Genomic DNA, 132,410 nt, shown 5'->3' on the forward strand with positions numbered 1-132,410 from the left:
CATTATAAGCTAAATATATGATTTTCAGTCTTAAAGTTCCCTTACTATGCCTTTTCGACTATTACCTTTCATGCATTATGCCATGGCAATTGGCGTTTGGTTTCCGACGTGCACTGTATGTTGGTAGACCAATCACAAAAGACTGGGCCATCTGACCAATCACAGCAGTGAGGGCTCACGGAAAGGAGGGGTTTAGAAAGACTGATTCTGTGAACTGCTTCGCATGAGTCGTTTATGAATAAATTAGATATGAGTTAAAATTAAATCTATTTTCTGATGAAACTAACATGTTTTTTGACCGTGCATGCATGTAAACCTGTTTTAGGAGACTCATAAAACAATATTAGCAACCTTAAAAATGGCATAATAGAGGCACTTTAACAAAATCTCAAATGCATACAGTATACTTTCATGTAACATGTATATATAAAAATATCCATGCATCAAATAATTGAAAAATGCAATAAATATAAAAAGAGTAAATACATTTAAAAATAATAAACAAATGTTTATGCAAGAAGTAAATGCTTCTACACAAACTTGATTTCATGCATTGCATCAATTCACATTGCATAATCAGTTTTTCATTCCAAAATGTATCAATTTGTAACAAATGAGCCCAAACAAGATAGAAACTTGTATTACAAACTAAATATGCAATTTTCAATGTTAAGTTTCAAATGCATACATATGCAAATTAATGTGACATTTACTCCTTACACATATTTCCATGCATTAAAAATATATACAACCAAATAAATAAACTGGAAATAAAAAAAATTCATAAATCTTATCAAACTAATATTTAATTCTTAATATTTAACTCCAGTTGACTTAGATTTAGATTTAGGTTTTGCTTCATCGTCACTGCCATTGAGATGAGCGAATACTAACGGCCAGCTCTCTTTCACCTTCATACAGTAGAGAGTTTAAGGCCTAAAGCATCAAACTCATGTTTGTACAGGTTCAGTGTGTGTGAAATCATAATATGGGTTTAATTAGCTGCTGAATCTCACACACAAACACACAAAGCTGGTTTAATCAAACATATAAACAAACACTCCTCACCTCACACACCTGACACCTGAGCTCACAGCCAAATTAACACACACACACACACACACACACACACACAGAGCACATATCAAATCTTGATGTGTGTGTTCAGTACAGGAGCCAGCAAAGACTATGTACTACTGTATATACTTATAAAAGAGAAAGTTGCCTTTTAATCTATATACTGAACATTAAGTTAAGTTACATGACAATTAGAAATGTTCTACCTGAAATAAGTTTTCATATTTTATCTCCATTAATTGTTATTTTGCATCATTTTAGTCCCCCCGCCACAGACAGCAGCATATATCAGTTTATCTGAACGTATGAAAACACTTGTGTTGTATTAGTGAATCAGTATTTTCTGTCCTAAAGTCACAGTAAAGTAAATGTGTAATTCAGCTGACCAAGCAATGGAGCAATACTTGCATTTGCTTTGGCTTCATATTTAGGATTTTAGTCCCAAAACAACAAAACTAAAACCAAAAGTTTAATTATTCATTTGGACCCATATAAACTGGTCAGGCTTTGCGACTTATATCAATGCCATTATTTAGTTAAGTATAACAATTACTAATGCTGTTGCTGTTTTAGTGCATGTAGAGATCGATGGACCTTCAGTATCTTGAGTCCTCAGTGTTTCTTGTGTATTTTAGCACTGGATAAAGACTGAATAACTCAACGGTTCCAGGTTCAGATCCTAGAGCAGTTATTAAAGTGCTTTACTTTAGTGAGTTTTTGAGTGGTTAGTTAGTTAGTTGGTGTCTGGCGCCCTCTTGAGGACACAGAGGATTTGCTAGTTTCTCGTTAGTGCATTAAATGCATTTATTGAGAATATATTAACCCATATTACACAGAGGTTTGTACATCATTGTGCAGATTTACATTTTACATTTCATGCTGTAAAGCTAAACCGGAAAACAAAATCATCTTTGAAGCAGGTTACAATAAGGTAAATGATCTTGGTGTGTATCACATGTGCACATTTAATAGATCTCTATAAAGTTCCACTCTCTTGTGTCAAATCCATCTTCATCTTCTGCTTCTCCATCACCGTCTCCAGCTCTGTGGCTCTGTGAGCGTCCTGAGAGACAGAGAGACAGACGGTTAGATGCATGTGTGGGAAATACATGATCGCTGGCTGTCAGGATGAAATTGCTTGATAAGTTGGTTATTGCACATTAAGTCAGGATATTAATCTGGGTGTCCATGCATGTTGAACGGAAACGACCACAACACTAACACATCTTACACTGTGATGTTAAAGCATTCTAAAGCAGGTTGTTATTGCATTGCTTTGCAGAGAGATCCAGTGTTTCAGAATATGTATAGTGGCAGCTATTTTCAAATAATAAAGTAAGAAACCTTCTTATAATTTGTCAGTGTTTTAAAATATGAAACATGATAGCTTAGACCCTCACACAATGGTTTCGGTATTTTACAGAACTGTTTTAAATCTCAATTGCAATATATAGAAAATAGTGGCACCGAATGAAATTGCAAAGATTATTACTGCGTCAGGGCTATTGTGAAAAAAAAAACAATTTAAAATTTAAAATGAATATCAACTGAAATAAAATACAATATTAAATGACAAAATTATTTCATTTTGGCTAGCTCTCAGCTGTTTTTTATTTATTTAATATAAATAATTTTTATTTTTATTTTAGTTGAAGTTGAACTAATAAAATAATAAAACAAATTAGGAAAACTAATAATTTAAAATTAATATTATATGGATAAATAAATAATAAACTAATAAAACGAATATAAATTACAAAACATAAAATTACTAATTAATTATTTTATATTATACACACACACTGCATGTACTATAATAATATATCAGTTGCAGTAAAATAACACTGAACTGCATGGATTTTATAGTGGCAATGTTTTAATTTTTAATTTTGAAAGGTTTCTAGCTACTAATCCAGCATAAAACATATTTTTATTTTAATAAACCGAGATAATGCTGCACACCAGGGGATGTATGTTTACATTTAGTGTTGTGACCTCTGTGACCTTTCAGAATGTTGAGAGCAATTTGTAAACATGATTCGTATATGCACATTTTTTTTTACATTTTAAAAAAAAGTTTTCTTTTAGAGGTAGAGTTAGAATGAAGCATTCATCAATCATTAAATGCAGCTTCAAGTAAAACAGCACAGAAGTGTATGATATGTTTGGACTGATGCACCTCTATCTGCGCTCTCTGCACGGTCAGCTGACTGTAGACTCGAGCGCCCTCTTCAGGAATAACAGCGCGTAGCTCTTCTTTATTCAGAGAGAACAGCTGAGCTCCGTTCAGAACCCGCAGACACTGGACAGTCCTGCACACACATCAACGACAGCCATTCACTGACCACAGCTAGATAAGATCATCAGATAAATCTGGACTGAAACGAGGATATATTGTACTAAGAGAAAAAACGCATCATGTTAATCATTCTATAGCTAGCTCATAGAAATGGTGATGTGAGGTGTTACAGGTGGAGTATTATTACTAATAGCTGACCGACTGCTGTTGTAAAGTGTGATCTGTGTGAGACTCACGGTTCACTGAAGCCTTTCTTGCGCAGCCAGTTTTCCACCTCAGCGGGCGGCGAGCTGTAGTCCAGCGGGATGGACGTCTCTGCCGAGCGAGGGATGACCAGGCGAGGAGACAGATTCTTCCCACTGGTCAAACGGTGAAGCAGCTCATCATTCACCTGCATCACTGACACACAACCAGCCAATCAACACGAGCACAAGACAGAGACACCTGCCCGTGAGCAGCAGATCAGATTACAGCGTTTATTCATATTTAAAATGATCATTTTTACATTTTCAGCAGGGTAAAAATACCTAAGATAAAAAAAACATTAACTGAAAAAAAATAATAATAATAATAATTAAAAAAAATATTTATATATATATATATATATATATATATATATATATATATATATATATATATATATATATATATATATATATATATATATATATATATATATATATATATATATATATATATAACAACAACATAAAATAAATGAAGTAAAAATTAAATAGACATATAAAAAAACTAATGTCTAAATGACAAAAAAATAACGTTAAGTTAAAATTAAGTTAATTCATAACATTAACAAAATATCAATGATAATATAATAACATCTATAGGAAGTATTAAGTTTGGGAAAATTGTTCAGCGACTTTTACATTCAAGGAGTTTTACATTTATATATATTTTAGTTTACATTATTATTATTATTATTATTATTATTATTCAAAAGTTTTATTTTAGAGGTAGTTTGAATAATTACATAAGCATTATTTTAATATTTTACAATGGATAATTATTGTTAAATAAAACTAAAACCAAAACAATACAAATTATAAATTATAAAAAAAATAAAATATTAACTGAAATAAACAAAAATAAACTTTTATTTCAGGTAGCTGCCAAAGCAACATTTCTTATTTTAAGTTGAAGTACTAAAATAACTAAGCAAACTAAAACGGAAAGCTTTATAGACATGCTTAAAACATAAAAATGACAAAAACGTGCTAATTAAATATTTAGATTGTAATTTTAGTTTAAGTTTCAGTAATTTTGTTATGTTTTTTATTTTTATCTTTGTAAATTTTATTTATTTATTTATCTTTAATTTATTTGTAATTTCAGTTGGAGCAATTTTTGTATTTCTGCTAATTCAGTTAGTCACCAAAGCAATATTTCTAATTTTCATTTAGGTTTGTACCTTTCTCCGTGTCATCAGACATGGATCCGAGGATCATGCTGCGTGGCCGTGTGCTCCTGGGGTCAGAGGTCGCGGTGGACATGCTGGGCAGGGTGTTGAACATCGGTGGAGCAGCGGGAGGCTGAAACAGAGAGAAGAAGAAGTGTCAGAAGAAGGAGGAGGAGATGAGGGGTGTTCTGGTGGGGGGTTGTACCTTTGGGGTTTTGTGAAGCACAGGGTTGTCGATGTGTGTCACCGGCTCCAGGATGTTAAACGGCACGAATCCCACTTCATTAAACTTATTACGACACTTCCACCAGCGGTTAGAGGACTCCACCACCTGGAGCATGGACAAACAACAGGAAAACGATGCTTATTTGTATTATTGATGCATCTGTTCATTATTTTAGAATATCAGAAAAATATATATTGTACATTTATTTACTTTTTGAGGTTATATATATTTAATCAAATTTGATTCAGAAATTTAACATTTTGGTCTAATTAATGAATAACATTATTGTTATCATTATTATATTTTATTAAAATAACAATTATGTATCTCCAAAAATAAAGTGTGTGTGTGTGTGAGAGTGAGTTAGCATGAGTGTGTGTGTGTGTGTGTGTGTTTAAGTGTGAGATTGTGTGTGAGTGTGTGTGTTTGTGTGTGTGAGCGTGAGTGTGTGTGTGTCTGCGTGTGTGTGTGTGTGAGTGAGTGAGTTAGCGTGAGTGTGTGTGTGTGTGTAAGTGTGAGGTTGAGTGTGTGTGTGAGTGTGAGGTTGAGTGTGTGTGTGTAAGTGTGAGGTTGTGTGTGTGTGTGTGTGTGTGTGTGAGTGTGAGGTTGAGTGTGTGTGTGTGTTTGAGTGTGAGTGTGAGGTTGTGTGTGTGTGTGTGTGTGTAAGTGTGAGGTTGAGTGTGTGTGTGTGTGTGTGAGTGTGAGGTTGTGTGTGTGTGTGTGTGCGTGTGTGTGTGTAAATGTGAGGTTGAGTGTGTTTGTGTGTGTGTGTGAGTGTGAGGTTGTGTGTGTAAGTGTGAGGTTGTGTGTGTGTGTGTGTGTGCGTGTGTGTGTAAATGTGAGGTTGTGTGTGTGTGTGTGTGTGTGTGTGTGTGTAAGTGTGAGGTTGTGTGTGTGTGTGTGTGTGTGTGCAAGTGTGAGGTTGAGTGTGAGTGTGTGTGTGTGTGGGAGTGTGTGTTTATGTGTGTCAGTCTGTGTGTGTGAGTGTGTGTGTGTGTGTGTGTGTGTAAGTGTGAGGTTGAGTGTGAGTTTGTGTGTTTGTGTGTGTGAGCGAGCGTGATTGTGTGTGTGTCTGCGTGTGTGTGTGTGTGTGTGAGTGAGTGAGTTAGGTTGAGTGTGTGTGTGTGTGAGGTTGAGTGTGAGTGTGTGAGCGAGAGAGCGTGAGTGTGTGTGTGTGTGTGTGTGTACGTGTAAGTGTGAGGTTGAGTGTGTGTGTGTGTGTGTGAGTGTGTGTCACCTCTAGTGTCTCTCCGTGAAGTACAGACAGCTCACTGTTGTTCCTTGCAACAAAGTCATAACTGCAGCGATACAAGCGCTCTTTATTTCCGCCATCACTGAGAAGAGACAGAGACGTTTTCTCAGATCATGCATCAAAAAACATTACGAATACTATTTTTAAATGCAGTTATGCAATAACCACCTTTATTGAGTCATTAATGAAAAGAGTCACTGAACAAGCCTTTAACAGCATCATCATGACAGCATTCACACAAGAGAGAGAAGTGAGAGAAGTCAAACTGCTGCTGGTGGTTAATGAGAGCCACACCATGAATGATCACGTTATTCTTTTGAACAAACCCTGGTCATTCATACTGAACACCGTGACTGACACGGACACATCCCAAACGGTTCGACTGATTCTTCAGATGAGAATCAAACTTACGGTTGGTCTGTAGTCTGAACGGGAGCAGTGTGACGGTCAGACGGAGTCAGCTGAGTGACACACACACGATTCATCACGTTAGCAATAACATCACAAACACTCAACACAATCATAATCAAATTACATTTAAATCTGTTTTTACTATATGTTTTACATCTGACTGTTTGTTCAGCATAGCGGCTAAGAAAATGTGATTATATTTTAATTTAAAAAGGCTAACCAGTATGTGCACTGTTAATACTTTTATTCAGCAAGGATGCATTAAATTGATCAAAAGTGACAGTCAAGACATTTATAATGTTATAAAAGATTCAAATATTCAAATAAATGCTGATCTTTTGAACTGTCTGTTCATCAAAGAATCATAAAAAACTAAAATGTATCACAGTTTTAACAAAACATGAAGCAGTACAACTGTATGCAACATTGCTAATAATCAGAAATGTTTCTTGAGCAGCTTATTATTCTGATTTCTGAAGATCATGTGACACTGGAGACTGGAGGAATGATGCTGAAAATACAGCTGTGCATCACAGAAATAAATTATGTTTTACAATAGATTACGATACAAAATGGTTAGTTTAAACTGTAAAAATATTAATGTTTTTTAATGTATTTTTAACCAAATAAATGCTGCCTTGATGAGTGTAAAAACAATACCAAAGCAAACTTTCGAATGCTACATTATTAGATCATTTTACCTCTACTTTTGAGATCTCTGCGTCCTGTCTGTGTTCCAGCTCCACAGGATCGACCCATCCAGCAGCGTGTGACCCCGGCGGTTTCCATCCGTCCTGAAACACGAGTGTGTACGGCGCCACGGGGCTCCGCAGAGCAGATCTACATGAAGGTAGCCAGCCATTAGCATGTGCACATCAGAGGAACACATCTCCAAAAATGACAGTTCTGCACCGTGTACCTGTGTTGTGTCCAGTTGGGACCTAAAGACACCCATAATGCATTTTCCTGTGCTGTCAGGTTGTTCTGTAGCAGAGTCACGGCTCCTTGTGTCATAGCCGGGCTGGAGACGGATGCTGCGAAACCAGGACCTCCTGTAGCCTTCACGATCTACAAACACACACAAATACAGCTCAATGATTTAAGTGCACTTAACAGCGAACAAGACCTTTCTCCATACAATAGTGTGCAAACATTTGATGAAACACAATGTAGCACAAAACAAAGGCCTGTAAAGCTCTGCACAGGAGAAATATGAGCAAGCATATCAATGCAAACACATTTACCATTTCGAGTGGTTTAAAGATGTAATGCACCAGCTCCTCTGAGGTCGGATTGGAGATGGCAAATTTTAACCGTGCCTGTAAAACAAACAATGCACTTATGAATACCTGAGAGAAGATATATGACACCGCACTGCTTAATAGTTCAGTGTTATAATATTATTAATAGCAATAATGATTATTAACAATATTAATAACAATAAATAATTATACAATATAATATTCGTTATTATTACATTAACTTATTAGACAATAACAATTAATATAGTAATTATTATAAATTAATACAATTAATATTTATGTTTTATTGCACTATAGCTTCTCAAGTCATTTATTTCACATGAGTTATAATAAGAAATTATATATATATATATTTGTATTAATTATTATTAATAATTTTTTTTTAAATACTGTATAAAGTTTTTAATAGTGATAGTGTTCTAGTGTTTATGATTTATATATATATTTTATAATAAATAATACATTTAACAAGTTAATGGATAAACTACATTTTCTGACTTACATTTTCTGGCAAATAATTAAATACTAAATATAAATCTTCTAAAAAATAATTAAACAATAAATAATTGTATTGTTGTTATTATTAAATAATTACATTTCAAATTAAGAAATTATTAATTAATAGTAGTAATGTTAGTAATGCTTTGATAAAACGGCTAATTAATTAACATTAATTAATGCATTAACTCCTATTAACTATCAATGAGGAATACATTTATTAAAGTATTTATAAATCTATGTGAACATTGTGAAGTTTGTTGTTAGTTCATGTTAGGTCCATTATGCATATGAACAAATATAACTTTGGATTTTAATAATGTATTAAAATATGTTGCAATTATTCCGATCTGAGATTAATAAATGCTTTTCAAATATTTTTTATTTATTAGTTTGTTTAACAAATGGAACGTTATTGTAATGGGTTACCCATCATTTAATATTTTTTATGTATTTATTATTTAATACTGACGTGAAGATTGATGACTCACCAACAGACTGAAGCTGTATTTGAACTTCTGAAAAGTGTCGAGAAACTCTTTCTCAGAAGGCGGTTTGGCTTTAGCTGTGAGCAGATCCTCTGTAAAACACAAACACACAACAAACTCTAAAACACTGATCACGTGTGCTGTTAACAAGATGCAATGAAACCTGTAACTAAAGATTTCCAGGTGCATTATGGTCTTGGAACAAACACAGGCTTGTTTTAGCTTAAGATGATGCAGGTGTGATATTATTAACACTTTCCCATCAGCTGATGTCCTGAACACACTAGGAACTTTTTATTAAGCGCTCAGGTTTGATTTTTTCCCATAGGTAGACTCATACCATCTGCACTTTTCTTCTGGCTTTTCTTCTTCTTTTTGCTCCTTTGCTCGAGGATAATCTGAGCCTCCGCTGACTGCTGCAGCTTTCCGATGAACGCTTCGATATCATCAAAACAGTGATTAAGCAACTCCTAGAAATAGAGAGAAACGAGGCGGTTAGTAATAAAAATACACGCAGATATCCTTGGTTTGGTGGTTAATGTAAACAGGGATATCAGTGTGACGTCGTCGGTCATGTTAATGGTCAAACTGAGTCTCATAAAGCTCCACTGACTGAACTAAACACGCTGATCCAGCTAGACTTTGAGGAGAGAACGGCTGAAAAATGTCCCCAGATGTTTTGCATGTATATATATGAGTCCATAAACCATAATAACACTTCCTCCAGGGAAAATATGCTTTTGAAAGCCTCCTATGCTCTATATTTTACCTATATTGTAATATGTTATTTATTCCTGCATCAAAGCTGTATTTTCAGCATCATTCCTCCAGTCTTCAATGTCACATGATCTTCAGAAATCATTGTAATATGCTGATTTGCTGCTCAAGAAACATTTATTGTCATCAGTGTAGTAATAGTTTTTTTTTTGTGGAAAATGTGATAAACGAACATTCAAAAGTTCCAGTTATATAAATATTTATTTAACAAAATAATTGATAATAGAAAGAACCATTATTAATAATTTGTCATAAATAATAACTGAGCACAAATCAAGCATAATATATTTAATTTATATGAATTGCCTTTATATTTTACACTGTATATATGAGTGCGTGTGTGTGTGTGTGTGTGTGTGTGTGTGTGTGTGTGTGTGTGTGTATATATATATAATATTTTTGAAAGAAGTTTCTTCTGCTCATCAAGCCTGCATTTATTTGATCAAAAATACAGAATTTTTTTTTAATATTGTGATATATTATTACAAATTAAAATAATTGTTTTTAAATGTATTATACTCTAAATTATCATTTATTTCTGTGATGCAAAGCTGAATTTTTAGGATCATTATCACATGATCCTTTAGAAATCATGATTATTTTTTCAGAACATATGATACTTTTTAGGATACTTTGATGAATAAAAAAAAGTAAAAAAAGGAAGCTATGTTTTTAAAATATAAATATTTAGTAATAACAATATACACTACTGGTCAGTAATTTTTTTTCTGTCTTTTTTTTAATTAATTTACTTTTATTCAGCAAGGATGTGTTAAATTGATAAAAAGTGATAGTAAAGAAAATATATTATTAGAATATATATTATAAGATTTTTTTTTTTATATATATATATAAATGCAGTTCTTTTCAACCTTTTATTGATCAAATATATCAGACAGCAGAACTGTTTCCAACACTCATAATAAATCAGAATATTAGAATGATTTCTAAATGATCATGTGATCGACTGATGTTACATGTGACACTGAAGGCTGGAGGAATGATGCTGAAAATTCAGCTTTGCATCACAGGAATAAATAATTTTTTTAGGTATATTCAAATAGAAAACTATTATTTTCAAGTTGTAATAATATTTCACAATATTACAGTTTTTCTGTAATTTTGATCAAATAAATGCAGGCTTGATGAGCAGAAGAAACTTCTTTCAAAAACATTAAAAATAGTAATGTGTATATAGCATTTGTTTAGATGTACTCACCACTTCCATCTCAGCCCTAAGGAATGATTTATCAGGTTGACCGTTCACCAATCCGTTAGCTAGAATTGAGGAAGAGCGTGTTAACCTGCACTGTAAAACATTCTGGAATTAAATAACAGTAATTTACTGGCAGCATGGTTGCTAGTAAGGTACTGTTAGTTTACAGCTCTCAATCGTTAACTCTTAACTTTTTACAGTGTTTTACCGTAATTATAACATGGAAATGAACTCTGCTCCCATTGGTTCAAACAGTTCAAGTTTTAAAACAAGCATTCATACGATTTTATTATGGTGAAAATATTTTATTCGAGACCACTTTTACTCAAATCACTGCAGTTCATTGTCAGCTAGCACACACATGCATGTGCTGAAATACTCAACACAGACATACACACTATATCAGCAACTCCACATTCAACATCTTTAAATAAAGCAGTAGACATCAGTGTTTTTGGCTCATCATTGACTAAAGCACGGACTCTACTCTCCTGCACAATGGTGACCCAAAACCTACATTAAACTAAAAGATCTCTCTTGTGTAAAAACACATTAATACAGTTGAGTTCAATATTTACTCTCCTTATCAGTGTGTGACTTTGCGTAACTCTTTTTCTATGGATGTTCACAAATATTTCAGTCACATTAACTTTTTTCATTTGGTAAATCTGACTTTTATGTTTTACAGTATATTACAGTTTTTTTTTCCTCGACTTAACGGCAGCAAACTGTAAAAAAACAGTTATTTACTGGCAACCGTTTTTTCTACCGATTGTTGCCTTAAATTAATTACAGTTTATTACTGTTAAATTACGGTTCATGCTGTTTTTTCTTCATATTACATCTTTAATTAAACCCCACAACAAATCCTAAGTTTTTAATGTGTGCACACTACATAGTGTTAGAGTAAAACTGAATCAATGAAATTAATGAGATAATTCTGTGATGAATTCATGATTGAGCATTAGTAATGAACACCTGCTATTAACAAACAGAATCACTGAAGAAAAAAGAAGAAAAACAAAGTGTACGTGTGATTTGAAACACAGCCTCTGAATGTCGACTTTGAACACTGTCAATTAAACGATAAATAGCATCAGCTACTTTCTCGAAAATGAGGAACATTACCCAGCATGCACTGTTTGAATGAAAAACAGCATGTTACTGTCAAAAGTTTACAGTGGTTTTTAACAGTGTGTGTCTGTTTATAATCAGTATTGATTAATATTGGGTCACACACACCTCTGGTGCCGGGGTAGGGTGGAGGAGGGTTAGGTGAGGGTGGATTTGGGGCTTGGGTGTATGGTGGACTCGGGATTCCCGAAATATTCATACTGGACTCTGAGAGCCTGAAACACACACATTGACATAACAACAACACTCTCTTTACTCAGAATGAAAGTGTGTGCTAGTCCCGCACAATGAGCAGATTTGCAGCATTTCAGTGGGTTTTGATGTACGTCACAGTGTCTTAAAATGTGATTTAATTGCCGGCATACAATGAGTCACTAACAATCACATCAAACATCCAAAAACGCCCATATGTGCACACACATTGGAAAAAATCAAGACATTATCTTCCAAATAAAGACTTGGACAGAAATGAAACACCCTTTTTGAATCAAGTTCGTTTACTTAGCTATGAAAATGAGTCAAGGTTAAATTTATTTAAAAACTACAAAGTCGAGGAAAGAGCTGTGCATTAAATGACATACCTTTTTTTTTTTTTAAATACACGTTAAGACAAACCCTGAAAGAAAACTGCATTTTTAGAATGAAAAAAACATTATTGAATTTAATATTTTTATCTGTAAAGTGAACTTTAGTCAGATTTTGCTCACTTTCAACATTAATTCTGTCTGTAAGGTCTTAGTTAACCTACATATACTCATTGATAAAAAAAAATCTCGCAAATCCCAGAAAACACGTTTGGCATTCAGTTTGACATTGAGATGCCTCGAGTTTAGTTTGGCATGTTTCCTGCTCTAAACAGACACACACACACACACAGTTTCAGTCATTTGTAGCTGATAAGCACATATACAGATAAAGATAACACACTGTACCTTACTTGAGTCCTGCTTGTCTTGTAAGTGTTTAGTCCTTAACAACAGTCAAGGTCGAATGAATCTTTTCCCTTTGCAAATCTGTCTCTCTGTCACCCTATACTCTCAGTCACGCCTTCGTGAGGTATGTAGAAACCGGTTAAACCAGTTTATCTTCTTGCTAACAGGTTCTGTTTCTCTAGGTTGTGCACACACTGTGGAACATCACCCGAGTGTTAAGATCCGTACCTGTTTGCTCTTATTGTGTAATGCGCCACGACTCGCTTGATGTCATCTCTGATGTTCTCTGACTGAAACATGCAAACAGGTAGAGAGTGATGTCATCAAAGAGGCGGAGTTTCTGCTTGGACAGTCACTACAGTATCACCTGAATCTGAATCAGTCAAACTCGCCTCACTTTGACAGATGCAGAGCTGAAGAAATACACGCTTGGCCTCTTCTGGGTGCAGCTCTGACTAACCAGCAGGAGAAGGGATGGATCACTGACAGATGGGGAATTAATGCAATCGCAGCGGAGAAGAGACGACACGGCAAACTCCTCCAATTCCTCATTAATGGTCAATCATGGAACATTTAATAAGCATTCATAAAATTAATATTCTGTAGAGCATGCAATGTTTCACAAACATACAGTTGTCCAAAATGTATTTGAGTGACATCTAAAACTTGTGAACTTTTGTTGCATTAGATTAAGTGTTAAATGCTGCAGGATATTTTCTCCTCACAAGCATCATTATTGAAGTCTCAAAGTCCTTTACTCCAGTATGCATTGAACATAACATTTTACATTTATGCACTTTAGCAGATGCTTTTATCCAAAGAGGCTCATATTGCATTGCATTGCATTCAAGTCAAAGGGACGGTTCACCCAAAAAGTACAACTTGCTGAAGATTTACAATATTGCTTACCAATGGATGCCCTGCAGTGAATGGGTGCCGTCAGAATGAGAGTCCAAACAACTGATACAAAACATCACAATAATCCACATGTAATCCATTCCACACCACTCCAGCCCATCATTTACCATCTTGTGAAGTCAAAAGCTGCATGTTTGTAAGAAAAAAAATACATTAAGATGTTTTTGAACTTTAAAATGTTGCTTCTGGCCAAAATATCCTAGTCTATATGTCAAAAATAATGTTTCGTCCAGTGAAAAAAAAAAAAATCCACAGACATATGTGTTTAGCTCTGTTGTGGACTGCTTTCACTTGTAAACAGTGCTTGATTTGTGCAGATTTCTCTCCTGATTCAGAGAAGATGGCTTTTTCACTGGAGGAAGCATTATTATGGTTCGTGGACTTTATTTTGTACAAACTCGCAACTTTTGACTTCTCAAGACATTAACTGATGGACTGGAGGGATGTGGATTACTTGTGGATTATTGTGATGTTTTTATCAGCTACTTGGACTCTTGTTCTGACGGCACCCATTCACTGTGAATGCATTGCTGAGCAAGTAATGTAATGCTGCATTTCTTCAAATCTGATGAAGAAACAAACTCTAAATCTACATTTTGAAAGGCATGATGGTGAGTCCATTTTCAGCATATTTAATTTTTAGGTGAACTATATTCCTTTACTATATATTATCTGTTGCATTTGACAAATGCATGCATACTTAAACTGTAAAGGCTTTTGAACCGTGCTAGTTTCTGTATTTGCTTTCTTTCTCATTCTCCCAACTGTTTTAATGGCAGTGCATGAAGTTGCTCTGTTCTGTGTTGTATTCTTACCTGGCTGTTTCTGTCTTTCAGGCTGACTTTGTTGGTCCGGACCTCTAGAATAACTTCTGCCCTGGAGAGCCGATAAGCATGAACGAGAAGCGGAATCTGTGAAAGAGCCTCTTCAACAGTATCCACTCCCTCATCTCCCAAAGAAAAACTCACCAGCCGCTGGTTTCAAAAAAAAAAAAAAGAAAGAAAAAAATAACATCAGAGATATCAGGCTGTAAAAAAAAGATAAACATAAAACATGGCAACGCACACACAGTTATCAGAATCATGCATGAATTACCTCCTCAGCTCCCTTTTCTGCATTTATCCTAGTTATCTGATATCAATAATTAACTGTAAATGACCTTTCCAGAATCCCCAAATTTGGTTATTTACTGTACATTAAAATGAGCAAAACCCCCAATGCTCTAAATTTAGAATGAAACAGCACTTGTTTTACTAATGGAATGTATTACATTTCTGAACGAAACTGGATAATTGATGAGGAAGAGTTGTGTGCTTAACATGAACTCTGATATCAAGTTGACTCATGTTGGCATACCAACTACACATACCTCATCACACCCTGTTTCTCCTACAGAAATATTAGGTACTTAATGTCCTTCCACCCATATAATAGGATCAACTAGCCATTCATGTACTATAAAGAAATAAGTCTTGTCCTCGCTTGTTTATTCCTATTAGGTAGCACACATTTGTATTTGTTTATTTATTGCATTTCATTCAGCATAACAACTCACTTAAGTGCCTGTATTTTCAACCTCAGCCTAGTAGTAGTTAAACGGCGTGTTTAAGTTGTCTTTCCGAAGTTACTATTACTGTTGCTATTACTTTAAATTAGTGATTTGAACAAACCCTTAAAGGAATAGTTCACCCAAAAAATAAAAAATAAACATTTGCTGAAAACTTAGTCGTCCTCAGGCCATCCAAGATGTAGATGAGTTTGTAACTACATTCTGACAGATTTGAAGAAATGTAGCATTCCATCACTTAGCACTCAGCAATGGATGCTCTGCAGTGAATGGGTGCCGTCAGAATCAGAGTCCAAACAGCTGGTAAAAACATCACAATAATCCACAGCACTCCAGTTAACATCTTGTGAAGAGAAAAGCTGTGTGTTTGTAAGAAACAAATCCATTATTAAAATTTTTTTAATTGTTTAACATATTTGTTTAGAACCATTTCGGACAGTTGGATCTTAATCTGTGCAGATTTCTCTCCTGGTTCAGACCTCTGGAGAAAGCAGTATTATGGATAGAGGATTTAATTTTAACCAGAAGCAACCATTTGAAATTAAAAGCGCCTTAATAATGGATTTGCTTCTTTGCTTTCTTTTCAAACACAATCTTGGATGACCTGAGTGCGAGTAAATGTTCAGAAGAATATATTTAATTTTGGGAGAACTGTTCCTTTCATTGAAGCTATATCTAGAAAACAAATGATCTCTGACTTGAGGGGAGACTCTCTCTATCTCTCTCTTTTTTAAAAATCCCAGAGGAAACCATGCACGCTACCCACTCACGCATGCACGCCAAACACTTGATGATACTCACAGTGAGCAGGTATTGAGATATGACCCCCATCAACACAATCGACTGTCACACACCTGTGGATCACAACAGATCACAGATCAAACATGTGCATATGTGACGTGAGCCTTCAAATATGACTGACATTTCGACTCATAAATAGCTTCAGAACGTGTCATTTTTACACCTTCCCTGTCTCTCTCCTCCCGTTCGACCTGTCTGACTGCCAGTTATGCGAGCTCAAATTTACAGACACTTTAAGTACCTACCTTCTCTTTTACACTGATGCACAGAGAGCTTATGCTTTATTATGAGGAATTAATTAAATAAAATCAACTATCTGAGCTTAGAGACAGTTTACAAATTAACAGACAGAAACTCTGACTCATTTAAGGAATAGTTCAGCCCAAAATGAACACTATGTCATCATTTACTCACCCTCATGTTACAAAGGAACACAAAGGGAAATAGAAGATTAGGATAAAGAGTTCGAGCTGCTCTTTTACAGCAGCCAGGGCCTGTCAAACTCCATAAAAGACAAAACACAACATAAAAAGACCATAAAAGTCAATGTGTTATATTCCAGTGAGCCATGTTTATGATCTTGTTAGCTGAAAATGTTGTCTTCCACCAAAGCTCACCAATCTCAGCTGCAAATATATATATCTCCTTTTATGTTCCTAAGAAGAAAGTCAGTCATACAGGTTTGGAAAGGCATGCATGTGAGTAAATGATGACAGGAGATTCATTTAGAAATGAACAGTTCCTTTAAGAAATTGCCGTGAATACAATAGACAATAGGCAGAAGAGAGTCCTCAATGAGACACACATAAATAATATGTCAAGCAGAACATCTCTATTCAATGGACAATTCATCTGTAAAAGCCATCAGACAAATGAAGTAGGACAATATTTCAAATTGCATGAGTCTCTAATACTCACCTCAGCATTACACTGCTGAAGACGTTTGTCTTCTGAATAGTTTTCTCAAAACTAGATGTATTTTGATAGTGTTTTTACCGCCCAGACATTCCTCTCACAGATAGCAGGAGAAATCTCAGATGCAAAAATGTCTAAGTGATCTGTCTGGCCTATCTCTATTTCTAAACTTATTTTCACCATTATTGGCTCATTTAGTCTGATACTGTGTATCCCGATTACTAAAACAGTTGAAATAGTCAATGCAATCAAAAATAGTTTTGTGGCTTTTAGTCTGTAAATAAGCTTTGAGGTCATACATGTAAAATTCTAACTTGATCTTTTAGCAGATATGACCCCAAATTCGGATTATTATTATTAATTCAATTTTACACATACTCTTTATCCAGCACATGATATGGCGACAAAACCGTTTTACTAATGATATATATATATATGTAGTTTTTATCTCTGTTCAGTCCCACGTGGGCGGGGCATGGCTGGTGTGTTTTTGTCTGATTGGGCGGGTCTTACTAGTGATTGACAGCTGGAATTTAACGCAACGTGGCAAAATAAACACCATAGAAATGAACTTTCTTTTCGATGTTGAAACACATATATTTAAAAATGCAGATGAGCGTTAAGTCCCGACGCATTTTATTTTTTTATTAGTCTTTGGGGTCTCGGCATTTCATGAATTAGAAGTGTTTAAAACTGAAAATGTATTTGATTTGTGTCTGATCTTCAGAGGACTTCATAGAGGAGTCTACTACCTTATCAATCCTCAGAGGTAGGTTATAATAGAGGTTGTTTATTATTCATATTATTTACTTATTAGTAAGTCAGATGACATTCCATAGTTTTAGTTAAAAACTAAAATGTAGAGCCTATGCAGTTTTTTTGTTGCTTGTATTAAATTAAACTCTTATTAGCCCTGGCAGGGCTTGTTTACAATACCATCAAGAGTACATTTTGTGTCCTGGTCAGTTGGGTCACTTTTTGACAGTGAAATAAGATGCAAAGTACCAGCACGTGCTGGAGTGACTTTTACAATCTCAGTATAATTCTGTTCTGGAATTGCATTCATCAACTTTCTTAAGAGCCGTATGTCGGCTGTACAGCACATGGAGAAACATGATAAAAAATATAAATCCAGCAAATGGTTACTGTAAACTGATTCGAATGCGTTGCAAAGAAAAACAAAAGGAATCTTTGTTGTGTGTATTAGCTACAGAAAAAAAAAATAAAGCATCAATAACTTTGAGCGTTTCTATAATCCACATTAACGTGATTTATTATTATTTAGCCACTTAAATGTGGACTTTTCCAAGGGAACCCCGTCCAAAAAAAAAAGAAAAAAAAAAAAAGGTTGCCAGGCTTTCACCAGAAAACCCGCCCAATCGCGTTTCGAGGGGGTCCCCAGTTAAAATCAACAGTGTTAAAGCGAGGACTTGAGGACTTGTTCACAGTTCCCCGGAACGTGACCGTTACTTGTGGATTATTGTGATGTTTTGTATCAGTTGTTTGGACTCTCATTCTGACGGATTTTGTTGTGAAAGCCTGGCAACCCTGGTGGGCGGGGCTTAAAAATGGCGGTAATACACGTCAATAAACATTAGAAGACGAAGGGAAAGATGTTTCCAAACTCGCGAAGTTTAATGTCTTCATCTATCGCGGTATATTTTAAATCCATGTTTCTCCTGTTTGTATTTGGATGGTTAGACTGGGGAACTCTAGAAGTGGTGTTTTTAAGAGGATTTGAGCCGCACTTGTGAACCCGTGCGCTGACCTTTGAGATTCAAAGACTAAAGCTGCAGCGGTGAGAATGTATTTATTATTATATATTAATATAATTTACTATGTATGAATAGATATTAATAGTAAGCTTTACATGCTAATTTGGACGCATATTTCATTTTAGTTTCATATGTGAGATGCACTAGGCGGTCTCTTTGAATGCTTAGATCTCACTAAACAGCTTTTGGTTTGGATTCATCTTGCACTGAAGAAACTTATTTATGCATTTATTTAACTGAATAATCAGTTATAGAGCAAACAAAGTGGCAGTTGGGCGATATTTCCTGCTTGTCAGCGTGAGAAAAATGACGTACTCTACGAAAACATGTGACGTCACGTTTTAGTTTTTTTGCCTTAAAGAGACAGTTCACTTGATTTATTTTTGCATTTGACGTTACCCTGTCTGTGACCTTGAAAGTAGTCTCTACTTTTAATAGTCTATAACTTTTTTTTTTTTTTTGGTTTAAGTCAATTTAAGTGAATTTTCAATCCTTAATCACTTGAATATTGCCATAATTATTAGAATAATTAGTTTTTTGATGATTATGATGATGATAATGCATAAACGGTATGGCTAAAAATATTCATAATTGTGCAGATGTTAGAAATAAAAATCATAGCATGCATTATAAGCAAACAACAGCGAGATGCAGTTGAGTTCGCTTTAAAGTTTGTTTAGTGGTTTCACATTTAAAAACACATTGTTTAAAACACATAGTCTGATTGATTCATTAGTAAATCCGTTTTTAAAATCCATATCCAGTGTTCAAAGACGGCTAGAAGATCGATTTTAATGTCTTCTGATAATAATAAACCCACTCTGGCTTTGTGTTATTTGTTTGAATAGGCAAACAACATCTATTTCTCTCTCAGATGACGTCAGAGAAGCCGGCATTGCCTGTGGACGGCCAGCGGGACGAGTCTGAAGCAGGTTTAGGAGTCGAGCAGGAAGTCACGCAGGAAGTCACGCAGGAAGTGGCCCGGGACGGCTGGGACAGCAAGGTGGAATACTTCCTCGCTCAGCTGGGATTCAGTGTGGGATTGGGAAACGTTTGGAGGTTCCCGTACCTCTGCCACCAGAACGGAGGAGGTGAGTGAGGACGAGATCGTTTCGATTGGATGCATTGATTGTTTTTGTTTTATGTTTGTCATGTTACTGTCTTTCAGGAGCGTTCATCTTGCTGTATGTGCTGTTGATGGGGCTGGTCGGCGTGCCGTTGTTTTTTCTGGAGCTGGCGGCGGGTCAGAGCATCAGACAGGGCAGCATCGGCGTCTGGAGGCACATTTCTCCTAAATTTGTTGGCATTGGCTACTCCAGCTGTGTGGTGAGCAATATTATGTTTTATTGCTCAGTTGCACTTGTGCATAATACAAAAAAATTATAATACTGGTGGTCTTTAGTTTCATATATATATATATATATAGTACCTTTAAAAAAAAAATCACATTTAATAGTTGCATATAGAACCTCACAACGTTATTTATGCAATTGTAAATGCATTCATAAACAAAGTATTGTCTAATTATTGTTATCAACAAAATACCAGAAAATGTAGATTTTTTTTTTTTTTTTTTCAGTAGTGCACACCCCTACCATACAACATTAATGTTTTATTTTTGTAAAGGTCTTAAAAAAACCTTACATTTTACTTAAAGAATGTGCAGGTATCTTGTTATAAAGCGTTTTATGTATCACTCTCTGCATTGTCAGACACTTAATGTATAGTAGGAAGCTGGAGAAAATCTAATTTTTGATACTGATGCACTGCATTTTTACAGTGAAAATGCTCAGCAATAGTGCATTTGCTCATGATTTGTGTATTAAAAACAACAGATAGACATTTGACAATGGTAATGTATTCTTTAATGCATTGTTTTTCTTTCTCTCTTTTAATTTCCCAGGTGTGTTTCTTTGTAGCTCTGTATTATAACGTCATCATTGGTTGGAGTATTTTTTACTTGGGAAGTTCCTTCCAGTATCCTCTACCTTGGGAAAACTGTCCAACAGAAGGGAATGGCACCGGTAAGCATTAGGAGTTTGTGATGCAATATAAAATGAGTAATTTTCATTTGTGAGATTAGATGTGGAGAACTGATGCCAGAAATGTGACTTATGTTTATATGGAGATGGATTTCTTGTTTTTGCTCATAGTGAAGGAATGTGCCGCCAGCTCTCCCACGGTGTATTTCTGGTACCGTAAAGCTCTGGATATCACAGATTCCATTGATGAAACAGGAGAGTTTAACCCTATCATCACTGGATGTCTGCTGGCTGCTTGGGTCATCGTTTGTCTGGCCATGTACAAGGGCATCAAATCGACCGGCAAGGTCGGAGTTTTTGTCCGTGTGTATGTATGTGTTTATATATAATGTGTTATTGATGGTATTTATCAGTATGGCTTGTGTGTAGGTGATGTATTTCTCCTCCGTGTTTCCATACGTTGTGCTGCTGTGTTTCCTGATCAGAGGCGTGACGCTGGACGGGGCGTCCGAGGGCATTAAATTCATGTTTTACCCCAGGGTATGTAGATAATTGCATGACTTTTTAAGTTGCGTGATGGGTTGAGGTTCAGATTGTGGGAAAATGTATTAATTAGACAACATAGTCCATAAATAAAATCACCAAAATGGTGTAATGGTGTCATTGTCATGTTATATACACTGAAAAAAAAAACTGGTGTAGAAATTGTTTTCACAAATTGCTAGTAAATTTCACAAACATTTACAAATAAATGGCCAGTAACATGTTAAATTTAAGGTGAAACTTAGAAAAAGTAGAAAAACCGGAAGCCTTTTTTTTTTTTTTTGGTTTAATTTTAGTAATTTGCCTTCAGAGCACATTTTTTAAATGCATTTAGCTTTATTTTTGTTTCACTTTTAGTTGTAGTAATTTCAGGACTTATTTTAGTTGCCAACACCCCCCCCCCCCCATCTAATATTTATAATTTATTTCAGCTTTATTTCAATTACTTAATGTTTAAACACTTTCAGTTTTTAGTTAACAATAATAACACCACTCAAAATGAATCTCTTCTTCTTATCTAGTCGTGTTATATGTGTAGTGTAACTCTGAAGCTGTTCACAATCAGATTCCCAAAGTGAGTTTGTAGTAAGGGTCTGTTGTGGTGGATTTCTCTCAGCTGGAGATCTGGGCTGATGTTCAAGTGTGGCGTCAGGCGGCGACTCAGGTCTTCTTCGCTCTGGGTTTGGGGTTCGGTTCTGTGATCGCGTACTCCTCCTACAACCCGAGAAACAATAACTGCCATCGAGATGCGTTCACCGTGTCTGGAGTCAACTTCATGACGTCTCTTCTGGCCACGCTGGTGGTGTTTGCAGTGCTAGGCTTCAGAGCCAAAACCATTGCCACAGAGTGTGTTAAACGGTCAGTAGAAATGATTTGTGAATGTATCTTAAAACATGTTATAATGCCTGAAGTACCTTTATGTATATTTTCCAGAGGCGATATGATGTTTAGCTGTGTGTTTGTGTTTGTTGCAGTAACATGAAGGCCGTGTTTGAAGCGATGTCCAGCACTCATCTCCCTGACCTCCTCATCAATGCATCAGATGTGGAGAGCGTCTCATTGAACGAGTATGAGCACTGGTACAGGACTCAGGGCCAGCAGCTGAGTGTCCCCGGGTACAACATCACCGCCTGCAGCCTGGAGGACGAGCTGAAACAGGTGCAGAACAGAACCACATCTTTTATATTTCCTGAAGAAAATGAGTGATGCAAAACTTTCTTTGCTATTGCATTGCTTGATGTTTTGGGTGGTTGCTACGGTATTATTGGAATATTTTGGGTGGTTGCTAGGGTATTATTGGAATATTTTGGGTGGTTGCTAGGGTATTGCTTTGTTTTTGAGTGTTTGCTAGGCTATTGGAATGTTTTGGGTGGTTGCTAGGGTATTGCTTTGTTTTTGAGTGTTTGCTAGGCTATTGGAATGTTTTGGTGGTTGCTAGGGTATTGCTTTGTTTTTGAGTGGTTGCTAGGCTATTGGAATGTTTTGGTGGTTGCCTGGGTAGTCTTGCTTAGTTTTTGGGTGGTTGCTAGGGTATTGCTTTGTTTTTGAGTGTTTGCTAGGCTATTGGAATGTTTTGGTTGGTTGCTAGGGTATTGCTTTGTTTTTGAGTGTTTGCTAGGCTATTGGAATGATTTGGTGGTTGCTAGGGTATTGCTTTGTTTTTGAGTGGTTGCTAAGCTATTGGAATGTTTTGGGTGGTTGCTATGGTATTATTGGAGTTTTTGGCGTGGTTGCTAGGTCTAAAACATGAGTATGTCTGTAGTTATGCTCGGTTCATTAGTATCTCTTTGGTTAAGAATGACTCTGTTAAAGTTTGATCTTCTCTCTCTCTCTCAGGGTGTGGAGGGAACTGGTTTAGCGTTCATAGCGTTCACTGAAGCCATGACGCTGTTTCCTGGGAGTCCGTTCTGGTCGGCGCTGTTCTTCCTCATGCTGCTCAATCTGGGTTTGTCCACCATGTTCGGCACCATGGCAGGAATCCTGACTCCACTGACGGACACGTTTAATACCCTCCGTAACCACAAACTCCTCTTTACAGGTAACACTCCCACCATTTCTGTTGCTCTGTTAATGTATATTTGGGTTTATCTTTGAAATGTCCGTTTCTTGGTTTTAATCTGTTGTTTTGCATGTACGCATCACCCCTGTGATTGGTCCGTCTGATCATTATTTTTCCCCATCTCTCCCAGCATGCAGCTGTGCGGTGGGCTTTCTGCTCGGTCTCACATTCACTCAGCGCTGTGGAAACTACTTTGTGACGATGTTTGATGACTATTCTGCCACACTTCCCCTCATCATCGTCGTCATCTTTCAGACCTGGAGCGTGGCCTGGGTTTATGGAGCAGACAGGTATCACAGACTCTCTGAGAGCGAGCAGAAGTGTTTTTTTTTTGTGGTTTACTGTGCATAAACCCAATTTATTTGAATGCAGGTTTTTGGAGGACGTGAGGCAGATGTTGGATCGTCCGGTTCCTGTGGTGTACAAGTACTTGTGGAAATACGTGTGTCCGATTGCTATGCTGGGGCTCTTGGGTGCCAGTCTGCTAAAAATGATCTTAGAGCGTCCCACATACACCGCCTGGAACAGAGAAAAGGTAAAATCACATGTGTGTCTGTTTTAATAGTTTCGATTTTTGTTTTTTTGGGCTGTGTTTTTTATTTTGCTGTGAAAATCTTATGGTTTTTTATAACGTAAACATAAGAGTAACTTTGATTTTGTTAATAATATTTCAAGACTGAAGAAACTTCCCTTTTTTTTTTTTTTTGTAAATTGTTCAAATACAAGTTTCAAATATGATAATCATCTATTAAGGAATGTTTATTCATCATCTCTCGGTCATCTTTGTATTGCATTATATGTTTTGAAACCACAGAGCTTTGTAAAGCTTTTGTAAAGCATTAAAATATCTTGCGAATACATTATTGCAAAATATAGAAGTATTTATATGCATTTTCTACAACTAATATTTGTCTGCAATATTTTTGTGCTTCTGAATAAATTTGAGCTGTTTGTTTGTTTTCTCAATTTTCATCATACTATATTAACCATGAAAGATTGTCAAATATGATACTCAAATTTCTAAAAGTTTTATTATTACTGTTATTATATTTTTTTCTGACTGCTATTTCATATGTCAAGTTTTACAGAGTTAATTTAACTTAGCAAAATGTTCTCCCAGGCGTCTAAAGAAAATCTGCCTTATCCTGACTGGGCTCTTGCTGTCCTGAGCACGCTCATCATTGTCGCCTTTCTTCCTGTTCCTATCGGATTCATGCATTCCCTTCTCCTGGAGCGGCTCGGCCAGTCTCCGGCAGACGCTGAGGTGGGATACATGCCGTGTGCCACCACAGACATAGACCTGACCCCTCTCAGCACCTTACCTCCTTCAGGAGATGACCCCAATCCATTTCCCCCTTTGCTTCATGATAACCATGACTCTCGATTGCCGCACGGCCCCATTGAACACTTCGAATCTGATTTATGAGAAGAAACTATGTTAGACTTTACAAACCTCTAAGGAAGGATCTATTTAAATCAGGAGTTATTTAGCCATTTGTAAAGGCTCCTTTTAACGGTAGTTGACATCTGCTGAACTCCGAAATTAATTTTGCATTATATTCCACGCCTTTTGTGAAAGTCTTTGCTACTCGAATCTCAGTTTAAACCCGTTACATGTGAAAACTCTTTATATGCAGCTGATGACATTTCGTTTTTCCAGTAAACACTAAAGCCTTTTTCCAAATTAACACTATAGTTACACATTAAAATGATCAAATATCTTGGTAACTGATGGTTCTGCTGCTTTAGTTATCTGATCAGGTTATTTAATCACATTTTTGTGTGTGAACCCAGCCGTATTTGAATGATTAAGTTCATTAGTAATGGTTTTTCTGACCACTAGAGCATCAAAAGGTTAATGTTGGTCCATTCTGATGTGTTCTGAGTTTTGTGTCATTATTTAAGTGAGTGTAAAGTGGTACATCGTGTGTTCAGAACACCATTTGAATCATTAAATGATCGCTCATTACTGAGACCTGGAACAAACCAGAGTCTACAACATGAACAACTCTATCCATCAAAATATGAGGGAAATTTATTTGGGAGGAAAAACATTCCATTGGATTTTTTTCAAACATTTTTGTAAAAAAATAAAAAATAAATTAAGCATCAACTACAGCCATCATTAAAAAAAATATATATTTTTTTATTTTCTTCTAGTCATAGTTTGTATGTGACGCATGATTTCTTATGAAGTGTTTTAAAACAGCATTTTTCAGAACAATTTCATATATTTTTCTATTAATTAATTTTATATTGTACAGAAATATTTGTTGCTGGATTTTATTTCTCTCAGGGGTTTGAACTCTGTAAGTGGCTTGTTCTGGTCTGTAATGTGTGTGTGTGTGTGTGTGTATATATGATGAAAGGGTGTAATTTAACTGTGTTCCTAATTTAATATACTTGAGAAATCTCAGATCATGACGGGTAATTTTATTGTCTTCGTTGTGAATGTCCCACGCTACAGTGTGTTTTCAGTATTTGCTCTCTTGCTTTGTCAAAGTCAGAAACTTGATTCTGAAGTCTTGGGTTTGTGTGAATGCTGTGTACAGTTTGCATTATGATGATGATCTTGTTTCTGTATAAATTGATATTTGACTCTTATGGATTTTGGTTTCTTTTTCTGTATAAAGGTCAATCTTTTATATGGGTCTTAAACATCTGGATTATTTTACTTTTTTACTTTATTGACATGAAGGGAAAAAATACATTATATACTTATATATATATATATATATAAAACAATAGCACTTTATAACTCATGGTGTATATATTTTAGTGTTTTAATATTTTAATGTTACATTTTCACTTAAATGAATCACTGAAAATTATTTGCATAAAATTAAGTAACTTTAGGAAAACATCTTTGTGTAATGATACAATTTATTACAATTATTTTTTATATCTAAAAATTTAAGTGTGTGTGTGTGTCTGTGTGTCTATAATTATATAAAGAGCTTTACATTTTTTGTGTATATATATTTTTTTAAGGTTTAATAACCTGACTCCAGTCCTCTCTAGCTGTTTTCGTGCTGTGTGTGTGTGTGTATGTGTGTGTGAGAGCGCTAATGGTCCTGGGACTTTGGTTGTTATGGTGTGAAGCTCCACCCTGGAACGAGACGATCCACAAACAAAGTGATGCTCAGCGCAGCTGAAAGACACGAATCACCAGACGAGAAAACTTCCTAGAAACGGAGATCAGGTAAGTGGAAAAAGGTTTAAATCCGAAAGATCTGAAGAATCTTTAGTGTGATTGTCACCTGCTGTTCTTTGAGTGTTTTGAGCGCTGAAGTGGGATGTATTTGTTGTTGAATTGTTCAGAAAGTAAATATGCGAAATGCTTTCAAGCACATGACCTCTGACTCACATCAGATCAACAGCTGAAAGAATCATGCACCAGTTTATTTCTAATACAAAGAACACACTTCATGTCAAGAGATAATATAACTTTTTTTTTTAAGTGCAAAAATAAATAAACATTCCCAGCAGTTTTCTTGTCTAATTTTATTGATATTTAAGTTTTACTAGTTGGTTTTAGTTTAACCAGTGGTAGTAAATACTGGTGTATTTGTCGTGTCATTATGTGAGCTACTAAAGGAAAGGAAGCGTGAGAACGTGATGAACAGAGGAGTGCTGTTCTGCACTAGGACACTAGGAGTCTGCTGGATCATATAATTTTCTGTCTGTGTTTGCAGAATGCTGAAGTGGACTCTGGTGGTGGTGTGTGTCAGTGTGTGTTTGGGTCAGAATCCGATCAACACCGACCCAGACGAAGAAACCGAACTGACCTCTGATCAGCACGACCGCATCATTCTCAAACAAACCTGTGAGACACACACACACACACACGTTTGTTTTTGTGTAAAGTGGGTTCATCCCATAGGCGTAATGGTTTTTATTCTGTACAAATTGTATATTCTATCACCCTTCACCAAACCTACACCTAACCCTAACCCTCACAGGAAACTTTGTGCATTTTTACTTTCTCAAAAAAACTCATTCTGTATGATTTATAAGTGTTTTGAAAAATGGTGAGATGGGTTATGTCCTCATAAGTCACCCTCTCCTTGTAATACCTGTGTCATACCCATGTCATTACACAAACACACACACACACACACACACTCTCACTCACTATCATCTGGTGTGTGTTTGTCCTGCAAGCTAGTTGCTATTTTACTTACTCTTTTTCTCTTCTCTGGTGTTTTCTGTTGTGTTCATTTCTGTTTAGCTGTGTCCCTTTATTTCATTTCAGATTTTAATTTATAATATCTTTTTATTAGTAATATTTATTAGTAGTTTATTTCAATATTTTATTTATTTATTTTGGTTAAGATTTCCTACCAGAATGTAGGTGTTGTTCCTATGATATATTCATTTTAAGATTTGTTGGGATTTATTTATTTCTTTTACTTTATTAGTAACATTTATTAGTAGATATAAATAAATTTTTACATTTAATAAAAAAAATTAATTCAATTACATTTTTACATTTTTATTTTAAGATATATATTATTATTATTATTATTATTTTTTTTATCAGTAGTTTTTTTTTCTACCAGGACATGACCAAATAAAGATGCTGTTCCTGTGCTGTTCATTTTAAGCCTGACTGACCTGTGACCTCTGACCTGTGTGTTTTACACTGGCAGATGTTCATATGATGAAGAACAATAATAAGCTGGGTGTGTTCATCGCTGCCGCTATAGGAACTCTGACGCTGATGGCGGTGATCTACTGCATCTACAACCAGTTTTACAGCCAAAACATTTACTCACACACTCAGCTGCAAGAATCAGGTGCTCACAAATTAAACAACAGCACAATCCCACAATGCATCGCAATACATGCTTAAAAAAAGCTAAGAATTTAAGAGATTATACATGGTAATAAATGTTATTTTTAATGCATTCTGCATTGCATAGATTAAAAAAAAGTTTAATTTGAAAAAAAAGTTCTGTGCTGCTTTGTGTATCAAGATAGACTCATGAAACATCTCCACTTCTGTCTGTCAGATATCGCTCTGGATCTGAGCAGCTCGTCCTCGTCTGTGTTTTCTGGGTATGTGATGGAGGGATGGATGCAGCAGAGGATGGAGAAAGGAGGAGGGAGCTACGGCTCTCTCTCTGACACTCCTTCAATAATCACGCTCCCTCCTCCTCTTTCACCTCCTCAGCGTGCGTCTCCCTTTCACTCGCTCTCTCGATCCAGACCACCACCTCTGAGGACTATTTCAGCCCAGGATCTGGAGAAGAGCTTCATCTGAGACTGTGTGGGTGTGTGTGTGTGTGTGTGTGTGTGTGTGTGTGTGTGTGTGGGTTTAGTTTACAGCTGTATGCTGAAGTGATGTGGCTCCTGACTTATATGGCTTTCTAACCTCTGCTATAAACACTCAAACCTGACCTTTAACCTTTCCAGATTTGAATGCTGGTCTGCAGTTAATGTGCTTGATGTAACCATCTTTAAATATTTAATCATTAGAATGTTCTATTCTCTCTAGTGTGTTCTATTAAGCATGCTGTTGGTTTCTGTTAGTAATTTTCTATTCTATTATTACGCAAAATGTAACATTGCTTACATATTTTGCTATTATATTCTATTATACTCTGTTTTATTATTTTGTTTACGTCTATTTACTCCATTCTGGTTTTTTTTAATCTCCCTTGTTTTATTCCGTTCTGTTTTCCTCTTTTCTATAAGTATACAGAATGTAACATTCCTTAAATAATAGATTTTGATTTGAAATGTTATATTATATTCTTTAAATATTTAAATATTAGAATTATTTGAATTAGAATGGAATGGATTTAAAAATTCAAAATGAAAAAAAAAATAGTTAATGCATTTGGTGTCATTTACAGTAAATAATTATTTTATAGTACTCAATAAAGGTTAATGTTAATTTCTACTTACATTTCGAGATGTATAATTTAAAGTTAGTTAAATGTATTATGAACAAACATGAATTATCAATATATATATTTTTTTCAAAATAATCTCTTCTGCTCAACAAAGGCTGCATTCATTTAATCAAATGTACAGTAATATTGTGAAATATTATTTAAAATAGCTGTTTTCCGTTTGAATAGTTTTACAAATGTAATTTATTCCTACATTTTCAGCATCATTACTCCATTCTTTAGTGTCAGTTTATTATAAATTTACAATAACCTTGACCGATTAATGCTAAATTATAATAACTTAGTTAATTGCTAAATTATAATACCTAAAGCATTTAATAATGTAAAACTTAAAAGCTTTGCGCATTAATAAATAGTTTATTGCATTGTCATCTATGAATACTCAAGTGCTGTTCAGGCTCAGCAGGTCAGTTCTGGAGCTTTGTTAACCATTTCTTTAATTGCAATTGCTCAGTAAAGTGTGTCCAGGGAAAATGTGTATATATACAGACATTCATAGAACATTCTTTGCTGTTTATAATAATGTTCTCAAAATGTTAGCAATGTTGTCATTTGTTACTACTTGTTTCAGAATAACGTTCAAAAGTAACATTTTCATAATGTTTGCAAGATGATACAATGGAATGTTCCCCTAATATTCACACAAGAAAAAAAAGTATTTACTTTTTTTGGAAAAACTGTTTTGTGGTCCGTCTACTGATTAACATATTTGCATTAATGCATGATGACATAAATTAGTAAAAAAACAAAACAAAACAAAAAAAAAAAAACATTCAGAAATGTTTTTTACATCTCAATTGGAACGTTAGCAAAACGTTCTTAGAATATATTCTTGTTAGCTGGTCAAACGATTGTTTGGAGTGGCATATTGTGTCCACTAAGTGTCTCACATTTGCCCTGTGGATTAACAGTAGTGTGTGTGTGTGTGTGTGTGTGTGTGTGTGTGTGTGTGTGTGTGTGTGTGTGTGTGTGTGTGTGTGTGTGTGTGTGTGTGTGTGTGTGTGTGTGAGAGAGAGAGAGAGAGAGCACGCGGCTCTTCACTCCTGCAGATTTACTCTAATCTCATTTCAGCACCTCGGACAGTGACTTGTTCATCAAACCACAGCGGTTCTGAACTACTTCAGCTGTTTCTCTCACTCTGTAAAGCGTTTGCTTGATGCAATTCACTAAATAAAGTTGTTTAGACTCACTAATGCCGATTTCATTGTCTCTATTGCATATTTTCTATAAATCGATCGACTGGTAATCCTTGGGGAATGCTATTCCTGGAGTAGCGTTTGTTAAACAGTTGACGTTTGTGTGTGTGTGTGTGTGTGTGTGTCTGTGAGAGTATTAGTGTGTGTGTGGGTGGAACGGGGAGGCTGAGTGCGAGTGTGTGCGCGTGCAGGAGAGCGGGATCGCGCAGAGATGGAGGTCCGACCCGAGCGCTTTAAAGCAGCAGCGGCGAAAACACTTGGCAGGATAAACCGGTAAGAGCCAAAACTTAATTCAACTTATAAACCAGCCTTGGGATTTATTTTATGTTAATATTATCAATGCAACGTCTAAATAATGCATATTTAAAGCATTAAGATTGCTTAGTTCTGACAAAGACCGTTCAGTTGCTGTTTATTAGAGCGTTTAATGTAAAAAATTAAGTGAAGTAAATGGAAGCTGGTGCACTACATGACACATCACAGGATGATTTATCAGTCTTTCAGCGCTGGGGATTGTTTCTGTCATCATAAGTTGAGATCTTTATGCGTGTAGTTGTGTGTGTGTGTGTGTTCGTGACGACCAGATTAACCCGACTGGACTCTATTAATAGCGACTCTTGTCCGGTTTGTGACGTCACATTTCACCTGTCAGAGGACCACTTCCGTTTTGCATCTTGGCTGTCTGTGCTGACGTTGAAACTCACGCTTGATAGGTTGTTTATTTAAGAAGAATAATGTAAAACTTTCCTGGCAAAATTATGATGCATTTTTGTTTAGTAGTCTAACTACTACGCAACATATAATACCTTAATATATGACGACTTCAATGCACATTTAAATCAGTTTATGTATACTTCGAATATATATTTACATTATGCATAATATATTTAAGCATATTTTAAATCACAGTATTTGACGTTATTATATTTCTATATAACGTAATGCCTCCCTCGCAATTTAATTATAATTTAATAATAATGTAGTGCAAAAGAACCATATCTTATCTGTAAATCATGCATTTGTAATATATGTTAGATATATTTAGATTAAGAATAAAATGTTGTGCACACACACACACACACACAAACAGGCTATATATTAAAGTGAACTGACACGGAGATAAAATAAAACAAAAAAGTCAAATAAATGACTGAGAAATTACTTAAACACTTTCTGTAAAATCAAAGGCCAACAGAAAATGTGGACTTTTTTAAATAATAAATACTAGTTAAGTATTAATGATATTCAAATTATGATATGGGAAAATTACAGGAATGCTGAAGGTGATTGATACGTCTGCATTATAACTTCCTGCAAGATGTTAAAGTACAGTAAAAAATATTTTAAAATTAATTTATGATCAAAGATTGAAGTAGGCTACGCTGCTTTTTTCCACCCCCAAGGATAAAAATCCTTATTATTTAAATTGATATCAAGAGATGAATATGTTAGTCCTTTAAAACAGTGTTCACACTTGTAAGGATGGAAGCAGCTTTTCATTAACATTCGGAGAAAAACACAATCTCACAATCTCTCTCTCGGTCTGTTTCTCTGGATTTTGTGCAGTCTTTAAAACGTAAATCCAGTCCTGAAATAGATCTCCAACTAACATGCTACTAGTCAAATCCTCTCTGTCTCTCTTTCTCTCTCTCTCTTGTGTTACGTATAAACGGCCATTTAAAAGCTAATTTCTCTCACTTAAGCATCGATTCCTCTGTAATCAGATGCAATCAGATCAACAGGTTATTATAGTAGTCAAAACACTCTCTTTCAGCGATGATAGAAACTTATAACTGCCTGCCTTCGAGTTGATGCCATGTTTATCTGGCTTTAATGCTTGTTCTTTCCATTGTGGTTTAAACTGTTGATTATTGTGGTGTGGTGTACGGTTAAAGCTCAGGTTTTTTTCTGCCATATGAGCCTTAAACAAGGCACTTAACCCCACGTTACTCCAGCAGTCAGTGTCTTAAAAGATAAGAGATAAAAAGCCCACTTTACAGCTCATTTTGGACAGGAACCACAGGTTTAGATGGGAAGTGATGGTAAACTAACTTCTGAGAACATGAAATTAAACTACAGTAATTATTAATTAATAATATATGAAATGACATTAGGTGACCAGCATCTGAAAATCAGCAGAAATGTGTGAAAATTCAGACAAAAAAAAAAAAAAATTGTTGTGTATGATTTACTTTTAAACCATTTTTCTCAGAAACGGCTAGTAAATTTCACAATTAATTGCAAGGAAACCACAAGTATTTTTTTAAGTAGAAAGACTGAAATGGTATTCCCAGTAAAATGTTCTGCAAATAAATTGGTTTGATTTACCACACAATTTGTTTTCTTACAGTGTGTAATAAAAAATAGAATAAACCAGAAATCATTGCATAGTACAGTGTAATATGATATTTTAATTGTATACTTTAAATTTTTTAAATCTTTTTTATATTTAATATATTTTATTTTTATTTTGATATACAATGAAAAGTACAATGAAAGAAGAATTTTATGTATAAACAATTTTACAGAAAGTAACATTGTATTCAGCATGAAATTGTGAATTAGAAAGATTGAAATAATATTTTTTTTTAGTTTCATTTAAATCTAAAAAAAAAAACTATTTTATTAACAGTGTACTATAATATTTTTATGGTATACTTTTTTATGTTTTGAATTAGTTTTGAATTTTCAGTTTGTGTTTGAATTTATTTTCAATTTATTTAAAAAAAATATTACTGTTAAGTGTTTACGTTTATTTTATATTTTTTAAGTAAGTAATTTAAGTTTACTTCAGCTCTAACTTAGAATTGATATTTCAGCTCAGTTAGTTGACATTAATATATATATATATTTTTTCAGATTTACATTTTTTCATCTAATAATTATAATTGATTTTACTTCGTCTTTTTGAAAGGACCAAAAACAGTTTTTAATCATTTCAGATTAAGTTAACAATAATAACCCTGTCATTGCACAGCTACACATCATGACTAATCTTAAACAGTATTGTCATATTTATAATCTCAGTCAAATCCATCAGGATTTCTCCATAAAAGCCTTTCTTTCACAGCGAGTGAAGTTTCCTCAAATATAAAAGAGACTGTCAGAAACTCAAGCACCGGAGAATAAAGAAAAGATTCAGGAGAACAGAAGGGAAGAATGGATGGATGAAGGGGGAGGAGAAGAGAGGCAGAAAAAGACTAAAATAGAAAGTTTGATCAATATTTCAGGCTCTTAGGAGAACATCATTATTAATGTATACTTAAGTAAAGCTGCAGTAGAGCTGTAACATGTCTGTACAGTCATCAGAGATTCATATCTAACACATCTGATACAAAAAAGTTCCAATATAGTTAGTTTTGTGGTCTTTAAGTCATAGTTTTACTCATATTTAGGGTTAGTGATGCACTCAAACCTCAAAAACCTAATGTGCCACGTTGTTCATTATGAATGTGGACTGGGAAAGGTTTAGCTTTCAGCTCATATTTTGTTTTATTAACACTTGTGAACATCCAAAAGCAAAAACAGTTTGCCATTAAACTGTCTTGAAATGCTAAAATTGTCTAATTTTACACTGTTAGACTTTTCTGTAATTTCTACAGTTATTTACCATTTATCAACCAGTATAATACTGTAAATTCTCTTTACAGTTCATAACTGTAATTCCCTTTGCATCATGGGAATTTTCTGTGACATTGAACACCAAATACAGTGATTTGCTGTATTTTTAAAAAATAAAGTATAATACTGTATTTACCCCAACTGACTATTTGGCGCTATTTGGATCGTCAGGATTTGCTTTACGATTTAGATTAGGAACCATCAAGTGCAGGGTTGAAGTTTTGCCCGAGGAGAGTGATCAGCTGACGATGCCGGAGAACATAATAAGAGCTGCGTCCAAAGACAGACACCTTGCGAAGATTTTTTCATCCCCGTGAGTAAGGAAGAGGAAGAACAGCAAACAAGCAAGGTAAATATGTGTGTGACTGCGTGTGCCCGCGGTTGTCCGCACCCCAATTTTAAAGGTTAACATTTGTCAGCATTGGCACTAAAATGAGGTAAACCTAACGTTTTATATATATATATACTATATATATATAAAAAAAAACGTTGTGAGTTGAATTTATTGAATTAACCCCGCTAACAACACGGAACAGTTACGTCGTGTTTTAGCAGGGAAGTTGATTAAAATCATGATTTTTTTAATCGAGAATAGCAGCTTATTAAAACGGAGTTAGTAAATTGACTTGGCCTAACACAATTGCAAAATAGCATAGTTTTTTTATATATATTTTATTTTATTTAAACTGTCGTTTTTTGTCATTTTTGACATCTGGGTCGACTGGGTGCTTTACGAATTAGATTAGGAACTAGCAGTGGGTGCAGTCGCAAGTTTTGCTCGAGGCCAGAGCTCACGGTTCTGGAGACTTTAACGGTTTCTTGTCAGCATTGGGGCTAAAAACTGAGGTAAACCAAACGTTTTATTAAAAAAAAAGACTTTGTGGGTTTATTGAATTACCGAGCACAGTTAAGCTTAACGTTACATTAAGACGAAGTTAGTTAGTAAATAACGTTGGCCTCTAACTTAGTTGAGTAATAGCATCGTGTTTTTTTCCATTTAAACTGTATTTTTATATTTTTCCTCATTTTTGACATTTGGGTCGACAGTGTGCTTTAAGAATTTGATTAGGAACTAGCAGCGCAGTGCAGAGGCCAGAGCTCACGGTTCTGGATTCCGTTAACGGTTTCTTTTCAGCATTGGGGCTAAAAACTGAGGTAAAGTTAACGTAAAAAAAAAAGAAAAAGAAAAGACGAGTGTATTGAATTAGGATTAAAAACCAGATTTTTTTTTTCGAGCAAAGTTAATCTTTCATTTAAGACGAATTAAGCTTATCTATGAAATGTTATTTTTAAGCTGCATTTTAAACATGTAGTAATAATAGGTCTTTTTGTGTTTTAAAAACAGCTACAACAAAGGCATCCATCGAGAAAGACATGAGCCTTCCAGCCACACCAAGACTCATAATGCTTGGTAAGAGAAGGTTTTGAGCAATGTTAGTGTACTTCAATGAGTGTTTGCCTTTTAAACATTTGTAATTTTTTTTTTTATATTTTTTAGGGAACAATTTCTCTCTTCCACAAAGTGGATGGTAAGCATTGAGGGAAAGGTGGCCTATGTTTTGGATGAGCACCTGGGATGAGCAGATGCCTTTCTGTATTCTTCATCTTCTGCGTATTCAACATTGAATACAAGGGGAGACTGCCTGTGCAACACTGGAACTCATAAAACAGTAAGTACATCTTCATTTCTCCACACTTTGTTTTGTTCTGTTAATTCAAAGTTTAACATGTTTAGTTGTCTGTTTAACTAAATCACAAAATTATATAGTTTTTTACTTTCTTGTAGCTGTAACTAGCCAGGTACCATTATATTTCATCTGCCAAAATAAACTACAAAATAAAAAATTCCAGAAGATAAAATTATTTTTCGATTGTTTTGGCAGATAAATATAATTTATGAAAACACTTTAATTATGAAATAACTTTTTACTAAGTTAATTACTAATCACAACCTTACTGTGTCTTAGATGTTATCACTTTTCTTTTTTTTTTACATTGAATATGGACCAGTGGTTTTGTCTCAGACAAAGGTTAATGTTGTGATTAGTAATTAACTTAGTAGAAAGGTATTTCATAATTATTAGTATTTCATGAGGCCAATCTCATTCAGTAATTATTGATTACCTAATAAAAATATCCCAGTCCTACATTTAAAATTATGTACTGATTAGTTATTCTTTTTTCCATGTAAGTTATTGGTAGTAGCTGTAGTGATACTGTAGAACTACTCATTTGTCCTGCTTTACTTCCTGCATTTACCTAGAAAAGGCAGTTCACTCAATAAAAATGAAAATTCAGTCATCATTTAGTAGCCCTCAAGTTGTTCTAAACCTGTATAAATGTATTTGTTCCGCTGAACGCAAAATATTATATTTTGAATAATGTTTTTAACCAAACAGTTTTGAGGCACAATTCACTTCCATAGTAGGGAAAAAACGATGGAAGTAAATGGTGCCCCAAAATGAAATAAATGATGACAGTGTTTATTTTTTGGGTGAACTATCTGTTTAATGAAGAACCATTATTCTAAAGTGTTACCAAAAATATTTAAAGCAAAGGCACTGAGGGATAAGAAATCTAAAATGCCTTTTTTTGCTCATGGCTAAAGAAATACAGCACACAGACTCAAAAAATATTTAAGCCTGTTTTTAAGATTCTTTTGTACTTCAATTGTATATTAAAATTAATTTTCCTTTAAATTTTATTTATATTAAGAATTTGATGTTTTTTTTTTCTCTTACATTCATTGTTTCTTACTTAAAGGTTGAGGATAGACAGAGAAGGGAACAAAATGCACCGCCAAAACCGGAGTGAGTCGGAAGACAGGGGAAGTTGTGAAGAGAAAGACAACAGTAATAAACAACAGTGTCATCCTTTCTTCGCCACCTAATGGAGTTTGAGTGGAGAAACTCGGACTAGGTGAGATACTTCTTAACAGGACATCTACTGTATACAGACACTTTTCAATTTGAGGATACTAATGCAGTTTACTTTTAATTAATCCTGCAATAATGGTTACAATGCTGTTTTTGATTAAATTGAATTGATGTTATTCAGTATTATGATGATTTTGGAGGATGTAGTTTGTGCTGCTTCTATTATGTACTGACAGTTTTCTATTTAATTATCTATTCTGTTAAGCTAAATAACCGAAACACCTCTCTGCAATATGGAATCAGGTTCAGCATCACTACAAAGAACATTCTTCAAAAATTCATAGCATTGAATCACCACCTCCCTAAAATAGTTGCAAAAATCTTCATGATGGCATTGCAGGACTGGATTAAACAGCATTTGTATTGTTAGTTTACCTCAAAGTGTTAACCAAGTGTATAAAATACTGTTTAACCATATGATGAAATGTAATAGGATTCATTTTTAGGATTTTTAAAATTTACATTCTATCTGTGTAAATGTGCACATTTTATGACTAACTTTGTCATTCTTACCTAGAGGGACTTCTGACAGATTCCTGCCATAATGAAGAATATTCCTGGTTGTTTCAAGTCATCAAATGTGCCAGGTTTATTGACTTCCAAAGAAGATGAAAAACTTGAGTACTTATCTACTTTCACAATTTATTGGCTTTGGACATTTAGGTTTTAGTCATGTATATGAGTATTTTACACCAAATTTACAGTTTTACATTTTTAAGTGACGTATTTCTCATGTATTTTCCTATGAATTTAATACTTTAATGCACATTCAATAATATGTTATTTTGTCAATTCTTTAATTTATTCCTTGTTAATGGATGTAAACGCTAAATCCAGTATACAGACAAAGGACAAAAAAAGTTGCACTGTCCCAGCATTGTATCTTTAACGACAGTTCTTTATGCATAGTCCAGATACTTTGTTTTAAAAACAATTTTCTGCAGTGTTTTTGCCATTGAATGCACTCTAATTGCTTTTATACATGTAAATTCATGCTCTATTTTTTTTTTTTTTTTTTTTTGAAAATAAGATATGAATTGAGAAAGTTTTAAAATGAACTTTCACACATTTACATTTTTCAAGTTTAAGTATTTGCAATGCTTTAAATAAAAAATTTCATGTTTCATAATAATTGTGTCTTTTTGGAGTAAATGTCAGGACTTGTGTAGGATAAAAATTATAAAAGTGTAATTTTAATTTAGTAAGAATTAATGATTGATTAGGATTAATGTACTGTTAACCAAGGTGTTTTTACAGTAATGGTAATAATACTGTATTATATGATTACAGTAACATGTAGTTACTGTAAAACATGATTACAGTAACATGTAGTTACTGTAAAACTAAAATGCGGTTCTTGTACTGTAAATCTCAAATACAGTAACTTACTGGCAACAGTGTTGCCAGTAAGTTACTGTAAAAAACCCATGAAAAGTCTAACAGTGTACTAACAACATGCAGTTGTAATGTTGAATATTGTGTCCCTTAGCACATATAAAACAGATGCAAATGAATACGTTAATTATTTCTGTGCAAATGAATTGTTATTGTGCGCTCAAAACATATTTAGGCCTAAATTTACGATTGATTTCAATCGCATATAAATTTTCTATTTATTTAGATTACAGAGTTTTAACAAAATAATAAACTTGATGTGATGTCAATTTGTCAGGCGAAAATAATTAATTAAAGGCATAGTTTATTATTAACTTTGCATTTGTTTGATTTTTGGATAGCACTGTGTCTTATTCATATATCCCTTTAATTTTACATTTTAAATAATCATGCATTTATTCAAATATATATATATATATATATATATATATATATATATATATATATATAATTGCTTTTTTGTTTTTAATTTTCCATGCATTTGTTGTGATTATTTTATTATTATTTTGCATCCTTTTATTTAAGCACTTTTAATTACCATTGTAATCACCAGCTTACTTGCTTCATTTAATTTAAATCAAAATGCATTAATTAAAATATATAAGATTGAAACAAATTGGATTTATTAGTGATAAATACCTAAAGCTGGCTATTGTGCATTTAAAACACATTTAGTTTTTTGTTAGCACTATTACAGAAATCTGACTTGTTTAATTCAGCATGACTAACAAATGCATCACATTAAGTTTAGCCGTTTGTTAAAACTGTGCTATTAAAATGCATGGACATTTTAAATGCAAGCCTAAACACTTTATTGTTTGCTAAATCTGAACACATTTTCTCCGGAGAGCCTGAGATGCACGAACTTACAGCAAACGTTTGCTCTCCATTTAATCTCATTGCTGTCTTTCAGTGGTGGTTGTGTGTGTGTTGGTCAGGGTTCTGGAGAAGCGTCAGGAGAATGGAGAGACGATCGAGTTGTCAGCAGAAGGTCGTCCAGAGCTGCGGGAGGAGAAGGAGCTTCCCGTGGTGGACTGTACGTGTTTCGGTCTGCCGCGCCGCTACATCATCGCCATATTATCAGGCCTGGGCTTCTGCATCTCCTTCGGCATCCGCTGTAATCTAGGAGTAGCCGTCGTGAGCATGGTGAACAACCACACCGTCTATAGAGAAGGCAAGCCGTACACTGTGGTAAGTGAGAGGACATTTCTGTTGCAATGCAAAGCTAAGTGTTTCAATGTCTGCAAAACATTTTAATGTCATGCAACTTTTTTTTTGTCTTTTATAGAGATATATTATATGCACACATTATTATTGTTTTTTTTGCCATTCATTGTGTGTGTTTTTTTTTTATGTTGAATCTGTATCTGCCATGTAATAGTCTGTAACTTATATTTTAATAAACCCAGCAACCGATTTAACGTATAATCAAGTTTGCTTTTTATCAGATATCGGTCTTGTGACTGTGCTGGTGATACAATATTAAAAGATTTTAGATATGCTAAAACATTTGCAAATAAAACAGAAAGTGAGGTTGTATTTTAAGTACACCTTGGCTTGTTAAACTGATAAAATTTTACACATTTTGCCGAGTAAGTTACCCTGAGACCAAACCTTTAAACTCATATGTTTTGAATAGTTTGGCATAAAATATTAGCGGATGTCCTTTTATTCTTGAAATCGTGCACACTGTTTATTTGGTGCATTTTGTTAATAAAAGCAACATATTACAATTTAAGCATATTTGAGGCAATGCATGCAATTATATTTTAAGTTTTTTTTCAGTTTTTTTTTTTAATGCATTATTATTATTTTTCTGTCTTTTAATTTTTCATTAAAAAAAAAAGTTTCTGTGTTTCAGAAAGCTCAGTTCACCTGGGACCCAGAGACTGTAGGAATGATCCATGGCTCGTTTTTTTGGGGATATATAGTCACTCAGATTCCTGGAGGATTCATCTGTCAGAAATTCGCTGCTAACAGGTCAGTCTTGTAGTCACTGAACGCAGATGTACAGAAGAATAAAACACTCGTCACACAGCACACGTCTCTCTGTTTCACAGGGTTTTTGGCTTCGCTGTCGTGGCCACATCTGTCTTAAATATGATGATTCCCACAGCAGCACGGATAAACTTCGGCTGTGTGATTTTTATCAGGATACTACAGGGACTGGTGGAGGTAAATAAATGAATACTAGCTCTATTGCAGAAAGTCTTCCAGTTCAGTTGTGGCGTGGAGACTGAAGTCCGAGTCATTGTCTGATACAGTAGTGCTCTGATTATATCTATGACTTCATCTGCTGTCGTTGTCATTGCTGCCCAGGGCGTATCTTACCCAGCATGCCACGGGATCTGGGCCAAATGGGCCCCGCCCCTCGAGAGAAGCCGATTGGCCACAACAGCGTTCTGTGGTGAGGTTTAATATCTGCGTAAAACTGTCAGTAAATATCATTTTAAATATTGCTCTGGGTTTTACTTTGATATGATTGTTGAGTGTTCATGATAATAATAATAATAATTATAATAATATAATTATTATAATTAATATAATAATAATAATAATAATAATAATAATAATAATTATTATTATTATTATGTTTTATGAACACAGAATAATCTACAATTATTGTTGTTGTTGTTGTCAGTTATTCAGTGTTAATAATAATTATTATTATTTTATTAATATTATGAACACTAAATAATATATTGTAATAAAATATAATAATAATAATTATTATTATTATTACAATATAATAATAATAATAATAATAATAACTATTATTATTATTAACAACACTGAATAACAACAGTGAATTATCCAAATTAGACAACAACAACAACAACAACAACAACAATAATAATAATAATAATAATTATTATTATTATTATTATTATTTTCTAATTGGTACAAGTCACTGTTCTTATTCAGTTTTATTATGTTTATTATTATTATTATAATTCATAATAATAAAAATAATATTTTAATATAATAATAATAATAATAATAATAATAATAATAATAATTATTATTATTATTATTATTATTATTATTATTGTTGTTATTGTTGTTGTTGTCTAATTTGGATAAGTCACTGTTCTTATTTATTGTTAATAATTATTCAGTGTTATTAATAATAATAATAATAATAATAAAAATAATAATAATAATAATTGTTTTTTATTGTTTTTGTTGTTGTCTAATTTGGATAAGTCACTGTTCTTATTTATTGTTAATAAAAATAATATATATTTTATTATTATTACATAATGATATTATTATTGTTCTATTACTATTATTATTATTATTATTATTATTATTATTATTATTATTATTATTATCAGTGTTTGTGATAATGATAATATTTTTTATATTGTATTATCTATTTGTTTTTAATAAATATTGTAAGTGTAGTAGCTTCCATGCGTTGATGTTGCGTGTGTGTGATGTCTTGTGTGTGTCAGGCTCGTACGCAGGAGCTGTGATAGCGATGCCGTTAGCTGGAGTTCTGGTGCAGTACTCAGGCTGGTCCTCGGTCTTCTACGTGTACGGTGAGGAAGTCCAGCACACGCTCAGACTAATGACACATGCATGACGCTCATCTCATCTGTTCATGATGTTCAGATCACTTAGTTTCTTGGCTTCTCTCTGGCTGAAGGAAGTTTTGGGGTCTGCTGGTATTTGTTCTGGATCCTGGTGTCGTATGAGAGTCCGGCGGCTCATCCCACCATCACCCCGGAGGAGAGGAAATACATCGAAGATGCCATCGGGGAATCTGCCGGACTGATGAACCCGCTGACGGTATGAATGTATGGTTTATATACTGATGCTAGAAACATCTCTCTCTCTCTCTCCGCTCTCTTCTCCTCTCATGCAGAAGTTCAACACTCCTTGGCGTCAGTTCTTCACATCCATGCCCGTCTACGCCATCATCGTGGCCAATTTCTGCAGGAGCTGGACGTTTTACCTGCTGCTCATCAGTCAGCCGGCGTATTTCGAAGAGGTGTTCAAGTTTGAGATCAGCAAGGTGAGAGAGAACATCTGAATGTCTCTTTTACAGCTCCAATGTTTATGTCATATACAGACCTTGCATCTCCTAAATAAAAGACTCCTCTGAGTTTCAGAAGAGGTCTTGATAATGTCTCAAACTGTGCTTTGCAATCAATAGTTCTCAATAATAATAATTTTAATCAGTCAGTGTTCATTATTGAGTGTTAATAATAATATTTTGATTAGTTAGTGTTGTTATTAAGTGCTAATAATAATAAAAAGAAAAATATTTTGAGTAGTCAGTGTTTTAATATTATTGTGAACACTGAATAATCTGATTATAATACATATTAATATTATTTTAAATAGTCAGCGTTTGTAAAAAAAAAAATAATAATAATAATAAATTATTAGTATTATTATTGTTGCTCCTGTTGTTGTTTTATTTTATTATTATATTATTTATTTAATATTTTATTAAAACATATTTTAAACGCAATTTACGTGCATTCATGTAAAATGTGTGTGTGAAAGTGTAATAATGATAATAATAATAATAATAATAATACTAATAATTTGATGAATTAGTGTTAGTTGTTGAATGTTCGTCACATATAATAATAATGATGTTTGTTGTTATTGTTTATCATAACAATTATATCAATAATAATAATAATGTTAATACTACAACTACCACTTATTATTATGGACATTGAATAATAGTATTATTATTAATATTTAACATTAAAATGCGTTAATATTTGATTAGTCAATGTTGGTTATTCAGTGTTCTTAACAAAAATATAATTTTTAGCTTTATACTCACTGGATGATGACTAGTGACTGATTTTTAGGAGAAATATTAGAGACGATTAAAACACCTCTGTGTCTCTTCAGGTGGGAATCCTCTCGGCTCTTCCTCATCTGGTGATGACCATCATCGTGCCGATCGGAGGACAGCTGGCCGACTATCTGAGGAGTCACAACATCATGACCACCACAAACGTCAGGAAACTCATGAACTGTGGAGGTAAAGCCTGTTTCCAGACGCTCCGCTCGTAATCTGGAGCTGCTGATTGGCCGACGAGGCGTCACATGATCTGTGTGTGTTCAGGTTTCGGGATGGAGGCCACGTTTCTTCTAGTGGTGGGTTTCTCTCACAGTAAGGGCGTCGCCATCTCCTTTCTGGTCCTTGCTGTCGGATTTAGTGGTTTTGCCATCTCAGGTATAAAAAAGAAAGTAGTAGTCTGGGGCTTGAGGGAAGACTAATGTTACAAACAGTGTTATTTACTTGCTATGTGTTAATATTTTGAGTTTGTTAATAGTTATTTCATTTTTATATATTAATTTTAAAGCCTCTTGTCTAAATAAGTTATGTTATAAATTTGAAGTTGATATGAAAAAAATTGAGGTTCCTGTGATTTTATTTTATTTAGGGCGTCATACCACACACAGCCACTGGGAGTCATCAAAACTATTTTGAATTTTGCTTAATGAATGTTTCTCTATATTTCTCTGTGAATTTCCAAAATAACCACCAAATATGACATCCTGAGACTCAGACCTTTCCAATGATATGTTTGTTGCCAAGATTATAAAAAGTTTTGGTTCTAGAAGACTGTAATGCATTATGTTTTATGACACTAGGGGGAGGTGACCGCCATTAGATTTTAAAGTACCATTTCCATGATAAAGCAATGTCCGATTTCAAAATGGTTTTCACATGATGAATCTTGGGCTTCTAAGCTTTCAAATTATATATGATTCATGATGTTTACTAAAAGATTTTATAGAGAAAAAGACAACAACAAAAAAGAGTGCCAAGTGTCCCACAGGTGGGACGGTGATGGTTACGGGGTTAAATTTGTTTGTTATGCTCGTTTGCGTTTTTTTTTAAATATTTAAATTCATCACATACTTTAAAACACAGAATTCACATTGAAAACTGTTATTTTACGTTGTAATGATATTTCACATTTTTACATCTTTTACTGTATTTTTGATCAAATAAATGCAACCTTGTTGAGCAGAAGAGACTTCTTTCATTAACTTCTTTTTTTTTTTCTCTTCGTCTCCAAACGTCCAGGGTTCAATGTCAATCACCTGGACATCGCTCCACGTTACGCCAGTATCCTGATGGGCATCTCTAACGGTGTCGGGACGCTCTCTGGCATGGTGTGTCCTCTGATCGTTGGTGCCATGACCCGGAACAAGGTTTGTTGTGCTTGATTACAGCTGATTATAACATCTTCAGAGATCATGTGTCGTTTTCACACATCTCTGCTTCCCTGTCATTATATTACAGCTCCTTTTCTCCTTTTCTTTTCCTGGGCATTACATTTCCTTCATGCAAAAGTGCCTTTAGTTCAAGCTTAATCTTATACATATTTACATTATCTGAAAAGTCACATATGTAAGCTTTGATGAATATACATATATCTATACACACACATTTTGATCCTGTGTGTTTCTCTCTGTAGACGCGGGAGGATTGGCAGTACGTGTTTCTCATTGCATCACTTGTTCATTATGGTGGAGTTATCTTCTACGGTGAATATTTCTGTCCATTTCCTTCCATCCATCTCTGATTGTGCTTATGTCATATGTAGATTACATGCATGATGATGAAATTGCCTCCCAAACTAAATAAATAAATAAATAAAATCCTAAACCTTGTTTTTTTGCATAAAGAAAATATATATTGATTAATAATAATTCATGTTAATAATAATTAAAATGTTTTAAAATAATATTTTAAAACTTTTAGAACATTTTGTGTGTATATTTAGTATTTTATTTTATTATTTTAATTGTATAATTGAATTAGTTATTATTATTTTTTGCATCATAACATTTTTTTCACATTTATGTTTCATTTATGAAAATCATCCTGTCATTATTTTTGTTTATCTTATTTAATTCCTTGTTTTTAATGATAAATAAACTAATAATACAATTAATAAAAACTCTATAGACTTCAAAATGTATATAAATTAAAAAATAAAAACTAATTAGTACAGAAACAACACTGGATAAAAAATTGTGAAATGAAAAAAAAAATCATAAAAATAAACTTTTTAATAACCGAGTTTTCTGGGGCTGGACTAAAACACATTTCTCGACTGCTTTTGTGAGGAATGAATGAATGATGCTGTAAATCTCGGACTATTTCTTTACATTCAGGTATCTTTGCGTCCGGTGAGAAGCAGTCGTGGGCGGAGCCAGAGAACATGAGCGAGGAGAAATGTGGGATTTTAGGAGAAGACGAGCTGGCGAATGAAACGGAAGAGCTGTACCACTCAGTGGGCGGCGGCTACGGAGCAACCATCCAATCAGGTGACCCCAATGGGGCGGGGCCTGGAGGGGGCGGAGCTGGTGGAAGCTGGGCCTCAGACTGGGACAAAACGGAGGAATACGTCCAACCTGTGGGAACGAACAGCTTCCTGTATGGAGAAGAGGGCAATGAGCCAATGATTGTGAGGCTCAGAGATCAAGAGTAAAGCTGGATGGGAACAGGACGGGGGGAAACAAGGACTGAATATTCCTCCCCTACACAAACTGACTGGGATGGAAGAAGTGGTTCTGACCCAAACTAGAAAAAATTACATAATTAACCTCAAATCATTATCTGAAGTGTGTGTCGGAGTGTGTATGTGTCTGTTTTGAGTGCATGGAAACGAATGTTTGAACTTACCAAAAATAATTTTACTCCTACTAAAGTATAATTCCAATTGAAAAAGAAAACAAAAGCAGATTTATGGAGTTGATCTCGTGTCGTGCCAATACTGTGAGGTGTGTGTAGTATTGGTCCATTTTCAGTGAGAATCTCATATATAAATACACATTTAAAGAGCAATATCAACTATTTGGATGAGCTTATAGAAGCACTGACATACTTCGTTCTATTATTATACTTCATTATTCATTCTGTATAAGTATCTGTGGCACTTTGGATAAAAGGGTGGATCTCATGACAAAAATGTAAATTCCTTCCCCGTAATTAACCAAAAATGATCTGAAATTAAATTTTGCACGAAGAAAGTTCATAGCAGTATTCTTTTTATTGCATTTTAATATATTAATATATAATTTTAATAAATGAAAATATATGTACTAAACTTTATTATAAAGAATTTTCTTGCATCAGTAAATTTGTCATTTATTATTATTTTTTATTTGGGTGAACGGTTCCTTGAATATCAATCAAGAAGAAGCAGATCTCATAGAAATGACTTGATATTTCAATGGTTATCTCTCTGAATAAGATAAGATGATGATGAAATCCTGTCTTAAGCTACATTTGAGATATGCATTTATAATCTATATTGTATTATTGTGATGATAATGCATCATAGTGTAGTTAGAATCTTGTTTCTGTGATCCATAAATGATGGTAAAACTAAAAGTACTGACACAGTCAAAAAAAAAAAGCGATTAATACGTTTTAGTTACACCAGAGGAAACAGACTATAACCCAATTTATTCACTATTTAATGTGAAATACACAAGATGCTATACAAGGAAGTAGAATAAACAGATTAAGTGACAAAACCACTAACCAGTGTGTAAGCAGAAAAGCAAATCAATCCTGCAGTGACCTCTTGTGGTGAACCTCGACATGACTGGGTCAGACACTGGTTTGTCCTTTAGTGGAGAAAGACTGAACTACAGCTGCACTGAGATATATTTCATTCAATTATACAGCTGTGTTCTATCTGATACACATCCTCAATTAAAAAAGCTGAATATGCATCGCTTTTATAATCAGGAAAAGTTCTCAAAGTACTTTATAAACAACACTGTCACATAAAAACACTAGAATTAAGCATAAAATGATGAAATAGTGTGAATAGACTACAGTGCACATGCATTTATAGCTGAATGAGTCACTATAGCTGAGAAATAGTAGAAACATCAGTACTAATGTTGTTTAATGGTGTCTTCAGCCTCAAGGTTGATCATTTAATAGTGGAAATGTGTAACTATAACTTTATGCACATATTCAGATTCATTTATTACTGGTCTCTGTGTATTTGTGTGTGAATGTCATAATGTGTGTGTGTTTGGATGCTTGTTTACGTGGAGGCTGAAGGAATAGGAACTTTCTTAAAGGTATAGTTCACCCAGAAATGAAAATCCGCTGAATATGTGCTCACCTTCCGGTCATCCAAGATGTTGATGAGTTTGTTTCTTCATCAGAATTAGAAAACTGTAGCGTTCTGTCACTTGCTCGTCAAGTGAAATGGATTTGTTTCTTACAAACACACAGCTTTTGGCTTCGCAAGACATTCAATGACAGACTGGAGTGGTGTGGATTATTGTGATGTTTTTATCAGCTGTTTGGACTCTCATTCTGACGGCACCCATTCACTGCAGAGCATCCATTGATGAGCAAGTGATGCAATGCTACATTTCTCCAAATATTTGAGAAAATCAAACATGTTTGCATCTTAGATGACTTGAAGGTTAATTGAGTGAACTATTTCTTTAAAGCATCCTCACACATCCCAGTGGTGATGCTTCTTTGACACATTAAACATTATTTGATATTATCACTATAACTTTAAATAAAGAAATGATAGCTGGAATTAAACTATTAGTAATGAATGCCGAGTTTATAGAAAGGCGGCATTGCTTTAAATGCCTAAAACAGCTATTTGACTATTGGTTGACATGTATATGGTTATTCTTCATTCTTTCTCTTTGCTCATCTCATTTGTCTCCTGTTTCTCAGCCTTCAGTTCTTCATACTGATTGTCCTCCACTGTCTAGGCCTTAAAAATACTCCCTTTGCTCAAAGTTTAAACTTATCAGCATGTCCTTATCTTTACCCTGTTTACTCTCTTGTATATCACTTCCTCCTTGTTTTCTGCGCTTCAGCATCCACACAGTCCCACACAGGAGAATAATGAGTGCTGCCCCCCCGACCAGTATGTACAGCAGGCCTCCAAACTCCGCCGGTTGTGCTGAGAGAAAGAGATTTTCATGATAAATATAAATGAGACGTGCTTGCACAATCATGAACTGAGAATTGAAAGTGAGAGTTTGTGCATTTATAAATCAGTACAGTCAACCTGAATGAGTCTGAGTACCTTTGTAGCTGTAACGATCGCTTAAACGGGAGAAACCATTCCCACAGTCAAACCGGCAGCTGTACTCTCCTTCTTCCTCAGGAGTAACAGACATGCCATTTTCAGGTAGTCTTCTGTGTGACTGTGGGTCATTAGAGAGTGTGTGATACCAGTGGCAGGACGTGCAGATTTTAGGACAGCGAGGGCAGGAACACTGCAGACTCTTTGCAGACCCTGAAATAACTGCAGCAGCAGGCCCACCTGTAAAACACAGACAAAACTGTGGTGCACTGAGGATTTCAGATGAATAAAGTTTCTTGTACTGGTTTAAACTGGTCCGAATTAGGCAGTAAACAAAACATTCACTATACTACGTGCACTATACACATATCAACAATGGAAGAGGTTTATGTTTTGGGTTAATTTGTACATTTTATTTTGGATAGCTTTCAAATGTACATTATTATTAGTATTCATTATTATTCATTTATTATCATATTGTTACACATAGTACTGCATGATATTTTAAGAACATACTTTCTGGTACTTTTTTGTTAGCACATGCAGTATTAGTGGTTCTGTATAAATGAAAGGGTGATGTAATGCAGGTTTTGATATGTTTACCTATAACTTTTAACTCCTGGAGATCAGAATCTCCTTCCTTCTCTGCAGCTCCTGCACTGATGTGTGTGTACCTGTAGGTGGCGTGGCAGCTGTATTTGCCGTTATCATCTTGTGTGGCGTTGTTGATGTCGTATGTGCCTTTAGATGAGCTGATGATTTCTTTTAGATTCTTATAGAAGACAACCTTTTCTAGTTTCGGTCCACCCCAGACTACACACCTGAGAGCCACAGGCTCCCCCTGCAGGACAGGAGCAGCCGGAGGAACCAACATCACCATGAGCTCTGAGAAACACACCAAACACAGGTCAGACTGAACGTCCAAACTTTTAGCAGAGTTAAAGTATAAAAATGTACACCTTTTTTCCTTCCTGGAAAACAGACTAAAATATCGATTACCGGTTCATAATTTTGCACACACAGGGATTTCCAAATCTTTGTCAAATCAAATGCATCCCTCCTCTTCAAGCTAAATGCAACCCTCAGCAAATCATGGTGTTACTACATTCATTATTACTTATTTTAATAAAAAAATGGGTAGAGTATGATTGAGATGACTATTACTTTCAAATTCAGTTATTGTTTAGTCAATGCAAAACCTTAATGTTAAGAAGCAACCAATATGTTTAAATTCAGTCAGTGGCTTCAGTGTTGTTTTGGATCCCAATGCATTGTTTTAACTTTTATTGCATGGACAAAAAGTGTCAAAAAATTATTTTGAACAAAACTTTTGTGTTTAACACAAGTTTGAAACTACAGAATCTGATTTTTTTTTGTGTAAATAACCCCTTTAACTCCACACAGGTGATCTGAAACACAACAGGAAGTGGAGTAAGGAGTCACCTGTCATTTTCAGCGTCACTGCATTGCTTCGATGTTGTGTTTTCCTGTTCCTGCACCAGAAAGTGGCTCTTTCTGCCTCCTTTAATTCTGCAAATATAACAGCTCTCTTCATCTCCTTATTAATATCGAGTCCTAAACTGAAGGTTCTCACTCCTCTCAACACATAACAAGCCCAGTCCTTCAGATCATCATCTGTCTGCAGCACCAGGTTTCTTCCATCTCCTTTGGTCATCACAGCACCTCCAACAGATGGAGAGAGCTGAGCATGAGGCTCCAGCTCTGAGAGAGAGAGAGAGAGAGGGAGATGGAGAGAGAGAGAGAGAGAGAGAGAGAGAGAGAGAGAGAGAGAGAGAGAGAGAGAGATAATGAGAAACCGCAGGAAGAACAGAACAGATGATCATGAATGGTTAGGATGGTGTTCATACCCAGTACAATGAGTGTGAACGGGTCACTTTTCTGATTGTCCTGCACACATTTATACGACCCGTTGTTTTCTGGTGTCACTGCAGTAAGCAGCATTGTATAATCCTGATATGATTCTTGTACTTTTCCATCACGATACCATATTGTTGGTTTACTCCCTCCTTCACGGTTACAGATCAGAGTGACGTCATCTCCAACATACACCTGAGGGAAGTTCGGCCGGAGTAACACTGAGAGAAAGAAAACAGACGTATGAGAGAAGCGTATTCGCTAACAGCAGGTTAGATGACTACTATACTGTTATGAAATTTGATTGATTGGCAGTAATTGAACACAATGATTTAATGCTGTCTACTCTGCAAAAAAAAATAAGTTTACTTCCTGGAATGGATACAGTGCATGCTTTGCTGCATGCATTCAACCATGCATTAAATAAATAAATACATACATAATAAATGCTTTTCATGACTTCAGGATGCTCTTTGTGTGATGATGTCTAACCTACACACACCTTATAAATGATTAAAGATGTGCACTTGAATTTACTCAGTGCTCGAATAGATTTATACAATCTTTTGTTGTTTTGACGATCAGTCAGAAAACATCTGTTTAACACATGGTGTGGTCTGTGTTATAAAACATGTTTATGTGTTTACCTGTTGGGTTCTGTCCCTTGGTCCCCCTTATGAGAGCCAAAAACACTGTGGCATAAAAAGATCAATCAGATTTGGATTTGATTTCTAGATTAAGAATCTAAAGCTTTAGTAAATACAGAAAAAAAGAAAGAAAAGGAGGAAGGGAGGGGGGCTGTTTGTTTAACTCTCCTTGATTATATAACTGAAAAAAACGAACTGTGCTATAAACGAAATGCTATTGGACTGATCCAAATAGACAATGCTAAAACGCATAACGTAATATTAGACACTTTATCTGTGGAAGTTTTCACGTTAAGTGTTTTAGATTGTCCTCTCCATGTCTTCCCGTTTCGGCTTAAATTACACCAACACAAAGAATAACGCTGCGAGTTTCAATGCACTTAAGTGGATCTTTAAAACACGACCAGAACAAAGACCTAAGTTAAATAATCTGAGAATTTGATTTGATTTTATAAAATAGTATTCTGAAGAGTATAATTCTACACTACTTCTAGACCAGTAATCAAATGCATGTCAAATGTTTTACCTGGAAGTGTCAGCAGAGACCTCATGTTCATCATCAGCAGATCTGAGTCGCGCGCTGAAATATGACAGATGTGCATGTTTCTTTGAAGTTGAAACACTTTTCATTTCTTTTGACATTATGTTGTATACTTCTCTCACTTTTGTTACATAAAATTTGAGACACCTGAATCATATTTAAAAATGTCTTCATTTTATTATGCATTTGAGAAAATATCAAACTCAAAGAGCTAAACTTGCTTTTGTTAACTTTTACTACAGGTCCTGTGTTTCCCCACAAATGTTTGTAATATTAACAAATCTTACTTGTTTTAAAAAGGGTTAAGCATCTGCTGTCCATTTGAATCAGGGTATCTTCCGTCCATTCCAAATCCGTTTTAAATTAAAAAACAGAAAACCAAAGACTCAAGAGGATTCAAGTGAGAGAACATGAATTAAATAACGAGAAATGGAAAAATGGCTCGTTTATTCGTTATTCCATCTAGGTAAACAAACGGAAAATGAGTTTTTGACTTGATTTCTCATTTTGTCGTTTGGGGTTTAAAAAACGGTTTATGGCTTCAATATTTCATTCGCACTTGTGGGCGGAGCTGAAACGCTCCTTTCATCTGATTGGTCGGATCGCTCCGCCTTCAACTCGGTCTCCTCAGTCTTTCAGAATAAGAGTCTTACAAGAGCAATATCTGAAACCAGATGTAGACACATAATTCGCGTTTTTGCGACTTGCAAGTCACCCCTTTAAATTATTTCTAGGTTATAGTATTGTATGAATATTGTCCCACTGTAAATACAGTGCAAATAGTTTTGTCTCCTGGGATAAAAGTGAAGTGGAAATAAAAATCAATAATAGACTGAACATTTCCATGATAATATGTCTGTAACATTTACCACTCTCATCTTTTAAGTCTAATGGCACTAGGTAGGTGTGTGTGACATTAATAATTAATTGTGGAAATTAATATAGTTAAATTTATTAAATAAATTAGAATTATTAGTTTTATTACAGACAAAATTGAATGATGTTTCTCTTTTAGTCTTCTTTGTTGGCCTTGAGAAAGCCAACATATATTTGAACATTATTATCATTTATTATGAGAGTAATTGACAACGACTAAAATTTTAATGTTTCACTAAATTCAGCTCAGATCTTCAGACTCGTTTGACTCGTTGCTGTAACTGGTCAGACTTTTTCCTTCTCAAAAAATCCTAGTGACTTTCATTATCTGAGCGATGAAGGTCTTACACTTAAGGTCCACTAGAGGGGGAGACAGGATTTCTGTTTATGTAAGTTTAAATGACAGATAAATACATTAATTTCATGTGTACTACCATGAATATGCCATATCTGTGTAACACAGGTTCTTCATTGATAGATGGTGTGGTAGGGGGGTATACCTTAGCTCAATGATAGCTGTATAATATAAAACAACATTAACTACTGCAGCTGGTACCAAATAAAAATGATTAAGTTTTGGAAAAACTGCAAGTCAAATGTACTTGCACAAATGACTTGCTGTTACATAATAACCCATATGCGTTGTTGGGGACGTTTTCGTCCACTAGGGGGTAAAGTTGAGTCTTATTTTGGCCACAACTTTCTCTGTGTTGCAGCTAATGGAATGATTGGTGACAAATCTTATTTTGACACTTATTTTGGGAAAATGCTTGAAATTTTTCAAAAACTCAACAGTATACTGTGGGTAAATTCAATACCCTTTTGTTATGTTTGGGATGAAAACACCCAGTAAATTAAAATGCTGTAAAAATGTCTCAGATAAAGATTTTTTTTTTTTTTTTTGCATAAATATATTAATCACCCTCAGTCCTGATCAAACTACCAAATGTAAAAAAAAATCCAAGATTTTAACTCTTTAATTAACAAGTTCATAAATTATGTCACTGATTTGGGAAGAAAAAACACACACAAAATGACATATTTTCAATATAAAAAGTAATTGTGGACTGGATATTTTTTTTTTACCTTTTATGACAGTCTTGGGCATGTCAAAGATTAGTAACTGTAGATTAGCTTTGATGTATTGTTAGTTTTGTGCAGCATTAGATTTAAATTTTTTCTCCCTCATTTATTGTTGGTGGCTGTTTTTGTCCCATTGACCTCCAATTATAACGACATTTTTTGATTGCAAAGCCATGACACCATATAATCATGCACTCTTGATTGTTGGTAGTTTTCCCTGTTGGAAAGAGGTAACATTTGTTATTTTTACAGTTGATCACTAGGTGGGACCATTAACCCTTTAGGCCTGTGCAAAAAAAGGCTTAGTTTCTGGCCTGTATATAGAGTTATTTGGAGTTTAACAGCAAATTATAGTGTGTGTGTGTTTGAGAGAGAGAGAGAGAGAGAGAGTGAGTGAGAGAGACCTTTGTTTACTTACCTTGATGTACCTGAAAAAATCCAAATATGCACCTCATGCTCTCAGAACTACATGGACTAAACAATAAAAAAAAAGAAGTGTGTTTATGAACCTGCTGACTTTTGATGGTGAAAAGAACGGAGGGCCTATGTGTGAAATGCTTGTCTTTTCTTGATGGTGAAGCCAGTTTAAAACCTTTAAATCTTATAAAAAAAACTACTTTGAACATAATTGATTATGGACCAAAATGCAATACCAACTTCAAATAAGCAGCAACTCGCTGGAGGGGTCAAGCTGCATAATCATTTCTGAAACTCTGGTTCAAGTCAAGCCCTTTCTCGTATTGCTTGCTGCTCTTCTCACCATCAAATGACCAGAAGGATGGCATGCAAGTGTTTAAATCCATGTTTTTGTTTAGTCTATACTTATCACCACCATTAAAAGGCAGCAGGTGCATAAATACACTTTTGTTTAATCCATGTAGTTCTGAGAGCTGAGGTGTACATTTAGATTTTCTCAAATACATCAAGGTAAGTGCGCAAAGGTCTCTCTCTCTCTTTCTCTCTCTCTCTCTCCTACACACATACACACAATATAATTTGCTGTTATACTCCACATAACTCTATATACAAGTCAGAAACTAAGCTTTTTTTTTTTTTTGCACAGGCCTATCTAAAGGGTTGATGGTCCCACCTAGTGATCAACTGTAAAAAATAACAAATTTTACCTCTTTCCAACAGAGAAAACCACAAACAATCAAGAATGCATGATTATGTTTCATGGCTTTGCAATCAAAAATGTAATTATAATGGAAGTCAGTGAAAAAAAAACATCCACCAACAATAAATTAGGGGAAAAAAATTGTATCTAATGCTTATAGCGGTTTAATTGAGTGAATGTTTTCATCCCGAACATAACGAAAGGGTAGTGAATTTGAACAATGCACAAGGGATACATAATAATTTTTATTTGGCACCAGCCGCAATTAATGTTGACAGCTAACAGGAGTGTGGTGGGGTGCGAGGTCTGTTTTGACCAATGGATGGAGACCTCAAGGCAGTGGCCTTAATGCTTATCTGAAGATTTGTCTTTATAGATTACAGTTTACATTGTACTTACTGAAGTACACCTCTGCATGCAGACACCCAACTGTACAAATTCATTTATAGATTTAAAACCCAGTCCTGAACCGGGAGAACCATGTTCTGCAGAGTTCAGTTCCAACACACTTGCTTGGACATTGCTACTGATCCTGAAGACCTTGCTTAGCTTAGTTGTGTTTATTTGGGGTAGCTAAACTTTGCAGGACACTGGCCATCCAAGAGGAGGACTGAGAGTCCTGACATTAGCATTTACATTCAGTGCATGTGATTTATCAACACTGAGTACATCTTAAAATGTACAGCTCATGAAAAATAAAAGATCTAGATGGACAAACATTACATGCATAAACCAGTGTGGATAAAAAATATATTAAAATACATTTGGAGGTAGGTTAAAAAGCCAGAATGGGGAGTTTTAAAGTACAGCTTGAAGTGTGAAGTTTATTCTTGTACACAGATATGGCATATTCATGATAGTACACATGAAATTAATGTATTTATTTGCCATTTTACGTAAATAGAAATCCTGTCTCCCCCTCTAGTGGACATTAAGTGTAAGACCTTCATTGCTCAGATAATGAAAGTCACTAGGATTTTTTGAGAAGGAAATTTGGTGAAACATTAAAATTTTAGTCGTTGTCAATTACTCTCATAATAAATGATAATAATGTTCAAATATATGTCGGCTTTCTCAAGGCCAACAAAGAAGACTAAAAGAAAAACCATTCAATTTAGTATGTAATAAATGAATATTACTAATTTATTTCATAAATTTAACTATAGTAATTTTCCCAATTAATTATTAATGTCACACACACCTACCTAGTGCCTTTTGACTTAAAAGATGAGAGTGGTAAATGTTACAGTCATATTATCATGGAACTGTTCAGTCTATTATTGATTTTTATTTCCACTTCACTTTTATCCAAGGAGACAAAACTATTTGCACTGTATTTACAGTGGGACAATATTCATACAATACTATAACCTAGAAATAATTTAAAGGCGTGACTTGCAAGTCACAGCAGCACGAATTATGTGCGCAGCAACATCTGACTCAAATATTATGTTAATTAACAGTGAGCGGTGGTTTCAGACACTACTCTTATAAGACTCTTATTCTGAAAGAATGTAAGCTCGAGTTGAAGGCGGAGCGATCCGACCAATCAGATGAAAGGAGCGTTTCAGCTCCGCCCACAAGTGCGAATGAAATATTGAAGCCATAAGCCGTTTTTTAAACCCAAAACGACAAAATGAGAAATCAAGTCAAAAACTCATTTTCCGTTTGTTAACCTAGATGGAATAACGAATAAACGAGCCATTTTTCCATTTCTCGTTATTTAATTCATGTTCTCTCACTTGAATCCTCTTGAGTTTTTCGTTTTCTGTTTTTTAATTTGAAACGGATTTGGAATGGACGGAAGATACCCTGATTCATTTGATGCTTCAACAGTTATATTTCTGTCAGGATTACAAATGCAAACATGCAAAATCAAAAAAGGACCGCTTTCATACCTTGATCGCGAGACGAATCCAACACGTCGCACTTGGGGAAATTGTTAAAGAAAGCGTCTTATAAAAAAACAGAGAGCAAACAAAGAAATTATGCAATCTGAATCCCGATTTCGTAATGAGGCAAACTTCCCATGCCTTGAAGTGAAGGCCAAACAGACTCTTTTCTTCTTTTGCCTTTTCTTTGCTACCTTCGTTTACTTCATGCAGACAAATGTCGTTTCAGGTAAAGTGGGTCATCTGTGATTTATCAAAAACGATCCTGCATCTTAATTAGAAATTATAAAACATTTATGTATCTTTTTTGTTTGTTTGTTTACAAATTATCAAACAAACATATATTAACAACATATTTAACAAAAACATATAGCCCAGGTTATGATTAAAAATCATACTTTGATGAAAAAAAAAAGCTATCGATAAGAGATAAACCTTTACAACATGTGACTTTATAACACATGCAGCAACAAAAAACTGAATAAAAGAGATGTTTACAATATACAATTGTGAAACAGTTTTCTAACTGTTTTCTCTGAACACAATGGAACTTTGATTGTGACCATATGTGGGGCCGGATTAAGATCAAATTGCCTGATGTTGCAGCAATAAACTGCCTGTTTGTTTTTTCTCGGCGGCATTGGTGCGTTCGACTCTCACCGCACATGCGCACTCAGACGGACAGCCTTTATTGACTGACTGTATTTATTATGATAACAAACAGGCTGTATTTTCAAGGTGTGCGCATGTTGCCCTGTGGAATCAACATGAGTTTTTTTATGACTCCTTTTAGAAAGATAATCCGAGTTTAAAAGGTTTGCCTTTATTTGTGTATATTCACAAAAAAAAAAAAAAAAAAAAAAAAAAAAAAAATCCTTGTTCTTTTGTAAAAAAAAAAAAAAAAAAAAAAAAAAAAAATGCCGCTCTTCTCCGTCTGGGTTCATTTCGCGCAGCACAAAAATGAACTCGTTTCACAGTTTTTTGTTAATTTTCTTAATCATGAAATATGAACTTTTTCTTAATATCCTAATGATTTTTTTTGCATGAAAGAAAAATCGACAATTTTGACCAATCCAGTGTATTTTTGGCTATTGATACAAATATACCCCAGAGACTTAATTCTTTTTTTTTTTTTTTTTTGGTTTCGTGGTCCAGGGTCACATATTTTAATGCTTTATTTATACTCTAAATCTACATTTGACTTTACTCCAGATTTCTTTCTGATTCACCTCTGCCCTTCTGCAACTGTTTTCTAAAAAGCCAGATGTAAATATAATTTACAAAAATCAGTGCATGTCAATTTATTTAATAAATGTGAGGAGAGTTAGTGAAGGTTTAAAGGTGGCACACTTTATCTAGCAGGCTTGGGCAAAAAAGCTTTAAATCAATCAATCAAACAATCAATCAATCATAAAAAAAAAAAAAAAAAAAATTAATCTGTGTCAGGTTACAAGAGACCAAGGCTTCATTTATAATCAATTTATTTTGACACTCAGGATTACACAAGTATTTTTATGAGGAACAGGAATAAAACATGTGATGACAAACCAGTGTGTGTAACGAGGAAACTAAATTATTCCTGGATTGAGCTCTTGTGGTGAACCTCAACACGACTGGGTTTGATGATGGACACCTTTTAGAAAGACTGAACTACAGTTGCATTGCAGTATAAATGTAATATTGCATTTTGCATTCAGTTTTACAGCTGTGCTCTATTTGATATACAACCTCAAATAATAAAGCTGAAAATGCTTTAAGTCTAAAATGCGTCATAAAAACAACAATGTGCATGAACTACAATTGCAATCTGAAAATAAACATGATGTAACATTGAAAAAGTGCAAACAGGCTACAGTGCAAATTCATTTACTGTTGAATATGAGTGACAGAAGCTGAGAAATATTACTTATCTATAAGAGATAGCATAATCCGAATAACTATAAATTCACAGACATTCACAATTGATTCTGTGCAAATGCAGTTGCAAATGTTAAACTACTGTATATGCTGAGTATGCTTGATGCTTATTTATGTGTGATATATATGTGCTGTAAATCTGTGCTATTGCGTTAAACTTAAAAAAAAAAAAGAAAATAAATTCTCATCTTTGTCCTATGTATAGAACTATGTATCTGAATTCTCATAAATGTGTGAATCTGTTTATGCTAACTGTAATATTGTTTACTACTTTATTCGTGCAAACTGAGACTAATATATATATATTTTTAAGTTAAAGTTAAAGTTTGTTAGCCTGTTTCTTCACCAGTTATTTATGGAAATGCTTCAGTGTGAAATTGGGTCTCCTGAAACTCACTTTTGAGGGGGATTTTGATGTAGTTGCAGGTTAAAATATCAAGATCATATATGTATGTATATGTGTGTGCATGTGAAAATGATTTCTCTTTTTTGGGTGGAGTACCAAGTATGCCCTTAATGCATTATATTTAATACATTAACGTGAGAATGCAGGCATCGCCATTGACTATTGAGTTTCTTCATTCTTCTCTTTGTCCATTTGTTTCTTCACTTCTTCGTATGGATTTTCCTCCACTGTCACGGTCTCATAATCTTTGTTTTTCTGAGAAGGTTGCTCGTACCCTTCCTCTGCTTCTTTTTCTGTTTTTTTCGTGTCATCTGTACTCAGTGTTTGGTAGACTTCGGCTTTGACGTTCTTGAGCGCCTCGTACCCACCTTGACCTTCACCCTGACCCTCTCCTTGTCCCAGTGTGTGGTACACCCCCTCCTCTTGCTTCTTCTGTAGGGCTTCATAACCCCCCTCGGCCTCGTCTTTGACTTGTTCCTTGCCCGTGCTCTCGCCCAGCGTGTGATAAACCGCCTGATCCTTGTCCTTGAGTTGGATTTGCTCATATTCTCCACCTGTCGTCTTGTCTTTATCCCGTTTGCTCGCCTGTACGTCGCTTCCTCCACTTCTGCGCTTCAGCGCGATCAGCAAGACGATCAACAGCCCGAGAACAATCAGAATCACCGCTATCATGATGGGCATCACGTTTACCGTCTGTGGTGGTGCTGAGAGAAAGAGAGAAGATGCAAATTCATTTTAAAAATAAAAATGAGAAGTCGTATGCGTGCACAGTCGCCAAGTGAGAAAATAAAATGACTAGTGCATTTACACATTGCTACACTCGATATGATTGTGCACGGAAAATGTCCGTCATGTGCTTGTGTTTTGGCATGAAAACACAAGGGTGTCACAGACACTTTGAGAAGCACTTCTTCTGAAACACTCATTACTCATCTTACGAAAGCAAACAAACATTGTGTTTATGGCAGGGTTGCTATTGTTAAATGAAAACTAAAACCATAATAAAGGCATTTTTGTTGCTTAATATAAAAATAAAACATTTTATTTAAATTATTTGCCAAATAATTTGAAATGCCAATTTTTTTTAAATAAAGCTAAGGAACAGAAAAAGTACATAGACATAAAAAACCTAATAAATTTGACAAAAAAAATTACGAAAACCTTAACTAAAATTAAATTGAAAATCATACCCCCCCCCCCCAAATCATTTATATGTGTTTATGAGTACCTTTGTAGCTGTAACTATCGCTGAAACGGGAGAAACCATTCCCACAGTCAAACCGACAGCTGTACTCTCCTTCTTCCTCAGGAGTAACAGACATGCCATTTTCAGATAGTCTTGTGTGTGACTGTTGGTCATTAGAGAGTTTGTGATACCAGTGGTAGGACGTGCAGTTTTTAGGACAGCGAGGACAGGAACACTGCAGACTCTTTGCAGACCCTGAAATAACTGCAGCAGCAGGTCCACCTGTAAAACACAGACAAAATTTCAGGATTTCAGATGAATAAAGTTTGCATTAAAATGGTATTTACATAGTACCTTTGTTTTCTTACTGGGTTGTAAATGTCCAAATTAAGCAGAAAAAAATACACTAATTATTATAATATATACACCCCCCCCCCCCCATTAATCAAAGCAATAAACTAAGAAAGCTTGTGGTTTTACCATGTGTAAATAGGTGATTTTTAGGCACAATGCAAATTTAATGAAAATTACAAATGATTCTATTTATTACACAATTACAATCGGATGTTTTTGTGAACATGGGTTAAATAACTTACTAGTGGACAACCTGATTAGACCAGGTGCAAAAATGTAACCGTACTGACAGATTTAGTTAGTTATTTGTTAGGCCAAATAAAACCGATGAGTGATTCATTCTTACTTGCAAGCTTTTAAGTCATTAGTTCTGACGCTTTCATTAAAAAGTTACTTTTCTCATATGGTATACTTGCTTGTTTTTGCATGCAGCCAGTGAAAACAAAGAAATATGCGATGAGTTATTTTTATTTTATTTTATTCATATTTATTTTATTTTAATCTATTTTTTATTTATTATTATTAACCTACTTTAGCTGTAGGAAGTAAATATTATATATATATATATATATATATACATATACTTTAAATTTTTAGCTTACAGTAAAACTGGTATGATATACTTGTGTTTATATATAAGCATTACACAAATGTGTGTACACATTATATAATGTTATTAATCGGTATAGTATATGTATATAAAAAAACACACACACACACACACACACACACACACACACACACACACACACACACACACATATATATATATTATCTCAGTTTGTACTGCAAACTTAAAAGGAAAATTGTGTGTATCCATATTTATTGCTAGAATAAATTGTCATATATTATATATTTATAATAATGTCCAAAAATACCGTTAGCACATGCAGTATTAGTGGTTCTGTATAAATGAAAGGGTGATGTAATGCAGGTTTTGTTATGTTTACCTATAACTTTTAACTCCTGGAGATCAGAATCTCCTTCCTTCCTAGCAGCTCCTGTACTGATGTGGCTGTAGCTGTAGGTGGCGTGGCAGCTGTATTTGCCGTTATCATCTTGTGTGGCATTGTTGATGTCGTATGTGCCTTTAGATGAGCTGATGATTTCTTTTTGATTCTTATAGAAGACGACATTTTCCAGTTTCGGTCCACCCCAGACTACACACCTGAGAGCCACAGGCTCCCCCTGCAGGACAGGAGCAGCCGGAGGAACCAACATCACCAGGAGCTCTGAGAAACACACCAAACACATCTACTGTTTCATTTAAGTATCCCATCAAATTATGATGTGTTTTGTGGCCTTTAATTCATGTATATTTGATCTATGTGCCAGTTAAAGTTATACCTGATACACATTTAGCAGGTATACAGATTTAAATCAGATTTTTGCCTATTTAACTAAAATGGGTATCATTAAACAATGTCAACAAAGGAAAAGAAAAAGAGTGATTTGATGCAATCTTTTAATGATCAACTTAGTCTTTGAGACACATGTTGCCAAACAGTAAAATATAAAGCCGGAAATACTGATCTAAAGACGTTTGACTTTTTGCTGTCTTGGTAAATTTGATCACAGTTTGAGGCATTGTTGAGAACTCTTTAGACAATTTAGAGGATAAACATGTAAGAGTTTTTTTGTTTTGTTAGCTTTTTCAGTAAAACATCTGAGAAGCAGGAGACTGCTGTTTCCATTTGCTCTTAAATTTAGTCTCACTTCTATTTTGTCACGATCAGTGATACAGGAAACCACGGAGAGAGAACCAATTGCGGGTATGTATTTATTAAAGGGGCAATCCAAAGAATAAACAGTCCAGACAGGGGTCGATATCCAACAAATCCAAACATAAACAAAACACGAAGACAAGGCAAGGGCAAGTGTCATGATCCTGCCCTCGTGTCCTTGATTTTTTCCTAGTCTTGAGGCAGGATCATGGCAGACCCGTGTTTTGTGTTCAAGCACATGGCCTTGTCTTTGGGCCATGTGCTTGTGTTGTCTCGTTCCCTTGCCCCGCCCCCCTTGTTATCCTAGTCTTGTCGTGATTGTCCTATCTGTGTCACCTGTCGTGTCTTAATTGTTCCCCCTATTTAGATCTCCTAGTGTGCTCTGTCTTGCGTCGGTTCATTGTGATTTGTGATTGTTCAACTTATGTGTTCCTACCTGTCAGCCTCCTGAGATATCTTGTCCTTGAAACCCCTCTAAGAAGTCTTTTGTCTTGCAGTGAGTGTTTGTTAGTAGTTAGTGTTCAGAGTCTTTGTTTACCTTGTTTATTGTGTTTTGTAGAATTATTTAGTGTCTACCCTAGCCCTTGTTTTCCCCCTTGTGGGTTTTGTTTTTCCCCTTTTTGTTAAATAAATCCTGTGTTTAGTCACTTCCTGTCTGCACCTGAGTTCCTCCTCGCCAAACCCTGACTGAATGAACAGACCACCAAGGAACTCAGCAGGCAGGAGGGCCTCTGAGCTTCAGCGTCAGGCGGAGTTCCGGAGGCAGTGCTGGACGTCATCCCCCACCGACAGGAAGGGGGTCACCCTCCCATACTCGCCCGAGGGGGTGTGGATCCTTCAAAACTATGCCTGGCTATGGGAGGGTATATCCCAGGGAGAGCCGCAGGTTTTCCCCTCGATGTCAGCCCAGCTGCCAGCTATCCCAGAGGGTCGTGTCCTGGCCGTGGCAACCCTGGGGGATCAGGCAAGTCCCCCCCAGAGTCCTGAGGCGCCTTCCACAGCCTGCAGTCTCCCCATGAAGCGAGGGAGACGATTGTCGTGGGAGTCAGCCTCGGAGGCGTCGGCGTCAGAGTCTGCCCTGCCTAAGACCAAACTCCCCCAACCCGCCTCTGACCCAGCTGTGGCCTCTGCACCGCGCCCAAGGAGGAAGAGGAAGAAGAAGGGGCCTGCCGGTCCTGTGACCCTGTCTCCTCCAGAGCCAGCAGCGGTGAGCGCTGGCGTGCCCGAGCCAGCAGCGGAGAGCGCTGGCGTGCCCGAGCCAGCAGCGGAGAGCGCTGGCGTGCCCGAGCCAGCAGCGGAGAGCGCTGGCGTGCCCGAGCCGGCAAAGAAGAGAGCTGTATGCAAGTCTGCAGTCGTGAGAGCGGAGGAGAGAGCCGCGGCCGACTCTGCAGCAAAGACTCTAGTACAGTCTGTCTCATCTCGTAAGGAGATGCCAGTTATCCTAGTTGCTAAAGCCTTCTCAGATTATTTGTCTCGTCTTGTCCAGATCCTAGAAGTCCCCGTCAGTCCTGTCTTGTCCCCTGACCCAGTCCCCAGAAATCCCGAGTGTCCAGCCGTCGTCTCCCCGTGTCCCGTGAGTGTTGCCCCGTGTCCAGTAGATGTTGTCGCCCCGTGTCCTGTTGTCCCCCCGCGTCCAGTAGATGTTGTTCCCCCGTGTCCAGCTGTCGTCTCCCCGTGTCCCGTGAGTGTTGCCCCGTGTCCTGTAGATGTAGCCCCGTGTCCAGCTGATATTGCCCCGTGTCCTGTAGATGTAGCCCCGTGTCCCGTAGATGTCCCGTGTCCTGTTGTCTCCCCGTGTCCAGTAGATGTTGTCCCCCCTTGTCCAGCTGTCGTCTCCCCGCGTCCCGTAAGTGTTGCCCCGCGTCCCGTGTCTGCTCCTGTCATGTTCTCTGTCAGTTGTCCCGAGACCCCTCACCACCCAGACCTGCCCGTACCCCCCGTCGTCAGCCTTCGTCCTGTCCTCTTAAGATCCCTACCCCTCCCACCCACCCTGGTCTGTCCCCCATGAACTTTGTGCTCCCGCCTCCTCCCCTTCCCTGTTTGTTTTTTTTTTGATTTGCCACCCTAACCCGGCCATTGTGTATTCATGTTTGCCGTTGTTATTATTTGTCATGTCTTGTTGGTTTGTATCGGTGTCCCAGTCCGTCATGTCAGTCATGTCCCGTGTTTGATGTTCCCTTGAGGAGCGTCTGGAAGCCGCTCCTTAAGGGAGGGGTTCTGTCATGATCCTGCCCTCGTGTCCTTGATTTTTTCCTAGTCTTGAGGCAGGATCATGGCAGACCCGTGTTTTGTGTTCAAGCACATGGCCTTGTCTTTGGGCCATGTGCTTGTGTTGTCTCGTTCCCTTGCCCCGCCCCCCTTGTTATCCTAGTCTTGTCGTGATTGTCCTATCTGTGTCACCTGTCGTGTCTTAATTGTTCCCCCTATTTAGATCTCCTAGTGTGCTCTGTCTTGCGTCGGTTCATTGTGATTTGTGATTGTTCAACTTATGTGTTCCTACCTGTCAGCCTCCTGAGATATCTTGTCCTTGAAACCCCTCTAAGAAGTCTTTTGTCTTGCAGTGAGTGTTTGTTAGTAGTTAGTGTTCAGAGTCTTTGTTTACCTTGTTTATTGTGTTTTGTAGAATTATTTAGTGTCTACCCTAGCCCTTGTTTTCCCCCTTGTGGGTTTTGTTTTTCCCCTTTTTGTTAAATAAATCCTGTGTTTAGTCACTTCCTGTCTGCACCTGAGTTCCTCCTCGCCAAACCCTGACAGCAAGAAGACGGACATGAATTAACATTCAACAGGGACTCCGTGACACATACTAAGACAGACCAGGTATAAATGCACAAGGAGAGACAAATGCTAATGGGAAATTGGCAGAGTGAGATAATTGATAACTAGTGACAGCTGGGTGCACTGATTAGGCAGGGACGTGAGGAATGTGACTAATGAAGTGACAGACACCGTGGGGAAAGGAGGACATCTAGTGGAAACCCAGGGAACACAACCCAGACACTGTGACACTACCCCCCTCTACGGAGCGGCTTCCAGATGCTCCACGACAGACAAGAAACAGAGACCAGGAGGAAGGCGGACAGTTGGAGGCTCAGGGGGAGGGACGGAGGGACAGGAAAAAAAAACACAGGGAACAGACACCAGAAGTGTAAACACAAACCAGGGAGACCAGGAGGGAGGTGGACCGGAGGAGGTTCAGGGGGAGGGACGGAGGCCAGGCTAACAGAGAGGAACAGGGACAGGAGTGAACACAAAAACAAAAAGCAAAAAACAACATGAAGCCCCCCCCCCAGGGCGGGGCATAAGACCACCACGTCCGTGTGGTGGAGACTGGAGTCCCCCAGGGCGGAGCAGAGGACCACCACAACCGTGTGGTCAGGGCGGAAGCCCCCCAGGGCGGAGCAGAAGACCACCACCTCCGTGTGGTCGGGACGAATGCCCCCCAGTGCGGAGCAGAAGACAACCACAACCGTGTGGTCAAGACGAGAGCCCCCCAGGGCAGAGCAGAAGTCTGTGCGGCCGGACCAACGGGAGGACGAAACTTTGGTAATCCCATGGTGTTTCTACTGGACTCCCGAAGATCGGTGCTGACCTGACTCTGCTCATGAAGATTATTGGTGACTTGCATTTGTTCATGAAGGTCCCCGGTGACTTGACTCAGTCCTTGAAGGTCATCGGTGACTATCCCTGACTCTGGAAGGTCATCGGTGACTATCCCTGACTCTGGAGGGTCATCGGTGACTATCCCTGACTCTGGAGGGTCATCGGTGACTATCCCTGACTCTGGAGGGTCATCGGTGACTAGCCCTGACTCTGGAGGGTCATCGGTGACTAGCCCTGACTCTGGAGGGTCATCGGTGACTAGACCTGATTCTGGAGGGTCGTCGGTAACTAGCCCTGATTCTGGAGGGTCGTCGGTGACTAACCGTGACTCTGGAGGGTCCACGAACACCTGACTCGACTCTGGAGGGTCAATAGGAACCTGACTCGACTCTGGAGAGTTCACTGGAAACCTGACTCGACTCTGGAGAGTTCACTGGACCCTGACTCGACTCTGGAGGGTCGACTGGAACCTGACTCGACTCGGGAGAGTTCACTGGAACCTGACTCGACTCTGGAGAGTTCACTGGAACCTGACTCGACTCTGGAGGGTCGACTGGAACCTGACTCGACTCGGGAGGGTCAGCTGTGACTGCAATCCCGTGCAGCGGCGCTGGGCAAGCAGCCATCTTGTGCCATGACTCTGGACAGGTGGCCATCTTGTGCTGTGGTGCTGGGCTGGCGACCATATTGTGCTGTGGCGCTGGACCGGTGGCCAACTTGGGCATTGGCGCTGGACCGGTGGCCAACTTGGGCATTGGCGCTGGGTTAACGGCCACCGGGAGGACGAAACTTTGGTAATCCCATGGTGTTTCTACTGGACTCCCGAAGATCGGTGCTGACCTGACTCTGCTCATGAAGATTATTGGTGACTTGCATTTGTTCATGAAGGTCCCCGGTGACTTGACTCAGTCCTTGAAGGTCATCGGTGACTATCCCTGACTCTGGAAGGTCATCGGTGACTATCCCTGACTCTGGAGGGTCATCGGTGACTATCCCTGACTCTGGAGGGTCATCGGTGACTATCCCTGACTCTGGAGGGTCATCGGTGACTAGCCCTGACTCTGGAGGGTCATCGGTGACTAGCCCTGACTCTGGAGGGTCATCGGTGACTAGACCTGATTCTGGAGGGTCGTCGGTAACTAGCCCTGATTCTGGAGGGTCGTCGGTGACTAACCGTGACTCTGGAGGGTCCACGAACACCTGACTCGACTCTGGAGGGTCAATAGGAACCTGACTCGACTCTGGAGAGTTCACTGGAAACCTGACTCGACTCTGGAGAGTTCACTGGACCCTGACTCGACTCTGGAGGGTCGACTGGAACCTGACTCGACTCGGGAGAGTTCACTGGAACCTGACTCGACTCTGGAGAGTTCACTGGAACCTGACTCGACTCTGGAGGGTCGACTGGAACCTGACTCGACTCGGGAGGGTCAGCTGTGACTGCAATCCCGTGCAGCGGCGCTGGGCAAGCAGCCATCTTGTGCCATGACTCTGGACAGGTGGCCATCTTGTGCTGTGGTGCTGGGCTGGCGACCATATTGTGCTGTGGCGCTGGACCGGTGGCCAACTTGGGCATTGGCGCTGGACCGGTGGCCAACTTGGGCATTGGCGCTGGGTTAACGGCCACCTGGTGTTGTGGCGCTGGGCTGGCTGCCATCTTGGGCTGTGGCGCTGGACCGGTGGCAATTTTGGGCAGTGGCGCTGGACCGGCGGCCATCCCACCGGAAGAGACAGGAGTGGCTGGGGCATCCCACGGAAATAATATACAAACTCCCAGAATTCCAGTGTCTCTAAATGTGCCATCTCCTCCTGAGACACTGGATCAACCAGCCCGCCATTGAAATAGTCCTTTAGGGCCGCATCGTTGTATCCCATACCATCGGCCAGGGACCAGAAGACCTCTGCCAGGGCACCCACTTCATTGCCCTCTTGGCGGAGGGCGGTCAACAGAAGATACTTTGTTCTCCGCTCCGCCATCATGGCTGGGGAACGGGAAAACCTCATACCGCTGGTTCTTGCTGTGACGGAGTCCTTCTGTCACGATCAGTGATACAGGAAACCACGGAGAGAGAACCAATTGCGGGTATGTATTTATTAAAGGGGCAATCCAAAGAATAAACAGTCCAGACAGGGGTCGATATCCAACAAATCCAAACATAAACAAAACACGAGGACAAGGCATGGGCACGACTAGAAGACGGACATGAATTAACATTCAGCAAGGACTCCGTGACACATACTAAGACAGACCGGGTATAAATGCACAAGGAGAGACAAACAATAATGGGAAATTGGCCGAGTGAGATAATTGATAACTAGTGACAGCTGGGTGCACCGAAGTGACAGAGACCGTGGGGAAAGGAGGACATGTAGTGGAAACCCATGGAACACAACCCAGACACTGTGACATATTTAGTAAAAGCCTTTTGAGATTTTGAAGATTTTGTATGTTTCAGTCTGATAGGAACTAGCTGACAGAAAGCTTGTCAGAAAAGGTTTTCTGGGGAAGAATGCGGTCTGCAAACTAGTGAATTTATAAGTGGACTGCAAATTCAAGACATGTGATCACTCTGCTAAAATAGTAATGCAATCCCTTTTTTAAGGTTTTGTAAATCTTATGGTATTGTAAACACAACAGAAGATATTTTGAAAAATGGTTCATGGTTTGTTTGTCCATTAAATTAAATTCCAGATTTTTTTGGACCCTATTAACTTTTATTGCATGGACTCAAACATTCAAAACTTTCTTCAAAATATCTATTTGTGTTTTCCACAAAAGAATGCAAGTCATACAGGTTTGGCACAACATGATTTTGTATTCCTTTAACTCCACACAGGTGATCTGAAACAGAACAGGAAGTGGAGTTAGGAGTCACCTGTCATTTTCAGCGTCACTGCATTGCTTCGAAGAAGTGCTTTCTTTTTCTTGCACCAGAAAGTTGCTCTTTCTGCCTCTTTTAACTCTGCAAATATAACAGCTCTCTTCATCTCCTTATTAATATCGAGTCCTAAAACAAAGGTGCTCACTCCTCTCAACACATAACAAGCCCAGTCCTTCAGATCATCATCTGTCTGCAGCACCAGGTTTCTTCCATCTCCTTTGGTCATCACAGCACCTCCTACAGATGGAGAGAGCTGAGCGTGAGGCTCCAGCTCTGAGAGAGAGAGAGAGAGAGAGAGAGGGGGAGAGAGAGAGAGAGAGAGAGAGAGAGAGGGAGAGAGAGAGAGAGAGAGAGAAAGAGAGGGAGAGAGAGAGAGAGGAAGAGAGAGATAGAGAGGGAGAGGGGGAGAGAGAGACAGAGAGAGAGAGAGAGAGAGAGAGAGAGAGAGAGAGAGACCATGAGAAACAGCAGGAGGAACAGAACAGATGATCACGAATGGTTAGGATGGTGTTCATACCCAGTACAATGAGTGTGAATGGGACACTTGTCAGACCGCCCTGCTCACATGTATACGACCCGTTGTTTTCTGGTGTCACTGCAGTAAGCAGCATTGTATAATCCTGATATGATTGTTGTGGTTTTTCATTATGATACCATGTTGTTGGTTTACTCCCTCCTTCACGGTTACAGATCAGAGTGACGTCATCTCCAACATACACCTGAGGGAAGTTCGGCCGGAGTAACACTGAGAGAAAGAAAACAGACGTATAAGAACCAGATATGAATGACCGATTGATTGACAATAATTAGAAACTCCTGTTATTTAGTGCTGTTTGCTCTACAAAGATAACTGGAGTACTTAGAGAAGTTTGAATCCTAGAATGGACTTTTCTTTCTTTCTTTCTTTCTTTCAATGTATGTATGTATTTATCAATACCTTTATTCATTACAGTTTTTCTGAATTGCTAAAACACTAAACCCCTATCTCTGAACCAAATTTTCACTATCTTAAACCAATTTGTCGAATAAAATACTCTTTCTGCTAAACCTTAGACATGTTCAGGCAGTTAGTGTCTTTTTGCAAAACTCTTATCACATTCTCATTCACTTAAACACGCATCACACTGTGATGCTTTTGTGCTGCAAAATGCTAAACACAAGTGATGCGCAGTTGTCATCGTTTATACACAACGACTGTACAAAATCTGAGCCAGAGTGCACAAGTGGCAGATGACTGAATAATGATACTGACAATAGGTTGAAGCAATATGAGAAGAAGAGGAGGAAGAGTATATGTAAGGAGTGGAGGATGAGGAGAGAAAGAGTAGGCTTAGTGAGTTATCATGACTTGATCGGTCACATCAGAGGGGTTTTTCTCTTTGTCTAGTAAAAAAGACTACTTTACTTGTGATGTGGACAAAGTCCTCAGGCTGGACTCGAGCACAAAGACATGATGCTGAGACAGAATGAATCTCTCATTGACCCTGATTTTACAATAGCATAACTTACAGTATTTGAGTGTGCTTTGAGATGCTTTCAAGAAATGTGTTTCAGCAATTCAGTAAAAAAAATTTTTTAAACAAGTCGTAATTATACATTTATTTATTTATTTAAAAAGTCAAAATTTCGACTTCTTTCTGATTTCAATTTGAATGAATTGAGCTGTTGTTTTTCTTCTGTCTTCTGTGTAAATGCATGCGTTGGTGATTATTTAAGGGCTGTGGCTTTGCTGTCGAGTTCAGTATAGTTTTTGACTGTCAAATCAATGTAAAACGTGATCATGGGATTTTGATGAAAATAAACTCAAGCTGCTGAGATTCCTCAGAAGGATCTGTAGATCTTAAATTCATCTCGTCTGACTTTGACGAGATTATTTTGAGGAGTCAGGCTGTTCAATCTTTATCAGACACACCCTGCTCGAGAAACTACGGTTGAACGTGACTTTAGAAATATCAGATGTTCTGCTTTGAAGTTCTGGAAATATCCACTGTTTTTTTTTTTTTTTTTCATTGCTGTGTTTGTAATAGATTTGACATGATGTTAAATGTTTTTATTCTTCATCAAGTATAGCTGATAATCTTTATTCGCTGATCTTCACCACATCTACTATTTCAGTTGATCTGGCCATGCACACAATCTGTAGATGTGTGTGAAGTGAAATGTGTGTATTTACCTGTTGGTGTCTGTCCCTTGCCGTCCCTTATCAGAGCCAACAACACTGTAACATAAAAAGATAAATATGATTATTTCTGGATTAAAAATCCTCAGATTATATTTTAATTTGTAGCTTTATTGCCATTCAAATGAGACGGCCACACCCAGTAACTACACTTAGTACAAGTACCACAGCTGTCTGAAAGTTGTTTTTGCACGCCTTTAAAAACATCTCACACACACACACACACACATATATAAATATATATGTATGCAAAATGTCTGTAATACAAATCTGAGTAACAGCAATGGCATGTGACTTAACCAAAATAATATAATACATATTTACTGTGATGTTTGCTCTGAAATTGGATTATTTTTGGAAAATTGTCAATATTTATCACTGTTTAATGCCAGTATGTTAACCAGACGTACAAACTTGTTAAGAAAATTTGGCTCTTCCGTGAAAACTGGCTTGAAATAAACGTCATATTTAATGTAGTAAAGCGCAAGAGTTTGTCAAAGTGTCTAAGACGGTTAGATGATGCTGTATGTTTTTTACCTGCTAGTATCAGCGGATACCTCATGTCCATCACTCGAGCCGAGCCAAACCGCGCTGTCTGTCAGAAAGAGAAATATGACCGTCTGATGGACAGATAGATCAGCTGTATGTAGGACTTTAGGGAAGTGCTTTACTGTGTTTAAGCTTAGCTGAATATGTGTGTGTGAAAGTTTGAATTATTTGAGTTGTTGTTTTTTTTCTTATGGCACATAGAGCGACACACCCCTCAATCACACTGAGTCAGCAGTGTTTAACAGCTCACTTCAGCTGTGTGTCTGTTCAAGCATGCACTGTTGCTTTTAATCTACAATTTGGTTGTTATCAGACAATGCTATTTACAGAACGTGTCGTAGTCACATATGATGGTCTAGAACAACTGAGAGGCTCGAACCCAAAATAAGTTTGAAAGAAAGACTTACTTATTTTATTGCATCATTAAGTAATGAAAATACAGTTTTTCTCGCCTAACTTTTTTTTTATGTTGAAGTTTGTTAAAGCACATTTAATTTGATCTAACTTATAAACTATCTATTTTAACAATTCTGTTAATTCCCATCCATAATATTTAGGATATTCTATTATATTGTTTTAATGATCATCAAGAATGCAGGTCAAAAATTTAGATGCTTTCTTTTACATATTTAGCATTTTAATCGCTTTTTTTTTTTTTTGCCTTGATGTTCATGTTAAATGCTCAATGTGGTGTGACAAATTCATTATACGGAAGTTTAGTTATTCCATGCATGCAATCTCTCAATATATGTGAGTTTATTAAAACTGCATGTATGATTTTGCATGAATTAAAAAAAATGCTGTTTAGGACATGTCAAGTATATATTTCAGATCAGAAATTGCAAGAAAATGTATTGCTCAGGAAAATATCTCTGATCCAATATTACACTGGGTTTATGTGTGTGTATTATTATTATTTAATTAGTTAAAGATGACCTAATAAACTATTTGAAATGCTTGTTTGTTAACCCTTGTTCAGCTTGTTCACAGATCCTTGTTAACTGTTGAGTTTTGTGTATTTTCATTTTTGGCAATGCAATTTCCTGTGAAAGTGTTTCATGTCTCCTAAAATTAACCACACTCTCATTTTCAGTGAGCGCTGTTTTTTTTTAGTGCTCAGCAGATTATTGTGTTTCCTTAATGTGCTGTAGTGGTTAAAAGCAGACAAGTGCTGGAAAATGAACACTCAGTGAGTCGTTCAGATGCATTTGGGCCGTTTTAGAGTATGTGGTCTTGATTTCATTTTACTTGGATTGATGAATTTGCATGCAGTCCTTTCTGACAGGAAGTCTCACAGATCACTGGAGAGCAAAGACGACGTTCGGCTTTTCAACAGGACTCAAACCAACACTTCACCCACAGCAATGTCACACAAAAATGTCAAACAAATGTGTTCAAGGTATGCATTCAAAATATATATGTGGCCCAGTGTTTCCACCTCTTCTTGCAAAGAAGTGAGAGTAAATGAATAGATTACATCTGCCACTTCAGTGTCTATGATTAATCACACTCAGTGTTCTAGATCTCAACCTATTCTATTCTATTCTATTCTTTCATTTTGAAAAACTTTGAAAGTTTTCTCAGTTTATTCAAGATTAGTTCCTAGTTTTTTGCTTTTTTCTGAAAGAGGAACTTGCATTACAATGTGTGTGTGTGTGTGTGTGTGTGTGTGTTACTTTCCTTTGGGTTTCCAAGAATAACCAGTGATGGTGTTCTTTATTAACATAAACATGTTTATTAGTCAGCACTTTAATTATTTTGCTTTAGATTAAATAATTGTGTGTTTAATGTATGTTTAATGTGCTAGTTGAATTTTTTACGCAGTTGTGCACCTTGGACATGTTTAGGAACATTCTCACGTGAAATGAAAGGAGCTGTTCAGAAATGAAACACCACTTTCTATGAAACCTGGATAATGCATCGTACCGTAATGATCTGATGCCCTATTATACACATCGTTTTCATTTGGTATTAATATTCATCTTCCTTACATTTAAACTTGTGCATTTAGCAGACAATTTTGTCCAAAGTTACTTGAACAAAAGCAATTAGTCACAAATCGATCATAATCTATTGTTATTATTAATATCTATGTCGGACTGAGGGTCATGTTGGGGATTTTGAGGTCATCTCAGAGTACAAGTAATTCCAGTAGTTTGTTTTTAATGTTAAATAGTCCAGGCATCTTTACAATGCTTTAAGAATAGAAAGTGAAGGCTGCAGATAGAGGTTTTGTTTTTACTGGCCAGTCTTAATGAGTGGTGTTGACTAGATCAAGTATCACTATTATTATTGCTTATTCCACATTTAGACTCAGCAATGCGATGTGTTTGTGCTCCAGACATGAATAATTCATCAAAGCATGTGTCTTCTTGGCCGGTTAACTTGCAGTAATCCCACAGATCTACACTGAACCCGAACTACGGACCTGAATACTTGGATCTGTAAGCAACCACCAATGCAATTACACAAACTCACTCTGACCAACTCAACATCAAACCAGTTTTGTAAGAAACCTCTCACATTTTCTTCATAAATGTAAAAATCTAGTTTGTTAACAGGATGACTAAGTGTGATCTAGCCTTGAGAAGTACTTGAATAAATTAATTATGCATCCTTACGGGTAATGTGATTAATTAATATGCAAGATGTTAGTGTTTTGGTAGCACGACACGTATGTAAATGGTTTCAGCTCCGTCTTCATGTAAGGCATCAAATTAATATTATTAGTTTGAAAGCTCTGTTAGAAGATGCTAATGCATAAACTAGTCGAGAAATCAAAGTGTTTATCAGCTTCATCGTGGTTCTAATTTAAGGACGCCGAGGTTTGATGTTATAGTGAGAGGACGGGGTGGGACTTGGGTCCATTTGAAAAGTCCGAAATCAGGACAGCGGAGGGGAGCAGCAGTTCCTAAAGCTGGCAACAAACTGGTCACATTCACTTCTGTTTTGAACTTAAGAAAGACATGCATTAGTAATTAGGCAGCAGGATTGCTTTTCTGTGACTCTAACACTGTGGCACACCAACTTATAGACGCCTGAAAATAGAGAAGTACTGAGAAAACCAACTCTGAGGACTCACTTAACCCCAACAACTCACAGCCTCAGATAGATAGATAGATAGATAGATAGATAGATAGATAGATAGATAGATAGATGGATGGATGGATGGATGGATGGATGGATGGATGGATGGATGGATGGAGAATGGTAGACTATAGATAGATAGATAGATAGATAGATAGATAGATAGATAGATAGATAGATAGATAGATAGATAGATACATAGATAGATAGATAGATAGATAATGGTAGACTATAGATAGATAGATGGAAAGATGGATGGATGGATGGATGGATGGATAGATAGATGGATAGATGGATAGATGGAAAGATGGATGGATGAATAGATAGATAGATAGATAGATAGATAGATAGATAGATAGATAGATAGATAGATGGATGGACGGATAGATAGATAGATAGATAGATAGATAGATAGATAGATAGATAGATAGATAGATAGATAGATAGATAGATAGATAGATAGATAGATAGATAGATAGATGGATGGATGGATGGATGGAGAATGGTAGACTATAGATAGATAGATAGATAGATAGATAGATAGATAGATAGATAGATAGATAGATAGATAATGGTAGACTATAGATAGATGGATGGATAGATAGATAGATGGAAAGATGGATGGATATATAGATAGATAGATGGAAAGATGGATGGATGGATGATGGATGGATGGATGGATGGATAGAAAGATGGATGGATGAATAGATAGATAGATAGATAGATAGATAGATAGATAGATAGATAGATAGATAGATAGATAGATAGATAGATAGATAGATAGATAGATGGATGGATGGATGGATGGATGGATAGATGGAAAGATGGATGGATGAATAGATAGATAGATGGAAAGATGGATGGATGGATGGATGAATAGATAGATAGATGGAAAGATGGATGGATGGATGAATAGATGGAAAGATGGATGGATGGATGGATGGATGGATGGAAAGATGGATGGATGAATAGATAGATAGATGGAAAGATGGATGGATGGATGGATGAATAGATAGATAGATGGAAAGATGGATGGATGGATGAATAGATGGAAAGATGGATGGATGGATGGATGGATTGATAGATAGATAGGTAGATAGAATTGTTGCATTTGTAAAAACAAGTGTTCATCAACAAAAATTCATGCAGTTTTGATGATTTGTTTTTTTTTTGGTAATTTAACTAAATCTGAGATAAAATAAAACAAATGTTAAATGACAAACTTAAGCTTAAAAAAAGTTTTTTAAATAATTTTATAATTTTGTTTTATAAAAGTTTTATAAAAAAAGTGAAGTGCCTCAGTTACCAAGCATTTATTGAAAACAACTAATTGAAAATATAATGATAAAAGTTATTTAAAAAATGTAAAAATATAAGAATTGAAATATTTCTATACTGTAAATAAACCAAATTAACATAAAAATGGATAATAATAAACAATACTACTAGAACACTGATAAGGAGCACAGACTCTGGTTTTATTAACTATGAGCATGAGCACTAGTGATAGTGATGCTTAACTAATCAGATGACTCTAATCAGGAAGAACTCCCAAACAGGTCTGATTTCAAAGTGGAAAAAACACACACAGACTCTGAAGAACGCAATGTTCTGTCTTCATCTGTTCGGTGAAGGCCAGTCATTCTCTCTTTCAGTTTTGCGTCTCGTAAGTGTATCTCAAGTGCTTGTTCACAGTGTCCTCGTACAACCCTTGTGGGTGAGAGATGATGATTAACCTCAGTGTGAAGAGCACTGGTGATGATTTCTGCAGTTTAATTCACCCCAGCACGCGCATGAACGCACGCAGGCAGGCTAATTTCTCCTTTCATTTTTCCATCCATGACCCACTTCTGTTTAAGTGTTTGTGTGTCGGAGTACGCAAATATATTTTTCTACATGCACACACACTTAAACAAACATATGCATGGATGTCCTGCATTATACATCTGAAACATTTATGTTTTTCCTCTTTGGCTTTCAGTGGTTTCCAAGCATAACAGATGACTTCTTCCCACAGCCACAGAAGATCCGGATGAAACCCAAGCTTCAGATGCGAGCCAGTTTGATCTGATAGGCCATGTGTGTGTGTGTGTGTGTGTGTGTGTGGAGAGCGAGGCTGGAGGGAGGAGTGTTTGAGTGCATGACAGCAGGATAGATCAGAAGAGAGATCGTTCCAGTGCTGGAGGTGATCCTGCATGGATGCAGTGCTGAATGTGCACGGGAAAACACATTTATTGAATGACTGCTTGCTTTGGCTGTGTCTCTCTGGACCCTGCTGACCACGTGTCTCTGGAGCGAAGCAGCTCTTCTGTGCTGGAATGAGGAAGCTCAGGCTGAACAAGCAGGTAATTCCCAATTGGATAGTGCATCCGATAAAATCTGAGAGAAACTATCGCATGCATGTGACTCCCGGGATGCTTGAAAGATGACTTTTGAGAAAGTGTTGCAGTTGTGCTGGTGTGCATTAGCAGGAATGTGAACTGCAGTAGCTGTATATGCAGCGCTTTTGACTTCAGTTCAATTGTGCTGATGGTGAGTGGGTGAGGAAGTGTGTGTGTGTGTGTGTGTTTTCCTTGTGTGAAGGGCCTGCTGAGAGCAAAGGTACGTCAGAGAGTGTGACTGTACACTTTAACACTTACATAGGAGAAAGCGTGGACTGTTCATGTGTGTGTTTGAATAGTTTGAGCTCAATTGGCTGTTCGATTTTACTGCGGTTTGAGCTGGGTTTGATCTGTAGCTGTGTGTGTGTTTAAAATAATAGAATTGTGTGCTGCGCACAAAAACTGTGTTCATATATCTTTATTTATTTTCTTTTTTTTTAAGCAGGGACTGTCAAGATCCAAAAAGCAGCATTAAAGTAATTAATATGTCTACTTTGCTATATTCTAAGTTGCAATGTAGCTTTGTGTGAGGAACAAGCCCAAATTTAATTGGTTTTTCAGTTATAACTTCATTAAAACGTGCAAATTTATCTTGCTCGAACACTAGAGCATTTAGAACATGGGTCCATCCATCCATCCATCTACAGTATCTATCTATCTTTTTGTCTGTCTGCCATTCTATCTGTCTGTTTTTCTTTTATATCTTTTTATATCTTTCTCTCTGTCCATTTCTCTGAGAGGAACATGTGTGTTTGTGAGGTTTAAGAGTTGTGTCTCTTGGTCTTGTGCGCTTACACTCATTCTCGTGTCCTGAGCACTTTCCCATCATCATTTGTGATCTGTTTCTCCTCGTCCCAGTTTTCTCTCCTCCTCCTGCTCTCTTCTAGAGCGCTGACCTTCAGTACAGTATGTTGCTGAATGAGTTTTTTTTTTGCAAATGTAGGATGCTTATTAAAGGGTCAGTTAACCTGAGAATGAAAATTCATCCATCTTCATCTTCATCTACAGTATGCATGCATCTGTAATAAAACGTCCCTCACATGACTCCGGTTCCCATCAGTCAGCAGAAGAAACAATTGTTTTTTTAATTTCTCTTACAAAAATGAATGGATTTGTTTATTCACCACTCTCACCCAGAGCCGTTTTATTACAGATGCATGCATTTTATTTCACGTCTTCTGAACTGTTGACAACAAACACCTGCATACCCCAATTAAAAGGCTTGGAAGAGCAAGGACAATTTTTAATATAACTTTGATTGGATTATTCATAAAGAGGAAAGTCACCTATTTATAATGTTACAATGTTTCAAATAAATGTGTTCTTTTGAATTTTGTATTCATCAAAGAATTCTGAAAAATAAAATGTATCAGTTTTCACAGAAATATGAATCAGCACAGCTGTTTTCAACATTGATAATAATCAGAAATGTTTCTTGAGCAGTAAATCAGTATATTTTCATGATTTCTGAAGATCATGTGACACTGAAGACTGGAGAAATGATGTTGAAAATACAGCTGTGCACCACAGAATAAATTACTTTTTTTTTCTGTTTTTACTATATTTATTTATTTTTTATCAAGAAATGCGGCCTTAGCAAGCAGACGAAACTTCTTCCCAGAAATCAATAAATGCTACCAACCCCGATCTTTTTAATAGAACTGTATATTATTGCATTTTTTCTGGTACGCTCTTTTAAATATCATCATTACTGCTTTGAAATGAACGTTTGTTCAATCTTGTGAAGCATTTATCTGTTTCACAATGATAAGCACCATTCATGATCTCCATCACCACAGCTTTAGCAGGTGTGATATGGAAATAAAAAACGTGTTGTGCTTTTCTCAAGAGTCAATCTCACTCTGAGCTCCAGGGAAAGAGTGCAGAAAAGACCCCCAACACTCGGTTTAATCGTCCCTTATCTGCGCTGTCATTCTTTTCTTATAGAGCGATGGCCGGCGAGAGACACAAAGAGAGTTAGAGAAATGAAGGGACCAATGCCGGACCCGGTTGCTCCACTTCTGTTTAACGGGTTATAAAAGTGGGACAGTCTGTTCTATGGAAGTTCTCCAATTAAAGTTTCCGGGGACCACTGGAAATATATCTATATTCACCATGTCCTACATAGGAAGGGGGCGTGTGCTGTGTGTGTAAGAGAATGAAGTACAGTACGACAGGAGGTGTGTGTAAAAGGGTTTTTCTCACAAAAAAGGGAGCGAGCGAGATGAATGGACGCTTGGAAAAAGAGCTGTATTTCTATTACGTTCTGTTGCTCTACTGACTAACTCGCATGCTGGTTTAGTATGGTTTGACAGGCCTCGTCTTGTGTCCTCAAAGTCAGCTTTCTGCAGTCTCTCTTCTGTTTTCGTGGCTTGGTCTCGTATCACCGCTCTTCCCGCGTTGTCCTTGGGCTGCTGGTTTCTGTGTGGTGCCTGTGTTACTCTCTCTGAATCGTCTCTAGAGAGCGAAATGAGGCCAGTGCTCTATTTTTCCCAACCTGCCTCAGTCATCTGCCAATTATACAGCGGAGAGCTAATCAGACGCGCGAGAAACACTTCTCTGCTTCCTCATTGGTTTGGTTTTATCAGCTGCTGAATATGAGGGGATTCGTGCATGTGGTTGACATGTCCGATATAACAAACCATGGTTGTGTTTATAGTTGGTTCCTTACTCTGCGTGTAGGGAGCGACGGTACTGAACACCTTTAATATTGCAGACACTAATCCATATCGAGATTTGATTAAATGCTCTACTTTTGATTTATTCATAAAAAATGGCTGAATTCCCTGACGTTTTGCTTTATACATCAAGTTCCATTTCAATCCCTGTTGCTTTTCAAACACAAACGGGGTGAATTTATGAATGAAAGTGTGAAAGTTCTGACACAAAACAAAGTTGTTACGTATCCTCATGCTTTTTAAAAGTGGTTAACTATGTTTGACAGTTGCAATATTTGAAAATCGAAAATTATTAACTTATTTTTTAAATAACATTTATATCTGAATATATGTCAGAGTTCAGAGCGGAATCATTTGAGTCAGTTCGGGAGTTCAAAGCGGGTTCGCGAATCATTTGAGTCAGTTTGGGGATCGTGAATCATTTGAATCAGTTCGGAAGTTCGTAGCGGGATCGCGAATCATTTGAGTCAGTTATGGGGATCGCGAATCATTTGAGTCAATTTGGGAGTTCGTAGCGGGATCGCGAATCATTTGAGTCAGTTATGGGGATCGCGAATCATTTGAGTCAGTTTGGGAGTTCGTAGCGGGATCGCGAATCATTTGAGTCAGTTATGGGGATCGCGAATCATTTGAGTCAGTTATGGGGATCGCGAATCATTTGAGTCAGTTCGGGAGTTCGGAGCGGGTTCGCGAATCATTTGAGTCAGTTTGGGGATATCGAATAATTTTGAATCAGTTCGGGAGTTCGTAGCGGGATCGCGAATCATTTGAGTCAGTTCGGGAGTTCGGAGCGGGTTCGCGAATCATTTGAGTCAGTTCGGGAGTTCGGAGCGGGTTCGCGAATCATTTGAGTCAGTTTAGGGATCGCAAATCATTTGAATCAGTTCGGGAGTTCGTAGCGGGATCGCGAATCATTTGAGTCAGTTCGGGAGTTCGGAGCGGGTTCGCGAATCATTTGAGTCAGTTTGGGAGTTCAAAGCGGGTCCGCGAATCATTTGAATCAGTTCGGGAGTTCGGAGCGGGTTCACGAATCACGAAAGATTCGCGCTCATAAATTTTCAAATTGGCCATAACCTTTAATTCGCAGGGGTGGCAAGGCTTCTTTTAGGGTGGCATTTGTATAAACTCCAAGCTTATTTTAAATACAGAGATATATAATGATAAATAAAATCAATAAATAAAATAAATAAAATCAAATAAAATAAATAAATAAAAATCCAAAATATATATCTTATTATTTGGATATTTTATATTTATTAGATATAAAATTATATTGATAATACTAATTTAAGATATATTTTAAGATAATATTAAGCTTATTATTTGAATAAAATGTTATCCAAATATCCAAAACCAAATTATTAAAAATAACTAAGGCATAGATATAAATAAAAATAGTATTCCAATCATAACTGTAACTATTTCAGTATTTGCATTGGGTGAATGTGCACTTGGTGAACCACAAAAGAGGTTGTGATATTTTACGTAATTAACCACCTAAAGCTGTGCAAGGGGTGAATCTGTCACCACGAGCCGTCAGTAATGAGGTGACAGAGATCTCTGGAGGTTTACAGGACAGTTTCTAAACGTGTACATCACTGACGTCAGTGTATCTTTACAGTATTTACTGTACAGATGACAGGTGTCGAGGCAGAAGTGGAGATATGTGGTGCATGTGCAGTGATGCTTTTCAAGGCGTTTGTGGAAAAAGAAGAAGTGTGTAAAATAAACGTGCTGACTGAAAGATGATATAAATAAATCCTGTGAGTCAGTGTCCCTCTTGCGTGCAATTATACAACAATATAATCAGCAGAAACACAGCATCTGATGCTTCACAATGCTGCAGCTCAGTGACTCAAAACACACGCTCAATGCAAAACACTAAAGCTCTTTGATCACACATAAGACATTTTCTCAAATATACAGTATTTGTATTATGCTGTCAAAAAAAAATTTGTGTGTTTGAATTCAAATGTAAGATTACAAAATATCTGTTTTATCATTGGGTTGTGGGTAAAAGTTAATATGCATGACACAACATGCAAGATTTTGGCTGTGAGGTTGGAACAATTAAAAGATTAAATATTAAATAAATAAAAAATGTAATCAATGAAATATGTAATGCACATTTTATAATTATCTAGGACTGTTTTTGCTTAATGGTCAGTAATTTTAAGTGAACAGCAATGAAAGGTGCTATATAGGCTACTATAATATGTTTGCATGTAGGAAACATGCCAAGCTCATATATGCGTAAAAAACAAAAAAACAATGCTACAGTTAGTTATTGTAGCGATTGAAGTTTGAATTCCATGTCAGAATGTCTGTTTTTGTTTTGATCAGTGTGACTCCGCCCACTCACAGTTTATCCAATAGTGTTTCAACACCCGGGTTGCCAGTTGTTGTAAAACACAGCGACTACAGCCAGCAGACGAACTCCGTCAAAGACTGTGGATGCGACCTGACCTAAAAAACCCTCTGCACCCATCTAAAAACCTCTGTGTTCTGAGTGGTTTCTTACAGGGCGAAGTCAAAAGGTTTTCTGGTTTCTATAAGTGTGGCTTTATACTGATTGTTTCTAGATCTGGGATTTATTTTAACATCAGTGAAAGTAAATGATTATTCTCTCATTCTTTTCTTCAGTCGGTCTCACATTAAGGTGGACTCAATGACTCAATGCCATGACATCGACACTGCTTGCTGACACTGTGCAGCAAAGGATGCTGGGAAACACCAAACGCTTTTTTGGCAGCACTGAAGACAAAGAGGGCGAGGATGAGGAGGATGAGGAGGAGCGATTGAATAGATTGAAACAAAATGGGATGATCGATATGAGGGACAAGGAACACCTGAACCGGGCTGGACGCAAGACGGATGGATCCAAACCAGCGGCCGTCGTGATTGGATGGCAGAGAGGAGAGAGACAGCCCGGGGCCTTTAACTCCGCCCAAAGAGGAATCCCACATTTGCCAAGTCAGCCGACTCTTTATCATCAGACCACCAATCAGCCGCAGTATCACCCGGTCTTGACCAATCAGCAGGCCCGACAGCGTCTGATGGAGCGGAGCATGACTGCAGTGACCCCTGTGGAAGACTCGCACCTCGACGTGATTGTGTTTCGCATCGGCATCCCTGACATCAAACAAACGGTGTGTGTGCATCTCTGTTCACACACACTGACACACACTCACAATCTGTTCTAGAGATTGACTAATAATCATTTAGTCAAATTCTCTACTCGGCACCTTACTTAATTACTAAAACTTAATTTTATTTCTACAGATATTTGCGTTTACCAATAATAATTTAAAATCTATCAGTATGCCATAATGTCAATTATTATAAATAATTATTATAAAAAGCTCGCTTTTTTTTATTACTGTCAAATAAATAAAAATAAAATAATTCTTTAAAATAAATTATATTATATTACTATTATTATTAATAATTAATGTTTTTATTTGTATATTTGCAGTGTAATTTTGACTGTTTATTCAAATAAATAGAAATAAAATTATTATTATAAATGTACATCATTTATATAAAATTTTTATATTGTAGCATTTTTTTTTATAATTATTGTCAAATAAATAGAAATCAAATAATAATTTAAAACTGATTATATTATTATTAATAATTAAAAGGGTGGTTGATCAGATTTTTGCAAAAGCCTGACTGTGTGGGATGCAATGTAACATGTGCTCATGGATTGTTAAAAATAAAATAAAATCACATTATTTTCACATATTTTACCTTTTTAATGTCTGTTGAGTTCCTGGTTTTAAGAAGCCCCTCCTTCAGAAATACACACACTAAACACACACACACCCTAAACATACACACACACACACACACACTGTACAACAGTAAATGTTTCTAATGAAAGCTTTAAAGAAACACACACACTTTAATATACTCTGGAACTGTTATGTCTCCCAAGGTTACTGTGGGAGGGATCGAGACATTAGAAGAAAATTAAAAAATAAATTAATTCTGGGGGCGAAAATGGGAACATGGGAATCTGTGATTAAAGAATATTTACTGCGTTTGTATATGAGTGTGTGTGTGTGTGTGTGTGTGTGTGTGTGTGAGGCTATTCTGGGGAAGTTTTCAATAAGCACACACACACACACACACACACACACACACACACACACACACACACACACACTGAGCTGGAGTTGTGTGGGAGCTCTGACCTGATTTAATGTCAAAATCTCTCTCATCTAAACTCATCTCAACTCCTGACTCAGTTAGCAGCTCACTTTAACACACTCCATCGCGGCACATTAACAATCCCCAGATAAAGCTACACATTACTGAAGTTTGGGGTTGGATTTTAATACGCAGGATGGTTTATGGTTTACAGTATGTCACATGACTGTTTTAAAGCTTTTGTAATAGCTTGTAAAAGTGATTGATTACAATCCAAAGCAGACAACACAGAAACATTCAACAGGTGTTAATAATAATATAGTAACATACAAATGTTTCAGGTTCAATATAATCTTTGACGTTGTTGTTGTTCACCACAGGAAATGGTTGCAGCGTTTTGCAAATATATTTACAAAAATGGGTTTCAGTGTCTTTTTTTTATATAATATAAAATATAATAATTTTTGATATTTATATTTGTATGCATATTTTTACTCAAAGAAAATTATTGCAGCTTGGATTTCAGTGTCATTTTAATATTAAATGTTATAATATGTATTATTAATATGAATAACATAATGATACTATGTTAATAGATGACTATGATAATAGATGATATTTATTTTTAGTATCATGGATATTATAGCTTTAGTTAATATTTTAAATATTGTATTTCTTATTACAGTATATTTTAATAAAATAAAATAAAATTAAATTAAATTAAATTAAATTAAATTAAATTAAATTAAATTAAATTAAATTAAAAAAAATTTTACTTGCCTTTTAGCTAAAGTTTTAGTTATTTTATTGATTTGTAAATTTTTATTCATTTATTTATTGTTTTTTAAATATGTTACTAAATATTTTTATATTTTTATAATTAAATATTTAATTTTACAGATTTCTTTTATTATTATTGTTGTTATACTTCAAATTAATGAAAGTAAGAAATGTTGTTTCGGCAACTAGTTGAAATTAAGTTTAAGTGTTTCATATTTCATTTAAACAAAACATGTATTATGGATATAAATATTCTTCTAAACTCTCCAGAATGCATTTCAACTATAAAAACATTAGTGTAAACACAACTTTAGTGTGAGTTATGAGTCTGAATGATGCTCTGTGGTGAATGATGGCACATCACTGATGTGGAATAAAGCTGAACGTTGATTTAACGTTAAATCCAGTTCAATGTTGTTCTCACAAACCTGTATTCTCTCTCTCCGTCTGTAGAAGTGTTTTAGGTTCGACCCCGATTCAAGCGTTTGTAACGCGAAGCAGCAGATTATTTGTTCTCTCAGCGAGTCGTTGTGGGACGTTTACAATTACGGCCTCTTCCAGCCAGCCGGAGACGGACGAGATGCCAAGTTCCTGGAGGAGGAGCGCCTGCTTCGGGAGTTCGCTCAGTCCCTGGAGAAGGGAGTGCCCTACCTGGAGGTGCTGGGGAGGATATGACATCACAAACACTACACTACATCACCTAGAATGCTCCTGAAATAGCTTGCACATTCCCATCATTATTGACCTTTACATAATGATACAGGTCATTTAACACTTGTTGAGCCTATGGGGCAAGTTGTCACAATAGGAACCTGCTGTTTGATTGACAGCTGAGAAGAATCACAGGCGACACTTTACCATCAGGCTTCATTTGTTAATGTTAGTTATTAGTTCACGTGATCTAGCAATAACAAATACTTCTAAAGCATTTAATAATCATTTGATTAATCATTATTAATTTATGTTAATTTGAACATTTGTTAATACATTAATACATTCAAAAGTTGTAATCTCTAAATTTACTTAAAAGTCACAGCTCTTAATATTTTATTATATTTGTATATTTTATACATCTGTTACTGTTGATAATGTATTGTTAATTCTGAAAATTTTTAAGATTAATAAATACAGCAAGAAATGTGTTGCTTATTTTTTTATCAATATATTATTGATTATTGTGAAGTTTTACCATGTAGCTTTATGAAAAATTTAAAAATGTATAAAAAAAAGAAAATCCACAAATTATTTTTTGTTTAAAATTGTGTAACTGTTTTTAATTTTAATTTAATTTTGTATTGTTTTGTTTAATTCAATTCAATTCAATTCAATTCAATTCAATTCAATTCTATACAAATAAATTAAATTAAATTAAATTAAATTAAATTAAATTAAATTAAATTAAATTAAATTAAATTAAATTAAATTAAATTAAATTAAATTAAATTAAATTCGGTTCTATTCTATTCTATTCTATTTTATTTATTTATTTATTTATTTTTATTTATTTTTTTTATTATTATTTTTTTATAAAAAAATTATGTGGCTTCAAATTTGAATAGTGCCACAGGGAAATTTTTACATCTCCAGAAATGACACATTTCTTTGTTTTGCAGTTTGAATCAAACAGTCCCATCATCTGCATTAAAACTCTCATTTAGGTCTTGTTTCTCAGAACTTTTAACCAGTTTCTCTCTCCCTCCTCTTCCTGCTGTCTTTAATTTACAGTTCAGATATAAGACACGGGTCTACAAACGGACAAACCTGGATGAGAAGCAACTAGCGAAGCTGCACACCAAGGTAAATACAATACAAAAAACATATAGCCACCAAAACAGATTATATATAAATGTGTAAACAGTCTTTTGTGGAAAGCTGGGTGTTTTGTCTTCTGTTTGGAAGAGGTGAAGCGTCTGTGTGTGTCTCCCTCTGCAGGCCAATCTGAAGAAGTTTCTGGATTATGTTCATGCTGGAGCAGTGGAGAAGTTGAGTAAAGCTCTTGAGAAAGGACTGGACCCCAACTACCACGACACCGAGAGCGGAGGTGAGACTGTGAAGGGTCTTCAATCCCTCCAGAGTCTCCTGGTAGAAATTTAGAAAACATGACGCTTTCAGAAAACTGATTTTTGGATACTACCAAATACGCCTGTTTGAAAAAGTGCAACCATTTTATTTTGGTAATCAGAGTGAATCTAAATCTATCATAATCTAAAACTAAAACCATAAAACAAATTGTTACTTGAAACAATTTACAAAAAGTTTCCAATTGTTTATGTGGTGACATGAACAAACAATATTAGTTAATTTCAGCTATTATTAATACATTATGTTGTATAAAGGGCCTGGTTTAACATGAGCTAACAATGGAACAGTTTTAATAACTAACAATAACAAAGGTGATTAAATGCTGTAACAAATGTATTTCTCATTGTAAGCTGATGTTTAATGCATTAACTAACATTATCTAATAGGACATTGTTGTTACCCTTGAAATAAAATAAACATTAACTGATTTTTTTTAAATAATAATAATAATATGAATAATATTATTAATATTTTAACACTTTGAGTGTCTAGAAAAGCGCTATATAAATGTAAGGAATTATTATTATTATTCATAATAATAAATAAATAAACTCTTTCACTTTAATTTTAATTCAAGTTAAAATACTAAAATAACCCAAAAATGTTTTTTAAATTAAGTAAAATGTAAAAAAACTTATAAATATTTATTTTCAGTTTTGACTTTAATTTTTAATATTTGTTTTTGTATTTTTTTGTCATTATTATTATATCTGTATAGCATTAAAAAAATACATTTTTTATAAAACCAGAAAATATGAAAATTAAATCAAATTTAATAATATAATAATATATCAGTGATACTAAAATAACATTGGCCTGCAGTTAAATCGGTTTATTATGTTTAAACCATTCATAAAAAATATAAATCCTCATTTTTATTTAATTTTTAATTGTTTGTTACTCTATGTATATTATGTAGTAGATGTAGATTAATTGAAGAATATGTTTAAACCTCTGACATTTTCAGTTCAGATCAGCGTCATTGTGTTGCCAACATTTCCCCGGCAGAATCGTCTCATTTCATTGACCTTCGACTCAAAGCTCATTGTGTTCATGATGAGTCTATTCTTGTGCCGTTTCATTTAAAGGATGCTTTTTATGTGATGTGACGTTCAGCGCACTAATTGCAGCTTCGTTCTGAAATAAGCAGGAGACACTTCAGTATCTCGCTCCCAGGCTCTGTGATGTCATAGGGCCATCGCAGCAGCTCATTGGTCAGTTATAAACGAAGGGATCCTTTCTGATTGGCGGTTGCAACCTTAGATAGTTAACCATTTGGGTATGAATGCTAGCTTTATGAACATCAACCGTGAGCTTTAGTGAGCTGGATGCTTGTGTCTCTTAAATAAAGCTGTTCTTCCGTAGCTGTAGTGTCAGTGTCTCTCTTCCTCTGTTTCTCAGAGACTCCTCTGACTCTGGCGGTTCAGGGGACTCTGAGCGCTGAAGGGATTCGTGTTCTGGTGCTGAACGGTGCTCATGTGGATTTCAGATGCAGAGACGGTCTCACACCCCTCCATAAAGCAGTCAGAGCTCATAACCAATCCACACTCATGGTACAAACACACACGGTTCATTCACAGTAGGATTGAAAAAGTGCATTTAAAGGGACAGTTCACCCAAAAATGAAAATTTGCTGAAAATGTAGTCAGTGACTTAGTTTCTTCATCAGATCAGATTTGTAGAAATTAAGCATTGCATCACTTGCTATCCAAAGGATGCTCTGCAGTGAATGGGTGCCGTCAGAATGAGAGTCCAAAAAACTGATAAAAACATCACAATAATCCACAGCACTCCAGTCCATTAATTATGAGTCATTATTATAAGTCCTCTATCTATAATATTGCTTTCTTCAGTGAATAATTCTTCATCTTATCATCTTACCTGAATCAGGAGAGAAATATGCACAGATGCATAGCAAAACAGAGTAAAATATGTGGATGGATTTTGATGTGAGAGACAGCAGGACACACGCTTTTTCAATGGTTGAAGCGTTATTATGGATTATAGACTCATAATTTTGCATGAAGTGATGGTTTAAAGTTAAAAATGCCTTAATTATGGATTTGTTTCTTACAAACACACAGCTTTTCACTGCATAAGACGTTAACGGGTGGACTGGAGAGGTGTGGATTACTTGTGATGTTTTTATCAGCTGTTTGGACTCTCATTCTGACGGCACCCATTCATTGCAGAGCATCCATTGATGAGCAAATGCAAAATTTCTCTAAATCTGTTTCCATGAAACTCATTTTGGATGGCCTAAGGAGGAATACATTTTTAGCTATTTTTTATTTTACACACTTTGAGATGCACTAAGTAGCCTTTTTTAGATCATGAGCAGATAAATACTTTATCTCCATCACATTTTATTTACAGGTTAATTTGATGGTGGCAACTGCACAGTATTGATTAGTGCATCTTTAACGGGGTTTGTTTATAATTCTTAACATCCCATTTTACAGGCGCTGCTGTCTTTGGGAGCTTCTCCAGATTATGGAGACCGCTGTGGACTGACGCCGCTGTACCACTCGGTGCTGATGGGGGGCGAAACGTCCTGCTGTGAGACTCTGCTTTACTATAGAGCACGGCTGGGCATCAGAGACGAGAACGGCTGGGACGAGTCACACCAGGTGTGTTTACCATCTTAAACACAAGAGGATGTCAAATATGTCAAAGCCTGTGTGTATATGTGTGCATGCATTTCATTTATATTCACATCACTCTCTCATTTTTTTATGCATGATCTTATTTATGATAAAATGTGTCTTTTGCTATGTTGGAAGACTAAAAATGTTTCTAAACACCTGAGCATATTTTTGCATGTTTCATCCTGGCCATCACTGTGTCTGTATTCGTAAGCATCTTGACACTTTTCATCCTTTGTTGAAGATATTTTTCCATCAGATGTTAGATCTTTAGCTTTAACCTCATTACACACGCAAAAAAACAAAAAAACAAAAAAAAGCTACTTAATGGAATCTGATAATGGATTGCAATGCTGAATGCAAACAGTAAAATGCAGTTATGAAGTTAATTAGACTTGTCAGTAGTTTAAAATAGAGGAGAAAAGCTTCTTGCTATATTTTGTTGTCAACTCTCATTCTGACTAGATCAAACTCTAGTGTAGATGCAATAAACTCAGCAAAAAAAAAAAAGATTTATAGATAATGTTTAGAAAAAATATTAAATAGAGCTGTTATTTCTTCACTAAAACCATTAGAAATAATTCAGCTGGAAATAAATAAAAGATGAAAATAAGAGAAAATTAGAAATGGTGTTTTGGCAACTAATTAAAAATTATATTTATATATATTTTTTTATTATAGTATATATTTTTTATTCATTAAATTAATTGTTAATTGTTTAATAAATGTATGCATTTCTTTAATTATTATTTTTTAATTAGACAGCGATGTATTCTGTGTTTTTAAAGTACTTTATAAACACATTTTGAAATAAATGTTTATGTACTAAATTGACTATAATTAAATCTGAAATAAAATGAATTAAAACTATATATACTGTATATATTATATATAAAATGATAATTGATTAGCTATTAAAAATGATAAGAAATATGAATAATTTAATTATAATTAAATAAAACAAAAATATTAATTAAGTACTACAATTACTACAACTAAAGCAGTTAGTTGAATATATAAATTATAATAGCACATAATAAAATGACTAAAACTTAAATGATCAAATTCAAGATTGTAGTACATATTGTCTAATGTAAAATCCTGAAGCCGAATGTAAGATGTTTTTCTCCAGTGCACTTATTACAGTTCATGTTCCCCTGGAGCAACCTATGGCACGGCAGAGATAATGCATGGCTGGAAACCTTCCAGATATAATCACTACACCACAGCACCGACGTCAGGAGACCAACAGGTCAGCAAACCCTCTGTGGGTGGACTGGGTCTGAAACCACACGAATCTGACGTACAGTACATAAACATCTTCAACAAATGGAGAACAACATCTATATAGGCGCTTCTGAATCATCCGACACTGTCCACAGTCCTCCGCTGTCTCTCTCTCTCTCTCTCTCTCTCTCTCTCTCTGTCTCTCTCTCTCTCTCTCTCTCCATAGATCAGACATGAAGAGGCGTTTGGAGAAGATGAAGTTCACAGGTACTCATCTCTCATCTCTCATTTCATTCATCGTCTTCTGCTGTCTGTCTGATGCCTGACTTTCTTTTTAATTCTGTCTTCCACACACACACACACAAACACACACACGCACGCACGCGCACACACACACACACACACACACACACACACACACACACACACACACACACACACACACACACACACACACACATTATATATATAAAAAAAAAACATACAAAATATGAGAATCTTAGAAAAATAAACATTAAAAACATATGGATAATATTAAAATAAAAATATTAATTAAACTATAATAATATCTCAAAATAATATTGGGTCAGAGTGGTCAATGTAATGAAACAAAAACTAATAAAAAAATTGAAAAAGCGACATAATTACTAAATCTTGAAATAAAATTGTAACAAAAATAGATAATATAAAAATAAAAACGAAAGCATGCCTAATATTAATAAAAACTGCTATGGTATCTCAATGATACTCAAATATTACTGGTGCAGAGTGGTCAATATAATCAAACAAAAACGAATTAAAAAACATGAATTACTACAACACTAACTAAAAAACTGATTCAATATATACAAGATTTCTTGATGTATATATTATAAAAAAACAGGCAAAAAGAAACTGATAAAAATGAGGAACTTACTAAATATTTTCTCAATGATATTAAAATAATACCGGGCCAGATTAGTCTATAAAACAAAAACTAATAAAAAAGAGAAACAACAAAACTTTAGATAAAATTGAAATGAAAGTGGATCATATACAAATATGAAGATAATGAAGCTAGAAGTCCTAACCATGAAAATACATAATTTATTGTTCTTGAAATTATACCGGATGCATCACGTCACAGAACATAATTAAGTTTGTTAAAGTTTTTTTTTTTTTTCGATTAGCCTCTTTGGGTTGCTAAGCTAACATTCTGTCATTTACAATGAGTAGCATGCTAATCAGTTAGCCTGCTAGTCTAACACAACCAATGGAAGTTTAAGTAATCAGAATATTGCATAAATAAATGCATTTTTTTAATATACATTCATAATCAATAATAATGTTCATTTGTAAAAGAGTATAGAAATATGTATTATAATTTTAGGCTCTACAGAAAGAGCTTTCTGTACCCGCCTCCAACAGAAAGAAATGACAGATGATTCCGTCATGATTACGCGGTCCTCTAGTTTTTCCCTGGATGTGATCTAATGTCGTTCCCGTCTGTGTTTTGTTGAATCCACTGCAGGCGTGTCAGCACGGATTCGCCCAACACTTAGAACACCTTCTGTTCTATGGGGCAGACACCACTTCCCAGAATGCATCAGGAAACACTGCCCTCCACATATGTGCCCTTTACAACAAGGTAACCTGACAGAGTCTGACAGTAATCCAGCGATACAGATGTGACACTGCTGGCTTTGACTTTGAAGGCGTAGCACAGTCTATTATTAATTATATACTATTTTTTTGGTTATTTCATAAGCTTTACATTTTAATGAAATTTTATTTTATAATATATTTGTAATTTTAATTTAATTTAATTTAATTTAATTTAATTTAATTTAATTTAATTTAATTTAATTTAATTTTATTTTATTTTATTTTATTTTATTATATTGTTTCAATTTTAATTGTAATTTTAATTTTAATTTAATTTTATTTTATTTTATTGTTTCAATTTTAATTTTAATTTTAATTTAATTTAATTTAATTTAATTTAATTTAATTTAATTTAATTTAATTTAATTTAATTTAATTTAATTTAATTTAATTTAATTTTAAATTTTAATTTAATTTAATTTTTTTTATTTTAATTTTAATTTAATTTTATTATTGTGTAATTTTATGTTCTTTGTGTGTCACTTTTTTAACTTCAACTAAAACTTATTTCAAGTCATTTTGTGTGTTTGTGTGTGTGTCTAATATATATATATATATATTAAGCTTTATTCAGGGTTTCTGCAGGTCTTAAAAAAATTTAATTCACCATTCCTCAAAGGTAATAAATCAGAGCAGGAAGTCAGAAATTGATAAAGTCATGACATTAAATGTTGCATGCACTGCTAATAATGAATATCTTCCTCAGTATTTTGGTATTTTTTCCAATACAAATATCTTTAAATCAAGATACATTTACTTAAGTTCATAAATGATGATATGAAGCCTTGCTTTCTGAGGATTTGAACAAAATTAAGTGAGTTTATTTTCTGAGAAACTGAAATGTTTTTTATTTTTTTATAAGGAAAAGAAGTCTTGGTATCTTATGTCATTTTGCTTCTGTAGTAAATGTGTCCTCTCCTCTGTCCAATCAGGAGAGCTGTGCCCGGGTCCTTCTTTACCGAGGAGCCAGTAAAGAGATGAAGAACAAACACGGTCAAACCCCTTTCCAGGTATCTGTGTATTAATCCTTCTAGTCAGAATGACTTCTTATACATGCATGTGGGAGGTTTCACCGCTGTACTAAACATAAAAGGCTGACAAGACATAAAGACATCTACAATAGATATTATATACCTAGAATTGCACAGATTGTGCTCATATAAAAGACTGCTGCAAAGTATATATCAGTGCTGTGTTTGACAGGTCGCTGTGATGTCTGGCCACTTTGAACTTGGAGAAATCATCAAAAATCACGATGATGCAGATGTCGGTAAGTTTATATTTCAAATGTGCACAGCAAGAGATATGCATACCTTAGCTGTCCTCCAAAATCTAAGATCTTGTGTTTTTTGTTGCCTACAAAGATGCCTTATATTGGTGAAAACCCATAATGCTTTGTGCTGAAAAATTGATTAAATCAGACCATTTTACTCAATATTTACGTGTTTTTTTGTGTGTGTGTTTATGATAGCTGTTGTTATTACCTGAAACTATTAGTTTAAACTTATTATTTACATATAAAAAATTATTAATCATTATTCAGCTGAAATATTATAAATATAAAATAATAAAATATTATAATAAAATAATTTTAAATAATAAAAAAGTATATATATATACAATAATTTATTATTTTATATATATTATAAATATAAATATAAATATAAAATCATAAAATATCATAATAAAATAATTTTAAATAATTAAAAAATTTAAAAACAGAGAAATTTTAGATACTAAAACGCTAAAACTAAATATGAAATAAAAGCAAAAGCTAATTAAAAATATTAACAACTATAAATAATACTGAAATAACACTTTTAGGAACATGCTAAAGTCACGTTCCCTTTGAATCAATTCTCATGTGCTTCATTATTTCCTATCTACTGTGTGTAGACCTTCCAAACTGCCTGCTTTTGAAGTTCCTTTGAAGGCAGCTCACTAGGTTTTGGAACAGAGCCCATCTCTATACGCTCTCTTTTCCTCTAATCTTTTACTCTTTTCCCACTAGTTCCGTTTTTGGAAACTCCCAAATACGCTCCTGTCTTTATGGACGGTATGTTGAATCAAGGCATCACACCCGGCCTTCAGCATCCTCACCCGCTGCTCCGCGCCAAGAGCGAGAACATGATGACGACGCTCATGGACCCCGTAGTGCTCCCCGCTGCCTCCAGCATGCCATCTGCTCAGGTAACCCTTCACCCCCTGCTGGCCATCAGGGGAACACACGAACACAGACATCAGCCGCCAAAACATGTGTTTCCTCTCGTTTCAATCAGACTCAGCGCCGGGCATCTTTCGCTGTGAGGAGCTCCAGCAGTCCCCGTGGAGCCCGGACCCGATCCCCGTCTCGAGGGAGAGAGGAAGGAGAGACGGAGGACAAGCAGCACAAGCAACGAGGGAGGCAGGGGTGAGCACAGATCCCCGGGGACCGTCTCTGACCACTGTATATAAACTGGGGATGTTTTTCAAGAGCAAATCCTGGAAAAGTTCACGGGTTTCATTGATGCAGCAACACGAACGAGAAAAATAAATAAAAAATAACTAGAAACCTGATATACAGTATATAATTGAGTCTGAATTTTTTTTTTTTTTTTATCAGTATTTAAAAAACCCATCTTAATGAACCAATTCATAAAATTTTATGCATAAATGAATATATATAAAAAAATACATATATACATAGAAATGCATATGATAAAAAAAATAAAAAATAAAAATGTTAATGATTAAAATCAGAAAATAATAATATAAATGATATTGAAATGTGATTATATAAATAAATTACCCTTATATACTTATGTAAATTACTTACGCTAATTAAAGAAAAATATATATATAATGTAACAGAAACTAAATATTTTACAAATTCAATTTCACATTTTAATTATATATTATATTACATTTTTCTATTTTGAATTCATATATATATATATATATATATATATATAAATATATATTTAGTTTTGTCAATTTTCTTAGTTTTTGTTTAGATTGAATTTATTTTTTGTTTCAGTTTTAGCTTTCATTTATTTTCAGTTTTCAGTTTTTAATTCATCTTTATTAAAGAATTAGACATTGTGGTGCTTCACGAGTAAACTTATTCATCTATTATTGTAGCGCTTTGTCTCATTCCTGGAAGAGCGACAGTATTGTGGTAAATGTTGGTAGTTTAGTTACTTACTGACGCTCTCTGTGTTGAACACACTGCAAACGATGAGAAACGGCACAAATCTTTCTGACTGAGAAGAACAGTTCAGGCTGAGAAATCAATCATCATCCTCTCAGCAGATCTACAGCACACCAGAGCAACTCCTGCAAACACAGGCTCAAAGCTCAAACCCCAAACCCATGGAAATGAGAAGCACCTCAGGCCAGCAGAAATTAATACATGTATTTCCCAGCATGCCTCTGGCTTTTAATTACATTTGTGTTATTTCAAATTACTTGTTGTTTGATTTCAGTGCTGGTAAACGTCTCTGGTGAATAAACAATCTCACACACACACACACACACACACACACACACACACACTAAGTTTAAACATGATTTAATATGAAATAAAAAAATTAACTACACAAGTTCGCAGATGGCTGATGTTGGTTAATCACATAACAAATAATAAAATAAAGTGTTTTATCTTAATTATTTGAATCTTACGTTTAATTTAATTTAATTTAATTTAATTTAATTTAATTTAATTTAATTTAATTTAATTTAATTTAATTTAATTTAATTTAATTTAATTTAATTTAATTTAATTTAATTTAATTTAATTTAAACCTTTTGTTGTACTACCTTTTACTAACTTTAATTTATTGAATTTAAAAAAAGCAAAGCAATATATATATATATATATATAGTTATATCAACTGTAAACAAAAAAACATTGTATTATAATAATTAGAATCATAATGAGATTTCAAAAAAACATTTTTATACATATATATATATATATATATATATATATATATATATATATATATATATATATATATATATATATATATATATATATATATATATATATATATATATATATAGACATAGGTCTAGAAACAATCACCATTCAGAATAATTAAGTAGTTATAATAATAACTATAATGAAAATGACCAAAAACGAAAAAGTCTTGATGCATTAATTAATGTGCTTAACTGTCATGACCTATAAATAGGTTACATTTTTATTTTAATGATATTCTAAGCAAAACGTCATTCATTTTTTCTGTCTTTTTCTTTTTGATGTAAAATGTGACTCTTGAGCTTTATCCGACTGCATTTTAGGAACGTAGCTTACCGCGCTGGAGATGTTTCGCTCAACATTAGTTCAGTAGTGCGTCAACATCAGCGTGACGTTACAGGAAAACCATTGCATTGATAACCAAAGAAATGTCTCTGATTATATGAACATATTTAAAGTGTGAGCACATGTTTAGATCTTTACCTCTATCATTGCTGTGTTTTTGTGTTAAACTGTCAGCGTTGGTTTCTGGTACATTACAGAAGCTCTGACTCACTATTTAGCGTGTCGTGATTTGCGCTGTCAGGCTTCTGGCCAAAGCACCACTGCCATACTGAGTTAATTCTTACTCAGTGGCTAAGAAACACACACTTTCTGCTGTGTTAAAGAATCAGTCATCATGCTAAAACATTCACTCTTTGGCTTCCATACATTAGTTTATCTGACGTCTGTTCAGACTAGGAGTGGATTCTTAAACTTTTACTTTTCCATTTGGTCCAGGCAGTCTTGAATTTTGGTAACATCCTTGACTTAATGATTTAGTTTGAGGGTTTTGTCCCACGGTGCACAGTAATGGATGAGATCCAAATACTAGAGAGTTATTACAATCATATTTCTGCACCAAATCTTTGGAAACATACTCGATTTAACAAACCAAGCCGACGTTATTCATTGGCACTAATGCACAGAGTCACCCGCCTACACTATTTCTTTATTACTTTGGATAGGATACAACTTTTTGCCTGTCTGTTCACATTACTGTATTCTGTGTTCCTCTGTCTGTCCCAGTGTTATTTTAGTATTATTTATAGATATTTATTGACATTTTAAATTACATTTTATTAATTTTTTAAATATTGTTTTTATAGTTTAAAGTTATTTTAGTTTTAATTTTAGTACTTTGAGTTTTTTTATTTTAGGCTTGTTATATGTTTTTGTTAATTTTATTAGTTTTTTATATTTCTATATAGCTTCATATTAATTTCAATTAAAATGCTTTTTTTTTTTAATTCTGTTTCAATATTTGTTTAAATATTTTGAAGTGTTTACATTGTTTTTGTAATTTTTAATGATTTTACATTTCTGTATAGCGTTTAATTTAATTTAATTTAATTTAATTTAATTTAATTTAATTTAATTTAATATATATATATATATATATATATATATATATATATATATATATATATATATATATATATATATATAGATTATATATAGATTTAATATATATTTATTTTAGAATTAGTTTTAGAAAATAAAATATAGAAATTTAAGATTGTTTTTCATTTTCTGTTTAGCTTTAAGTATACGTTTTTTAAGTTAAAGTTTGTCTTTTTTTAGATATTTTAGTACTTTAGCTTTTACATATTTATTTCAGTTAGGCAATATTTGTAATTATTATTATTATTATTATTATATATATTTTTTACATTTAAATAAGTAATATATTTGTGATGTGTATTAAGTTTACACACACACACACACACACAATATATTTAGTTTAACTTTTTCCCTATAGCTTTATATAGTTTTATGTAATATTTTCACAGCTTAGTTGTAATATTTTAGTAAGTCAACTTAAACATAAATAAGAATGTTTATTTATTGATGGCTACTAACTGAAATAAGTTAGTTTTTTTAGTAGCAGTTAACAGTAAGAGTGTGTGTGTGTGTGTGTGTGTGTGTGTTATAGAGGAGGTCAGAGGAAGCGTCTCTACAGCGCTGTCCCGGGTCGAGAGTTTGTGGCGACACATTCTCACTCCGCTCACAGTGAGCCTGAGATCAGCCTCAACAAAGGGGACAAGGTCAAAGGTCAGGAGACTTCTCTTCAACTCAATATTAACATTTGAATATGCAAGGTTTATGAAAGCTGTGTCAAACCCTCTCTCTCTCTCAGTGTTGAGTGTAGGTGAAGGAGGATTCTGGGAAGGAAGAGTGAAGGGCCGCACAGGCTGGTTTCCTGCTGATTGTGTAGAAGAGGTTCAGGAGCAGCAAACAGGTACAGCAACACCCCAGCTCTCTTTAATATCTCAGCCGTGTCTGTGAAAGAAAGAGCCTTTATTTGAGTCTTAACAGTGTCTCAGTCAGTCCTCGGGTTTGAAGATGTGCTGGACAACAAGAACTAACACATTTATTTCATGAATTTGAAAAATGTCTCTGGGATATATTTAAACCGTATTTTTCGGACTATAAGTCGCACCTGAGTATAAGTCGCATCAGTCCAAAAATACGTCATGATGAGGAAAAAAACATATATAAGTCGCATTTATTTAGAACCAAGAACCAAGAGAAAACATTACCGTCTCCAGCCGCGAGAGGGCGCTCTATGTGTTCAGTGTAGACTACAGGAGCACTGAGCAGCATAGAGCGCCCTCTGGCGGCTGGAGACGGTAGTGTTTTCTATTGGTTCATGTCAAATTAATTTTGAAAAAAAAGTCACACCTGACTATAAGTCGCAGAACCAGCCAAACTATGAAAAAAAGTGTGACTTTTAGTCTGGAAAATACGGTAGTAATAGTCAAAAATACATTGTATGGGTTAAAATGATCGATTTTTCTTTTATGCCAAATATCATTAGGATATTAAGTAAAAATCATGTTCAATGAAAATATTTTATAAATTTTCTACCATAAATAAATCAAATACATTTTTGACTAGTAATATGCATTGCACTTTACTTCATTTTCTCAATATTTAGATTTTTTTGCACCCTCAGATTCCAGATTTTCTAATAGTTGTGTCTCAGACAAATGGAAAGCATATTTATTCAGTTATGATGCATGCATCTCAATTTTGAAAAATGTACCCTTATGAGCGGTTTTGTGGTCCAGTGTCACATATAAGCAAATGTTCTGGAATATTTTTGACAATAGAAGCAATCAGAAAAATAGCTGAGATATGAGTTGAACCATAAGTGAGAAATCCAGCTCTCCTGATCTATGAAAGATAAACGCTAATGTTCTTCCTCTCTGCTTACCTAAATGTGGACTTCTGTTCTACATGAATTAAGCTGTTTGTAATTACTATCGACAAACCATGATCCTGAAACACAATGGGGAATTATTTCATTTCTTTATGAATCCTTTATGGGTCTTTTCTCTCTTTTTTGAGGATGTCCCCCAGCTCTTTTTCCCCGTGGTGATTTGCCTTCTCACATAATCTTCATGCGCACAGCACTCGAATATGCAAAATCACATCAAGCTGAATACATCACACTTCCATCTACACAGATATACACGCCTACATGTGCTAACAGTCAGTGTGTGTGTGTGTGTGTGTGTGTGTGTGTGTGTTTCAGAGAGCCGCAGTGAGAAGGCAAAGAGGAAACTGTTTCGTCATCACACAGTAGGAACTTACGATGGTCTTGAAGTGCCCAGGTGGGAACAGAATGGATTCTGAATTCACTTCTTCACATTTTTAATATTTAACCTTTTATCTGTGTAATCACACACACACACACACACACACCCACACACACAATAATTACACAATATAAATGTTCGTGGTTTGAAAAGTTTTTATGTTTTAAGGCTATACATTAATACAGTGATATTGTGAAATATTATTACAACTTAAAATAACTTTCCTATTTGTATATCATTTAAAATGTCATTTATTTCTGTGATGCTCCGCTGTATTTTCAACATCATTCCTCCGGTCTCCAGTGTCACATGATCTTCAGAAATCATAATAATATACTGATTTACTGCTCAAGAAACATTTATGATTATTATCACTGTTGAAAACAGTTGTGCTGCTTCATATTTTTATGGAAACTGTGATACATTTTATTTTTCTGGATTATTTGATGAATAGTGCGTTTATTTTGAATTGAAGCATTTACATTAAAAACGTCTTTGATCAATTTAATGCCTATTTTCTAAATACAGATAAAGTCTGTTAATATATTAATATTCCATAATTTTTAAAAGGTACTATAGAAATAACTTGCAACTAATATAATGTATACAGTATGTTAAATACTGAGCTTAAATCATGTTAAACTGAAAATGGTGGCACTTAAGGTTGTGCAGTGCCTCTAGATTGGAAATGTGTTTCCTATTCTAGGTCTGTGATAAAGTGTGTGCTCACTAGCAAGTACAGTACATGTTGATCCAGTGAAATCGAACGGATTCACCATATAAAAGATTAGCGGCTGCTTCCTGTTTCAAACGTTTGCTGGCAGGTACACAAAGCGAGTCTCTGCCTCCACTAGACTGTATGCAAATGTCACAGCCACTTTCGAAAAATGACACAACGATGTTTGGATCTGTGGCTCTCATGTGGATTATTAACACATGCGGTGTGAGCCGCTGCTGTCTCTCTCTCACACACCTTCAGCTGAAATGCTTTCCAGTCGATATGTAAAATTGTGTTTTGTGTGAGTGTCCGTGCACATATAAGCTGTCTTGATCATCTGTTGCCATGCAGGACGAGTGTGTGGTGAATACATCTCTCACCCACTCATCAAAATCCCACAGTTTATCTCAGGGTCCGTATGAAAGGAATAGAGCACCCAAAAATGAAAATTCTGTCATTATTTACTCACCCTCACGTCGTTGCAAACCACAACACTGTTTTGTTTTGTTTTGTTGTCCAAAAAGAATTTTTTTATTTCAGAAAGATTTCACAATAAGTATCTTCCGCTCACCAAGGCTGCATTTATATAAACAATACAATAAAAACATTAATATTGTGAAATATTATTACAATTTAAAAGAAATGTTTTCTATTGTAATATGTTTTAAAATATAATTTATTTCTGTTATTTAAAGCTGAATTTTTTAGCATCACTGATCCATGTCACATGATCTTCAGATGCTGATTTGCTGCTCCAAAAAACATTTATCTGATTATTAACAATGTTAAAATCATTTTTCTGCTTCATAATTATGCATACATGTTTTACATGATTTTTTTTTTGATGAATAGAAAGTTCAAAATAACTATTTTTTATGAAATCTTTTGTAACTTTATAAATATCTTTCACTTTTGATCAATTTAATGCTACTGATTAATTTCTTTAAAAAAAATATCTTACTTTTATTTTCTATCTTTTATAGTCTATATTCTCATTATTTCCCAGGCTTCTGAAGTCATACAGTATGATACTTGGTGTGACACACCATATTTAAGTAATTAATTGACTGAAAATCGTATGATCAACTGCATTATCGACAATAATAGACTGTAACCTGGAGCTGTCAAGGCCAGAAAAACACCATGAAAGTATCATAAAAGAGGTCATTATATTACTATAATTTCTCTGCATCTCATGAAATTAAAGAAATGGCTTTTGGCATCACTGACCTCAGACCTGTGCGATGGGAAAAGTCATCAGTGTTTAACTGTTTTAATGAACCATTCCTAAAGCACAAACAGCATGGGTTCAATTAGCAGGGAATCTGGCATTTTTATACAGGCTTCAATGTGTACCTTGATTGCAATAATAAAAGCACCAAATGCATGTGTCTGCTTCTCATGCACGGTTACAGTCTGACGTTTTTAATGGCGGTGTCTACAACAAAAATAGACTGAAACCAGAAGCTGTCAAGACGGCTTCGTTGACATCAAACCTGACATGATAGAGAAAAAAATCTATTAATACGAAGCATTCCTTAAGCTTGAACAATAGAGCATGACATTTGCAATCCCACTTGTTCAATTCCCAGGCAATGCATGCATTTTTATCTTGAATGCTATGTAAGTCACTTTGGATAAAAGCGTCTTCCAAATACGTTAATATAAATGTTACATTTAGGTCTGCTCCTCATGCAAAGCTATCCTTTGATCATTTGAAATACTTGCTATTTTTGACCGTTTATGTCTAACAACAAAAACTGTAACCAGAAGCTATAAAGAAATTACTTTTGGCATCACTGAAATCAAACCTGTTGCAATTGGAGAATGCATGTATCAGTTTAAATTGAGCATTATGTATCTCAAACAATAGAGCATGGCGTTTGGAATGCAATGGGTTCAGTTTCCATGCAATGCATGCATTTCTACATAAATGATGTACTGTTAATGCAATGCAAGTCGCTTTGGATTAAAGTATCTCCCAACTGCATGAAAGCAAATGTTACTTTCTTTCTAGTTGGGGAATTGAACCCGCAACTGCTCCCCGGGCACCGCAGCATAAATGGCTGCCCACTGCTGTGTGTGTGTGTGTGTGTGTGTGTGTGTGTTCACTGCTCTGTGTGTGTGCACTTTGGATGGATGAAATGCAGAACACGAATTCTGAGTGTAGTGTGGGTCACCATACTTGGCTGTGTGTCACATCTCTATTATATGGAAAAGAGCAACAAGAACGTTCAGCTAAACATCTCCTTTCGCATTCCACGTTAGAAAGAGAATCACACAGGTTTGAAACGAGCACAGGATTCTGGTTTTCGAGTGAACTATTCCTTTAAAGCATGTTTCTCTCCCACACTCGTTTCTTTCATTCTCTCCCTCCTCTTTTTTTCACACAACCCCTCCTCGTTCTGTCTCTCTGAATGTCGCAGTGACTGAATGTGAGCTCTGTAAAACCCCCCCTTTCTCTCTCTCTCTCTCTCTCTCTCCTCCTCCTCTCTCGATCATAAGCGTGTAGGGTCTCTCTCTCTCTCTCTCTCTCTCTCTCTCTCTCTCTCTCTCTCTCTCTCTCTCTCTCTCGAGGGCTGGAGAGGAGGAGGAGGACTCTGAGGAGGGGGGGGGACATGGCAATGGGGGGATACGGAGAGAAAGACCTGTCTCTCCCTCTCTCCCTCTCATCCTCATGGCCCTCGCTCGGTCCCCAGAACCGCAGCGTCTGGTTCATTTACAGGTATCGGCTGCTCCGTTCTTTTATTGTCGCTGCGGAGAGAGAGATAGAGCGAGAGAGAGCGAGACAGGCAGATGGATGCTCTGAAGAGGTAGCAGACAGACCGTTGAGCAGAATGTTTTTATATACAGTATATATCATCTGTATGTGTGTGTGTGTGTGTGGCTACAGTCTGGTCGTTTATCGCTAATCAAATCCCTCTCTCTCGTACAGTGATTGTGTATATATGTGTATACGTGTGCATATGAGTCGTGAATGTGGCTGTCACTGTATATACACAGCATTATTTTGCTGTGTGTGTTTTAGTGTTGTATATTGGTTCATGTGACATGTATGTGTGTTTTTGAGTCATTGAACCGGTATGAGTCACTATGGGTGTATATATATATATATATGCATGCATGCATGTGTGTGTGTGTGTGTGTGTGTGTGAAACACACAGTACATCATAGAAAGTTGTGATGCTGCGGCTTTGATCAAATACAGGATGAATGTGTGTATCGTCATTTATTCATCACTATCTTTCCCGCTGACATTCCTACACTGATGAGGAGATGTGCAACGCTGTTGGGAATGGCGTTTAAGTAGGAAAATGCTGCTGCCGGGTCGGATTAAAATTCGAGATAGATCAACTTCTAGAAAATGTGCAAACTTCTCACGTGAGGATTTTGTAAGGGAAAATCATAATTGCAATAAAAAGGAAAACGCTCAGCTCAGTTTTAAGGTGTTTAATTAATGTTCAAAGCTGAATTTATTTTGGTTTTCCAATGCGGATAATGTGAATATTAATTTGTTTGCATGTTGTTATTCTCACAAATATGGCATGAATGTGTAGATTTTAAATGGCTAAATTTTTACAGTTTTATTTTTATTTTTTAAGTTTCCTTTTGCAGTAGAATTTGCTTTGGGTTCAAGCATGTTTACGTGATTGCATGTATGCATTTAAACAGTTGGTTGCTCAGCCCAAACTCTGTTATTTATGCCTCTTATGCCTTTATGTTATTCCTACTCAGATGCAATGTTGTGTTGTCTGTTGTGAACCGCATTTAAGAAGGAAAATGCTTCTGTCGGCTTGAAAATCACAACTTAAATAAAAACATGTTTAGCTGATGTTAAAAGAATTAAACAATAATTTTCTTTAGTTACAAAACTTGTTTTAGTTTTCCATCGCTGCTAATCTTAATATAATTTTTTAGCATGCTGTGATGCTCCTGAATTGTTTAAAATGTGGCATAAAAATGTGCTTCATGTGACAAAACCTATCAGTATTAAGGTTTAGTTTGGTTTTAAGCTTCTAATTAGCTTCATATAAGAACTAGAAGTCTAAAGTGTGTCGTCTGCAGTGCTGCGTAAATTACATAAAAATTGTAGTCTGTTACTGATTACAAATTACATGATGAAAATTGTAGTAGGTAATATAATCTAGATTTTAGATAATTCATTCTGACTACTTTTTGATTACCCTTAGGTTCTTTTGTCCTCACTTGTTTCTAGATTTGAATGGGTTTGTTGTTTTAACAGCATATATTCCATTCTTTGTTATCAGCATCAAGAAATACATTAAACATGACATAACATTACTCCAGGGTTTCTCAAAAGATCTGCAGATGGTTTATGAGTTGATTAAAAGATAATATTTCATTAAATCAAGTAATCCACAAAAAAGTATCTGATTATGAGCATTTTAAAATGTAATGTACTTTAATTACAAGGGCTGCATCTATGATGTAATCCAGATAACCACCCAGCACTGGTCGTCTGTTAGTTAAATTGACATCAGTACAGTCAAAGACTATTTTTTTGGTGTTGGATTTTCAGTTTTCACTAAATTAAACATGACATTTTATTCTAACTTGCAGCTAATCTAAATTATGCACTATACACTGCACTTACACACTATGTACTTCTGCACTATGCACTCAAACGTGTAGTGTGTGAATAATGTAAGATTATTTTGTCCTTCATCATCGAAGTCTTATAGCCCCTCCCACTCCACTATGTAATCAAAGCTGCATCAGTTGAGTGCATGAAGTGTCCAACATTCCACACTTTATTTTATTATTCTTGAAATTTTCAGTGTGAATGCACTACTCAGACTATTTATACTCGAAAACGTCTGTAGTCTGTAACTGTCAATGTCTTTGCACTGAACTAGCTGCACACGTCTACAGACCAGCCCCCATACGCTCACCATGGCAACCATGGTGTCCGCCAAAATTCCATAGTTACTACCGGTATTGTTACTACTTTAAACCCAACATAAATTAATTTCTATGAATCATTTCTGTTTCTGAGCTTCAGCTTGTAGCTGTGTTTTGGAACATGGTGGATTCTAACTGGTCTAGAGCTGGTCATTATACTGCAGCAATAGCTGCCCACTGCTCCGGGTGTGTGATTGTGTGTGTGTGTGTGTGTGTGTGTGTGTGTGTGTGTGTGTGTGTGTGTGTGTGTGTTCGGGTTAAATGCAGAGCACAAATTTGAGTGTGGGACACCATACTGGGCCACGTCACATCAATTTTACTTTCACTTATTAAATCTGGATATTAACTGGTTGGTTTATGAGTCACAGTTTTATAAACATCTTAACCACTTTAAACTGTAGCTTGTTTGCTTCTGATCCAAGATGACCAGCCTGAAACAGCTAGCAAACAGCTAGCAATATATATATATATATATATATATATATATATATATATATATATATATATATATATATATATATATATATATATATATATAAATTTGTTTTTATTTGTATATATTTTATATATTTTTGTACATTTGAAAGTTCCTGTTGTGTTAGTCACACACACACACACACACACACACACATATATATATATATGAATTACTCTTAATTTGTATATATTGTATATATTATTGTACATTTTAAAGTTTCTGTTGTGTTTGTCATATATATGGTTTTTATAAAATTTGGTTTTAGTTTTAGTACTTTTAGTAAATTATTTAATGTAAACCAAATGAAAATTTATACTGTTTCCTTGGCAACTAACTAAATGTAAAGAAAAAAGTTAATATACAAGTTTTTTGTTCATTTACAATAAACAAGTTAAATATATGATTTTAGTTTTATTTAACAATAATAACCCTGTCTTAGGTTTATATTCCAAAATGGTGACAAGTAATTTCTTAAGTTAATATTTTTAGTTTGTTTTTATTTTTTTTATTTTCCATTTTCATGTAAATTTTCATTTGTAATTTGTTTGTTTCCTTTTCGAATGGGACGTCGCACTGCGTCCTGTAGAGAGCGCTATGAGGAATGCCTCAGTGATGTGCAGCGACTAAACCCAACAATGAACTTGACATTGGCAGGCAACAGCCTATGATATCACAGCTGGTGAGGCGAGGGTAATAAAAGGGAACCTGTGAAGTACATCATTATTTTTTTTTTCGTCTTTAGGAGAGCATTTGTTTGAACATGACTTTGGAGCATGCATGTTTAGCTCATGAGGGAGCAGAATGCAGAATGCAGAATGCATGTACTGTCCCTATTCCCAAAGGATGTGGGACGCCTTTTTGGGTGGAATGCAGTTTTTTTCTACGAGCATGCTGGATGCACTAAGTATGATGCATTCACAAGACTCACTATAAGAGACAGATAAGGAACCTTTTCCTTTCTGCTCTCTCCTAAGGGATAGTAGTTGGTGTTTGCATGAGTGCATTCGGCTCGTGATGGAGTTTAAGGCACTTAAAAAGCAATTAATTAATGTCTGTCCCCCTGATTCTTTCAAAGTGATGGAATCTTTAGTTTGAGCTTGCATGCTTGAGGTTAAATGCATGCTTTTCACAATGCAGTCGCAGTAATTGGTTACACTTGGGCTTGGCTTTCTCTTGAGGGAAGAGAGTTAAGCATCTGCACTCTGTGGTTGGGTCCCATGACAGCCATTGAGACGGGTTAAGTTGTTAAGGTGCTAAGTTGTTAGGTTCTTTGTGAGCCTCCTTGGCTGCTGTGACCTGCTGTGACTTGCTGTGACTGTCATCAGGTCTTCTCTTGCTATACTCTTCATTGAGGCTTTCACTCACCAGAGTGCCGCCAGGACATCTTTTTCTCCTTGCACAGTATACTATGCTCGGGGGTGTGGTTAGGCCTCCTCTCATTTTAGAGAGTCATCATGCTGAGGTCTTCGCTCCTTGACCATTTATTGCGAGCATCTTGAGGACTCTTCTTGCTACAGAGAGTTATCTTCATGGAGGCCTCCGTTCGCCAGAGCTCCACTAGGACAGCATCTGTGAGTCTGTGAGCCCCCTTACAGTATGTCCTGAGGGTAGGGTGTAGTTAGGGCTCCTCTCGTTTCAGATCATTGTAATGTCAAGGCCTCCACTCCTAGAGCTCGGAAGGTGGGGTAGTATACTAGATTATTAGGATTTCTGGGAGCCTCCTAGGCTATTGAACGTAATATGGAGTGTTATCATGCCACTTCTCAGTTTGAGAGGTGTTGTATTTAGGCCTTGTGGGCCAGTTAGCTCTCAGTGTTAGGCTCTTTGCAAGCCTCTTTGGTTGCTGGCCTGTTGAGGCCTCTGTTCTTGAGAAGCTTTGGTCTATGATTGCTTTGCTGGTTGAGGGTTGAGGATTCCTTTGAGTATGACATGGCAGCGTTGGTTCACCATTCCCATAGTGGCCTCTAGAGGATGCAGCGCGAATTCCCATTCGAAAGGAAACATCTCTGGTCATGCATGAATCCTGAGAAGGAGACAGAGAGTCCCTTTGCAATGAACTCCTGAAGAATTGCTGCACGTTGCCTTCAGGCAAGAAGCGTAATTACGTATTTCACAGGTGCCCTTTAACAGCTGCACCAGCTGTGATGTCATAGGCTGCCGCCTGCCACAGTCAAGTTCATTGTCGTGTTTAGACTCATGCTTCAGACACCGGTCATGCCGGAGGCATTCCCCATAGCACTCTCTAGGGGATGCAGTGTCTTGTTCCCCTTCTCAGGGAACTATGGTTACATGCACAACCTGAGACTTTTTCTGTTATTGTTATTAATCTTTCAAATGAGCTTCTCTCTTCTCTCTCTGACAGTGACTACATCATAAAGGAGAAAACTGTACTTCTGCAGAAAAAAGAAAATGAAGGCTTCGGTTTTGTACTCCGAGGGGCCAAAGGTAAGTGATGGACATCAGCGAGCACAGCATGATATAGACGGATCACATCCATGATTGTGATCTGTGGATCTCCAGCTCAGACTCCTGTGGAGGAGTTCAGCCCGACTCCAGCTTTCCCTGCTCTGCAGTACCTCGAGTCTGTGGATGAGGGGGGCGTCGCGTGGAGGTCCGGCCTGCGAATGGGGGATTTCCTGATCGAGGTCAGCAAAGATGTCGCCTTCTTTGATGCAACCATGTTATAGATATCTAATGAACCATTTAAACAAGTTTTATTAGATAAAGAGCCATAGAATGTTAAATAGAAGACCGAATGCTGCATCGCTAGAAAAGCCAAAACTAGTTTAGCGGTATAGCCTCAGTCTGTGAGGTGTTAAACCCAACACTGAACAAATCTTAACACCTACACTGAGGTGATAAACCTCACTGAGATACTTGTGTTACCTACTTTTAATTGATTCTGGAAGAGAAGATGAAATGGATCTTGTGTTCTGTGTGTATGCCATCTTGACTATGTGTTGCTGCAAAATATATTTTTATTGATGCGTCTCCAGACACAACGCCCTGTTAGCAAAAACCTTCACCTCACGGTTCCCAGCAGGTTAATTTGGTGTGTGAATCATGTTGAATCATTTTGAATCAAGTCTGATGATAACACCCACTTGTGCTTCTCTCTCTTTCTCTAAACTGCAAATCAAATTTCCTTTCTTATATAATGGTTAAATATACTTTTCATAAAAAAATAAAAAATAAAAAAACTTTTCTTTGTGAAAATCACCAGAATTGAAAAATTAGAATTAGAATGTTTGGAATATACACGTTCAAAAGTTCAGGGCTTGTAAAATTTTTTCAGTGTTTTTGAAAAGCCTTTTATGCTAACCAAGGCTGCATTTATTTGATTCAAAATCCAATAAAATTTTAATATTGTGAAACTGTATTAGTGGTTTTTATTTATGTTTTAAAATGTAATTCATTCTTGTGATCAAAGCTGAATTCTCAGCATCTTTACTCCAGTCTGCAGTGTCACACGATCCTTCAGAAATCAATCTAATATGCTAATTTGCTGCTAATTATGTGTTGAGAACAGTTGTGCTGCTTTTTTATACACTTATTACATATTATTATAAGTGATACAATATGTGTGATACACTGATGCATTTTTATTCTTATTTTTTATTCTTTGATGAAGGTAAAGTTCAAAAGAGCAGCATTTATTTGAAATTAAATATTTTGTGATTTAATTTCTGTAACTTTTTATCAATTTAATGAATTTTCTTTTGATCCTTGCTGAATAAAAGTGTTAATTAATTAATTTTTTTTTAAATACTGTTACCAAAACTTTCAATGGTTATGTTAAAAACCCATCTTTTTAAGATGTCTGTGTCCTAATTGGTGACACTCAATGTATATTCTATTATACTTCTTGTTGTTTTCTTTTCCTTTTTTAATGTATTTTTAATGTATTTATTTTTGCACTGTACTTGTAGCGCTTTGGGTATAAGAAAAGCGCAATATAAATAAAATGTATTATTATTATTATTATTATTATGTGTATTAGAATGTATCTTAAGTTACTATTGATTGAAATATCGTGTCTGTATTTTGACAGGTGAATGGCATCAATGTAGTGAAGGTGGGTCACAGGCAGGTGGTGAACATGATTCGCCAGGGCGGGAACAGTCTGGTGGTGAAGGTCGTCATGGTAGCACGAAATCCTGAGATGGAGGAAATACCTAAGAAGAAAGGTCAGAGAGCGATTTTACTGTAGATTTGTCTGTGGGAGTACGAATGAATGGCATTGCGGACGGTTTTTGATTTGATGTAACAGTGCTTTCTTTCCCTTTAGTTCCCCAGCAAAGTAAGCGGCTGACCCCTCCAGCTTTAGCTCTGCGCTCCAAATCCATGACTTTAGAACTGGAGGAGATGGGTACAATCTTACATATACATACACACATGAAATGCATGTTATTCTATTAAGCATTTACTGTTATCATAAACTCTGATATGACATATCCAATTCTCTTTTTGGCTGATAATTTGCTTCTTTGTCTTTCTTTCTTCGTTGCACATAGTGGAGAAAGGTCTGTGCAGGGTCTTGTCATTTTGAACAATTATAATATCTTAAAATGAATCTCACAAAAATTATCCAGGACACATTTCACCTCAAAATACTAAATAAATAACTAACTATGAATGTATATCGCCAATTTATGGGAATTGAGCATATTTTTTCACAGTGCTTCTATATAATTTATTTTTATTTTTTTCATTAATTTTTTTACAGTGCACAAACAAAATAAAAATTATTCTAAAACAGGCCTCGTTTTTATTATTACGCAAAAAATAAAAATCCCAATTTTTTTAGGGTTGGAATATGTCTTAGTTTTCTGACAGGATTTATGAAATTAACTCTTTAATAATTTCATAGTATTGTAGAGAGTTGACGTTTTTTAGTTGGATAATCTTTCTTCTCTTATAAAATGTATCAAGGTTATTAATGTCAGGATCAGTCTAGATTTTAAACAATAAACAACAGCATGCAGTTTATATGTATTAGTCATAAAATGTGTTTATTTTAGTGACCGTGAAAACAGACTGCAAACTTGAGAAAAATACTTGCTGTTTATTGACACCGATTGCTAATACTTTAAAATAATTATAAAATATTTGTAAAATGTTACATTGTCACCATATTGTCCAGTTAAACATGTATTTATAAAAGCATATTATTGCATTTTTAACATAACTCACTTTCTTTTGCAGCTGCCTCGCCATGGAAGAAGAAACCAGGTGAATTGGTTTTTCTTTTGTTTTCTTTAAATGCATAAGGGTTATGAAATGTGTATTACAATTGCCTTTAGTTAGTATGGTTATCACATAGGATGCATTTGTGTGGGTTTGTTTCTTGTAAGCTATTTATTAGGATCATTATGGTCAGATACATGTGTAGCTGTCTCTGTGTATTTGTGTGTGAAGTTGCTTTTTTGTATGTGGCTCAGATCATACAGAGAGCTCTCAAGCTACAGAAAAGAAGAAGAGTGTCTATCAAATGGCGCTTAGTAAGAAACCCATCTTTTTCATTTACTATATCTTATCTCCTTATACAAATTTGTTTTCTGTACACACACTTTTGATTCTCACATTTAAAGGTGCTGTAGGGAACTTTTGTAAAAAAATATTTTTTACATATTTGTTAAACCTGTCATTATGTCCTGACAGTAGAATATGAGACAGATAATCTGTGAAAAAATCAAGCTCCTCTGGCTCCTCCCAGTGTCCTATTGCCATTTGCAGAAAGTCATGCGCTCCCGGTAAAAAACCACCAATCAGAGCAGCGGTCCGTAACTTTGTTTGTGTTCAAAATGTAGAAAAATGAACATAATAAGCGAGTACACCATGAATCCATTTTCCAAACCGTGTTTTTGGCTTGTCCTGAATCACTAGGGTGCACCTGTAATAAGTGTTTATATTCGGACTATTTTAGATTGCTTCGGGGGTACCGCGGCGGAGTAACCCAGTACCTTTGTGATTCTTCATAGACATAAACAGAGAGAAGTAGATCCGGCTACGATGTTCTTCCGCAAGACACAAGCAGTTCTGTTTATTAACCGCTAGAGCGTCAAAAGTTCCCTACTGCAGCTTTAATGTATATTATTATTATTCCAGGTGATTCATCTCAAGTTTTGTAACATGTTTATTTTCTTTTGTGGTTCTCCAGATAAGCTGGATGAGATTCTAGCCGCTGCTCAGCAGACAATTAGCACATCAGACTCTCAGGGTCACAAAGGTCCGGGGGGCAAGAAGGAACGAAACAAGGGCTTTAACGCTAATGAGGTAACATCTCTGTTTCATTATCTCTATTCTGATTGACATTTTTGAAGTAAAAAACATACTACAGTTAGTATGGTATCTTTTGTCATTTATCATCAGCATAAACTTTAACAAGCATCTTTAAAAAACAACACCATGATCGGCAGCATGTAGCTAAATATTTTGGCATAAGAAATGCTGTGCGGGGACTTAAATTAGTGAAATGTTCAGAACAAAAGAATCGGCTTTTACACATGACAGAAAAGTTTGGTAGAGCTTGTTTTTGATCATTGCATCAGCTCAGTAGCTACAAGAAAAACTTGGGAAAAGTTATACACACAGCTTTGAAACAGTAGTTTTGGTGGAAGAAAAGGGTTCTTTGATTTGTGTTGCTACATATGACCACTTGCATTTGCTTGCCTCATCTTAGCTGTTGCACAGTAATGTTAGTAAGGCTTTTCACCTAGTAATAAGTGTAAGAGTGATACCTTATCTGTGCTGCAGGTGCTGAGAAAAAGTAAATTTACAAGCCGTCATTGTGTGGAAGTAGAGTTGTAAGATTGTCTGATGTAGAGCCGTCTTTCACTGAGGCAGCAAGGACATGTTCTAAATATTCCACCCCATCAGTCTTTTCCCTGTTTTACAGCAAACTTTTGAACAATCAGGTGTTGGCGTGATGTCATCAGGGTCTGGGTATGGTTACAACCAAGCCCAGTTTTCATCAGGCCATTCAACTCAGCGTGCCGTAATGATGCGTCAGAAATCCATGGGTGAGATTAAATGCAACTAGTGTTGAATTCATCCCTATTCAGACCAAGTGCACTGTAATTCTTAGAGCAGTTTATGTAACTGTGTTCTGCATGTCTTCTGCCCAAAGGCGTGACCGAGGAGGAGAGGGTACATCTCCATCCTCCTACTATGAAGCTGTCTCGTAGTCTTTCTGTGCCTGGACCAGAGGACATCCCCCCTCCACCCGACACCTCAGCGCCTGAGCCTCCTCTGTCTGCCGGTGGCCACACAGACAGGAGAGCAGCACCGACACATTTTTTTGCTGTTCCTCCTCTGCCTCCATCACACCACTTGCCTCATAGCCAGACACAGCACAGAGTACCGCCCAACCGCAGGGTAAGAGCTTTATATCACTGGTCAAAGATTCCAAGAAGTGGCATCAGTCTTAGTCTTTCTTGTCTGTTTCTGGACATACACTGTTACAATAAAAGTGTTAAAGGTGTAATTCATCCAAAAATTAAAATTAAGTCATAATTAGGTCTAAAATTTAGTCATTCATGAGTGAACTATCCCTTTAAGACTTTGAAATATTGTGTTTCATAGGCTGAAACTGATACCAGCAAGATGGGAGGAGCAAGAATGGGTGGGCTGAGGCGTGGCTATAGCAATGCCGTGCCTCCCTCTGATGTGGACCCCAAGCAGTCTACAGCACAGCGGAACCAAGCGCCAGCGATGGCCAAGATTGCGGGTCGGCAAGGTGGGAAAGGGATGTTGGTAAAGCAGCGCAAGGTGGAGGAGACTGGCAGAGAAAAGTTGGAAAAAAGTTCCATTTCGATCCCAACTATTATTGTGAAAGCGCCATCTACTAGCAGCTCTGGGCACAGTAGCCGTGCGAGCAGTGAGGATACAGAGCCATCTCATGAGAATAATGAAGAGCAGGAAGAGGCAAAGCCTCAAAACCTAGTTGTGGCTCCTACACCTGCTCCACCTCAACCACCAAATATCCCATCAAAACTGGAAACACTGGGCAACAGTACAGCAAAGCGGGAACGTGAAAACTACCGTGATTCTCGTCGGAAAAGCACCTCGTTCTATTACTCCTCTGAGGAGGACATGTTAGATGAGCAGGAGTCTGCTCAGGCTTCATTGGAGGCCAACACCTCAGTTCGTTTACGTCCTTCTGAATCTATCGATGACGGATTGATCTCTGGTGATGCCTTAAGTATGCCACCTGCGTTTGGGTTGCCACAGTACGCATCAGCTACACCTCATCAAGCCACTACCTTCATCCACCCATTGACGGGGAAAGTTCTAGACCCAACAAGCCCACTTGGACTGGCACTGGCTGCACGCGAGCGAGCGCTGAAAGACGACCACCATACTCGTAGAGAGGAACGCCACTTTGGTCGGCAGCTGTCCAGCACTGGAGCTTTCCCTTCTGCAGTCTCCCCTCCAAATCAAAAACCTGTTCCTCCATTCTACATCTACCAATCACATACCTCACTCTACCTTAGTGGTGCCTCTCCGACAACAAGTGGGCCAGTCTCACAGAGTCGCCCCCAGTCTCCTCGGATGCTTCAATTAAGTGGTGGTGGGACAGGGAGCTTGGAATGGAGTGAACAGAATATTGTGGATCGAGAGGAAAGAGGAGCACCAAAGGTGCGGTTTACAGATAATCAAGCCATTCAGTACCAGTCTCACCTTCAGGACAGAGACAACAGAGCCAATCAGTACCGCACTTACATACAGGACCGAGAAAGGGAAGGGCACAAGAGGATACCGCCTAAGCCTCCTCCCCGCAGGCCTTCCTTTATAGGCAAGGAGAGTGAACTCTGCACGACTGACAAAAGTTCCACCAGTAGTTCCCAGGATGACAAGGCAGGACAGAAGATGGGAGAGAGTGGGATAGAAAAGGAGGGAGAGAATTATTCAAAGAGAGGGGGAAATCTAGGAGTTGGAGAGGGTGGTGATGTGATGATGCTTCCACCCCCTGCTCCATCTGTGGATGTGGACGATGAGTTCGTATTTGCAGATCCCCTACCTCCCCCTATACAGTTTGCAAATGGAATAGAAATAGACACCCATGAAACAAGAGAATATAATCAACAACAGAAGGAGCTGTCAGGATCTCAACCACCCAAGGAGCAACAGTCTCTGCAAACGCTTTCCAAACCCCCGCAAGATGCCATGTCCCTACTAGACAACATGCAAGCTGACTCACAGCAGACACCCGTCCATCCTTCTGCTGTGGTACATCCATTTCTTTTCCCACCATGTCCTCTAATCCCCCCTCCACAGCTGTGTCCCAAAATACCTCCTGCAAACCCACCTCACTCCCAACCCTCAAGCTATTCTCAGCACCCAAACACCAACCAACCCCAACCTTTACCCTCGCCACAAGCGGGAGACTCTGCTGCTTCTAGTCTTACATCTTATGACAGTGAGGTGGCCAATCTGACCCAGTCAGCTCTCTCCCCATCTCTTCCTTCTCCACAGATATTTCCTCCAACAAACTCCCCTTCCGCCCCAAACGCCTCATCTGACCCTATGTCCCTGCATCGGCCTCTCCCACTTTTCTACCAACAACAAGGCCAAGCTAACATTTCTATGTCATATTCTACTGTGGCCGCAACTGCAGCTGTAATGTCTATCACCACAACAATGCCTTTGGAAAGTGCATCAGTTACTACAAGTGATCGACTTCCTCTAGTTCTTAAGGGGCGTGATTGGTCAGAGGCTGTGGTTGATTCTGGGATTGAGGAACTAGATAGTCACAGCAGCAGTGATCACCACATGGAAATCTTTGGGGAAATCAGGGAACTAGAAGGAGGCAGAGATAAAGAGAGGGGAGGAAGACGGGGAGAAAGTGTGGAGAGTGGAATAGTAGGGGATGGATTCAAAGGAGATCAAAGAGTGTCTCTTGATTCGTCTCTTTCTCACCCCAATAAATTAGTTCAAAAAACACACAAACTGCACATGCATAAATCCAAACCTCCAAACCCGCCACATGCAAAAACACAAATTCAGAATATGTCAAAATATCATGCACACACAGAAAATGGACGAACCGGACCAATGCTACGGCGGCAGATTAGCACCGCTCCCAACATGTACAGGTCAAGGGAAGAGGAAGAGCAAGAACAGGGAAGAGGAGGTGAAGCTGCTGTAAAGACTCCATTATTTATGGATCATAGTCTGAACTCTCCGCTCTCCAATGCTAAGGCCAGCATCATAAATGAACTCAGCAGTAAACTACAACAGCTTGGTGGCTGGCAGGGTCAGGCACAACCGTCAAATCATAGGTGAGTCATCTTGTCAAAACAGAAAGACACTCACATTCTTACAGCATAGTTGCAAGAAAAAGTTTGTGAACCCTTCAAAAATTACGGTGACTTCTACATTAATAGTGTGGTCTAATGGACCATTCTGTATTGACTACATACCTTTTTTCCCCAACTGTATTATAAATGGAGAGTAGGTTAACAACACAGTGCACATATGCAAAATATATATGTATATTATCTCATTCTTTTTGTGCTACAGATGTGAATGATAAATCAAATCATAGCAAACGAAAGAAAAAAGTTTAAATATCTCATTATTTTTTGCAGTCCCATTCAAACACCCCAGAATTGTTTTGGCCATTTTTTTTACTGGCAAACACCTCTAATCTACTGTAGTTTTACTCTTATTTTATCTGAATTAAATTAGTATTACTGTTATTTTTCTGGTTTACACACATTATTTACTCTTTCACAGGTTTCCAGGTGATCCCTCTGGCTGTGTTCCTCTCCTCCCTGCTTCTGCGCTGTCTCTCCAACGCTCCATCTCTCCAAGCCTCCCCCCTAACTCTATAACATCTAACTGCCCCTCTGTTGCTCTGAACCCTAACCCTTTACCTTCGTCTCCACTTCCTGTAACGTCTCTAACCCCAGCCTTAACCCCAACCCCATTACCTCTCACTCCAACCCCAGCTCCACCTCCTCTCAGAGACTGGACACCATCTAATTCTCCTATTTCTTTTCCTCACGGGATTTTGTCCCCTCCGTTGCTGCCTCATGCCCCCCTCTCTCCTCTTTCCCTGGCTCATGCACCCCTCTCTCCTCCATCGTTACCTCATCCTCCCATTTCCCCAATATCTCTCTCTCATGCACCTCTTTCTCCATCCTCAGTCTCTCTTACACCACTTTCTCCATCCTATTCCCCCTATCCCTTGTCTCCGAAACATCGCTCTAAGTATCGCGGTAAAGTTTCTGAGTTTCAGTTCTCTGGACTAGAACTACGCCGTTCCGAATCTCATTCGTACACTCAGTGTCGCCGAGCGCCCAGTCCCCTCATCTCCTGCTCGGACCACCTGCAATCTGGACCTCCGCGTCCATCCTCGCTCCCTCTCTTTCCATCTGCGCCGCTCTATGGCTCTCCCTATGAAATACAACCTCCTCTAACGCCCCCGTTGGGAGTCGCCCACCAATATTCAGACCAGTTTTTCCCACAAACTTCTCCTCTATTCCCACCTGTGGCTCCTCCTAACCTCATGCTTGTCTCCAGCTCTCTCTCTCCTACCAACTTCCTGTCTGGAGGCTCCTCCCCATCTTGTATGAGCTACCCGCCCTTAACTCCTCCTCCACCCAATCAGCCTTTTGTGTCTAAGCCACTTCCCTACTGGAGCAAATATGACGTTGCTGATTGGCTGACCTACCTGAATCTGGCAGAGCACAGGGAGCGTTTTCTTGACAACGAGATTGACGGCTCCCACCTGCCATCTCTGACAAAAGAGGATTTCCTGGATCTTGGTGTGAGTCGGGTTGGACATCGCATGAACATTGAGCGTGCGCTTAAGAGACTTATGGACAGGTGAGATAGAAAGATGAGAATAGGAGGGGAAATGAAGGGTAGATTTAGATGAGGGGGCCTGATGAACAAGCATCAGAAAGCAAAATAGACACAAGTAGTGAGGGGGAAAACGATTCGTTTTTTTAAACAGAAAATAAGCCGTTTATATTTGTTTTCCTAAAAATGGTCCACCGTTACATAAAAATTTAGCTCTGCATGAATAATTCTGCCTGCAGCTTTATTCAACAATAAATAAATAGTCTGCCCTTGATGTTTTTGTATGCTTTAGATGATGTTTATTAAAAGAAGTTTATTTAATAAGTTTATTTAGTAAGGAAGACTTCATTTGATCATAAAACCCATTTCCTTTCTAGACTGTGACCTTCATGTCTACATATTTTATTTTGCACTGCCAGTCAGAGGTTTGGACATATCTATTCATTCTTTATTATTAACATTTTACACATTTTAGAGTAATAGTAAAGTATGAAAACTAACAAATAATACAAATGGAAACATTTCTGCTATGAAGTGACCAAACAATGGTAAATCCCAACCAATTTCATGACACTACAGAAGGAATTCTCATGTCTCCTTGTTTATTTTTATTTTTTTGTGAACTTAAACTAAACTTTTAATTTGTAGTTTTTAAGAATATATGCACAACCCTTTAGATCAAAAGGTCATGAGTGTTCAAGTGTGGGTTAGGGTTAGGGTTAGGGTTAGGGTAGACCCTACTAGACCAAACCTCTGTCTAGTAGTGTATATTATAACATAAATGAATTGAGTTATGATTTTTCATATTCCATATAAGACCACAAAAATAATTTAATCAATTGAATTACAGCTCATTCCTTTTTGTTAAACATGGCATTTATTTGAAATGGCACACTTGACACGTGCCCTGTAATTACGTACTGCACACTTATGTAACTTTAATTGCTTTTTGAATGCCAAATACTTCATTTTAGTTTGTAGATAATCGGTATATCAAGCACTTTCTTTTCTTACCTCATGCTCCTCCTCCTTTCTTTTTCTTCCCCCCCCATCCATGTTTTCTAGACTCTCCTCAGCTTTCTCTGTCTCCACTGTTTCTTCTGAAGCGCAGAATGAATGCATGAGAGATGAGGCGGCTCAGAGCTAGATGAGAGAATTAGAGAGAACCAATTAGAAGAAAGAAGGGGTTAGACAAAAAGCACTTGGGATGAAAGGCCAAGACTTCCACTGAAGGACAGAGATGGGGATGATTGCAATGGAGAAGTGCTATTAAATACTCAAAAACTCTCACGGAGAGCAAATGTTTGTCATCCCAGCTGAAGCCGGACGGCCAAAGGTCTTCAGCCAGTCAGAGACAGAGAGAATGTACTTCTTTCATTGTTTTTTGGAATGACGAGATCAAGAGGTGTAATGAATTTTAGTAATATGATATTATTATATTAATACAAATGAGGCTACTGTGCATATTTTAGCATCATGACGTGCATACTTTAATACATCTGATATGATGATTAAAGTCAACATGAAACCAGAATGACCCCATTTACATTTTCATACACATTTTTTAGTGCACATTATTCCAAAGAATGCTTATCAAACCCTCGTAATTTTTAACTGCCAGTCATACAGTGATACTTTACACCATCCAATTTGCAATAGATAAAATCAACTCCTGCCTTACATCTTTATCACTGAATGTCTTTTTTTATTCCGATGAGGAAAATCAAATGGGTTGTAAAGTGTTTCATGTTAACTTTAAGTAATAAAAGCAAAAAAAAAAAGTCATCATAATGCCAATAATAACCATATAAGGATTAAGTGTGTAAGCTTTTTAATACCGTTAGCAGAATCAGTCTTCCAAAGATCAGAACACATTGAAAGAGCCCATCCTTTATATTGCTTAAGTGTGCTCTTGTTAACTTACACAAACACACAAACACACACACTAACACAGACTCTGTGTGTGTGCGTGTTTGTGTGTGTGTTTGTGTGTGTGTGTGCGTGTGTGTTTTGTTACGGCGGTGGTGGTTGTTTTATAGGAGTAAAGAATAACTCCATTTCATTTGAAAATATATTTAAGGAAATAGGAACAAAGAATATATATACGTATAATGTGTGTGTGTGTATGGGAATGTATGCAGAATTAAAGTATATATATATAAATATCAGATATTTCTACTGTTCTGTACAATAATTGATGAATATGATGAAGCTCTACCTAAGAGTTTTGAATAAATTATTCTCTTGTTGAATTTCTTCTCATCTCTTTTTGACCAAAATTGACAGAAAGTATCACTGTTTTCACCGTTTTTGCAGCTTTTACAGCCATTTTTTACTGAATGCTTTACTACAGGGATAGTTCACCCAAAAATGGCCCCTCAGGTCATCCAAGATGTAGATGAGTTTGTTTCTTCATCAGATTTGGAGAAATGTTGCATTGCAAATTTTCATTTTTATGTGAACTATTTCTTTAATTGTGTGCTTGAACATTGCTCCATGGAGGTAACAACAACCATCAAGGGTGAGTAAATAATGACCTTTTCATTTAAGGATGAAAAATTCCTTAAATTCCCAAATGCCACGATTGAGTGTGTGTGATGCAGTAGAGGTCACATGACACTGACCTCTGTCTTGTTGCCGTTTCCGAGGTGATGAACTCTGATATTAAACAATCATCTACTTTCATGTGCCTTAAACACTTCATATGCTTTGGTTATAGATAAGTTGAATTGCATTATCTTGAATCTAGGAACTTGCTCTGTAAATACACTGAAACATACTAATTGCTTCACGTGTTGGCAGTTTTGTGATTGGCAGAGAGCTGAAATGCTTAAATTTCACACCTGACAACTCGTTTACACTCAGATGAGAGAGAATGTCTGTGTGTGTGTGTGTGTGTGTGTGTGTGTGTGTGAGAGAGAGAGAGAGAGAGAGAGAGAGAGAGAGAGAGAGAGAGAGAGAAAGTGGAGTGGAGTGTTTTTCTGTTTGATTTAATTTTCTGAGTAGTTGACAAAAAAACTAACTTTTTTTAAGCTAAAATTGATATGATAATGTATATTTTAGCCGCTGCAACTTCATTTTGTTTTTTTAAAAACTTTTTTACCATTTTGCAGCCCACTCATAGTAAATTGTAGTGCTGTGAGACTTTAAAGTACAAATAATTCATTTACTCTCAATTAATATGGCAAAATTTGCATGCAAAGAAAAAAACCCCTGATTTAATGGATAGAGGTGCGTGTGAATCAGCACAGGTTTACAAAAGGAAATTAGCATTTTATAAGAAACTTTGGAATGTATATTTAAAGCATTTTTGCTTGTGACACTTTGCTATGCTATAACAAATAGATTTGGTTATGTTTTATAGTGTATATTTAGCTCACCCAGAAATATTGATCAATACAGTAGTTCATTGCTGAAATCGCCTGTTGAAATGCTTCCATTATGTTTTTGTACTTTGCTAAAGATTAATTAATATTCACAGCAACAAAAAAAATTTTTTTTTGAGGGTTATTTTTGATATGCTTTTCTTTTGTTTGTGTATTTTTCCTATGCAATCTGTGTGTAATGAGATTTTGATTGTAAATGTATTTAATGTTCTGAGAAAAAAAAAAAACAGACAGAAGCTTAATCATGAATATAGATGTGTTTTGATAAACCTCTTATGTCTGTGTCTGGGTGTAGAAAATACAGGAAAATAAATTATATTGTGAAATATTATTAAGATGTAAAATAACCTTTTTCTATTTTAGTATACATTAAAATTAAATTTATTTCTGAGATGCAAATCTGAATTTACAGCATCATTACTCCAGTCTTCAGTGTCTTCAGAAATTATTTGTATATGCTTCTTATATGTTAAGAATGTTGCTTAATATTTTTTTTCTAACAATATACACCACCATTCAAAAGTATGTGGTCAGTATATTTTTATTCTTTCTTTTTTTTAAAGAAAGAAATTTAAACTTTTATTCAGCAAGAATGTGTTTAATTGATAAGAAGTGATAGCAAAGATTTATATTGTAAAAAAGATTTATATTTTGAATAAATAAATAAATGACGTTCTTTTTTTAACTTATTCATCAAAGAATCCAGAAAAAAGTATTGCCATTTCCACAAAAATAAAAAAGCACAACTTTTTGTGTATCAACATTGATAATTCTAATAATAAATCATCATATCAGAATGATTTTCTCAAGTGACACTTTATACTGGAGTAATGATGCTGAAAATACAGCTGTGTATCACAGAAATAAATTATATTTTAAAGGATATTAAAATAGAAACCATTATTATTTACTTCTAAATGGTAAATTTTACAACTTTTAAGGTGCATATTAGTACTTTAAAAGTCCATATTTGTTATGCATATTAGTACTTTTTTTTTTGCTTTTGTACCTTAGTGCCACCTTTTTTTTTTTGCTTTTGTACCTTAGTGCCACCCCAGGGACAGCTTTGTACCTTTTCTTCTGAGAATGTTGTAAGTATTTGACACACTGGGCATTGTGCTCTCATAAATAGAAAATGACTTCACGGGGCATACATTTTTGACTCTTTGATGTACTGTGCACAGAGTGTGTGTGTTATAAAATGTGTGTGTGAAGTGTGAGATGACCCACCAGCTCATGTTTATGTGGAGTTGCTTGACTTCTGGATGGAATTCTGAGGAGGGGGTGAATTCTATTTCTGATCCTGGATAGTAGCATCATACACAAACACACACACACACACACACACACACCCTTACACTCATAGACACGTGCATTAATACATGCAGATGCAGCGACGTCCATTTATGATTTTGGATAATTTGTGAGATTTTGCTTCGTTCCCATGAGCATTATCATCTTTAGTTTTGGGATTTCTGTCAGTGTTATTCATGTCAAATTGACAACAAATTTCAGAGATGTTTATCATCAGAACTAACTATATCCAGTCTCACATGCAATGGTTCCCCATGCAGAGTGATTCACACGGACAGTTGCATGCTCTGGATTACGGCCAGAAACTCACCCAGGATCTTTTTTTTTAATCAGCCTGACTTTATTAAGCAGTCAGTACATGCAAATACATGCATTTATGAATACGTAATATTATCTAGTCAAGTCTATAGCAGTAGCTGTCATCCTCTTATCATTTGAAATGTCCTCACTTTTACCAGTCTATATATTTGCAGGACTGTTTCTGTGATTTTTGTACAACATTTTGATAACCAGTGCTCTACAGATTCTTTTAGTTATTTTTCATCAAGCACAGGTTTTGTTGCTGTTGTCATTTGCTGATTTGCGTCCTGTTTCTGAGTGTTTTTAGACACTAAACCACAGTAAGTGTCATTCCTCACTATTTTACTATTTGTTGCCCTTGTGAAAAATAAGTGTTTATTTATATTTAATGTGCACTTGTAGTGTACTTCAAATCTTTAAATAATAATAACAAAAAAATGTACTTGGAGGTAATGTAATGTTGATGAAATAAAAGGCCACTTAAAGAGAGTGTACTTTCATAACTGTTTCTTTACAAGCTTTTTTTTTAAAGTGCAATTTTAAAGTACACTTTACATAATGTTTTGTCATGCTTTAAAAGAACTACACTTATTTTGATGTGTTGACTAACATGTTAAAGCACAAGTACATTATATAATCAATATCACTGATATTATATTACTAAATTCCATCCTCATCATTACAAATACATTAACATAAATGCTGGAAGTACGTTTGGCAATATGTTATTAAATTACATATAACAATGCATTTATATCCTACTTAAGTGGGTCACTAACTGTCATGCATTTTCATTTAAGTGCAAATTAAATGCAATAAAGTTCAGTTGACTGTGCACTCTTTAAAAGCAAATCCATTTTTCTAAGTACTCTTTTTATAAGTATGCTAAAGTGTGCATTATTTTTCAGAAGGATATTTATCTGTTTTGGCTGTGAAGTCTCCTATTTAAGTAACATGATTAAAAAATGGTGGCTATAGTTAAATGGCATGGGGCCAAACAAAGAAAGCAGCAGTAGAAAGTAGCTGGTCAGAAGTGTTTTCCTTTTCTGCTTTTCAAAAGCATCTACACTTGTTAGTGCTGTTTGCCAAATCCTGCATCACTAATACTATTGTTCATAGTGATTTGACCAAATTCTTGAAAACTGCAGCATGTAAAAATAGCGATATAGACTTGATCACAGATTTCATGATTCTTAAGATCACTAGATAACGAATGAATAACTAAATAATTAATTGTGAATTATACAAATACCATAAGTGTAAATAAACAGTACTGTAGATATTAGAGATTGCACTGATATTCAGTTTCTCAGCCGATATCTTTAACCGATTATTTAGAATAATATCGGCCGATACCAATAGTTTGTCTTTCTTAAGGAAAAAAAAAAATCTTCCAACTAAAGCTGTAAAATATACAATATGGCATCTCATTTGTTACATGAAATTAGAGGTTAATTTTATCAACAAAACGATTATATTCAATGCTATGTATTTTAATATATAATAATCACCCTCAAATAAAACCATTTGTATGTAATTAAATTGCACATAAGGGAGTTTTCCTAGAAAAAAAGCTTCAAACTGATTAATTTAATTTTTTTTATTTTTTTCATCCAACATTTACATAATGTTCATTTTTATTTTCATGTCTACATTTAATGTAACATATAGTACAAAAATATATATATTTGTCATATTTAAAAGTATTTTCACAGTATTCTCTGATTTATGGAATGATTAAAAGAGAACCTCCAAAATACCCACTTTAAAACTTTTAATGCTAATATATAATATTTAGGGCTTTCAATTGATTATAGTTTTTAAATTAATAAATTTCACAATTAGGCAATTTATAAATTTAATTAATTGCATCTTAAATTTGCTGACAAATTACCTAGAAAAAAATGTTTAAAGCCATTATTGTGTTACATGAGAAAAGCATGACACAGACATAACAAAAAACATAGCTTTAGAATTTTTTTTTTCATTTTCCAAATTTTTTATTATTATTTATTTTTAAATTTGGGGTGATATATATATTTTTTAATTGTTGTTATTATTATTTCATTATTAATTTAGATTTTGTTATATATATATATATATATATATATATATATATATATATATATATATATATATATATATATACATACACACACACACACACACACACACACACAATGAAATCATACTCCAAATAAAAAACTAAACGTAGCAATGCCTTAATGAATAAGTCATTGAGTCATTCATTCCATTCATTCAGACAGATTCATTCAGGAATGGAGTAAATGGCTCTCTTTAAGAATGAGCCATTGATTTGTATGTTCATCCAGTTCATTTAAAACATAGATTCATTCAGAGATAGTGTGTTACTTGGAGATGCACAACAGCTCTGCTGTGACTTTAATAGGTAATACTTTCATTGGCAAAATCAGTCAATATTGTGTCTCAAATATAACACAATAGTAAGTTCTTATTTATTGAAGGGTTGTGTAAAATCAATATCACATTTGCACCACTGGTGTGACATTAGACTCGTTAATTGTGTTAAAACAGCCCTAATATTATCAAATATGTTGTAAACTTAAATGATACACTTAGAGAGAGAAGATGAAATAGTATCTCCAGTGCATTCAGTAGCATAAGTGAGAGCTGAAAAGAAAATGAAAAGCACTGCTAATAATAAATCTTTGTGTGTCCATTAGCTGAAAAAGGCCAGTGTGGCATATCATAAGTCATCATAAGCCTCAGGAAAAAGAGAAACAAGCCAAAGACAACACAGACTTGAGTGAGATCAAACTGTCTAAGATCCAGCAGGCCAGAGAGAAGGCCACACAGGGTCAGTCAGAAATCAGTCTGCATGAACACATGCCACATACTGTAATGACTTAATGAACTCGTGTGTTTTTGCAGGGATGTGATCATTATGAGAAGGTTCTCGAGGGCGTTACTGGCTTTGCATCACGATGCATGGAGGAAATGGAGTCTGTGTTCGACCAATCACAGGAGGAGGAGAGGAAATGGAGTCTGTGTTCGACCAATCACAGGAGGAGGAGAGGAAATGGAGTCTGTGTTCGACCAATCACAGGAGGAGGAGAGGAAATGGAGTCTGTGTTCGACCAATCACAGGAGGAGGAGAGGAAATGGAGTCTGTGTTCGACCAATCACACGAGGAGGAGAGGAAGAGGATCAGCTCACCTCACAATCACAGACACCTCGATATTACCAACAAAGAGAGGTTTAAAATCCAAACAAGCATTTGATTAAAAAAAGGTCATGTAGACAATTAAAACGATTACACTTTATCTGAAATTAAAAACTTTTGAAGGAAAACAAACAAATATTTGTTAGTGTTGTTGGTTTCTGCTCTTTCAATTACAAAAGATGATATTATAAAGTGTGTATATAAAGGGATATTGGAGTTTAAACAAAACAAAAAAAGAAACTGAAAAAAAAAAAAAAACATTACTCTAAATAAAATAAATGTTAACTCCAACAGTCAATTATACATAAGCTAACTCAAATTAAATAATCAAAAACTAATAAATAATAAATATCATACAGACAAAGTACAAAAACACAACAAAAGTACTAAAACATGAAATAAAATGTAATTAGAAATAGAAAATTTTCCTTTTCAGTTGTCTTCTTTAAAGGCAAACAGTGACATGCAAAGCTGCAAGTTGGTTGGATTTGTTGAATAAACATTACTTAAGAAACTCAAGTTTTAGTGTTTTAGTATTGAAAAGCTGCAGTTTTGTCATGTGTTTTAATGTGTGTGTGTGTGTGTGTGTGTGTGTGTTCTTGTTTTTGTGTCATATCAGGACACAACTCTGTATAATGACATGGGTATGACACAGGTATTACAAGGAGAGGGTGACTTATGAGGACATAACCCATGTCCCCATTTTTCAAAACACTTATAAATCATACAGAATGAGTTTTTTTGAGAAAGTAAAAATGCACAAAGTTTCCTGTGAGGGTTAGGGTTAGGTGTAGGGTTGGTGAAGGGCGATAGAATATACAGTTTGTACAGTATAAAAACCATTACGCCTATGGGATGAACACACTTTTCACAAAAACAAACGTTGAAGTGTGCGTGCGTGTGTTTTGTGTGTTTTAATCTTGTAATCCCAACTGTGGTTTTTGTGTGCCTTTGTCTTGTAACTTCATTGATGTGTGTTTGTGTGTGTGTTCTTGGTGCAGGAATGGAACCCGCCAATTAAAAAGCAGAAACCTGGAAAGAAACCAAAAACACACAGAGGAACCGAGGAGAAAGTGTAAGCACACACACACACACACGCACGCACACACACACACACACACACACACATGCAATAAAGGGGCTATACGAGTACGTGTCAACTATGAAGACACCTATAGGAAAAATCCGTTTTATTTTGCTTCCATAACTTTTCTTCTTTCAGTGAAAAGAAAACATTTAGAAAACACATTTAAGTGTTTTAAAAAATGTGTAGGTTTCAAATACAATACATATTTTCAAGGCCATTTTCTCAAAATGAATCTGAAATCTTCACTTCAGCATCACTCACATACACCAAACTGGTTGAGTTTATTCCTGTTTATGTTCTGAATAATTTGACCAAAAAGTTTGTTCATTTGCCTGATTTATATCACATTTTATTTTAAAAACAGGATGCAATTTTATTTGTTTCTGGCAGTTGATATTGTCTGATATATGGAGTAATAAAAACAGATATCCTAAACCCCCCTGTAAAAGCCAAAAAAGCTGAATTTTAAACCTTGCTTAATCCAATGTTCATATTTCTGGTCTGCAAATGCATGCAAATTTGTGCATATTTAATTAGATAATTGCTATTTTCCATATTTAAACATGACATTTCAGAAAACAAAATAATTGCCTTAATGTATGTGGTTAATCAACTGGGAAAGTATGGTGATACATATTAATTAAAATGTTTGTCCTATTCACCTGTAATGCTCTGCCTTAACTGAGAATTTTTGCACGCAAAGTGCTCTATTAAAATGTCAGAGGTAGCATTAATTAAATCAAGTTAATTAGAAAACAGTTAGAATGAATCAGATTAGGAAATGAAATGTGTGAGTATTGAGCGGCGAGTCTCTTTGGGTTTCCTTCTGTCAGCGTTTCGGCTGAGCTGATTGAGGCTGGATGAGGACTGATTGTGAGCTGCAGTCACACTGGTGAAGTGTGTCATTTGACAAATTGTGCCATGCACGGCATTCAGTTCTGCAGCGCATGATGCAGACCTTTATTTCCACTCTGATAAATGACCTGGAGGTGATTTCATCTGGACTAATGAGTTTGATCAGCCTCAACGAGATGTTTTTGCTCAAAATGCATTAAAAATGCAAAACTACAGTGTGTTTCTGGCATGCTATCAGGACGACGGGCACTGAATTAAACATGAGGTCACATGACAACAATGTAGAGTACTACTGTTTAACATGCTTATTGCATAATGCATACTTGTTTTAAAATACTAGGCAGTATTCAGTGCAAGTTGGCTGTGAATATTGCATGTATTTATTGTTTTTGCCCCATTAGTTATAATAATACATTTGTTACAGTGTGTTAACGTTATATCAAAATATAGTCCATGTTAGATCAGGTCCATTCAAAAATGTTACACAATTTGAAGGTTATCGTATTTTTGTTTGTATTTTAGTGCATTGTCCTGTTACAAAACAGAATATTTTAAATCCAGGTGCTTTTGTGTTTTTTTCCTGCATGAAGGCCCAAAGTTGGTGTTTTTGGTTGCGATCTCTTCCAGGGTTATGCTGTTGTCTGGAGTGGTTTTAGGACTGTAACTGGTTTAGGCATGATGAACAGCTTCTCGTTTTGGAGGGCAGCCAGTCCTGGACAGACTCACATTTGTGAATGTCACCTTTTTAATGATGATCTAATTTGTGCTTCAATGCCAGCGGCTGCAAGTCATGTTTAGTGAGTTAAATGAACGCTTTTGAGGAAGAACTGCTTGCGGGTTTCATTTAGTGTCTAATGTTTGATGCATGCAGTAGAAAGAAAAACACTTTTCCTATATATTTATTCTAATAAAAAAATAATAATAATCTTACCTGTGTGTACACTATAGCTCCAAGAGATCTCAACAATGTCTCAAACAGTCAAATTGACTTGATTATACCAATCGGGGATTTCCTGAAACATGCTAAGAACATTTTGAGATCATGAAAATATTTCTATAATACACTGAGCCTGTTTTTAAGACTATCTGAATTTTTAGTGACTATTTTCATTAAAATTAAACACCCAAATTCTTATACTCTCATATTGTTGAAATTGTAATTTAAGAAAAAGCGTAATTTATTAAAACATCAAATAGTAAATGAGTAATTTAGTAACACTATAATTAATGTTAATATAATTTAATTAATATATTTGTTTAACTAAAGTTAAAACTACTAAAAATGATTTTCTTTAACTGAAATAAATCTAAAATCAAATAAAATCTAAATATCAGATGGAACGGTTAAACTTGGAAAAAATAAACAGTAATTCTTGGTAATTTTTAATAGGTTTTTTTTTATTTATTTTAAAAACAACTAAAACTAAAGCTTTTAAAATAATTTTCGTTAATTTAAATAAAGCTGAAAGAAAGTTAGATATAAATACTAGACGGAAAACTTAAAATGTTGAAAATTTTTAATAGTTTAACAAAAAATGGCATAAAGCTTAAACAACATAAAAAGTAAATGGAAGGCTGAAACTGAGAAAACTTACAAATAAAAGAATCAAAATATCAAGGTTCCTCAAGGTGGAGGAAGAGGACGATCAGGGCTTGTCCTGGGGCTTGAAGGAGGGCGGAGTCGAGCGATTTTATCTGGCCAATCATGTGCTGCCTGTTAAATGATGTCATGATTCATCACTGAGGCACAACATGTCTATTTACTGTAATGGAAAACATTCAGTGGCCATCATAAACAATATAAATGTGAATATCATTGCATTAGAAATCGCCAAGAGCAAACCTTTTCACTTTTCTTTTACTTTTTCAGCAATATCGATTGTTTTATCATTTAAAATCAACGTTTCGTGATTTTATTTTTCTTGAAAAGTCTGTTTGTGTTACATTTCTGTACATTTAAGTGATACTCGGTTTGATATTTTATCTAATACAGTGACATTCAGACATTGTCCAAATTTTTTCAGTCTGCCTATCTTTGGTAAATAATTTACTTTTGTGTTCCTTGGAAGACAACTACAACAAGTGTATCTACAGACCAAGATGAAAAAAGAAAATGAACGAAAACTTCAACTCTTTATTTAATAATGTAGGATGTTAAACAACACATTTGCTTTTGGGAAAGCTGTAAGTGAGACCAGTAAATGATTCAAGCTGAGTCAAGAAACAACCTCTTTTGTAATTTATATATTACTTAATGAGGAATTGTACAAAAACCAGTAGTAGCTTCCTAGAAAGATTACGGGGCACTAATACAGCCTCAGTTATCATCAGAGCCAAATCTATATTATATTTCACCTACAGGAATCAACACCTAATCAAGTGGACTGAATGAAACTATAAATAGCATTTGATTATCAGCTCTGACACACTAAACTGCAATATCCAGGACTGAACCAGCAAAGGAGGAATTTTAACAGGTATCCGGATAAACAGGGACCTCTGGTGGTGGATCCGAAATCAAGAGAGAAGACTTAAAGCTTGTCAGTTTACTGTGTGCATTAAATATTATTTTCAATATTGCATTTGAGACATTATAAATTCAGTTCTGTTACACTACCATTCAGAAGCTTGGATATGGTAAAAAAAAAAAAAAAAAATGGGGGGAAAGTGTCTTCTTGCCATGGCTACATTAAGTTGATCAAAAATACAGTAAAAATATTAATATTCTGAAAAAGTATTACAATTCAAAATAACTTGTTTTCTATTTAAATATATTTAAAATTTAATTTATTCCAGGGATGCAAAGTTGAATTTTCAGCATCATTACGCAAGTCTTCAATGTCACACGATCCTTCAGAAATCATTCTAGAAATCTTTAGAAACATGCCAGTTTAAATCAATTTAATGCATCCTTGCTGAACAGAAGTATTCATTTATTTATAAGTATTAATTATTAATTTTAAAATGTTCATTCATGAAGATGCTAATTTGCTTCTGCTTTTTGTTTGTGTATAAATTATTAATTCTGCAAGCTCTTATCTTTAAAAAAAAATCCAGCATCATTTTGTAGCATCATTAGTTCACTAACAGATTGCATTTAATTGCAAACCATTTGTTAGTCTTCTGTAGCAGTCCTGGGCCATTAAGCAATTTATTGAGGCCCGTAAGCCACAATGAAAAACTGGCTAATATTTAGTGTCTGCACTCACATACATGTGTCAGTTATGTTTTTTTGGCCTAATATTAGGGTGTAAAAGTTCAAGAAATTACTTGTAATGGGAAAGTTGTATGTTAAGTGATACCACCAACCAAATTATCACATTTCTGAAAAACATACTATGATTTAGGATACATTCATTAATTATGTTTGTGCAAAACAAGTTACAGAGATTCTAATGATTAATAATATCAATGTCAATCTAAACCAAACGTGTGCAAGCCATCGATCGCGTCAGTATTAGTAACAGAAGCACATCGCGTTTCGGTGAAGCAGATACAGAGAACTCATTCACACACACAGCCCTCCACATGCACGCGCACGCAGACATACATGAAACCCCCACATCAGCACCCGAGAGATATTGATGCACAAATGCACTGGAGGAGAAATGAACACGCGCAAGACACAGAAACCCACATCACGACAGATGCGTATCGACCAAACTGATGACACAGCTGAAGTTGGCCTTAAACGAGAGGGAGTTGTGTAGACTGGGGAGTAATTTATTGTTTGTTTGTTTATATTTGTGAGCGCGCGTCTGTGCGCGCTGTACGGAACGAGTGAGGTGAGGGAAGGCAGAACATCCACTGCACCACTGTGTGACTGGATTCTTAATGGGAGGGGGATGGAGAGAGAGAGAGAGAGAGAGAGAGAGAGAGAGAGAGAGAGTCATAATACATACTGGAGGACACAAGTGTGTGGGACGCAGACAGAGTTCAACACAGAACCAGAGGAGAGATCAAACAGGGCTGATAATATGAACTAACTACCACAAGCATGTTCAACATGCAGGCCAAGCAACATTACGACAGCTGGATCTGTTTAAGACGCCCTGTTTATTCATTTATTCCTTTAGTGAGAGAATCGGCATTACTAGCACTCATCAACCTTTACTAGGGACCGCAGAGACACTTTAAAAAAAAGCTAAACTGAAATTGTGGTGCATTTTGGAATAAACTGGTGCATGAAACCAAGCTTGCATACAGTAGATAAGCATTGGTTTAGGTACTCGTGCATGTTGTAGGCCTCCCAATATGTGAACTCAAATTATGCATTTTGCATTAGCTTTCCTGGTAATGTTACACACACACACACACACACACACATATATATATATAGCTTTCATTAATAACTTGTGCCCTGGATTGAAGAAATTTTGTTTCTTGATTTGGAGATATCTTGCATTACATTACATGCTCACCAGTGGATGCTCTGCAGTGAATGGGTGCCGTCAGAATGAGAGTCCAAACAGCTGATAAAAACATCACAATAATCCACAAGTAATCCACACCACTCCAGTCCATCAGTTA

The 132,410-nt window shown here is 35.9% G+C and overlaps 6 protein-coding genes across 13 annotated transcripts; 3 read left to right on the plus strand and 3 right to left on the minus strand.

Annotated features, from left to right (window-relative positions):
• Nucleotides 1–1,860: 1,860 nt before the first annotated feature.
• Nucleotides 1,861–17,304, minus strand: LOC113092664 (epidermal growth factor receptor kinase substrate 8-like protein 1). Its single transcript, XM_026258366.1, has 19 exons — nt 17,191–17,304; nt 16,273–16,325; nt 14,720–14,878; nt 13,384–13,533; nt 13,215–13,276; nt 12,163–12,269; nt 10,924–10,982; nt 9,268–9,397; nt 8,931–9,019; nt 7,924–7,998; nt 7,599–7,747; nt 7,381–7,519; nt 6,680–6,729; nt 6,254–6,350; nt 4,996–5,121; nt 4,803–4,923; nt 3,613–3,775; nt 3,257–3,389; nt 1,861–2,140 (listed from the first exon to the last, which is right to left on the minus strand). The coding sequence occupies exons 2-19, from the start codon at nt 16,300–16,302 to the stop codon at nt 2,054–2,056; spliced, it is 1,926 nt and encodes a 641-aa protein (XP_026114151.1). The 5' UTR covers nt 16,303–16,325; nt 17,191–17,304; the 3' UTR covers nt 1,861–2,053.
• A 391-nt stretch (nt 17,305–17,695) lies between these two features.
• LOC113092663 (sodium-dependent neutral amino acid transporter B(0)AT2-like) lies at nt 17,696–26,191 on the plus strand. 5 transcript variants are annotated; one of them, XM_026258362.1, is made up of 13 exons: nt 17,696–17,956; nt 18,889–18,985; nt 19,811–20,053; nt 20,131–20,288; nt 20,866–20,986; nt 21,116–21,291; nt 21,374–21,484; nt 22,104–22,345; nt 22,462–22,645; nt 23,324–23,525; nt 23,677–23,836; nt 23,919–24,081; nt 24,667–26,191. In XM_026258362.1, exons 3-13 carry the CDS (start codon nt 19,837–19,839, stop codon nt 24,970–24,972), a joined length of 2,040 nt encoding a protein of 679 aa, XP_026114147.1. In that variant the 5' UTR covers nt 17,696–17,956; nt 18,889–18,985; nt 19,811–19,836; the 3' UTR covers nt 24,973–26,191. The 5 variants fall into 5 exon arrangements, with proteins under 5 accessions (XP_026114147.1, XP_026114148.1, XP_026114150.1 ...); XM_026258363.1 differs by lacking the exon at nt 18,889–18,985; XM_026258365.1 differs by lacking the exon at nt 18,889–18,985 and having other exon boundaries at nt 19,837–20,053.
• A 3,586-nt stretch (nt 26,192–29,777) lies between these two features.
• LOC113092667 (vesicular glutamate transporter 1-like) lies at nt 29,778–46,645 on the plus strand. 2 transcript variants are annotated; one of them, XM_026258370.1, is made up of 13 exons: nt 29,778–30,936; nt 39,554–39,806; nt 40,477–40,595; nt 40,676–40,790; nt 40,935–41,022; nt 42,074–42,160; nt 42,268–42,410; nt 42,487–42,636; nt 43,497–43,629; nt 43,714–43,824; nt 44,686–44,813; nt 45,080–45,149; nt 45,783–46,645. In XM_026258370.1, exons 1-13 carry the CDS (start codon nt 30,875–30,877, stop codon nt 46,097–46,099), a joined length of 1,776 nt encoding a protein of 591 aa, XP_026114155.1. In that variant the 5' UTR covers nt 29,778–30,874; the 3' UTR covers nt 46,100–46,645. The 2 variants fall into 2 exon arrangements, with proteins under 2 accessions (XP_026114155.1, XP_026114154.1); XM_026258369.1 differs by lacking the exon at nt 29,778–30,936 and adding an exon at nt 37,745–37,841.
• A 428-nt stretch (nt 46,646–47,073) lies between these two features.
• Nucleotides 47,074–57,002, minus strand: LOC113092672 (neural cell adhesion molecule L1-like). The gene is made up of 8 exons (XM_026258378.1): nt 56,729–57,002; nt 51,740–51,793; nt 51,214–51,258; nt 50,560–50,787; nt 50,135–50,413; nt 49,295–49,576; nt 48,692–48,931; nt 47,074–48,565 (listed from the first exon to the last, which is right to left on the minus strand). Exons 2-8 carry the CDS (start codon nt 51,771–51,773, stop codon nt 48,375–48,377), a joined length of 1,299 nt encoding a protein of 432 aa, XP_026114163.1. The 5' UTR covers nt 51,774–51,793; nt 56,729–57,002; the 3' UTR covers nt 47,074–48,374.
• Nucleotides 57,003–58,186: 1,184 nt separating this feature from the next.
• LOC113092669 (uncharacterized) lies at nt 58,187–71,676 on the minus strand. The gene is made up of 7 exons (XM_026258374.1): nt 71,508–71,676; nt 70,965–71,009; nt 69,309–69,536; nt 68,786–69,064; nt 61,536–61,817; nt 60,274–60,513; nt 58,187–59,749 (listed from the first exon to the last, which is right to left on the minus strand). Exons 1-7 carry the CDS (start codon nt 71,536–71,538, stop codon nt 59,205–59,207), a joined length of 1,650 nt encoding a protein of 549 aa, XP_026114159.1. The 5' UTR covers nt 71,539–71,676; the 3' UTR covers nt 58,187–59,204.
• A 5,057-nt stretch (nt 71,677–76,733) lies between these two features.
• Nucleotides 76,734–119,859, plus strand: LOC113092656 (SH3 and multiple ankyrin repeat domains protein 1-like). Of its 3 annotated transcripts, XM_026258334.1 has the most exons (28): nt 76,734–76,951; nt 82,309–82,814; nt 85,054–85,257; nt 86,326–86,397; nt 86,533–86,641; nt 88,084–88,235; nt 89,145–89,312; nt 92,065–92,181; nt 93,131–93,208; nt 93,402–93,468; nt 94,210–94,388; nt 94,478–94,608; nt 98,135–98,253; nt 98,339–98,440; nt 99,740–99,818; nt 108,285–108,367; nt 108,443–108,567; nt 109,974–110,109; nt 110,211–110,291; nt 110,437–110,445; nt 111,128–111,154; nt 111,364–111,423; nt 112,083–112,198; nt 112,821–112,944; nt 113,052–113,299; nt 113,507–116,205; nt 116,663–117,757; nt 118,799–119,859. In XM_026258334.1, exons 2-28 carry the CDS (start codon nt 82,347–82,349, stop codon nt 118,878–118,880), a joined length of 6,930 nt encoding a protein of 2,309 aa, XP_026114119.1. In that variant the 5' UTR covers nt 76,734–76,951; nt 82,309–82,346; the 3' UTR covers nt 118,881–119,859. The 3 variants fall into 3 exon arrangements, with proteins under 3 accessions (XP_026114119.1, XP_026114120.1, XP_026114121.1); XM_026258335.1 differs by lacking the exon at nt 110,437–110,445; XM_026258336.1 differs by lacking the exons at nt 76,734–76,951; nt 82,309–82,814; nt 85,054–85,257; ... (2 more) ...; nt 88,084–88,235; nt 89,145–89,312 and adding an exon at nt 90,736–90,821.
• The last annotated feature ends 12,551 nt before the right edge of the window (nt 119,860–132,410 follow it).

Source organism: Carassius auratus, unplaced genomic scaffold, assembly GCF_003368295.1.
Source record: "Carassius auratus strain Wakin unplaced genomic scaffold, ASM336829v1 scaf_tig00214714_1_2670353, whole genome shotgun sequence".
NCBI lineage: Eukaryota > Metazoa > Chordata > Actinopteri > Cypriniformes > Cyprinidae > Carassius > Carassius auratus.

Excerpts from the sequence above, each read along its gene's own strand:
- LOC113092663 (XM_026258362.1), top strand. The coding sequence starts at position 19,837 with ATGACGTCAGAGAAGCCGGCATTGCCTGTGGACGGCCAGCGGGACGAG. Across the intron at positions 20,054-20,130 it reads CTGCCACCAGAACGGAGGAG|GAGCGTTCATCTTGCTGTAT; the intron begins GTGAGTGAGGAC and ends ACTGTCTTTCAG. Across the intron at positions 23,837-23,918 it reads TGGGTTTATGGAGCAGACAG|GTTTTTGGAGGACGTGAGGC; the intron begins GTATCACAGACT and ends ATTTGAATGCAG.
- LOC113092664 (XM_026258366.1), bottom strand. The coding sequence starts at position 16,302 with ATGGGGGTCATATCTCAATACCTGCTCACT. Across the intron at positions 9,398-10,923 it reads TTAGGGCTGAGATGGAAGTG|GAGTTGCTTAATCACTGTTT; the intron begins GTGAGTACATCT and ends CTCTATTTCTAG. Across the intron at positions 7,520-7,598 it reads CCCAACTGGACACAACACAG|ATCTGCTCTGCGGAGCCCCG; the intron begins GTACACGGTGCA and ends ACCTTCATGTAG.
- LOC113092667 (XM_026258369.1), top strand. The coding sequence starts at position 37,765 with ATGAAGAATATTCCTGGTTGTTTCAAGTCATCAAATGTGCCAGGTTTA. Across the intron at positions 41,023-42,073 it reads GGCCACAACAGCGTTCTGTG|GCTCGTACGCAGGAGCTGTG; the intron begins GTGAGGTTTAAT and ends TGTGTGTGTCAG. Across the intron at positions 43,825-44,685 it reads TAGTGGTTTTGCCATCTCAG|GGTTCAATGTCAATCACCTG; the intron begins GTATAAAAAAGA and ends CCAAACGTCCAG.
- LOC113092656 (XM_026258334.1), top strand. The coding sequence starts at position 82,347 with ATGACATCGACACTGCTTGCTGACACTGTGCAGCAAAGGATGCTGGGA. Across the intron at positions 110,110-110,210 it reads GGAAATACCTAAGAAGAAAG|TTCCCCAGCAAAGTAAGCGG; the intron begins GTCAGAGAGCGA and ends CTTTCCCTTTAG. Across the intron at positions 111,424-112,082 it reads TGTCTATCAAATGGCGCTTA|ATAAGCTGGATGAGATTCTA; the intron begins GTAAGAAACCCA and ends GTGGTTCTCCAG.
- LOC113092669 (XM_026258374.1), bottom strand. The coding sequence starts at position 71,538 with ATGGACATGAGGTATCCGCTGATACTAGCAG. Across the intron at positions 71,010-71,507 it reads GTATCCGCTGATACTAGCAG|TGTTGTTGGCTCTGATAAGG; the intron begins GTAAAAAACATA and ends TTTATGTTACAG. Across the intron at positions 59,750-60,273 it reads CGATAGTTACAGCTACAAAG|CACCACCACAGACGGTAAAC; the intron begins GTACTCATAAAC and ends TCTTTCTCTCAG.
- LOC113092672 (XM_026258378.1), bottom strand. The coding sequence starts at position 51,773 with ATGATGAACATGAGGTCTCTGCTGACACTTCCAG. Across the intron at positions 50,414-50,559 it reads GTTCACACTCATTGTACTGG|AGCTGGAGCCTCATGCTCAG; the intron begins GTATGAACACCA and ends TCTCTCTCTCAG. Across the intron at positions 49,577-50,134 it reads AGTGACGCTGAAAATGACAG|AGCTCATGGTGATGTTGGTT; the intron begins GTGACTCCTTAC and ends TGTGTTTCTCAG.